This window comes from Muntiacus reevesi, chromosome 7 (assembly GCF_963930625.1).
Source record: "Muntiacus reevesi chromosome 7, mMunRee1.1, whole genome shotgun sequence".
NCBI classification, from domain to species: Eukaryota; Metazoa; Chordata; class Mammalia; order Artiodactyla; family Cervidae; genus Muntiacus; species Muntiacus reevesi.
In genome coordinates this window covers 2,683,338-2,827,516 of record NC_089255.1, presented here as the reverse complement: position 1 = coordinate 2,827,516, position 144,179 = coordinate 2,683,338, and the positions used below count along the sequence as shown (strand labels likewise).

The window sequence follows — 144,179 nt, the reverse complement described above, 5'->3', positions numbered from 1 at the left end:
TTGTTAGCTATCTGTATGTTTTCTTTGGAGAAATGTCTGTTTAGTTCTCTGACCCACTTTTTGATTGGGTCTTTTATTTTTCTGGAATTGAGCTGCAGAATTTGCTTGTATGTTTTTGAGATTAATTCTTTGTCCGTTGCTCCGTTTGCTGTCTTTTCACCTTGCTTATAGTTTCCCTTGTTGTGAAGAAGCTTTTAATTTTAATTAGGTCCCATTTGTTTAGTTTTGCTTTTATTTCCAATATTCTGAGAGGTGGGTCATAGAGGATCCTGCTGTACTATATGTCGGAGAGTGTTTTGCCTATGTTTTCCTCTAGGAGTTTTATAGTTTCTGGTCTTACATTTAGATCTTTAATCCATTTTGAGTTTATTTTTGAGTATGGCATTAGAAAGTGTTCTAGTTTCATTCTTTTACAAGTGGTTGACCAGTTTTCCCAGCACCATTTGTTAAAGAGATTTTCTTTTCTCCACTGTATATTCTTGCCTCTTTTGTCAAAAGTAATGTGTCCATAGGTGTGTGGATTTATCTATGGGCTTTCTATTCTGTTCCATTGATCTATATTTCTGTCTTTGTACCAGTACCATACTGTCTTGATGACTGGCTTTGCAGTAGAGCCTGAAGTCAGGCAGGTTGATTCCCCCAGTTCCATTCTTCTTTCTCAAGATTGCTTTGGCTATTCGAGGTTTTCTGTATTTCCATACAAATTGTGAAATTATTTGTTCTAGTTCTCTGAAAAAGACCGTGGTAGCTTGATGGGGATTGCTTTGAATCTATAGATTGCTTTGGGATGTATACTCATTTTCACTGTATTGATTCTTCTGATCCATGAACATGGTATATTTCGCCATCTATTTGTGTCCTCTTTGATTTCTTTCATCAGTGTTTTCTAGTTTTCTATATATAGGTCTTTTGTTTATTCAGGTAGATATATTCCTAAGTATTTTATTTTTTTCATTACAATGGTGAATGGAATTGTTTTCTTAATTTCTCTTTCTGCTGTCTCATTGTTAGTATATAAGAATGCAAAGGATTTCTGTGTGTTAATTTTATATGCTGCAACTTAACTGTATTCATTGATTAGCTCTAGTAATTTTCTGGTAGAGTCTTTAGGGTTTTCTATGTAGAGGATCATGTCATCTGCAAACAGTGAGAGTTTCATTTCTTCTTTTCCTATCTGGATTCCTTTTATTTCTTTTTCTGCTTTGATTGCTGTGGCCAAAACTTCCAAAACTATGTTGAATAGTAGTGGTGAGAGTGGACACCCTTGTCTTGTTCCTGATTTTAGGGGAAATGCTTTCAAATTTTCACCATTGAGGATAATGTTTGCTGAGGGTTTGTCATATATAGCTTTTATTATGTTGAGGTGTGTTCCTTCTATTCTTGCTTTCTGGAGGGTTTTTATCATAAATGGATGTTGAATTCTGTCAAAGGCTTTTTCTGCATCTATTGAGGTAATCATATGGTTTTTATTTTTTGATTTGTTAATGTGGTGTATTACATTGATTGATTTGCAGATATTGAAGAATCCCTGCATCCCTGGGATAAAGCCCACTTGGTCATGATGTATGATCTTTCTAATATGTTGTTGGATGCTGTTTGCTAGAATTTTGTTAAGGATTTTTGCATCTATGTTCATCAGTGATATTGGCTTGTAGTTTTCTTTTTTTGTAGCATCTATGTCAGGTTTTGGTATTAGGGTGATAGTGGCCTCATAGAATGAGTTTGGAAGTTTACCTTCCTCTGCAATTTTCTGAAAGAGTTTGAGTAGGATAGGTGTTAGTTCTTCTCTAAATTTTTGGTAGAATTCAGCTGTGAGGCCGTCTGGCCCTGGGCTTTTGTTTGTTGGAAGATTTCTGATTACAGTTTCAATTTCCATGCTTGTGATGGGCCTGTTAAGATCTTCTATTTCTTCCTGGTTCAATTTTGGAAAGTTGTACTTTTCTAGGAATTTGTCCATTTCTTCCAAGTTGTCCATTTTATTTGCATATAGTTGCTGATAAGAGTCTCTTGATCCTTTGTATTTCTGTGTTGCCTGTTGTGATCTCTCCATTTTCAATTCTAATTTTGTTGATTTGATATTTCTCCCTCTGTTTCTTGATGAGTCTGGCTAATGGTTTGTCAATTATATTTATCTTCTCAAAGAACCAGCTTTTGGTTTTGTTGATTTTTTCTGTGGTCTCTTTTGTTTATTTTGCATTTATTTCTGCCCTAATCTTTAAGATTTCTTTCCTTCTATTAACCCTGGGGTTCATAATTTCTTCCTTTTCAAGTTGCTTTAGGTGAAGAATGAGGTTATTTATTTGACTTTTTTCTTGTTTCTTGAGGTAAGCCTGTATTGCTATGAACTTTCCCCTTAGCATTGCTTTTACAGTGTCCCATAGGTTTGGGGTTGTTGTGTTTTCATTTTCATTCATTTCTATGTATATTTTTATTTCTTTTTTGATTTCTTCTGTGATTTGTCAGTTATTCAGCAGCGTGTGGTTCAGTCTCTATGTGTTGGCGTTTTTAATAGTTTTTCTCCTGTGATTGACATCTAATCTTACTGCATTGTGGTCAGAAAAGATACTTGGAATGATTTCAATTTTTTTGAATTTACCAAGGCTCGATTTATGGCCCAGGACGTGATCTATCCTGGAGAAGTTTCTGTGTGTGCTTGAGAAAAAAGGTGAAATTGATTGTTTGGGGGTGAAATGTCCTATAGATATCAATTAGGTCTATCTGGTCTATTGTATCATTTAAAGTTTGTGTTTCCTTGTTAATTATCTGTTTAGTTGATCTATCCATAGGCCTGAGTGGGGTATTAAAGTTTCCCACTAATGTTTCGAGAGAACAGCATCGAACCATGTATATTATCTAGGGTGAAACAGATCACCAGCTCAGGCCTGGTGCACTGGGAAGACCCAGAGGGATTGGGTGGAGAGGGAGGTGGGTTGGGGGGATCAGGATGAGGAATACATGTAAATCCATGGCTGATTCATGTCAATGTATGACAAAAACCACTACAATATTGTAAAGTAATTAACCCCCAACTAATAAAAATAAATAGAAAATAAATAAATAAAATGCAGAGAAAAAAAAGATCTCCCACTATTATTGTGTTATTGTTAATTTCCCCTTTCATATTTGTTAGCATTTGTCTTACATATTGAGGTGCTCCTATGTTGGGTGCATATATATTTATGATTGTTATATCTTCTTCTTGGATTGATTCTTTGATCATTATGTAGCGTCCATCTTTGACTCTTTTCACAACCTTTGTTTTAAAGTCTATTTTATCCAATATGAGTATTGCTACTCCTGCTTTCTTTTGGTCTCTATTCACATGGAATATCTTTTTCCAGCCCTTCACTTTCAGTCTGTATGTGTCCCTTGTTTCGAGGTGGGTCTCTTGTAGACAACATGTATAGGAGTCTTGTTTTTGTATCCATTCAGCCAGTCTTTGTCTTTTGGTTGGGGCATTCAACCCATTTACATTTAAGGTAATTATTGATAAGTATCATCCCGTTGCCATTTACTTTGTTGTTTTGTGTTCGAATTTATACACCCTTTCTGGGTTTCCTGCCTAGACAAGATCCTTTAGCATTTGTTGGAGAGCTGGTTTGGTGGTGCTGAATTCTCTCAGCTTTTGCTTGTCTGTAAAGCTTTTGACTTCTCCTTCATATTTGAATGCGATCCTTGCTAGGTGCAGTAATCTGGGATGTAGGTTATTTTCTTTCATCACTTAAGAATGTCCTGCCATTCCCTTCTTGTCTGAAGAGTTTCTATTGAAAGATCAGCTGTTATCCTTATGGGAATCCCCTTGTGTGTTATTTGTTGTTTTTCCCTTACTGCTTTTAATATTTGTCCTTTGTGTTTGATCTTTGTTAATTTGATTAATACGTGTATTGGGATGTTTCACCTTGGGTTTATCCTGTTTGGGGCTGTGGGTTTCTTGGACTTGGGTGATTATTTCCTTCCCCACATTAGGGAAGTTTTCAACTATTATCTCCTCAAGTATTTTCTCATGGTCTTTCTTTTTGCCTTCTTCTTCTGGGACTCCTATGATTTGAATTTGGGGGCATTTAACATTGTCTCAGAGGTCTCTGAGTTTGTCCTCATTTCTTTTAATTCTTTTTTCTTTTTTCCTCTCTGTTTCATTTATGTCTACCATTCTATTTTCTACCTCACTTATCCTATCTTCTGCCTCTGTTATTCTACTGTTGGTTCCCTCCAGAGTGTTTTTTATCTCATTTATTGCATTATTCATTATATATTGACTCTTTTTTTATTTCTTCTAGGTCCTTGTTAAACCTTTCTTGCATCTTCTTGATCCTTGTCTCCAGGCTATTTATCTGTAACTCCAGTTTGTTTTCAGGATTTTGGATCATTTTCACTATCATTATTTGGAATTCTTTATCAGGTAGATTCCCTATCTCCTCCTCTTTTGCTTGGTTTGGTGGGCATTTATCAGGTTCCTTTACCTGCTGGGCATTTCTCTGCCTTTTCATCTTGTTTATATCACTCTGTTTGGGGTGGCCTTTCCGTATTCTGGCAGTTTGTGGTTCCTCTTTATTGTGGAGGTTCCTCACTGTGGGTGGGGTTGGACAGGTGGCTTGTCAAGGTTTCCTGGTTAGGGAAGCTTGTGTCGGTGTTCTGGTGGGTGGAGCTGGATTTCTTCTCTCTGGAGTGCAATGAAGTGTCCCATAGTGAGTTTTGAGATGTCAGTGGGTTTGGTGTGCCCTTGGGCAGCCTGTATATTGAGGCTCAGGGCTACATTCCTGTGTTGCTGGAGAATTTGCATGGTATGTCTTGCTATGGAGCTTGTTGGCCCTTGGGTGGTGCTTGGTTTCAGTGTAGGTATGGAGGCATTTGATGAGCTCCTATCAATTAGTGTTCCCTGGATTCAGGAGTTCTCTGGTATTCTCAGGATTTGGCCTCCTGCCTCTGGCTTTCAGTCTTATTATTACAGTAGCCTCAAGACTTCTCCATCTATACAGCACCAATGATAAAACGTCTAGAATAATGATGAAAAGTTTCTCCACAGTGAGTGACACCCGGAGAGGTACACAGAGTTACATGGAGAAGAGAAGAGGGAGGAGGGAGATAGAGGTGACCAGGAGGAGAAGCGGGGGAATCAAAAGGGGAGAGAGCAAGCTAGCCAGTAATCACTTCCCTATGTGCTCTCCACAGTATGGATTCCTCAGAGGTGTTCACAGAGTTACACAGAGAAGAGAAGAGGGAGTAAGGAGACAGAGGTAGCCAGGAGGATAAAAGGGGGACTCAAAAGGAGAGAGACAGGTCCAGACAGTAATCAGTTCCCTAAGTGTTCTCTACAGCCCGGAACACACAAAGAGATTCACAGAGTTGGGTAGAGAAGAAAAGGGGGAGGGGGAGATAGAGGCAACCTGGTGGAGAAAAAGGAGAATCAAAAGGGGGAGAGAGCAATCAGGCCAGTGATCTTGCTCCCAAGTGAAAATGGATACTGAAGATTGGGTTCTTAAAGGTACAAAGTTGATAACAAATACCAAAAATCAAAGATTAAAAATCTGGAGTAGAGATTAGATTGTCGAAAATACAATATTTTTTTTAAAAGTCACAAAAATTATAAAATATATATATATGAAGTTTGCTTTAAAAGTAGGGTGTTTTTTTTTTTTTGCAAAGTAATAGTAGGTTATAAAAATGAAGATTAAAGGAGTAATGGGGACTTATAAAAGAGAAAAAAACAAAAGAAAAAAATTTTAATTTAATAAATGATAATAGTAAAAAATGTATCTAAGACTTTCTCTGGAGCTGTTGTGGACAGTGTGGGGTCAGTTCATTTTCAGATAGTTCCTTGGTCCGGCTTGTACTTTTCAAGGTCTATAGGCCCCTTCCTATGTAGTCGGTGCTAACTACAGGGTTTTAATCTATTGCACCTGTCACTTCCAAAGCAGTTCCCTCTATTTATTTTAGTTTCTTCTGTTTGCTGGTCTCTTCAGTGTCTAATTTCTGCCCTGACACAAGGGGTGCGGAGGTGGTCACTTTTTTTTAGGCTCGCTTGTTCAGTCGTGCTGTGGGGAGGGAGGAATACTACAAACAAATATCACTGGCGTGTGCTCACAGTGATTCAGCCACACTGGGTTTGCCCCCACTCACGGCGTGTGTGCTTTCCCAGTCTGCACTGCTCAGGCTCTAGGTTACTCTGCCAGGAACTGTCTGATGCCGGCCCTGGTTTGCATGCACTTCCCAGGTCTAAGACACTCAGGTTGAGGTTCTCGGGTACTCCACAAAGGCACAGACTTGGTTGGGCCTGCGTTTTGCTCCTGTCCCAGGTCCGAGCAGCTCAGGTGACTAGGTGCCTGGCACATGGAGTCGCCCCCAGTTGAAGGCTGCGGCTTATCCCCTCCCCCGTCCCAGCTGCTCGGTTTTCTGGGTGTACAGCGGGTACGCCTTCTCAGGTGTGCCCTGTGTTTCTTCTGGGGAGCTGATCTCTGGTTGCAACCCTCCTGGTGGATGTCGCCTGTCCAGGATCCTAGGAAGTCTTGGTTAGCAAAGAAGTCTGCTTGCAGTTTGGTAGATGATGCCTCTCTGGGGCTGCAATTGCCCCCTTCCAGCTCTGGCTGCCCTCACCTGCCTGTCTCCAGCTGTGGATGGGCCAGTCCGCAGCCAGCAAGCTCTGCTCAGTCCTTTGTTCTGTGAGCAGGCCTGGCAGTGTCTTCAGTTCAGTTCAGTTCAGTCGCTCAGTCGTGTCTGACTCTTTGCAACCCCATGAATCGCAGTAAGCCAGGCCTTCCTATCCATCACCAACTCCCAGAGTTTACTCAAACTCATGCCCATCGAGTCAGTGACGCCATCCAGCCATTTCATCCTCTGTCGTCCCCTTCCTCCTCCTGCCCCCATTCCATCCCAGCATCAGGGTCTTTTCCAATGAGTCAGCTCTTCGCATGAGGTGGCCAAAGTATTGGAGTTTCAGCTTCAGCATCAGTCCTTCCAATGAACACCCAGGACTGATCTCCTTTAGGATGGACTTGTTGGATCTCCTTGCAGTCCAAGGGACTCTCAAGTCTTCTCCAACACCACAGTTCAAAAACATCAATTCTTCGGCACTCAGTCACATCCATACATGACCACTGGAAAAACCATGGCCTTGACTAGATGAACCTTTGTTGGTAAAGTAATGTCTCTGCTTTTTAATATACTATCTAGGTTGGTCATAACTTTCCTTCCAAGGAGTAAGCGTCTTTTAATTTCATGGCTGCAGTCCCCATCTGCAGTGATTTTGGAGCCCCAAAAAATAAAGTCTGACACTGTTTCTACTGTCTCCCCATCTATTTCCCATGAGGTGATGGGACCAGATGCCATGATCTTAGTTTTCTGAATGTTAAGCTTTAAGCCAACTTTTTCACTCTCCTCTTTCACTTTCATCAAGAGACTTTTAAGTTTCTCTTCACTTTCTGCCATAGGGGTGGTATCATCTGCATATCTTGATATTTCTCCTGGCAAGCTTAGGGCTTTTCCCGGGATAGCTATCCTACAGTCTGGGTTGCTATCTCAAGCTAGTTCCCTCAGATTGCCCTCAGGGCATTCAGGCCCAGTCCTTACCCTAAGCAATGCAGCCGGCTTCTCCCTGCCCCTCCACTACTTGCTAGTGGGGGATGCGAGTGTCTGAGCTGATGCTCTGCTGGGAGTTGCTGTTAGGCATGTAATCTGTGGGTTTTAATTATTTATTTATTTTTCCTCCCAGTTATTTTGCCCTCTGAGGTTCCAAGGCTCACCACAGACCCGCCAGAGAGAGTGTTTCCTGGTGTTTGGAAACTTCTCTCTCTCTTTTTTTTAAGACTCCCTTCTCGGGACGGATCTCCATCCCTACCTCTTTTGTCTTTCTTTATCTTTTATATTTTGTCCTACCTCCTTTGAAAGACAATGGGCTGCCTTTCTGGGTGCCTGATGTCCTCTGCCAGCATTCAGAAGTTGTTCTGTGGAATTTGCTCAGTGTTCAAATGTTCTTTTGATTAATTTGTGAGGGAGAAAGTGGTCTCCCTGTCCTATTCCTCAGCCATCTTAGGACTACCCCCCCTTAAAATTCTTTCCTTTTCTAAAAGCCAAACAAAGACCAAAAAAAAAAAAAAAAAAACCCTCTCATATAGTAGTTACCGGTGATCTCTCTCATGTTGTTATTAGATCATGATTTATACTTTTATTTTTGGTCTAATATAGGAACAATGTAGATGTTGAATCAACAAGTGAATGAATGAATGACTTTTTTATCCACTATCCTCTCAGGAACGCTATCTTATTCTGCTATCTTTCTCTAAAAGGACACATTGCCATTCAACTGCACACATTGGGAAGATCTGCAAGGGTCATCATATTGCCTGGATTATGAGTATTATAGCCCAGACTTCGTGGCAACTGACTTCCAGCCTCCCCTTGATCTCAGTCCTTGTGCCAGGCTGTCTTGCCCAGTCTGACCTCCCTAGTAACACAGCTGATGATGTCTTTCCTCTCATTCCCCCTGTCTGCTTTCTATACCAGGGTCAGGGAAGCAGGGCATCTTGCAGGCAGCACTTACCCACCCTTTCCGGGTACATCCCCTGAAGGAGGAGGCAGGACTGGAGTAGGTTAAAAATCAATTCTAGAAGATCCAGGATTCAGATTACTGAGGTTAGGAGCAGGGTTACAGAAAAAATCAGACACTGACGTGGGAGGAATAATGTCAGGCAAGGTGTGCTTTGGACATTATGTGGAGGGGAAATCATGAGCGCCATCATGTCACCTGCTGTCTCTCACCTTCCATCTAGGTGCTGAGAAATCGATCATTTCCTGCTAGGTAGTTTTGCTACAAACTGGATAGTGGTCAATATGGGTGTTGGGGAGGCCAAGTAATTGAGTAGGTTTCTTCTAGGTAGGGGAGGAGTAATAATGAGAATACAAGGTCTATCCAATAACTTGCATTTCTATTAAAAACTAAGCTATTTAAAATAAGAGCATTCATATAAAACACTAAATAATAAATAAATAGCCAATAAATATGTTAGGCAGATTTAGTGCCCAATTTAGTGCCCCTAGATTACAGTTGGTATTGTTTCTGTTTGGACAACATATACTGTGTGCGCTCAGTTGTGTCCAACTCTTTGCAAACCCATGAACTGTAGCCCACCAGGCTCTTCTGTCCACGGAATTTTCCAGGCAAGAATACTGGAGTGGGTTGCCATTTCTTTCTCCAGGGGATCTTCCTGAACCAGGGATCAAACCTGTGTCTCCTGCATTGAAGGTGGATTCTTTACTGCTGTGCCATCAGGGAAGCATTAACTTACTTTAAATACTTCATCTGATGCCGAATTTCCTAAATATTTATTTTAAATGTTTATTAAGCATTTAACATTGGTAATACAAAGAACTACTCTTTTGCTAATTACTTTGTTAATTCTACTTCAATGTTTCTAAATGTAGACCCAAACATGCTCTGGTAAATAGGTAAATATGTATTTTAAATCTGCTATTTTAAAATGAATAGGCACATGAGGGTAAGATAAGGCCGCAAGATGGGAATATATTCCCTAAATCAATATTTTGGCCTGGTGATCTAAAAGAGGGACAAATTGGAAGAAAGAAGAGGAGGCACTTAAGTGACTATATCATGAAGCAGAGTAGCTGGAAATTTATCCACCAACCGGAAAATGCAACTTGGCTACAAAGACTTGAAGCAGGAAAGAAGTTGTGACTTGGGGGGAAGAGGCACTGCAAGCAGGAAAGGCCTGAGGACTGTGTATGATAACGACTAGGGCAGAATGTGGGCACAAGTAGTTAATGAAATTTTTAAAGAAGAAGAGAGTTAACATCTTGTGGCATGCCTGACTGATATGGAAACTAGAACTGTGTCAAACAAAGTCTCTGTGTATTTACAGCTTGCCTAACTGTGCTACCATGTACATAAAATATTTGCTTTTTACTGTGTTTAAGTATTTAATGTATTCAATTTCTTTTTCTGCTAAAAAAATAGTGTTTGCCCTCTAAATGGTCTGACCATGGTATATAAGAAACATGGAAGCCACAGAGAATGTGAAAGAAAAGAGAGATTATACACCAAAAAGAGTGCATGAATCATCTATATGCAGTTTAAAGAATAATTACAAAGTGCACAAGCACAGAGCCATCTCTCAAGTGAAGAATGTGAAATTTGCCAGGACCCAGAAATCCCCTCAATGTCCTCGCTTCTCATCAGACTCACTCCTGAGCTCAAGAAGGTATTATGTACATTTTTCTAAAAGCTTTATAATTTTGCCTTTTGCATTTAGGATTATAATCAATGCTGAACAGATTTTTGTGTATGAGATGAGGTACACAGCCAACCTTTTTTTTGTTGTTCTCATTTGGATCCTCAATTGCCCCACGTTCACAGTCTAATAAAAAGCCTCTCTCCAGTGTGCTACATAAATCAGTTATCTGTCCCTAGGTCCTGAATTTATTATATTTATCTGGCTTTAAATAGACACTTAACAAATTTGTTAACTGAATTCTCTAACTGTTCTAGCTCCCCATTCTTGAGACTTTCCTACGTCTGAGATTCTATTTAACAGCCAATTTTCCTTTAGTCCCCATAATAACCCTATGAGGGTGCTCTCATTGTTATGGAGGCAGTTCAGAGGTCAAGTAACTTGCTCAAGACCACCTAGCTGGTTTGTCACAAAGCCAACATTCCAAAGTCTACCCTGCATTCTCCTCTGGAGCCCAAACACCTTCCAGAGTGATGGCCAGCAATCCTGTCTCTGACCATTTTGGTCACAGGCTTAAAGATATCCACCTGAAACCTGCCCTGACGCACCCTGCTCCTGGACACACAGCTTGCTCTCTCTGTCTGTCTGGAGAGTGTCTGCTGATCAGATTTGAATTCTTTGTCTATTTAAAGGATCAAATATCAGTCAGCCTTCAGGCAGCCCCAACCTCAGGCTCTCTGCCCTGTGCTCTTGCCAAGGGATGTTGTTCACGTCTGGGATTTTCCCAAAAGGGCTTGATACTTGATATTCATTCATCAGCCTAATGTTCAACCTCTGATGCTTTCCTGAGCCAATACAGGTAGTCGATTGTGCAGCTTTTCCTTTGTGTGCAAGAACTGTTTCATCATCGGCCCAGGTTTACTCATCTCAAAGGTATCAGTGAGACATGGCAGCCTGTGGGAACAGGAGAGCTGATTGGAGGGTTGGAAATGGACCCTTGCATTGACGTGAGCTGCTTGGGTTGCCAAGCAGGGCTGCGTTTTCAAAAGGGATAATTATCCAAGGTCTGCTTCAGAGTTGAAATCTGGTTTATAAAAAAGAAAGGACTAAGGGTAATGCCACTCAGTGAATCTGCCAAATCCTTGATCATGAAATATTCTCAGAATGTTGGCAATCACTTCTGGGTAACCCCACTTACACAATAGTTTCCAAAGCTGCCAGACACACTGGTATGAAATGCTTAAGTAAGGTCAATAAACAATGTAGGGGTTCATTGCCTTTCTCTGAAATGTCTTACTGACTCTGAATATGAAAGATTTGGATAATCTTTCCTGCTACGGAGACACAGGTCAGAGCATGGATGTTGATTCCTTGTCCCATCCCTGGGACACTGGCACAGCTTGACACAGGTTGGATACAACGTAAGTCTTTGTTGTTTAAATGGTTTACACTTCTTTTTCTTAAGGGTCCTCACATGAGATACGGTGGCTAAGTAGCACTTTGGAAAGAATAGTTTTGGTTTCACTGGAGTCTATTCCATGCCTGGTGGGCCTTCACCACACAAACTTAGGTTTCCTGGCAACCCATCAACAATAAGATGACTTCAGCTCTTAGCGCAGGTGGTACCTTCTGTTAAGAAATGAGGTAGACAGTTTGAAGTCACTGCTTGGGGGTGCAGTGACTTTTCCTTTTTCTTTTTCTAAGACTCAGAAAGATCCTTGTCTTCTTGAGGCATGGAATGTGCCTTTACTTACTGACTTTTTGTACAACCATATTCTATACTACTAGCCTCTAACATGAGGATACTTTTGATACATCTCTCACCTTTTCATCCCCACTTTTTAAAAAAACTTGTTTCATTGGCTGTTGTCACTACCATCTGTATGGGCTCCAGGAATGATTTCAGATGATTGTGTAAGTATTGATTTACTTGTAAGAAGGAATGATATAGACTTTCTCATGGCAAAACCCTGAATTGTGATGTTGCCTCTTCAAAATCAGCTTCAAGCTAAATATTTATGTCAGAATCTGCTGGCACTGGAGAAAGCTGGAGAATGAGAAAAAATTACTCAGTCAGTTTAACAGGTCCTTAACTTACATACAACTAGTTCCATGCAAAGATATTTCTCAAAGTCTGAATTTTTGCTGAGTACCCAAAACTGCTGACACAAATTGGTTCTACTATAAATTGGGCTGAAGAAAATAAGTGAAAACCTGTAATATTGTATTTTGGAAGTATTCCTTCAATATATAGTGCCTAAATGTATACAGACTATGTTGGCAGCAAGAAAGCTGGCATTGATTACAAAATCTAGGGGAATGCATGTTATAGACAGATAGCTACTAAGTTTTTCTCTCATTTGCTGTTTTGGGGTGTAGGAGATGAGAGTCCTGCTTTTATGCTCACACTTCCAAATAAAAATCTTTCAGGGACCATCAGGAATGGAGAGAAAGACTCTCTGAGGTATTCTAAGATAAACCAAAAGGCAATGTCTGGGAAACAGATTGAGGTGGTTAGGACGGCTGCTGCTGCTGCTTCCCTCCACCCCCGAGTCTGTGCTAGCTGAAACATGCAGCAAGGTGGAATCCAAAGAACAGTGCACGAAGCCAAGGCTAGGCTGGTTGAGATGCAAAGCCAGATGGCAGCTCCGTCACCACCTCAGCCCATCCCACCCCATTCTCATTTGCAAGCACTTTGAGAAGTCTCTCAGCCTTTTCAGAGTAGATGTGGGGTTGGTACCCTCTGTATACATTCTCTCCTTTGTTTCTGCATCTTCATTCTTCTGGTCAAACATGTGCTGGGGCTCTAATGTGTATTGTGAGAGCTTCAGTCAAGTCTGTCATGAAACCTGAGGTTTTAATCAATAACCCTGAAGAGGCAAGGAAATTCTGGGAGGTGGAATTTATACAGAACAATAATGGCAAGCTGGTTTCCGGGTGACAAATGGTTTCCATACCTGAGATGGCAATGACACGTCTGTTTAGTTACAATTGGTTATGCCCAACCTAGCCACATCTTGACACTGAATATGTGCCAATAGTTGTTTAATGATGAACAATGAAATCTACGATTTCACTTGACATCATAATCATCCATTGAAGTAGCTAGGGCTGTTGTCATTCATTCTCATTCAAAGATGAGGAAACTGAGTCTCAATAAAAATTGTTTTCCCTAAAACTCAGGCTGCTAGATCACTGCATTGGAATGATATGATTTCAAACCCAGTGTTCCTCCTAAAATGCCAAAGAAAGAGAAATGGCGAAGAAGGAAGTTAAAGTTAATTTGAGCCAGATTTGCAGGGAAATGGATGAAATTCTAATTTGCTATTATTGCATAGGTTGGGGTTTCATTCACAGCAAGAATCCAGTAAGGGTCTAGAGAGGTCAGTTGGAGAATGTCAGAGGCTACAAGGAGAGGACCTTCTTTCTTTCTACAAATAACCAGTGACTGGTTTGGAAGTGATGATGCTAAGAAATAGACTAGCTGTAAAAACTGAAAGCAAACTTGGGAAGAAAAGACTCACAAGGTGAGGGATGGAGGTAGGGCCTAGGGATTAATAATATGCAAGGAGTATGGGCCCAGGGACTGGGGGAGTTCTAAGAGTTAGAAGCTTGGATGCTTTGAGAGGAGCTATAGCTGAGCTAGAACAAAACTACAAACCAAAAAATAGAACACAATGGGGACTTGCAGAGAAAAGGTAGCATCTTTAATCAATGTGTCTAAGCAGCAGAGCCATGATGCACAATAACCTGTTCTGTATTCCCACACATCCTACATTCTCCTGGGAATTCTAGAAGACATAAAGTAGTAGAGCCTACAGCTGCTCTTGAGAGTAGGATAGTAAACACTTGTTTTAGCTCCTGAAAATTGAGCTTGAGATTCCTGAACCAGAGCACATGACACTTTCCTAGTCTTCATCTCACCCTGAACACCCCTTGAGGATTTCAGAAGAGGCCTTTTCTAAAACCTAAACTAACCTGAGAGACAAGAAAATGACAAATCACTGGAAGAAAGCTAAGAGACAGAGTCTGAATCCTAGCTTTGCCAATAACTGTGTCAGTCAGTCAGTTCAGTCACTCAGTTGTGTCCGACCCTTGAGACCCCATGAAGGCACACCAGGCCTTCCTGTCCATCACCAACTCCCAGAGTTTACTCAGACTCATGTCCATCGAGTCGGTGATGCCATCCAACCATCTCATCCTCTGTCGTTCCCTTCTCCTCCTGCCCCCAATCCCTCCCAGCATCAGGGTCTTTTCCAATGAGTCAGCTCTTCGCATGAGGTGGCCAAAGTATTGGAGTTTCAGCTTCAGCATCAGTCCTTCCAATGAACGCCCAGGACTGATCTCCTTTAGGATGGACTGGTTGGATCTCCTTGAAATCCAAGGGACTCTCGAGAGTCTTCTCCACAGTTCAAAAGCATCAATTCTTCAGCGCTCAGCTTTCTTTATAGTCCAACTCTCACATCCATACATGACCACTGAAAAAACCATAGCCTTGACTAGATGGACCTTTGTTGGCAAAGTAATGTCTCTGCTTTTTAAATAACTGTGTAGCCTTAGACAAATCACTTACTTACTGGTTTTCATTATCCTCATTTGGAAAAGTAAAGGTTAATATAGATTCTATGTCGTAGAAGACCTCTGAGTGTTACAATCTATGAAACAAAGGATAGACACAGATGCAGTGTTTATAAAGCATTTTGCTTCTTCATAGGTAGGGTTTCCAGAGGCTGTATTTAATGCATGTCACTTAAGTCAGGCTGGTTTCCAGGACCAGATTCTTTATACTGGTGATTTACTAAGCTTACCTAATTACTATTTTTAAATAAAACCAAATGAACCATTTTTTGTTAATTTAGCCCTTCTAGAAAAAAGTTTGGATTTTAATAATTTATAAAGTATCACACAAACTGGTTCCAAATAGGAAAAGGAGTACATCAAGGCTGTATGTTGTCACCCTGCTTATTTAACCTACATGCAGAGTACATCATGAGAAATGCTGGGCTGGAAGAAGCACAAACTGGAATCAAGATTGCCAGGAGAAATATCAATGACCTCAGATATGCAGATGACACCACCCTTATGGCAGAAAGTAAAGAGGAACTAAAGAGCCTCTTAATGAAAGTGAAAGAGGAGAGTGAAAAAGTTGGCTTAAAGTTCAATATTCAGAAAACAAGGATCATGTCATCCAGTCCCATCACTTCATGGGAAATAGATGGAGAAACAGTAGAAACAGTGGCAAACTTTATTTTTGGGGGGGCTCCAAAATCACTGCAGATGGTGATTGCAGCCATGAAATTAAGATACACTTACTCCTTGGAAGGAAAGTTATGACCAACCTAGAGAGCATATTAAAAAGCAGAGACATTACTTTGCCAACAAAGGTCCATCTAGTTAAGGCCATGGTTTTTCCAATAGTCATGTATGGATGCGAGTGTTGGACTATAAAGAAAGCTGAGCAATGAAGAATTGATGCTTTTGAACTGTGGTGTTGGAGAAGACTCTTGAGAGTTGCTTGGACTGCAAGGAGATCTAACCAGTCCATCCTAAAGGAAATCAGTCCTGAATATTCATTGGAAGGACTGATTCTGAAATTGAAGCTCCAATACTTTGGCCACCTGATGCAAAGAGCTGACTCAATGGAAAAGACCCTGATGCTGGGAAAGATTGAAGGTGGGAGGAGAAGGGGATGACAGAGGATAGATGGTTGGATGGCATCACTGACACAATGGACATGAGTTTGAGTAAACTCTGGGAACTGGTGATGAACAAGGAGGCCTGGCGTGCTGCAGTCCATGGGGTTGCAAAGAGTTGGACATGACTGAGTGACTGAACTGAATTGACGGAAAGTATCACACTAAGAACAGGAGATTGAAAAAAGCAGAGTCAAAGATATTTTATTTTCCTTTGAGAAAAGCGATAGAATATTTCCTTGAGTTATTAGCATATAGTGTATAGGAAATTCATTTAAAGAGCAGAGAAATGCATTTGGCATGTTCATTCAGCAATACTTGAAAAGGATGGGAGAGTTTTCAGAGAATGATAAATACTAACGTTTCTTCAAAGGGCTGAACCTGGAGCAGAGGGGAGACTGGAGAGAAATGCTCATTTGAGGATGACATAATTCTCAATGCTTGACTCATACTTGCTTTCAGTAAGCAAAGTTCCTAAGTGGAATACATGGCCAAAGAGGTTTTCTAATATTCCCTTTAAGAATTATCACCTAAGAGCAACTGTTAATCAGATAGTAACACTTCTGAAACTTGAGACGTGATAGGCACCATGCAGGATGAGATCAGGTTTTATTAGAATGTTCTCCAACATGTTTTCCTTGTTTGCTTTACTAGAGAGAGTGTATGCAATGGTTAGGACCACAGGATCTGAAGTCATACGACTGGTGCTGTATCATTTAGTAGCTGAGTGGCCTTGAGCAAGTTATTTAATCTCTTGCCTCAGTGAAGGTATCTCTAGAGTAGAATCTCAGAGCATTATTGTAAAGAATAAATGAGTGAGTACAGTGTGTGCATGCTCAGTCGCTCAGTCATGTTTGACTGTTTGTGACCCCATGGACTATATAGCCCACCAGGCTCCACTGTCCATGGGATTTTCCAGGCAAGAATACTGGAGTGGGTTGCCATTTCCTTCTCCAGGGGATCTTCCTGACCCAGGGACTGTACCCACATCCCCTGCATCTCCTGCACTGGCAGACAGACTCTTTACCACTGAGCCACCTGGGAAGCTCCAAGTGAATACACTACATGGCTTTAAAGATGCCTGTTGAGTGCTACTGAACAGCCTACTATGTTACCTAGGATGATTGCTGCTGCTATATTATATTGCTTTGGAACAACTTGGACACCGAGGCTGAGGTGAGGAGTAGGTATCTGATCAGGGGTGATGACTGAGTACTGATTGAGTAATGATGACTGTTGACTTGCCTGGAATGAAAAGATCAAAGCTTAGATATAAAGGCTCTTCTTAACCAAGGTTAAGCCATCACACATAATCAATAGTTGACTATACCTTGGTTTCATTCTAATTGGAAAGTATCTTTATCCCCTTTCTCTCTGAATATAATAATGATCAATTAAGTGGCCTAAGACATAAAGGTTACAAGTGTTATGCCAATTCATTCAGAGATATCAGGAATTGGGCTAGAAGTGAATGATCATGAAACAAGCAGCTATTATAATTCAGATGCAGTTCACTCTAGAAAAAGGATATTCCAAGCTTTTTCCACACTTACTTAGTTCTTTATAGGTTTTTGACTCTAACAAAATAATCTTTGCCAATAATATGGCACCACCATATGCTTGCAATGAGAGAAACACTATTTGGGGACAAATGGACTCAAGAGAATTTACATATTTCAAGGCCTGTCAATATTACCAAGCGGGAGTCAGACATTCCTTATATAGTATCATCATCTTAGACTTTTTAGTTAAAATAGATCCACCGATCTACAGAATGCTTCTAATTTCAACTCTATGTCAATAGAAAAGGAGAATTGAGTTGGGCCTATTAAAGAAACAGAGTGTACTTAAATGAACATATATATGACTCCTTTATTCACCTTTCTGAAAAGGTGAAATAGCCTCTGTTCTCTGTCTTTTCCTTTCTGACATGCTGTTCAGTTCAGCCGCTCAGTCGTGTCTGATTCTTTGCAACCCCATGGACTGAGGCACACCAGGCTTCCCTGTCCATCATTAATCCCCGGAACTTGCTCAAACTCATGTCCATCGAGTCGGTGATGCCACCCAATTCTCTCGTCTTCTGTTGTCCCCTTCTCCTCCTGCCTTCAATCTTCCCAGCATCAGGGTCTTTTCCAATGAGTCAGTTCTTTGCATCAGGTGGCCAAAGTTTTGGAGTTTCAGCTTCAGCATCAGTCCTTCCAATGAATATTCAGGACTGACTTCCTTTAGGATGGACTGGTTGGATCTCCTTGCAGTCCAAGGGACTCTCAAGAGTCTTCTTCAACACCATAGTTCAAAAGCATCAGCTTTCTTTATGGTCCAAACCTCACATCCCTACATGACTACTGAAAAAACCATAGCTTTGACTAGATGGACCTTTGTTGGCAAAGTAATGTCCCTGCTTTTTAATACACTGTCTAGGTTGGTCATAGCTTTTCTTCCAAGGATCAAGTGTCTTTTAATTTCATGGCTGCAGTCACCATCTAAGTGATTTTGGAGCCCAAGAAAATAAAGTCTGCCACCATTTCCATTGTTTCCCCATCTATCTGCCATGAAGTGATGGGACCAGATGCCATGATCTTAGTTTTCTGAATGTTAACATGCTAGTGACTTTAATATTCACAATTCAAACAACCATAACTAAGAACAAAGTTTAAAATTTGTTTTATGTGGTTGAAGAACAAGGAAGGGCTCAGATGTCATTCTTATAAAAACTTTGAATCTGTTATAATAAACTTATGGCATTTTGTTTCATGGATTGATTTCTTATTTGAACAAATATTCTTTTCTAGAACCCATTAATTATGAACAAAATCATTAATTCATTTCCAAGCCCAGGAAACAAACTTAGCAAACATTCTCTAATCTTGACAGAGTAGCAAGCAATTTAATTTCACATGTGCTAAGAAGAGAAGTAGGATGGTGTAAGATGGAAGTGAGGGATATAAAGCTACAGAGCCTATGTAGCCATGGGCCTTTCTCTTGGGTTATGGCTTTAATAATCCTACACTTGATAGAAAGGGCAAGAAAGAAAATAAGGGTAATGGTCCTGAGGTCTACTTTTTCCTGACTGTTAGAAATTACTGTACAATTTACTCTTAAAATTGGAGTCATGACACTTTTGCCATTTTATCCTTAAAGTCATAGACTGAAAAGTATTATTATTATTATTATTAAAATTACTATTATACTTGGCCATGGATCCCTGAATCAATGGTATTAAGTGAATGGGAGATGTTTCTGAGTTAAGATTAGGACCAGCAGTGTATAACAGAAAATCTTAAAATGACAGTGACTTAAACAATATAGATGTGTCTTATTTCTCTCACACACAAAAGAAGTACAAAGGTCTAGGGCTGATGGGTTCACTCTACAGAGTCATCAGGAACCCACAATCTTTCCAGGCCTCTGTGCTGTAATCCCTATGATGTGATCCTTGTTCATAAAAACCCTTACACGTCTTCTAATTACATCTAACAGACAGCAAATAGAGGAAACTCTCTTAAGGGAATTCTATCCCCAAACTTGACTTAAGAATTACATTTATATCTCATTGGCTGAAACTTAATGACACAGCCAAAATCAGCTGCAGGAAAGGCTGAGAACTGTGCCTTTAGCTGTGCAGCAACATACCCAACTAAAAATGTGATTTCCTATGGTCAAGAAGCAGAACATACATAATGGGAAGTGGCTCACAGTTTCTGTGAAGAATATTGCAGTAACTTAATTCTAGAAGGAAATGTTAGGGAGCTGAAAAGATTCTGTGAAATAATCCCTAACCTTTGAGGAACCTATGCTTGTGTTCGCTAAGCTTTCTATTTCTATGGGTAAAGCATGTAATATACACAGGTTATATTATCAAATCCATGTTTTGATAATGCAGGGCTTGCAAAAACTTATCATAGAAAGGGAAGGACATATGAGAATTAAAACAAGATGTCAGACCTACTACTGTTGCACATACAACCACTTTCATATTCCACTACAAACAAAAGACAAGGATACATGCAAGGGGAAGGTAATTCCAGGTGCAGGGGAGACCCATTCATCTCACACAACCAAAAAGATGGCTCTAGACCTGCGGTTCAGTTCATGGAAAAACCTATTTCCTAGATAGCTTAAGAGAAAACTTATATTTAGAATAACACATCTGTTAAAAGCAACTTTGCCAAATACCATAATAAAAGTCAATGAATGCTAAAGAAACACTGGGCAAAATCATAAATGAAGGCAGAACTCAGGAGGAAAGGCCTGTGGATTGACAGTACTGACAGTGTGGTTGAGAGAAGTTTCCAGCCCAGATGACAAGTGGAGGATTCACACTGGCTGAGGGCTCTGCTAGTTCCTTCTCTTCTCACAAGGTTAGTTTTGAATCTGTCTCAAGGTTTAGCAGAAAAGACATGCAATCTATTCACCTGTTGCTCCAGAAAACGTTAAAGTAAGGATAAGATTCACATCTGTCCATTCATAAAGACCAAATGATGAAAATTTAAATAGAAACACAGGGAAGGATCACAGACACCCACTTGTCGATCTCAGAAAGGACGGCTCTTTCATGGTCTTTTGTTCTTTGCTCCAGCTGTAAGGGAATCCCAGGTCAGATTCACACCACATGTTGCTGACAGTAGTTCAGCGGCCCTGAATTCCCTGAGTCTTCCCAGGGATCGCTGTGAAAACTGCAACCTTTTTGACTTTACAGTTTTATTTAGTCTTACTCCAAGGAGTGGATCCCTCTTTCTCACTGACCTGAAACAACCCCTCTGCAGCTGTGGTCTTGAGAAAAATCCTCCATAAAGTTTCTGACAAAGACAGAAATGGAATCATGAAAGAATCTGACATGTTCCATTGCCTGAAATCCCAAAGTCCCCTCAGATGGTTGAGTGAGAGCCAAGTGTGGAGAATGATGGGTCAGTGTTTGTTCTCAGAGCTGAGCCACTCTGAAGCCCCACCCAATGGCTTTACTCCCAATGTACAAAGAGAAGAGTATGGAGATTCAAACCATGTATATCACTAACACTTTTGTAAGATGCTGACCCCTCCCCCAAATTTAGCTCTGTATCTCAAACCTTTCCAATATGATTTCTAGTTTCCTAGGCTTTGTCCTACTCTAAAACATATCTAGGCACAATTAAAGAGTAGCGAATAGCTCTTAAACCACCTGCCTGTGGCAGGCCAAAGACAATACTTACCCATCCTCTTACGGATTCCACCAAGTTGTACTTGGAATGCTCACAAGTAGCCACTTACAGCAAGCTGCAGCAGAGACTAGTGAGTGGAGTTGGGCTTGGCTGTGAGGGCAAACTAAGAAAAATCAAGCCGACCTTCTAGCTATGTGCAAAACTAAATTCTTATTTGAATGACTACAAAGCAAATATGCTCAGAAATATAAAAACTGATGTTTTCATCTGATTGAATACATCTATAATTTGGCCTTGACACTTGAACTCAGTTATCTCTAAAGTGTGCAGATATTTCAGCCTCCTGATTTATATGCACTCATAGCTTTCTAAGGAAGGCAACATATACATGCCAATTTTGAGTAGTGAAAGGAAAACATGTTTTCCTGAATCCAGAAATATACTTATTAGCCATTAATGGAAAAGTAAAGCATCCTCCTTTGCTATAAAATTGGATATCAAGCTTCACCTGTTGGAAGAGATGGAATCCATTTACAGCTATGGGCATAATGTAAAAAGAGAATGTACCCAGAGACAAAGGCTTTCAGCCAGTAATTTATTTAAAAGTTTCTCAATCTGTTCTTCATCAAAATGTAAGCAACTGAGGCTTAGAGTTTGCACCTTTTTTTCCAACTTCTATTTATACAGGATGTGTAGAAGGTAAGGTTATTTGGCTTACAATAACCTTACACTACAACGTTCTTGTATCGCATTATACAATACACTAATCTTCAAACACAGTCCTCCTGTTCCTCCTCCTGGTACATAAATTCCCAGCCACTGTGAAGTCAGTTCACCGGAAGTTTAGTGGAAGTACTACAGTCTATTTCTAGGTCTGATCCATAATACTTTCCAACAGGCTATCCTCTGTGCTCTTATCCTTCATCAGCTTGGTGAAAATAAGCACAGTGACTTTGAAAATTACATGGTAAAGATGGCAGAGCCATAAGACACAGAGGGTCAGGGCCTCTGCATCAGGGCTCTTAGGAAAGCAGTCAGTCAGCTATGCACAGGTCTGACGGGGTTCGCGCTTCATCCCTGACATGTGGAAATTTTCCTTTTCTGAGCTCTGCTGTGATATAAAAGTTTTGAACTCTACTTCATTCAACATTTCTGTATAACTGCATTAAGAGAACATTACACATTAGTTAGCTCAATCTACCATGTCCCTGGAACCAGAACTATATTAATACATGTGTATTATTAGTGCCCTGGTAAGTAGCAAGACTCTCACATCCATACATGACCACTGGAAAAACCATAGCCTTGACTAGACAGACCTTTGTTGGCAAAGTAATGTCTCTGCTTTTTAATATGCTATCTAGGTTGGTCATAACTTTCCTTCCAAGGAGTAAGCATCTTTTAATTTCATGTCTGCAGTCACCATCTGCAGTGATTTTGGAGCTCCAAAAAATAAAGTCTGATATTGTTTCCACTGTTTCCCCATCTATTTCCCATGAAGTGATGGGACCAGATGCCATGATCTTAGTTTTCTGAATGTTGAGCTTTAAGAGTTGGACTGTGAAGAAAGATGAGCGCCGAAAAATTGATGCTTTTGAACTGTGGTGTTGGAGAAGACTCTTGAGAGTCCCTTGGACTGCAAGGAGATCCAACCAGTCCATCCTAAAGGAAATCAGTCCTGGGTGTTCATTGGAAGGACTGATGCTGAGGCTGAAACTCCAATACTTTGGCCACCTCATGCGAAGAGTTGACTCATTGGAAAAGACCCTGATGCTGGAAGGAATTGGGGGCAGGAGGAGAAGGGGACGACAGAGGATGAGATGGCTGGATGGCATCACCGACTCGATGGACGTAAGTTTGAGTAAACTCCGGGAGTTGGTGTTGGACAGGGAGGCCTGGCGTGCTGCAATTTATGGAGTAGCAAAGAGTCAGACATGACTGAGTGACTGAACTGAACTGAACTGAAGTAACAAGACTAATAACTGAGGAGGTAGTTTGGGATCTTGCAGTGCCTCTTGTCATAATTATAACGTATCATATTTCACTGTATCTATTACAATTGAACTCTCTGCTTGATTGTTGGATGACTTGGGTTTCCTACCCTCACAAATATTTGTGGATTGGCCTGATCACAAGAAAGAGTTTACACTTTGTGTGCCCCTCTTAGGGGAAGGAGATATCTCTACTTGGAGCACGATATATTCTAGTGATCTGTCCAAACTCTCTGAGTGGGATGCAATATTTTAAAATTGCACTCTTACTTGTTAACCTGCAAGAGAGAGGGAAATTGCATAAGAAATAGCATAGGCACACAGAAGAAAGGACAGAACGCACAGTGGTAGAGCAAAAGAATTGTTCTTAGAGGCAGGTGTGATCATAGTATAACTGGAAGCTAGACATTGTAGATTCACCATCTACTAGCTGTGTAACCTTCAGAAAGTTACCAAACTTCTCTAAATATCAGTTTTCATATCAGTGAATACAGAGTGATAATATTAGGTACCTTGTGAATTGTTATTTGGGTGAGACAATACATGTAAATTCTTTTAAAAGGAGACTGGAAGAAAGCAAGCACTAAATATATGCTAAATATTATTATTTAAAATTATGCTAGAAGTGAAGGGGAGGCAAAATGGCAAAAGTGGTTGGTTGCTGGAAGCACCTAAAAAGGCATGTTTCCAGCCCTCTGTGGTATGCAAGCCTGTTATTACGTAAGTGAAAGTGAAGCCGCTCAGTCCTGTCCGACTCTTTGCGACCCAGTGGACTGTAGCCTACCAGGCTCCTCCGTACGTGGGATTCTCCAGGCAAGAATACTGGAGTGGGTTACCATTTCCTTCTCCAGGGGATCTTCCCAACCCAGGGATCAAACCCGGGTCTCCCGCATTGGAGGCAGACGCTTTAATCTCTGAGTCACCAGGGAAGCCCGTGTTATTTTGTAATCATTCACCAACTCTGACTTAGCTGACTCTGGACTCTCAAGTCCAGACCTTGCTGTGAAGCTGAGAGCCATGAAAACCCACAGGTCATGGGGCAGAACTGGGCCAACTCTCCCCTCTGAGATCCTCCATACCACAGTGGTCACCAGGGCTCACTATCAACCAGCCACCACTACCACTTTTTGATAGACTCAAAACCCTTATGATTCCATCTCCAGTGCCAGTGTCAAGGCTCACATACACACAAATAGGCTCCTGAGTTCCTTAGATAACTTACAGAATCCACTTGGGAAAGATCCAGCCATTGGCTTTGAAGACCATCTTTTTATCTTTTAACAGATACTGTTCTAATGAAACTTGGTCATTGGTACCTTTAAGTGCATAGTTGGTCCTCAATAAGTGAGAACTATTACTAGCACTAATTTCTTTAGTCACTATGCTATTTACTTAGAGTCTTTTATCTACATTTTCATACAATTTCAAACATCCTAACATTTTGTGTTTGGCGCAAACTCCATGAGGTTTTAAATTTTTAACACAAATGAGATCTATGAGTCACTTTCCGGCAGAATCTGCAGGCTTTAGCATCTCTAGTGTAAGAGAAATGACCCATAACAAGATATAAAATTGAAAAGGAACAAGCAATCAGTTTCAGAAGAAGCTGCAGAAATACAATAAATGAAGGGAAGAGAGTTTCTGGTATTACAAGAGATGGGGTATTTGGAGAAACGAGATCCTGGGAGTAGCATTACTTATGTCTCAGTAGACAGTCTCTGCAATATTATCCTGTGTCTTTGCCTGGCTTCTGTCCTTCCATTAGTCCACTGGGTGGTCTTGGTTTGACAGAGATCATGACCATCTCCCATACACATTTCTTTGTTCCCTTCTCTCTTGGGCAGACCCATTACATTAGAGAATGTAGAAATGCAGTTGGAAAGTGATCTCTGGACTAACAAGAGCAATCTGAACTGTCTCATCATTTTTTATTCCTATTAAATCAATCACAAGCACAAACATTTGCCCACATTCTTTGGAGCTCAAAGGCAGGGAACCAGACCAGAAGGAAATGAGGCCATGGTCATAGGAAGATATTTTTTCATCTTTTCTGAGTTTTCTTCTCTGGTCTTTGAGTTTTGAGTGTGAGCCATAAAGAGAGATGGACTCTATTTACTCCAAGGCCTGAAGGAAGGGCCGTGGGTAGGAAGGGGCCTTTGTCAACAAAGTAAACTGGACAAACTCTTATTCAGTGATCCATCCAAAACTCTGGGATTTGTGACCAGCCTTACCCCCATCTCCTTGACTTGATGGTAAGGCAGCTGAGCCCCAGTCAATGACTTGCCCAAATTGCCAATAACATGGAAGATTCAATTCTACTGCTTAGAAACTGACAGTACTGAGAAATTATCATCCTAAACATTTCACAGTGACCTCCTGGTATATCATGATTGACATCATGATATGTCTTGACATGACTTAATAGTATGGTATTATCCTTACATCCATATTGATACTTGTGATTCAGTTCTTATTATAAGGTCTTAAGGGATAAAGATATTCTCTTGATTAATAATGCTGGGCTAGGACTGACCTTTTCAAATCCACTTTTATTCTAGTCATTACTGCTGTGATACAGACAGAGGATACCTGGAATAAAACCCACTCTGGCTGAATGCAAAAAGGTCTTTGATCACATATTTAGTTCTAGTTCGGAAAAAGATATGAAGAAGAAAATAGCCCCCTCTTGTTTCCACCAGCAGTCCCCCACATCACTGCCTTCAACACTGTTTCAAACAAGCTCTCCAAGGGCCTTCCTTCCTTATTGTAAAGGCAGTTATGTAGAGCTTCACCAGAGAGGCCCATACTTTGATTCTGGAACTATTACTTGAGCTTCTTTCTGTAGCACCCATCCTTGGACAATGAATGAACTAAGATTAATTTCTAGCTTACATAATGTCCCTTGCACAAGAATATGTTTGCACTCCAGAATATTGACACTGGCAAATCAGGCCAGACTTTTGGCAGGTTTCTTGGATAAACACTGCCAAGCTGGCTAACTTCCTATACTAGTCTTTTTTGGAAAATACCTAGAACACTTTCCAAGAAATTAGTTTAGGTCAATCAGAGTTTATTCTGGATAATACTGTTGGTTATTGCATAAGAATCTAAGCCAGGATCGACTCCCTTTCAGACCCAAATCAGTTAACACTGACATATCACATAGGCTTTTTTGCTCAGAAGGTAATGCAAGTTATATTTCTGAGGGACTCGAATTGGCCATGGTCTCACTACTGACGCTGAGGCTTTGAGGGGACACTGATAAATAAGAGAAACAGTACTCTCCAAATAATCTGGAAAGCTAAGGCTTTCTCTGTGTCCATCCCTTTCCTGGATGGTGGAATCAAGTATCCTAGTGGGGAAGAGCACAAGAGGTCAGCGACTGAGTTTGAACCTGGTTCTCACAGTTACTAGCTGATTATAGGAGCTAGATCAGTGGGATACAGTGTTCTGTGGACCAATGTTCATGTCAAATTTCCACAAAGCTAAGGCTACTTGAAACTTCAGTTCATCATAAAATGGATGCTTCTAGTCCAACAACAACTTAATTATTTTGATAATTTTGATATCAAAGCTTTTAGTTGACAACGTTTTTTTAAATTGGACATTATGTTAGAGAATCAATAATTTCCCAATAATGTCAGTTACTAGATTGATCCTATGGTCATTATGCTGTAAACTTGCAATGGAAAGTAGTCAGTTTCCACTTAGGTTAATTGAGGAACAATATTTACAGTTCTGCTAGACTCAGAGACTGCTAATAGTGATGTTGCCATTGAGGATTTAATTTTATTTTTTCTATTTAGCAGTAATTTACTAAGGTAAAAACTTATCATATACCAGAAGATATAATTTTGATGAAACAATGCCACAAACTGAGACTTTGTGCACTGCTTTAAGAAAGTGCTTTCTATTTTTAAAAAACAAAACTATTCTACATAAAATTAACAATTTTCATAGTCATAATGAGCTATTGCAGAATTTAATAGACTGCTCTAATTTCAACATGTAAACACATAAGTATATTTTCTCTTTGTGTCTGGGATGCTTTCCTATATTTTGAAAGTGAATATTCAGTTGCTGATAGTAAACTCAACTAGTGTGTCCTGTTTATTTAACTGTCATTACACAGGCTAGATATTAACACAGATTAGATATTATTATACCTTGATGGTTCATATTATTGTTTATCAGAAATATTTTCAGAAATGTTAAAAACCTTGAAGGTCTTTCAAAGGCTAAGGTTGAAGACCAACTCAAAGAGAAAATTTTAGTCAAATCTTTAGGTTGAAATTAAGTTGTGTAAGACTGGGCAGTATTTTTTATCTTTTGAAGCTTTCTCTTCTTCATTTGAGAAAGTGGGACATCACTTCTTCTCTCCTCCTCTTCTTGACTGTTGTAAAGATAAGTAAGTAAGTAAGTAAGTGTTAGTCACTCAGTTGTGTCCAACTCTTTGTGACTCCATGGACTGTAGCCCACCAGGCTCCTCTGTCAATGGAATTCTCCAGGCAAGAATACTGGAGTGGGTTGCCATTTCCTTCTCCAGGGGATCTTCCCAACCCAGGAATGGAACCCTGATCACCTGCATTGCAGGCAGATTCTTTACCGTCTCAGCCACCAGGGAAGCCCTGGTGCTAGACAGTAAATGTGTAAGCTTTTATAAATTAAAGGTAAGTGCTAGACAATAAATGTATACGTCCTTAAGTAAATGTTTATGTATACAAAATGTGCTGTTCTTACTTATTTCAGAAACGCCAGCCCATCTTCTGTTACACAAGCATAAGAACGAGGGCTGTGTGTTGGTGTAATTGATGCTTGTAGATGCTTTTATCCTCAAAATCTCCTGCCAGGAACCCATCATTAAGCCACTTTTTGTAGTGCCGAGTGTGTCACTTTCTTCCCCAGACACAACCCACTTCCGGCTCTCACTGCTTCATGCTGGGTCTCTATAATTAACCTCAGTAGCACTCCTTCTCTGGGCCACTCTTTACCGTTCTGTCCAGAACACCAGGGCCAGATTCATCTTCCAACAGATTTTTATCATATCACCTTAAGCTCAAATGCTGCTCCCCACTGCTTACCATTAATAGATAAAGTCTGAACTGTCTTCAAAGTCCTTCCTAATTTGGTTCCAGCCTACACATAGAATCTTACTACTTTCTTTCCTGGTCGGTATGAGCCAATCAGATATTTTGTTTCCCCTTCACGAGATTTATTGCTTTTCTGAGTCAACATCTCTCTTTATACTGTGTCTTTGACATAAAATGCCCTTTCTCCTTTCCTCTGAACAGAAATCTTGCTGGTCAATTCACCTCATTCACAGAGCTTTCACAGAGCTTGTATTTATATATAACCCATGTGTGTATTCATATGTGTGTAAGTACATATCTATAAATTTCACTTCATTCCAATTACATAAATAATATAGGCTCTTTTAAAAAGTTAATATATAAAGCTATGAGAAAGAAAATAAAAATTATTGGACTCAATCTTAAGACAACCACTATGAACATTCCAGTGACTTTCTTGTACTTCTATATGTACAAATATACATATATATTTGAAAAGATAGTGAAGTCGCTCAGTTGTGTCCGACTCTTCCCAACCCCATGGACTGTAGTCTGCCAGGCTCCTTTGTCCATTGGGATTCTCCAGGCAGGAATACTGGAGTTGGTTGCCATTTTCTTCTCCAGGGGATCTTCCCAACCCAGGGATCGAACCGGGGTCTCCCACATTACAGGCAGACTCTTTACTCTCTGAGCCACCAGGGAAGCCCAATATATATTTAGCTCAGTATATAATGAGATAAGATTATACCTGCTTATCATATTCACTTTTAGGTGTAAATAAAGATTTGTTTTTGTTTTATTGCACAGCTTCCTCCTTATCCTCTTCTTCCACCATTTCCTCTAATAAACTCAGCCCAGGTAACTGATGTTAAAAACTTGCTGTATATTTTCCCATATGTTATTAGGCTTATATCATCATATGTATACTATATGTTATCAGTCAATATTTAACGTAATCTCATATTTTAAATGTATAATGGAAATTCTTCCACTTAACACAGAACTTATGCATTAAAACTTATATCTATTTTCTTTGTTCACATAGCAACAAATAAATATAATGTTATATAAATGCATGCTATTCTCATAGTTACCCTTTTTCTACCATCTTTATTTGCTTTTTGTTCCTTTCTTTTTTTCTTTATCTTTCTTTTTTGAGGGGTGGGCGTTCATTCTTTTCCTCTAATTCATCCTTTTTGATGACTTCATAATATTACATATACACATATCTCTCTCTATTTTACTAGCTACCTGTCAAAGGTTATCCATTTTGTTTCCAGTTTTTTTGTACCAAGGTAATACAGTGAGCATGTATGTGTATGGTTTGTGTGTAGTGTGTGTGTGTGTGTGAATTCTTGATTTTAATTTGATGTATTAGATTTCCAAGTCAAAGGAAATATATATTTCTGACTTTAGTTGATACTAACAAGTTGCTTTCCAAAAGGCTGTAGAATTCATATTTTCATTAGCAATGCATATTTATACATTTATCTGAGTCTTATCTGAGAATTAATGTGAATCTTTCACTGCCATTTTAATTTGCATTTTCACAACTACTATAGACTTGAATTGCCTATTTCTATCATTTGTTCACATTTAAATTCTGTTGTCTTTTTCTAACTAGTATGTAAAAGCAATTTGTATATTACTGTAGAAGGCAGCCTTTCAGAAAGGATCCCAATGACTTTGCAGGCTAGTATTCATGCTCTTATGTAATCCCCTCCTCTGAGAGTGGGCTGTATCTAGTGATTTACTTCTAAAGATTAGTATATAACAAAAGTGACAGGATACCACTTCTGTGATTATGTCACAGAGACCATGACTTCCATTTTGCTCATACTCTTTCTGTGGCTCTTCTCATGTGCTTTCTCTGATAGAGAGGGTCACCTGGCATGGAACTAAGGTGGCCTCCAGCCAAAGACCCGTGAGAAGCTGAGGCCCTTATTCCAATATTCCTCAAGGAAATAAATGCTGCAAACATTAATATAAGCTTGGCAGCAGATTCTTCCCCATTCAAGCCTTCAAATGAGACTGCAGTCTGGCTAACATCTTGACTGCAATCTTGTGAGGGACCCTAAAGCCAAGGACACAGTTCATTTGTACCTGGATTCCTGACCCACGGGCTTCCCTGATAGCTCAGCTGGCAAAGAATCTACCTGCAATGCAGGAGACCATGGCTTGATTCCTGGGTCAGGAAGATCCACTGGAGAAGGGATAGGCTACACATTCCAGTATTCTTGGGCTTCCCTTGTAGCTCAGCTGGTAAAGAATCCCCTTGCAATGCAGGAGACCTGGGTTCAATCCCTGGGTTGGAAAGATCCCCTGGAGAAGGGGACAGCTACCCACTCCAGTATTCTTGCCTGGAGAATTCCAAGGACTTATATAGTCTATGGGGTTGCAAAGAGTCAGACATGACAGAGTGACTTTCGCTTTCACTTCCTGATCCATGGAAACTGTGAATAACAAATATGTATTGTTTTAAGCTGCTAAGCTTGGGGGTTATTTATTTTGCAGAATTAGATAACTAATACAACTACATATGCTAAATTTGGGGGCTATATTGCAAATATGTTTCCTGATCTTTCATTTATTGATTTTGTTTATGACATCTTTTTCTTAAACATCTATTTTTTTCTTGTGACATCTATTAAGTTAATATAAGATTAAACTTTTTACATAATTTATTATGTCTATTCTTTTCTTGGCTTTTAGACTTGATAGAGTATTAGGGTTGGGATAGGATTAGATTTAGGGTTATTAGGTCACTCCAACTCTCTAAGGATGGAAATAAATATGTTAGCTACAGATTTTCTTTAAAATATGTTTTAGAGTTCTTTCTTCTGGATTTTATGTTGACAAAAAGTTTCCCAGTTATTATCTAGTTCTTGCTTTCTACTGTAATTTTGAAAAAAGGTAACATCTTTAGGTTCAACTATTAGATAATAAATCACTCTCTCTTGGAAAACAATATTACTTTCTGTGCTGTAGGCAATCACAGCAAATATTGGGGGTTAAGTTGTAAAATCAAAGAGGAAAGTGATAATCATGTTTTTTCAAAGTAATTCTAGAGAATTTCTTAAATTGAACATAGAATAGAATATACGTGGTTTGGCATAAAAGTTCCTCTAAGGTAAAACACACAATAATGTAGGGGATATAACACAGTGTAAACATGCAAAATATAATCCTACAGGGTATTAAATTATGGGATACCAAGGTAAGAAGAAGGATTTTCTCCTGCATTTAACAAAGCAGGAGAGACAATGATGCTGAATACTCACCATGCATCCTGGGTATTCTTGCCCGGCTCTGATAGTAATAACGTTGATCACCATGATGACTGATGCTGACACAAAGATGAGTTCACTGTCTGTGAGATGAGATATGAGATGATAAAGATGGGTGTAGTACACACTCCAGGGATTCATTTTTTTCCTCCTGGACAATACTGTTGTAGGTCATGTGGGCAGTGAAGAGACTGGCAGGCAGAATTGCTCATAATATTTAAATTGTTATTTTCTCAGCTCTCAATTTTCTTCTTGTTCTCTCTTTAGTAGCTCATTTATCATTAATTTCATGGAAGCCAAATAAACATTTATGCTTTTCCCCTGTATGTGGTATAAGCAGTTCAGCTGACTCCAAATGACAGTCAGTTGACAGATTTCAGTGTTGGTGGCAACATCCTGCAAAATGGAAGATCACAAGAAAAAGTTAATCTGTGGTGCTCACACTTGGAGGAGAATTTGCTTGTTTTATTTTGTTTGGTTTCAATTTCTATTCAGTAGGAAGAAAACCAACTTATACTTTATGATTATAATACATGGAAACCTGGATTAACTGATATGGTATTTCTACAGCAACTTACTCCAGGGATGTTTTTCCACTTCTTACAAATTGACATGCTAGGTTGCTGCTCGGGTGAACTGAGGTTGGGGAAATAATCACTGTAAGTTCTCTGAGATGCTAAGACATGGTGTGAAAGATAAAACCTATGGAACATCTGACCATTCATAGGAGGAGGGTCTCCTTTTCAAATGCAAGGTGCAAAGCAGGAAAGAGATGGGAATAAGATCATCTGTACCATTTTTCTAGACCACATAAAATGTGTTAATATACAACATTTGTTTTTCTCTTTCTGACCTACTTCACTCTATGATGCTGTCTAAGTCCATCCACATCTCTACAAATGATGCAGTTTCATTCTATTTTATGACTGAGTAATATTCCATGTGTATATGTCTCACAACTTCTTTATCCATTCTTCTGTTGATGGACATTTAAGTTGCTTCCATGTCCTGGCTATTGTAAACAGTGCTGCAGTGAAAGAGAAAACCGATGTATGAACACCAAGGGGCAGGGTGTGACGAACTGGGACATACTGGGATTGACGTATGTACACTATTGATACTATGTATAAAGTGGATAACTAATGAGAACCTGCTGTCTAGCTCAGGGAACTCTACTCAATGCTCTGTGGAGAACTAAATGGGAAGAAAATCCCCAAAATGGGAAGAAAATCCCCAAAATGGGAAGAAAATCCAAAAAAGAGGCGATATATATATATATATGTATAGCTGATTCACTTTGCCATTTAGCAGAAACACTGTAAAGCAACTACATTCCAATAAAAAAATAATTTTTTAAAAAAGGAAAGGGATGTGAGAGCAAGTCAGTGTAGAAATTTGGCAAGTTCCAATATGATGAGATAGGTAAGGGAGTCAGAAGTTTAGGGGAGTTTTGAGGGGGAAATCGGAACATGAGTTGACTAGGGAAACAGAGCAGATTGACAGGCTGTTCCACTCCAAGCTCCCAGCTGAAGATGAGGACCATATTTCTCTGGAGACTATCATCTGCCCAGTTGGGGGTACTTTCTCTAGTAGTTAGAAGCCTGGATTTAGGACTGGGAAGGCCTTCATTTCAAGAGAAGTATTTAGGAAGGACAATATCAGAAACCTGAAGAGAGAACAAACTTACACATACTAAGGTATTAATACACAAAGGTAAGATTGACTAAAAATTGAGAAGTATATGTCCCTAAGGCCTGGACCAGGCCCTTGTGTTGAGGCCCTGGGGATCCTGACTATGTGGAGCCCCAGTGCTCATGACGCTGCAAGTATTAGTGTCATCCATGAAAGCTTAATTTAATGTGGACTCAGTCATTCTTACAGTCTGTTGCCAACATTCTGTTGGAAATGTTAGTTATGAATTTTTATGACCCCACATGGTCGTTCCTGTTCTACTCTTTGTACACAGGGAAGGCTAAGCCACAAGTTGACTTGATGAGAAAGAGTCCTACTCTTTGCGACTCCACAGACTGTAGCCCTCCAGGCTCCTCTGTCCATGGAATTTTCCAGGCAAGAATATTGGAGTGGGTTGCCATACCCTTCTCCAGGGGACCATCCCAACCCAAGGATCGAACCCAGGTCTCCTGCATGGCAGGCAGATTCTTTTACCGTCTGAGCCACCAGGATGCCTGCCTCATGGGAATAGAAGGGGCTCTAATAGGTAGTACACTTCCACTTTCTGCAGATTTTAAGCAGGTTAAGTCAAACTTCAAGCAAATTCTCAGGGAACAGGGCCATAGTTGTGTGACTCACCCAAGAAAAAACTGGTGCCAGACATGCTAGAGCAGATGTCTCACCCCAGCCAATGGGCAGTATATTTTCAGTCAAGATTTAGAAAAGACATGTGAAGAAGACCTCTTCTTCCCTGGGTCACAGAACACAAAGGTCAATAAACATCTTTACTTTTAATAGACGCCATGGGAGAACAGGAAACCAGGCACTAGCTTTAGTTTTGACATTTACTTTCTATGGGATTTCCAGGAAATTTCTTCACTTGGAGGCTGAATGTTGCAACGACTTTCTTCTTAGACTCTAAAGTCTTTCTCCCAGAAATAATAGCACTGGTTGTAGACAATGAGATAGTCTCTCCTAAGACACAGTGCTTGGCACATAATAGCATTCAATAAAAGCTGACTCTTGCATGGGCCTGTTTATCTTCTGTAAAGTGCAATTTTTAGGCTCATACCTTTTCCACCTCTGAATTTCAAAGATTCTGCAATGGAAAGAATTTTTGGTTATTGTACCATAGCTAGGATGAACAATCATTTTCTGGAAAAATATAGGTAGTAATAGTTTAGGCTTTGCATGTCAGACAGTCTTCATCATGAATACCCAGCTCCGGCACTCCAACATGAAAGTAGCCATAGACAGTACTTAAAAGAACAGGCATGGCTGTCTTCCAGCAAAACATTATTTACAAAACTAGAGCCATGGCCTAAATTTGGCCCACAGGAAATAATGTGTTGACCTCTGTTTTATAGAATAAAAAATGTGGACTGGAGAAGTGAAAAGCAATTTTTGATAGGAAAAAGTACACAGGAAATCATGTACTACAAAATTGTATAAGCTTATGGTACATTTAACTCAAAAACTTTTTTTTGTAAAGAGCATATGAAAGAAAGCAGATGTTCTACAACAAAGGTAGATAAAAGAAATACAATAAACAGAGTCAGACACGACTTAGCAAACAAAACCACCAAACAGCTTTCACAAACTTAAACATTTATAAATATTTTACTGGCATAAATATGGAAAATAAGAGAAATGGAAAACAATGGCCCAGAAATTCCCTTTTGCTACAAGTTGAAAGAAGGCAAGAAGATAGCGATCATGGAAACAGCATGAGAAGCCCAGATTGTAGCTAAAAGCTAATGTTGCATTTGACTCCATAATTAAGGAGACAGTTATGCATTAAACTGGCTCAAACACTTGCAGGGTGATTGCTCAACCTTCTAATCACATGCAATCTGATCTGGTCATCTGAATATTCCAATGACTGGATTCTGGGCTGTTTTCCTTATGAAGTTAGCTCAGTGACTAGCAACCAGTCCTTCATGGTATCTGGAAACCTTAACGAGGAATATCAAACTGTATGGTAAGGCCAACCTGAAGTCATGTCAAGGAAAGAAAAAGAAGAAAAACGCAATGAATAAAGAAAAAGAGACAAGCGAGGTACAAAGGAAGAAATACTAGTGGAGCAGCAGAGAAGAGTCGAGTCCAGATGCCTCATAGAGACATTCAGCGCAGGGGTGTTGTGAGAAATTGCTGCCTGTAGCAACTCCCATGCCTTTCCCTGGCCCGGCTACAGATGTCTGGGTGTCACAACTGCCTTCTCCTCCCTGCCAGGTCTCCCCTAGGTGGTTCTCTTAACTAGAGTTTATTCATCTAAAAAAGAGCAAACAGGATAATATTTGAGCAAATAATTGACTCACAGTATTTTTCCATCTTCTCATTTCAAGCCTTCTAACACTTTGCTTGCATCAGGGATTTTGCACACCAGAAAACTTGACATCAAAGGCCTTTTCGGCTTTTTGTGAATGCTCAACCCCTCTGAAGAAATTGTGCCAGAGAGGAAAGAGAGTCAAGACAGTGACTTTTCAAGGGAAAGAGAGATTTCCCAAAATGGTGAAGGATGAGGGTCAGCACCTCTGTAATGTGGGGTTCACATACTGCTCCTCAACAGAAGCCTGGGGAGAGAATAGACCCAAGGATGATAGTGGACAGCATCTGGGAAAAAGATGGCCCTCGGCCAAAGGGCCTCCTTCCCTCGTTCCAGGGTGAACCTGAGGACGGCTTCGGGGGCCGATGGCCCCAGCTGGACTGAAACAATACGCATCACAGCAGCAGCCAGCAAGGAAACCATGGTCCATGACCAGAGGGACGAACCTGTGTCCTTGAGCAATATGTTAAGTTCCTTTGCCCAGATCCTGAAAGTAGGGAGTCCCAATAATGATTGAAATTGTATTTCCCTCCAGCCCTGATGGAGGAGGGCTCAGGGCAGATTTAAGCTGATTTTAAGATATGAAGAAACATCTTGATTCCTGCAAAATATCATCTGTGGGCTGATATTCATATACCAACAAATGTTTGGGAATGGGGGTAGGTGGGAAAGAAGAGGGGCTTATGTTCCACTTGGCACCATCTCTGATGCAGAACTAGCAAGCTCCCTGAGGTCCTTATTAGGTGTGTGGAGGCAGTGTGACCGTAGCGGCTGGGAAAGAGCAGAGGGCTGCTTTATAAATCCTTCAGTGGGTAAACGAATGCCCAGAAAAACAGAGAGTGGGTGGAGTAACATAATTGAAAACAGCTGAACTGCGAAGGGGGCCTAATTCTTTTCTGAACTAAGAATGAGTAAAAAGTCTTTTCAAGAACTGGATATAAAAATGGAACCAGGAGATAAAGAAAACCCACTATATTTGGTTGTTCACACACACGCACAGTTAATATAGTAGCCAGGCGATGCATTAAGAAAATCTCCTGTACTTGTCATAGCTTGCCTAGTTGTGTGACGATCCAGCCCTTGGAGACGGGGGAACAAAAGGCCTCCTGGCCCAGGGATGGACCCTAAGAGCCTGTGGACCCCTCTGATGGGGAAGCATAACCCCTCAGGGGGCTCAGCAAGGGCTTCTGGCTGCAAAGGCTGTGGCTTTTGGAGAAAAGCACATGAAGTGGAAGGGGAGAGGGGGCCACTGCCCCAGCAGCCAGGTTGGCTGGGGCAGCCCTGGGCTAGGCTTGTGCCTGGGCTGGTCTCACACCTACTTTCTCATCCACCTCTTCTTTCAGGGAGATCAAGGGATCCAGGTAGTGAGTCACCCGGTCAATCCACAATTGGTGTTATCTTCAACATCGTTATAAAATACTCCACTCATATTCTGAGTAAGAAGTAATTCCCGCCAAGCAAGTGGTAGAGCAGTCATTCAAATCCTGGATCCAGAACTCAGCGACTGCTGGGACATGGTACCAGCTGTGTGCCCCCGTCTCTGGCGCTGAGCCGTGGTGATCTGTTAGTGACCGTGCAGGGGCAGTGATAATCCATTTTTAAATGTCACATACAGGAAGCAGGGAATCACGTAAAGGAGAAAAATAGTTCCTCTAGAAACAACAATTAAGAAGGTCTGATACTTAGCACCCTAGAAATACAATTTTACTTGTTATGTTAATATACCCATTCTTAAGGCCCAGTTTGGGGACGGGGAGTCCAGTAAGTTGGGCAGGCTTTGAGAAGAGGGATCCAGACAAAGCTACTGATTCACTTTTATAAAATTACATGAATTAAATAATAATAGGAGAAAACAATCATAAAGATGAGAAAACAACAAAATACTTTTTTTTCTATTTGAAAAATTATGCATTCTTAGTACACAAGAATTAGCCACTATCTGCAAATACTGTTATTACATTTTCTCTTTCCTTATGCACACATTCTAATTTTTTTCCCTACAAAAATTGATTGCCATGGATGTGGTCTTGAAATCACTGTTGTTTCTGAAAACCTGTTCAAAAGAAGCAATACATTTTCCTATTTGTGCAGTCTGAGCCAAGCAAAAACAGAGGAACTAAGTCAAATTATTCCATTTCCTTCTTTATAAAATATACTGGAAAATTAGCAAAATGCCATAGATATGGTCTACCCTTTGTTCACTGGTTTAATCACTCAGTCAATGAGCATTTAATGAGCATCTAATACATCTTAGGCACTGGGAAAGTAGAAGTCAATCAAACATTGGTCCCTGCCCACATGGAGTTGAATTTAGTAGAGTTGGTGGACAGATCAACAAAGCATTGGAATAATATTTTGAAATACTATGAGAAGTCTTTTTCTTTCTCAGAAAATCTTTTCTTTTTTTACCTTGTGACTCTTTCACCATTTATCCAGACCAAGAGATGAAGGTTGACTGCCCCTAAAGAAAAGACACAAAAGGATCCAGTCAGGACAGAGCCCAATTTCTGGCTGAGAATATAAAAAGCAAGCCTTGAAAGCTTTCAGTTCTAAGAGCCTGGCACTTAGGGGAGGAGAGAAGCTGGGGGGGTAGCTTTTGTTGTATTTATTTATTTATTTTTGAATGCTAAAACCTTGGTTCTGACTCAATAGAGTAAAGCCTGAAAGACTAGCCAATTTTTACCAAAAGCCAGAGAGTGGGACAAAATGCATGATGACGCAAGAACAGCTTTCCAGTCTCAGAGGAGACAAGGCCTTTTCTAAGAAGGAGCTTTGAAAGGATGGAAAAAAGAGAACTACCCTGTTGAGATGCAAATGCGGGGTTTGCTAAAACCACTGCATGGGGCTGTGAGATGGAACTTCTAGGAGCCCTTAGGGGGCTGCCCCACTTTTTTCCTGCTGGCCTTCTCTTTGATCATTGCTCATGCTCAACTACTTAAGTCTTTTTAATATTGCCCTTACACTGAAGAATTTGGGTGGTTTTATTCAGGGGTGTTAGAGAATATGACCCACAGTTTTGAAAGAACTCCAGTGAGGATGAAGAGGAAGGACAGGAGGAGAAAAGACCAGAGACTTGCAGAGATGCTTAGAGGCCGCTGTCAGGGCACCAGGAGGGAGCAGTGGTCCAGAAGGCCAGCAGCACCTTCCTGCTTTCTACCAGTTCTCTTCTGAAGGAGGTGAAGGAGGGGGAGGATCGGGGACTGTGCCCAGGGTTCCAGCACATGGCTGGGTGGTGCCATCAACAAGTAGACTATGAAGGAATAGGAGTAGGTCAAGGAATTCAGTTTTCATCCAAGCAAGTCATGAAACCTCAAGACATCCTTGAGAACTCAGAGAAATGTGAACTGGTTGATAGTGTGGTAAGTGAGGAAGACCTGAAGCTAGTGGAACAAATGGACCCACTGTGCTTATTAATGAATTGTGATGCCCCTCGGGGAGGTGTCTCTGGGGTTCCACTGGAGGCTCTGCCCTTGGCCTATATTTTTCAAGAACTTGGATGTAGACACCGAAGACATACTCATCCAGGGAGTGTAGGATGCAAATTCTGAAGAAATAGCTATTATGATAAATGATAGAATGAAAAATTCAGAAGGCTGAAGCAAGTGTCTGAAAATAACAGGATGACACTGAACAGAATAAATAGAGAGTCCTGCGTTTAGGTTTAAAGTAGAGTGCAGAGCCCACTTAGAACATGTGAAGCCCGGCTTGGCAGCATTTCCTCTGAACAATGATATGAGGGTTGTAGTTGTCCTCAAGATTTTGTGAAGAGAGAGCACGCTGCCACTTAAAGGCAGCTCTGTCTCTATGTGGGATGAGCTACAGTTGAGAAGACCTACTTCCTAGCAAGATGCCTCAGTTGTCCCAAACTAACATCCTTTTTGAGAAGCTTAGAAATGTTTCAAATTAAAAACTGAGGTTTTTGGCCTCCCGTTCCAAAAATGAGAGGCAGGGAACAGCTCTTCACTTGGTAATTTTATGTCCCTGGGTTGAGTCATCCAGAGACAGCTAGTGGCGGTGGCTTAGTCCCTAAGTCACATCCATCTCTTTTGACACCCCATGGTCTGTAGCTAGTCAGGCTCTTCTGTCCGTGGGATATTCCACACAAGGATGCTGGAGTGGGTTGCCATTTCCATCTCCAGGGGATCTTCCCGACCCTGGGATTGAACCCCCGTTTCCTGCATTGGTAGGTGGATTTTTTACCCCTGAGTGACCGGAGAAGCCAGAGACAGCTAGTGCTTACTGACCATCCATGTGCTCTCTCACACGTTCCAGGGGACTTCCACGTGAGCTGGAGACTTGTCACTGAGTTCTGGTAGTTAAGAATGAGAGCAGAAGGGATGTGGTACTTCTGACCTAGAGTCTAAGCAGTCAGTGTGCGTTCTCCATCCATCTCCTCCCATGAAGGATGCCCTTGGAGGCACAGAGTGAGATGTTTGCAGCACGAGATGGAGAGAGCCTGGACTCTTGAGTCACTGGGTGATAGACAGCCGTGCTGACCCACATACTTCACGTGACCAAAACGCAAACCTTTGTGTTTGTCAAACTCCTGAGATTTAGGAGTGTGTCCATTGCTGCCACTAGCACAACCTAATCCTAATAGTGTTTACCCTTGAGCATCCCTGGTCTCTGCTGAAGTGTGTCAGGGGTACAGAACCATTATGCTCCTCTTCAGGGAACTTTCGGGAACCTCACCCTGGAGTCCAGCTCAGAGTCCTTTGATAGATAAATGCTGTGGTCACATACAAAAGGAACAGGTAACATGGCTGGAGGAAACCATTTTTTAATCTATATAATTTATATTTCAAGGAAAGTTTCAGTTTATTCTAAGACATAAAGACTTTCGTTCATATCTCTTGACTTTTCCCATCTAATATTCTTAAATAGGGTAAGGGTTTTGACTAGATGTCAGCCTGGGTTCCTTTCAGTTCTATCAAGTAAAGCTGAAATAATGTAAGAACTAGAGGAAATCTAGGAATCTATCTAATTGTACTAATGCAAGATTTTATAGATGAGGAAATTGAGCCCAAGGAAGGTTAAGATATTTGTTCCAGACCCTTAGATCTCTGGATTTCATTTTCAGTGCTCTTTCTAGTCCATTGTCTTAAAAGTACGGTACTTTAAAATGAACAAACCAACAATAACAAAAAGCTCTCCTGATCCTTTTCACCTTAAAGGTGAACTAATTCCTTTACCTGGGATCCCTTTAATCTATATGACTCCATGAATGAGGGTAGGAAATGTCTCCTTAGGAGCAAAGAGAAGGAATAGAAACTGGCAGATAGAAGAAGGGAACTGTGAGCATAATGCCCTTATTTCAGGAACTACACACAACTTTCTTGGCCTCAAACTCCTGATCATTTTTTCCCTACAAGCCTTCCTCCTACTACAAGTAAACACATACTGCAAAATCAGCATAGAGCCTCGAGTCCTTACCTTTTTCTCCTTCCACTTTAAATTTATCTAGTGCAGTGATTTTTTTTAGTCCAATTCAATTATAAAAATTACACTTTTCATTTCAACCTCAAATATTCTTATTTCAAGTTTCTTTCCATATTCTCCACCACCTAGCTTTAACCTTCTGGTGAGAAGCTGAAAACAAAGGGAATCTGTCAACTTACTAGAATAATTACTCCTAGCATGAGAGCATCCAGGAGCTGGTATTGACAATTGCCAAATTCTACATCTCTCAGGGTCTCTGATCAGCTCTATCATGGACGGTCGGGGCCCAGCCTGTCCTCACTATGTTGGGGATTTCATTTCTCAGTGCCATTTTCTTCCTCTCACCTTTTAAATACTTGTCACTTCAATTGGAAATCCCATGGAATGACCAGTGAGTCGCTGTGTTCCTTTCTTCTGCAGTTGGCCCAGGTTTAGGAAGGCTAAAGATCTCATGATTCACCTTGGCTTGATTTCATGAGAAATCAGAGTGGTCTTGCCTTTTTGCCATTACCTTCCCTTCTCTGATTCTCCCTAAGATCCCTTCCCCACTCCAGTAACACTGCCTGTAACCATCTAGGAGGAAGGAAATTCTAGGCTCCCCTTTAGGTCACTTGCCCACATTTCACCAGAAAAGACAGAGAAGACTTGAGTTCAATTCAGTCAGTCGCTCAGTTGTGTCTGACTCTTTGCAACCCCATGGACTACAGCACGCCAGGCCTCCTTGTCCATCACCACCTCCCAGAGTTTACTCAAACTCATGTCCATTGAGTCGGTGGTGCCATCCAACCATCTCATCCTCTGTCATCCCCTTCTTCTCCCTCCTTTAATCTTTCCCAGCATCAGGGTCTTTTCAAATAAGTCAGTTCTTCATATCAGGTGGTCAAAGTATTGGAGTTTCAGCTTCAGCCTCAATCCTTCCAATGAATATTCAGGACTGATTTCCTTTAGGATTGACTGGTTGGATCTCCTTGCAGTCCAAGGAACTCTCAAGAGTCTTCTCTAACACCACAGTTCAAAAGCATCAATTCTTCAGTACTCAGCTTTCTTTACAGTCCAACTCTCACATCCATACATGACTGCTGAAAAAACCATAGCCTTGACTAGACAGAACTTTGTTGGCAAAATAATGTCTCTACTTTTTAATATGCTATCTAGATAGTCATAACTTTTCTTCCAAGGAGTAAGCATCTTTTTTTTTCATAATACAGTTGGCAAAACAGTAGTCTTTTTTTTAATATATATATATTTCATATATGTATTTTTTCCATTTATTTTTATTAGTTGGAGGCTAATTACTTTACAATATTGTAGTGGTTTTTGTCATACATTGACATGAATCAGCCATGGATTTACATGTGCTCCCCATCTTGATCCCCCCTCCCACCTCCCTCTCCACCCAATCCCTCTGGGTCTTCCCAGTGCACCAGCCCTGAGCACTTGTCTCATGCATCCAACCTGGGCTGGTGATCTGTTTCACCCTAGATAATATACATGTTTTGATGCTGTTCTCTCGAAACATCTCACCCTCGCCTTCTCCCACAGAGTCCAAAAGTCTGTTCTGTACATCTGTGTCTCTTTTTCTGTTTTGCATATAGGGTTATCATTACCATCTTTCTAAATTCCATATATATGTGTTAGTATGCTGTATTGGTCTTTATCTTTCTGGCTTACTTCACTCTGTATAATAGGCTCCAATTTCATCCATCTCATTAGAACTGATTCAAATGAATTCTTTTTAACGGCTGAGTAATATTCCATGGTGTATATGTACCACAGCTTCCTTATCCATTCGTCTGCTGATGGGCATCTAGGTTGCTTCCATGTCCTGGCTATTATAAACAGTGCTGCATTGAACATTGGGGTACACGTGTCTCCTTCAGATCTGGTTTCCTCAGTGTGTATGCCCAGAAGTGGGATTGGCTGCAGTCACCATCTGCAGTGATTTTGGAGCCCCCCAAAATAAACTCTGCCACTGTTTCCCCATCTATTTACCATGAAGTGATGGGACCAGATGCCATGATCTTAGTTTTCTGAATGTTGAGCTCTAAGCCAACTTTTTCTTTCTTTCTTTTTTTTTTTAAGTCAACTTTTTCACTCTCCTCTTTCACTTTCATCAAGCTCTTTTTCTTTCATCAAGAAAGTTCTTCACTTTCTGGCCTAAGGGTGGTATCATCTGCATATCTGAGGTTATTGATATTTCTCCCAGCAATCTTGATTCCAGCTTGCGCTTCATCTAGCCCAGTGTTTCTCATGATGTGCTCTGCATATAAGTTAAATAAGCAGGGTGACAATATACAGCCTTATTTGGAACCAGTCCATTGTTTCATGTTCAGTTCTAACTATTGCTTCCTGACCTGCATACAGATGTCTCAAGAGGCAGGTCAGGTGGTCTGGTATTCCCATCTCTTTAAGAATTTTCCATAGTGTGTGGTAATCCACACAGTCAAAGGCTTTTGCATAGTCAGTAAAGCAGGAATAGAAGACTTCAGCCTTTGGGAAAGCAGACAGGAGCTGAAATCCCCCTCTTTTCACACTAGGATTCTGATCACTTCAGTAATAAAATCTACTATCACCTACTGTTTGCCAACCGCTTTTCAAATACTCTACATAGTTGACCTCACAAGGACTCTAATGAGGCAGGAATTCTAAAGAATTCTTGCTGTTTTGTAGATTCTGAGATGAAGTGTGGGGAACGTTGCTTGAGGTCCTGCTGAAGTGTGTCATCTTACCATCAGGCGTGGGGGTGGGGGAGACAGCGTCCAGTTTCTTTTGTTCTCAGTTGAGAACTGTCTCCACAATTACTGCCAGTCAGCAATCTTGAAAAAACAGCAAAGGGTTTTGTTCTATATACCATGTTCTTATGCATGATGCTTACCATAGGAGAGTAATAGGAATGCACCTGTGTCTGCATGTGAATGCATGTGTTTACATCACTTCATTGTGCTTTTTAACTGAGAGAGTAACAGAGACTATAGCAACAAATTCAAGCAACACAGAAATATAACAATTTTCTTTTAGTTAATTGCCTCATCACCTGATATCTAATCATTTTTATTAGTTTGGGATGTGTATGTCTCCTATGTATACACTTTTTTCTTTATACTGTGTATACAAACACAGATAAAATGTTTGCTTTGATTTTCATAAAATAGGATTATACTATATATGTAATATATAATATGTATTTTATATATATAATAAATATGTAGTATATTTGAGTCCTTTTTTCAGTTTAACATACTATATGTCTATATATTCAAATCCAACTCATCTTTTTGGTGGCCCTGGAATATTCTTTGGTATGAATATTCTCTGATTTATTTGTCCACTTCTCTATTTCTAGCATTTAGTTTATCTCCAGTTTTTGGCTGTTACAGTGTACACACACACACACACACACACACACACACACACACACACACACACCTCTTTCCCTCTTAGGCAGAGCTTTTCTGAAACAGAATCTTGTATGTGGGACTGCTTGGTTAGAAAATGTGTGTTTTTTTTTTTTTTAAAGTGTTTATTTTAAAGTTTATAAATTCTACCAAATTCTCTTTCGAAATGGTCACACCTATTAATGAAATGTGAAGGGCTTTATCTTCTTATTCTATATATCATCAAAAACTTACTCAATTTTTGCCAACTTAACCAGAAAAAAAAAGAACTATTGTTTTCATTTCAATTACTATAGCTATTAGTGAGTTTGGGCATTTTTCAAAAGTTATTGTCTCTTTGTAATTTCTTCTCTAAAATGCCTCTTATCATTTGTCCATTTTTTCTGCTTTCATCTTTCTATATACTGTTTCGGAGGAGTTTTTTAGCTCTGATGGATGTTAACTCTTTGTCTTTTCTACGTGTTGCAAATATTTTCCCACAGTCTTCATTTGACTTTTAAATTTGTTCATGTGAGCTGATTTTGCCAAGTAGAAGTTTTGACTTCTTAATTATTCCAATCTGTCAACCTTTTCCTTTATGGTTTCCGGGCCTCCTGTGGGCCTCAGAAAGCTCTCCCCACTCCCCATTAGTGAAAATACAGAGAATGTGCTTACTTAGAGCACGAGATGGTCCAACTCAGAGGCAACAGCAACAGAATTGATAGGATGCCAAGGAAAATCACCCTGAACCCTGTGAGGAATCTGCCGAGCCCACATTTCCCCTCCACTGTACTTTTCCAGCCTGTGGTTATTTGTTCTGCCTCTAGGCAGCCCTGACTTTCCACCAAGTTCACCCCCTTCCCCCCTCATTCCTATGCAGAGAGCTGTTTGGTTTTCTGTCTTTGCTCTTGTTTTCCAGACTGTTCTCTAAAGTAAGTGGGGCACCATTTACCTGTAGGTCTCCCCACTCGGGATTGGATGCAACATTACCAGCAATATTTGCATCTTTCTACACCTCCTTCTTGCTTACCCCTGCCCCCTTCCTTGAGTGAGCGAAGAAAAGCAGCCAAAAGCAGATGCTTGACACATCTGCCCTGGGTTGGCTCAGTTCCAGTGGGAAAGTTTGATGCTACAAGCTTTTAATAGCCACTCCATTTCCCTGACTTACAATCACACAGGCTTCCTTGACTTCCTTCTAATTCATTAAGGACAAAGAAAGCAAGCTGAGTTTGCGCTGCTTGGGTCTTGGGGGAACCAGCCCCAGGCAGGCAGATGATATAAGAGCCTTTGTCTTGGGCCCCTTTCTCTGCCCCAACTGCCTCTTCCTGCCTCCCAGCTACCTTTCCTCTCTTGGCTCACTGGACACAAGTGCTATTAAGTTTCTCTCCCTTGTGGGGTCAACCACCAGCCAACATCAAGGGTTATCATAGAAGAATTTTTGCCCCATCGCAGTCTCTGTCAGCATCCAACATCAGTTATATCCATTTCTTAAATATTCTCTGAGTAAATGCAGTATGCCTGTGTGCAAATGCAGCTTCTAAGGCAAGCTTCCCAGCTGCCCATCACAAATACATCTTAGCCTCCTATACCTGAACTCCTCCTGTGCAGATATCTGGCACCCTGACCCTCTCCTTAACTTTTCCAGGCGGGGGGAGGGAGGGCGAGGATGAGTGCAGGAATGGAGGCTTCAGTTCCAGGGCTAGGATTCCAAGTTTCAGTCCTCAAATCCTGGGAGGCATACAGCCCACGGGGACCTCTGACCCACTGCATGGGAGGGTACCTGCTCCTGGCCTCTGCCCTGGAGGAGCACTGCTTCCCTGGGGACACTGCTGGTGAACAACGCAGAGCAAGAGATGGAGGGTGCTTTCAACTCTTCCTTTTGTCTTGATTATTCATATTTTCTGACTTTTTTCTCCCAAAATTCTAAGCATTGTTTCTAATAAAATACAGTTTTATCCTAAATTAAAAAATATGTTATCCTCAGAGAAGCTCTCAAAACTTCCAGGAAGACTTTAAAGGAAGCTATACAAACATTTAAATGAGTTAGCAAGTCCTCCAACATTTAGGAAGCTCTGGCTAAATGTCAACTGTTATCATTATCAGTATTATTATTACTACTATTATCCTGGAAAAGCAATACTTTTAGGGTAAGAGTAGGGTTAGCATTGACTGAGAAGCACAGAGCTGATTCTAGGGTTATGGGTGCTTCTCAGGGACCATGAAATCTGTTCAAGTTTGCACATTTACGTGTGGGAGCCATATGAGTTTTTCACCTAGTAAGTTTTCCAGCAGCATGGATTCTGATAGCTTGATGTTTTCCCCTGTGGCCTGGGTTATAGACAAATAATTCAGGGAGAGAAAAAAGAATCTTTCTAAATACAAAACACTGGAGAGAGACTAGAAAAATCAGGAGAGAATGGGAAGAGATCAGAAGACTGACTTCCCAGCTGATACTGAAGCAAAAAAAAAAAAAAAAAAAAATCATTGATCTTTTGACTCCTGAGAGGCCTGCTTACCATCCATAATTCTGATTTTAGATATTCTGTCCCTTTACTTCAACAAATACAGTCAAATGTTCTGATATTTACATTAGAAAACCTGACCCTCGCACATCTCCTTGAACACCAGGAAACTTCCAAAGGACGCATGGTTTCCTCTGTTCAACAATGCATTGTAAATCTCATACACCCAAGCCTTTTGAAGTTTCCTTTCACCAAAAGGAGGAAAGAAGCAGCATCCAGTGGCACACAAGTTGTTGAAAATGCATTTCAACCAGAGGATGCCATTGCCGCTGTGGCTTCATGCCTCAAGCTCACACACAGGGCTTCTGCTGTTTGGGGTGCCAGAAACCCTGCTAGGGATCCAAGTTTTCAAGGCTAATGAAGGTGATTTAGATGTGATGTCTGAAAAGACCATGTGGCATAAAGCCTTTCCTGTATGAAATCCTGGCACAGCTGCTCAGTAAAATGTGAGTGGGTGGGGAAGAGGGGGTGTGAGAAGGCACGATGCCATCAGGCAGAGCTGGCCATAAAGAAGGAGTTTGAGAGTCCAACTCCCTTTTTTGTCTTAACTTTATCAATCTCATCTTTTTTTTAAAGCTCTATTTTAAAAACTTGGCGAGCATTACCATACAATAAAGCAAGCCTCTATACTGAAGTAGTAATATTTACTTTTTAAAAGGTGGAATTTAAGATAACAGTATTAACAAGAGAGAACATAATTAATGGAACAAATGGTTGTTGATCACCTAGTTAATCAAATAAACTTGAACCTTGGGAGAAAAATTGTAGACTGTGATCCAATCATTCCTTCTCTTCATGAAGTACCAGGAAAACCTGAATAATTCCTAAGGGAACATTTGAGAGCATATATATTCATTGGTCATGAGTTTAATGTAAATATTTATCAGCCATGAGAAACCTAGAATCTACCAAAAGAAAAAGATGTACAGCCTTTTACCTTATAATCTTAGCTTTTAAACCTAACCTTTCAAACCCTCTCGAGATAGGCAAGCCCACTACAATCTCCAGTGCCTCACTAAGCCTAGTGGTCTGAGGGCCTGACCTCACGGGTGAGCTCCTGATGCTTAATGATTTCTTTTGGCTTCTTTTTGCAGAGGGAGCACGCCAAGGCTCTGAGGTAACAAGAAGCATGACTGTATCCCCATCAGCTTAATTTCTAAGGTTAAGGCAGCAATTGTAAAACATGCTGTATTTTCCTGATGGTGATATTAATGCTCTTTTCAAAGTTAAAACAGTGATATGGACTGATATAAACCTTTGGAAGCTTGCTGCATTTGCAGGAAAGCCTGTAAGGACATGTTCAGAGTAGGAAGAGGGTTGCCACCTTTAGTATTCACTAAGAGGACCGGTAGTGAGAGCCCCATGTCTTAGCCTATCCTGTCAATAGCAAGGGCTGAGCACTTGACGGCACAGGAGAAAAACATGCCCTATTCTAAGGAAACTTCAGACACAGGAAGAGTTTATACTTGGAACTGTTGTTGTTGTTCAGTTGCCCAGTCATTTCCAACTCTTTGCAACCCCATGCACTGCAGCACGCCAGGCCTGCCTACCCCTCATCATCTCCTGAAGTTTGCCCAAGTTCACACCCATTGCATTGGTAATGCTGTCTAGCCATCTCATCTTCTGACTCCCTCTTCTTCTGCCCTCAATCTTTCCCAGCATCAGGGACTTTTCCAATGAGTTGGCTGTTTGCATCAGAAGACCAAAATCCTGGTGCTTCAGCATCAGTCCTTCCAAAGAGTATTCAGGTTTGATTTCCCTTGAGGTTGACTGGTTTGATCTTCTTGCTGTCCAAGAGACTTTCAGAAGTCTTCTCCAGCACCACAGTGCAAAAGTTCAAAGATATCAATTCTTTGGCATTCTGCCTTCTTTATGGTCCAGCTCTCACAACCGTACATAACCACTGGGAATATCATCGCCTTGACCATATGGACCTTTGTCTGTATACTTGGAGTTAGGACCATAATTTCCCTGCAAATTACAACATATTAGTGATTTTCTATAAAGGGTCACTTTCTAGATTTTTTTTTTAACCTAAGTGTTTTTATACGAAGTGTTTTATTATGCATGAAGCATTACATATGTATTTTATTTTTTCCTCCTCATAAAACTCCTATTGGTCAGTTTTACTATTGTCTTTATTTTATAGGAGACTTCCCTGGTGGTTCAGACGGTAGAGCGGTAAAGCCTACAATGTGGGAGCCACGGGTTTAATCCCTGGGTTGGGAAGATCTCCTGGAGAAGGGAATGGCAATCCATTCCAGTATTCTTGCCTGGAAAATCCCAAGGAGGAAGAGCCTGGTAGGCTACAGTCCATGGGGTCGCAAAGAGTCGGACATGACTGAGCGACTTTTCACCATTATATTGTAGATGAGAAAATGAGGCATAAAGAGGTTAAGTAGATTTTCCAAAGTCACACAGCAATAAATGGCAACAGTGAGAATCAAAGATAGCGATGTTCATGCTCCTCTGAGACTCTTTTTCAGGGCCTAATTACAAAGAACTTTCTCACATGTAATCCCAGGTAAACATGGAATTAGTTCTGTACATTAAATATTCTTGTCCTCATTTTGAAACTAGTAAGGTTATAACATATTTAGGTCCATTAGCTTTTTAAGTAAATCATTTTTAAATACCAAACAGTTGTATGACCATTAAAAACTCTTAAATATAGTATTTTTCATATAGTATATTTAAAATATTCATCACCTAAGAAAATGTTAATGTTCAATTTTAACATGAAATTTTGCCAACTGCCTTCCTGAATAAGTTGCCAGATTTAACAAATAAAAATACAGAATGCCTAGTTAAATTTGAATTTTGGATAAACAGCAAATGATTTGCATGGGGCATACTTGTACTAAAAAAGCATTCATTATTTATTTGAAATTCAAATTTAATTGGGCATTCTGAATTTTATCTGGCAATCCTTTTTCTGTGAAGACATATTTAGTGTGCCATAAATAAGGAAATTTTAAGCCAATTGAAAAGGATTAAAAAACTATTCTTTTGTCATCAGCAACATTTGTATTAAGGATATTACCTGTATTAAGGATATTACCGGCCTACCTACTATACAACTGTGTGGTCTGGTTTCTGTCCTCCAGAAGTTTACACTCCAAATATTCATTACAATGTAAAAATAGTAGTGTCATGGCTCATACGAATTTAGTTCTAGCTACTAAAAATAATAGGAATGCCATTTGTATAGTTTTTGATGATTAGTACTAATTTAAGATTCACAAAATCTTATGAGAACTGTGGGTATTCCCATGTCACAGATAGATAGAAAGAGACTAAAAAGTTATTTGTCTAAGGAAACAAAGGTAATAAGGAGCAGAACTGGGGTTTAAGTCTCTTGATTCCAGACTTGCTCTTCTTTCCTCTACATTCTACAGGACCACGCTTTTCATAGCAGTGGGCCAGCCATGGAGGGGAGCAAGGGAGGTGATGCCAGATAACCATGAATGCCCAGTCTTTCTGGGTACTTTGATGATAATGCCAGATCCTGGTGCCCCGGATATCAGTAGAGGGAGAAGATTCTCCAAGAAGAGTCTTCAGGTTGGCCTCAAGCCCTGCAGATTCTGTTAATGGAGGCAGCAGGGCCAGTTATGGTGAACAGCCTGGAAAGCAAATTTGTTGGGGGCAAAAAGTAATTCAGGAAAAGCTCAGGTCCTTTAGAGGTGGTCTGACCTCCATCTAGGTCACAATTTTCCAAGTGAATATGATGGTTACCTTCATGTGTCAGCTTGAGTGGGTCATAAGTTTCATAGATGCTTGGTCAAACATTATTCTGAGTGTTTCTGTGACAGTGATTTTGGATGTTTAATATTTAAATCAATAAACTTAGTGAAGCAAATTGCCCTTCCTAGTGTGTGGACCTCAAATCACATGAAGGCCTGAGTAGAAGGAAAGACTGATACTCTCCAAATAGGAAAGAACTCCTCCTTCCTGACTGGCTTCAAGCTGGAAAATCCTTTTTTTTTTTCCCCTGCCTTTGCACCTCAAGTGAAACAGTGACTTTCTTGGATCTCAAGCCTGTTGGTCTTTGCATTGGAACCATACCAGCAGCTCTCCTGGAGCTCCAGTTTTCTAACTGCAGATCTGGGGACTTGAGCCTCCGTAATCACATGAGCCAACTCCTTACAACAAATACATATATATGTATATATATAAAACAAAAGTGAAAGTCACTCAGTTGTGTTCAACTCTTTGCGACCTCATGGAATGTAGCCCATCAGGCTCCTCTGTCCATGGAATTCTCCAGGCAAGAATACTAGAGTGCATAGCCATTCCCTTCTCAACCCCAGGGATCATCTCAACCCCGGGATTAAACCCAAATCTCTGGCATTACAGGCAGATTCTTTACCATCTGGGCCACCAGGGAAGCCCATATATTTGTATGTGTGTGCATGTATGTGTATATGTATGTATATATATGTATGTGTGTGTGTGTGTGTATATATATATATAAATTCTATTTCTCTGGAGAACCATAACACAGTGGATGGATGTCCACATAATCTTCCTATGTGAATGTCCACCTTACCATCTCTACATCTGACAAGGGAAGCAAATGGGTCTTCCCTTTCTCAAAAATGCAGGATGGCTTTACTCCATAGGAGTTCCCCCTATCCTGTCCAAACTGCAGTTAAAAAAACTGTCATTTCAGGATCATTCAAGGAGCCAGGTCAGAGATTTTTAAACATTAAATTGATGTCAAATCTATTTTTAAGCTTATAAAGAATCTTGGTATAAAAGTGGATAAAAAGGGGATCAACTGGAATGAGGCTGGCAGCCCAGGGGCAGAGTGGGGTTGCCTGGAGTTCCCCTCCAGTACTGGTAGCTCATTGCTCAGAGCCTCTGTAGGTTTTATTTCCATCATATGGAGCAGAACTTTATTCTACTTACTTTCCAATGTAAATTTTCTTCTTGAAAAAGAAACTTACTGTACAAGTTATACATGCTTACTGTAGAAGATACAAATGTGCCTTTATAAAAGGAAAAATTACCCATTATCTAAAATTCTACCAACAAGAGAAAACTAATATTTTCCTGTTTCTGAATTGTTTGCACATATACACATATGTATATTCACACTATATTTGCATAATACACATAGACCAAAGCCCTCTTGAAATAATTCATTTCAGAACAACTATAGAATTATAATGCATCCTTTCATCAAGAAATGGTAGAGTACAATTTATCTTGACAAAAAAACAATTTCATCTATTTCAGCTGACTTTTGATCACACAAACCAGAGCCTTTACATACAGATGAATTCTATCCTCTTGCTAGCAGTTACCTAGCAAGACTATAAATTCTGTAATGCTGAAAATATTTTTTTCAGATTTTCTAGAGTCCTTAGTTCATTTCTCTGAGTACTTCTAATTTCAGTAAACCTTTATTCTTTAGGAGTGAATAAAATGTCTGAAAATAGATATCCAGAGAATAAAAAGAAGAAAACAAGTTAGAGAATGCAGATGGATGGCCCATTTGGGGTTGCAAATCCTAAATGAAGAAGGGTGAATCTGGGTTTGTTTTTTTTTTTTAACTTTCTTTGAGGTCAATCATACAGAGAAGGATAAAAAAATTTTCACCTGGCAGCATTTTTATACATATCACCTTTGAGGTACATTTTGGAAGAAGATTGAGGGCCTTCAATTTTCTTCAATTTTCTTCCTGGGCTACCTCTCCAATCTTTCTTCTCACGTCTTTTCAATCATGATTCCCTAACAGCTTATCTGAATTTCATGAGTCCATGCTCTTGACATCCACTCATCTTCATCTGTAGAAAACATACTCCTATTTTGAGTCAGGGTTTCTCAAACATCAGTGTGCATCAGAAGCACCTGGTAAGTTTGTTATAGCACAGTCAGTGGGGTCCAACTCCCCACATTTTTGACTCAGTGGGTCAGGAATAGGAAAGAAAATTTGCATTTTCAACACATTCCTAGTGATACTGATCTATGGGCCACACTCGGAGGACAACTGTTTTGCAGTGTTTCTTGGACTTTGCTGCATCTACTATCACCTGAGCATCTTGCTAAAAGGAGAGCCTGATCCAGTAATTCTGGGGTGGATGGATCCCAAGGTTATATTTTTCTAACAAGCTCCCACTTTGAGCAGTGTGATTTTTGTGGGGCTCAACTCAGAATATTGTTATTTTTTTTTAGAGGAAGAGGGCCACCCCTCTCCTCCATATCAGTGGTTGCCAGACTTGTCTGCACGTTGGAATCATAGTGATCTTCAAAATATACTGGTGCCTACATCTCATGTCAGACATTATGGCTGGTCTGAGGTACAGCCTGGCCTTGGGAGTTTTAAAAGATCCTCGGGTGATTTTCAGGGGATCCTCAGGTGATACGTATGGAATCACTGACTCGATGGACATGAGTTTGTGCAAGCTCCGGGAGCTGGTGATGGACAGGGAAGACTGGAGTGCTGCATGCAGTCCATGGGGTCACAAAGTCAGACACTATGGAACGACTGACCTGAGCAGGTGATTGTGATAATGCAAACAAGTTTAGGAGCCACTGTTTTAAATCCTCAAACTACTTGCCATCCTCCATTTATTTTCCTTACAGCTATTGGCAGCTTTTGTCTTCACTTTCATCTCATCTGCCCTACTGCACTGAAACTGCAAGCCCATGTGCCCAAGGCACAGGGAGGCCAAACAATACCAAAACATTAGTGTTTGAAACAGAGAAAGGTTTATTGAGCGCCATGCAAGGAGACGGGTGGTTCATGCCTTTAAAAGCCCCAAATCCCCCAAAGCTCTTAGCAAAACCCTTTTCTAGCAAAGCTTTGGGAGAGACCTGGTTAGTTGTTGCAAACTTCTTGGTGTCAGAGGTCAGGTCATGTTCGGGTAACGATGTTCCTGTAAATCTCCAGCTAATGAATGTTATCCTCTGTCCTGACAAGAAAGGGGATGGTCCTGAGGCACAACTTGCCCTTCCGAGGTCCTGGTCCCGGCTAAGAGGAGGCAGGTCTCAGCTGGTAGCTCCCTCAGGACCAGTCCCCAGACCCTGCCCAGCTGTCATCGCTGAGGGAGCCAGGCGCCCATGACCCAACTGGCCCGCAGGCTCCTGAGGCCGCCCATATGGTGGAGACCAGGTCCCACAGGATGCATCCCATGCGGACGGTGCTGCCATTAGGTCGCAGAGACAGGAATGGTGGGGGAAGGTTCACTGTTGCCTCAAGGACTGGACCCCACCAGTGGGCGACTGTGGTGAGAGCTCTGGAGCCCTTCAGGACACAGCCCCCAGCCTGTTCTCTGGGCCCCCCGCTCACAGGCTGGTCCGAGGCAAGGTGAACTGGAGAGTCCTGAGGAGAAGGCTAGTATCTGCCTCTTACCTCACTCTCCGCCTGATGACCACCACCTTTGGCTGAATGGAGCCACTAACGGTCACTAGCTCATTGACCGTTGTTTGTGGGAGGGGCCCAGTGTCAACCAATGGCTGAACAGAACCACTAACGGTCACTCAATGGCAGTTAACCCCTTGGGGGAGGGGCCCACTAGCACTGACCAATGGCTGAACAGGACTGCTAATTTCCCAGTGACTGGAGGAGGTGGGGAGAAATGCTGCGCAGCCATAGGCAGGGCTGTGTTCTGTTACACTACCAGCTCATTCACTCTCCTGAACGCAGGAATGTAGTCTGTCTCTTTCAGTGTTTGACTCGCACTTGTTGTTCAGTCACTACGTCATGGCCGACTCTGCAACCCCGTGAACTGCAGCATGGCAGTCTTCCCTGTCCTTCACTATCTCCTGGAGTTTGCTCAAACTCATGTGCATTGATTTGGTGATGCTATCCAACCATCTCATTCTCTGTCACACTCCCTCTTCTCCTGCCTTAAGTCTTTCCCATCACCAGGGTCTTTTCCAATGAGTCAGGTCTTTGCATCAGGTGGTCAAAGTATTGGAGCTTCAGCATCAGTCACACACTAGCAGTGAATAAATGTTTGTTGAATAAAAAAAGTGACAAAAATATTATAAATAAAAATGAATTTGTAAAAAAATACTACCCTAGTCGCCAGCCCCCGGTAGGGTAGGGTTTTCCCAAAAGTATTTTATCTAAAGATAAGTTGTCTGACTTTCTCATAATAGACTCACAGGGACTACTGCTCTTCACATCTTCAACTTCTAACTCATTTACCCTATGAATTCCAGCAAGAAACTTTTCTCATACAGCTTTTATTTCACACAGTTGTTTTTCACTTGCTACTACAGACTTGCTAAGGCACCCAGCTCAACCCCAGAATCCAGGAACACATTACTGCCTGCTCCTGGGATTATGAAAGACCAGGAACGGAGCCCACCTCAAGTTTGTCCACTGACCTTCTTCCGCAGAGATCTCTGTCCTTCTGTATAGGCCCTGGAGCTTTTTACCCCAGCGCCAAGGGGTTCTTACTGGCAGGCAAATGTCACTGAAAAAATGGAGTTCATTCTCTTTCCCATCATACTCTTCCCCTTAAGATCCCTCAGTAACTGCAGGTGTATCAGCTGAGTGTAGGCAGCTGAAGCCTGGATCTCAAGGTCCTGTGTGTCATGATTAATTGAAGGCTTCTGTGGGTTTGTTAAGTAAGTATGGTTTCTTAGGGTCCATCAGCTTTATAATCACACCTGGAAAGGGCAACACTTCTTCATTCTGTATTTTTTCTCAGAGAACTAGTAAGTCTTGTAGTCACTCTCTGTGCCAGTAGATATTACACATGTTTCCAGGTCCTCAGGCCGCTTCCTGATTTTGGAACAGATTTATGTAAAGTCCTGACATTGCACTTAATGCTGAGAATGGTGCTGAGGCCCTGCAGCATCATGAGTTAGAAGACAGCTGCTCATATCAAAAAGCCAAATCCCTGCCACTTTAAACAAGTAGGATTTATCTTCCTGCCTTTATCTAACCAAACATATGTCTAACGCTGCAACTCAAAGTGCCCTTAGAAGTGAGACTTCTTCTATTTTCTGCTCTACTCTCCTTAATAAGGGAACATTATCATCTCCTTGCTATGAGATAGCTGCTGTATCTGTGAGTTTCACGTCCTTAATTCTAGGCAGAAAGAATAAGGAAGAGGGAAGCATCACCCCTTCCAGAATTTCCAAGAAACTCTGAGCTGATGTCACAAGGCTATATTCAGCTGCAAGAGAGTCAAGCAAAGAGTATTTTCAGTTGGGCACAGGGCCGACCTATCCATTTAGGACAGTGCCTAGAGCTCGTCATATTAATACTTTTAGGATCCTCCAAAAATGTCATTTTACTTTCTTTTAAAATCAGAAGGGAAAGAGACTATACTGAATATGAATATACAACAATGAATCTAGTCTGAATCGTGTTTGTCTTTATACCAATGAAGTTGTGAAATTCAATTTTAACTTTTAAATAGAGAAGGGGTCCACAAAGGCCAAAGCAACTAAGGATGATTCTTAGGATTATCTAAGGATGATCATTACATCTAAGGATGAACATTACAAAATTAATACACATAAATAATAACATCATTCTCACCAGAGACATATTGCCCACTACAAGAATTGACTAATGATTATTAGTTTTTTTGAATGGTATATAAGTATTTTTTCTTTCAAAAATAAGATGCTATTGTGCAATGCTACATTTCTTGACCTCATTTTCCAAACCAAGAAATTTTAATAGCTTCACCCTTTGGCTGCCCATGGTTTATCATTGCCCAATCACTAATTCCTTTCCTTGGTGTTTTGCCAATAAGTTGGGGATTACTTAGACTAGTGACTGCCATGGAGTATGTGCTTTTAGTTACCTGATTACCTGCACAGCCTGTCACCTTGGCCCTTGTGCAAAAGACCATTTAAGGAGGAGCTGTTTTTAGCAATTACTGTATTTTCATTTTTGGTTAGAAAAGAGTGGGTTTTTCTCTTCTCCACAAACATTTGACCACCAATTGCCAAGAGTATCACTTGTGAGTTATTTGGAAGAGCTGTTGGCCCTTAATTGTTTCCAGATGACATTTGAAATGGATGATGTGGTGGAATTCATTTCCTATTCTCAGAGCACCAAGAATAAGCTTAGCACTTCAAAGTATCCTACTTGAAACCTTTAACAGAGAGCATGTGCCCCATACAGCCCATGTACAGGAAATTTGTTCCTAAAGAGGTGGCTTCTGTTGACAGTACTAATGCATAATCCTTGAAGCAGAGACAGTCTCTTGTTCAACTTGGTCCTGTCATGGCGGTGCAGTGGCCATAGTGGCCTCTTTAGCCTCTTACTGAATCTTAATCCAAATTAATTAAATTGCCCACCGTAAAACCATTTATGTTTCCAAAATCAATTCAGGATAATAGGTTTTTCCTGGGAAAAAAACAAACTATCATTATGTATGATCCTGGCTAAGAAGAATGCCAGTATCCATATAAGAAAGATATGGTCAGCATCACATTCTCTAAGACAAAAGGAGAGCCCTGGAATCAGCTTAGAAAGGAAAAAGTAAAGAGAGTAAAGGTTAAAAAAGAAAACAGTTCTTTCTGAGAGGTGAGGTTAATGGATAAATTGTTTCACTTTCTAAACACAGTATCTTCGCCTAAAAAATGAAGGTAACATTGCCTGTGTGTGTGCTCGGTTGCTCAGTTGTGTCCGACCCTTTGCGACCCCATGGACTGTAGCCCGCCAAGGCTCCTCTGTCCATGGGGATTCTCCAGGCAAGAACACTGGAGTAGGTTGCCAAGCATTGAAGGTGGATTCTTTACAGTCTTAGCCACTAGGGAAATCTATTTCAGAATAAGTTGTGATGAAGACCAATCAAGATAATTTTTGTAAAGCAATAGGGCAATGCCCCTCACATTTTAAGACCCCAATAGATGGTGTTTATATCTTTATTGGGGTTCCCTGATAGCTCATTTGGTAAAGAATTCACCTGCAATACAGGAGATCCTGGTTCAGTTCCTGGGTCGGGAAAATCTGGTGGAGAAGGGATAGACTACCCACTCCAGTATGCTTGGGCTTCCGTTGTGGCTCAGCTGGTAAACTGCCTGCAATGCAGGAGACCTGGATTCAATCCCTGGGTTGGGAAGATACCCTGGAGAAGGGAATGGCTACCCACTTCAGTATTCTTGCCTGGAGAATTCCATGGACAGAGGAGCCTGGTGGGTTACAGTCTGCAGGGTCATAAAGAGTCAGACATGACTGAGCAAATTTCACTTCACAAGTTATGAGATAGCAAAAAATGAATGATTAGTAAACAAGGAATATCAGTCAGAGCAAAAAAGCTGAAGGCTGTGGGGCAGACCAAATCATCTAATGGAACAGAAAATCATTTCTAAGCAAATTCTCAAAATTCACTAGGGTGGTAAGGGTAGAGAATATGAGAACACCAGGTCTCCACAAAGCACAGGATGGGATTTCACACTATCATTATATATATACGGCTTCAAAATCACTGCAGACGGTGACTGCAACCATGAAATTAAAAGACACTTACTCCTTGGAAGGAAAGTTATGACCAACCTCTATAGCACATTAAAAAGCAGAGACATTACTTTGTCAACAAAGGTCCATCTAGTCAAGGCTATGGTTTTTCCAGTGGTCATGTATGGATGTGAGAGTTGGACTGTGAAGAAAGCTGAGCACCGAAAAATTGATGCTTTTGAACTGTGGTGTTGGAGAAGACTCTTGAGAGTCCCTTGGACTGCAAGGAGACCCAACCAGTCCATCCTAAAGGAGATCTGTCCTGGGTGTTCATTGGAAGGACTGATGCTGAAACTGAAATTCCAATACTTTGGCCACCTCATGCAAAGAGTTGAGTCATTGGAAAAGACCCTAATGCTGGCAGGGATTGGGGGCAGGAGGAGAAGGGGGCGACAGAGGATGAAGATAGCTGGATGGCATCACCAACTCCATGGCCATGAGTTTGAGTAAATTCCGGGAGTTGGTGATGGACAGGGAGGCCTGGAGTGCTGCGATTCATGGGGTCGCAAAGAATCGGACACGACTGAGTGACTGAACTGAACTGAACTGATATATATGCATACATATATATATTTTTTGGAGGGGGGTGGGGCTTGTTTGTTTTACTGTCGCTGTTTGAATTAAAAGGAAAAATTATCCAAAAAGCTAGAGTTTGCCAACACTGGAGCTGTCTTCATTTGCTAGAACCACCATAAAATAATACTACAGACTGCATGACTTAAGCAAAAATTCATTTTTCTCCCAGTCTGGAGGCTAGAAGTCTGAAGTCAAGGTGTCAGCAGGACTGGTTTCTTCCGAGGACTCTTTCCTTTGCTTGCAGATGGCCACCTTCCCGCTGCGGGCCTTCTCACATGGCTCTCTGCTCACACATCCCTGGTGCCTCTCCAGCCTCTTGTAAGGACACCAGTCCTGTAAGCCATACGAGGAGACCCTAATAACCTCACAGTCACCTCTTTAAAGTTATCTCCAAATACAGTTGTATTCTGAGGTCCTGGAGCCTAGTTCTTCAACTTAGGAATTTGGGAGGGACACAGTTCAGGGGTTAATATAGATGTCAAAATGCAATTAACATCTAGGCCCCAACGTCTCAAAAAATAAAAGAGGGAGATACAGGTGGCATCACTATCAAGGTACCAGCCTTTCTCCTCTTTATTCTGATCCTCTCTATTCCTCTGCAAACACCACATTGGTTTTCACTGACTGTCCTTCTGAAAATCCTAGGTTGCCTCCTTGATGCTAACTTCCTTGAAGATTTCCATAGAGAGACTTCAATTAGGGTTCAGTGGAATGGTGTGGTGGGAAGGACTGCAGGTTCAAAATCAGAAAATGAAGGAAGCCTCTGGTAGGCCCAGCAGGAAGAACATGGCTGAGAGATGACTGCTTTGCTGCACAGAAATCTGCTTTCTGCACTCGACTTCCCAACTGCCTCTGGTACATCCACCACTTCATTCAAACACACTCAAGGCAAAGCATTCCAACATGACTGATCATTTCTCTGGCAGCTTTCCAGTGCTTCATTCTTTGTGTTAATAGTGGTCGAGAAAATTACGCAAAGTATCCAGGATGTTGACATCAGTTCAATTCAGTTCAGTCGCTCAGTCATCTCCAACTCTTTGTGACCCCATGAACTGCAGCATGCCAGACCTCCCTGTCCATCACAAACTCCCAGAGTCCACCCAAACCCATGTCCATTGAGTCAGTGATGCCATCCAACCATCTCATCCCCTGCTGTCACCTTCTCCTCCTGCCCTCAATCTTTCCCAGCATGAGGGTCTTTTCAAATGAGTCAGCTCTTCACATCAGGTGGCCAAAGTATTGGAGTTTCAGCTTCAGCATCAGTCCTTTTCAATGAATATTCAGGACTGATTTCCTTTAGGATGGACTGGTTAGATCTCCTTGCAGTCCAAGGGACTCTCAAGAGTCTTCTCTAACACCACAGTTCAAAAGCATCAATTCTTTGGCGCTCAGCTTTCTTTATAGTCCAACTCTCACACCATACATGACTACTGGAAAAACCATAGCCTTGACTAGACAGACCTTTGTTGACAAAGTAATGTCTCTGCTTGTTAATATTTTGTCTAGGTTGGTCATAACTTTCCTTCCAAGAAGTAAGTGTCCTTTAATTTCGTGGCTGCAATCACCATCTGCAGTGATTTTGGAGCCCCCCAAAATAAAGTCTGCCACTGTTTCCACTGTTTCCTCATCTATTTCCCATAAAGTGATGGGACCAGATGGCATGATCTTAGTTTTCTGAATGTTGAGCTTTAAGCCAACTTTTTCACTCTCCTCTTTCACTTTCATCAAGAGGCTCTTTAGTTCTTTGCTTTCTGCCATAAGATTGGTGTCATCTGCATATCTGAGGTTATTGATATTTCTCCCAGCAATCTTGATTCCAGCTTGTGCTTCATCCAAACCAGCGTTTCTCACAATGTACTCTGCATGTAAGTTAAATAATCAGGGTGACAATATACAGCCTTGACATACTCTTTTTCTTATTTGGAAGCAGTCTGTTATTCCATGTCCAGTTCTAACTGTTGCTTCCTGACCTGCATACAGATTTCTCAAGAGGCACGTCAGGTGGTCTGGTATTCCCATGTCTTTCAGAATTTTCCATGTCAGAATGTTGACATACTATTTTCTCTACTGTCTTCTTCAAAATTCCTCAGAGTTCTCTGAATTTTACTTTCTAGAACAAATATTCTTGGCATAAGCATAAAGGATGCCCAATGCAGTTATGTTTAACGGCAGCAGAAAGCAAATTCTGGATGTTCAGGTCAGAAGCAAGCTGTCTGTTAGCAGTGAACAATTAATGGCTACGTAGTAATAAGTTTGGTTGGCACAGACTTATTTCTTCAATTCACTGATACATAACAACAACCACAATGTATTAAAAAATGATCTTGTTTCTATTAAGTGATCTCCCTTTGCTCTTGTTCTTATGTTACAACTTACCTGGCATTGCCCCAGGTTCACCTTCAGTTTCACTGATTGAAGATGACATCTAAGGAGACCAATTTGATTCACCAAAGTATAAAGCTAGATGGGACCAAAAGAAATGGTTCAGTTAAATCTGCCAGGAAAATTCCAGTGCAACAAAACCATCAACATTTTCCAGGGCAGAAAGGCAGTGTTTCTGGTATATTTCACTGTCCAAAAGACTTTCCTGTGTTAAGTCACTCCCCTGTTGTAGTGTCTGAATTTGAATGAACTCTATATTACTGAATCCTCTGCCCCATATCTAGTCTAAGGAAGAGGCCTGATATTCCAACAATTTGCAAGCAAATACACAGACTGAATTCTGAATGGTGACTCTAGATTCCCCTTGAAATTTTGATTTCCAGTGTTAGTCACAGCTACAGCTGGAAGACTACTTAGTCTACGGCTGATTCAGGAATTCTTGCCTGATGGATGATGACTCATATGGTGAATCCCTTGAAATCTGAAAATTAATGCTGGTCAAAATGCAAATTTCCAGGGGGAACCCTTTGCAACTGTTTGAAGCCCAGTTATTTTTCTCATGATATGCTAGAATTTGGCTGGTTGCTTATTTTAGGCTATTTGCACATTGCTATACTTTTGCATGGACAAGCAAAGCATAGAGTGTCCTCATCCTTCTGTGGTCTCCCATTCTGCTTTCTTTCCCTCAGTCTTCAGCAAGGATCCATGTCTTTGAGAAGACCCTTCACCCAACAGTGCCCTCTGCCTCTCATCAGCAACATAGCAGCATGACTCAGGTTCCCTGATTTCTAGCTCAGGGTTCTTGATACTATACCAAGTGGCTCACAAGTGTTACTCCAAAGTCCCACTCATCCCACAGGGCCACTCAAGCCTCCAGACTACACAAGTCAGCTGTCTGCATGCCACACCAAATAAGGTCTGAGGATGTGAGCTTTGCAGCCAAAAAACCTGAAGCTACTCTTCTTTCCCTGCCTCAAAAATTGTCCATTCCCCTCACCAGCCAGCCCCTGGAGCAGCTAAAGGACATGACGTGGCTTTGCACACTCATTCTATAGGGAACAAAGGAATACAAATTACAGCTCCTATTACTAGTCTCCTCAAACTCCTTCAGTGCTTCCCTGCAGAAGGTCACAATCCTTGACTTGTTATTAGAGGTATCCTTTAGCCTGCCCTGAACCTCCCTGCTTCCTCTCTACCCAGCAACTCCTTACCCTGCCCCTTCTTGTCAGTGATGGATTCTTGCTCTTTGCTATCCCATTCCCCTTGGTAGAGTGTCCCTCCCACACCCTTCACTTAACTCTAGCTGAGCCACCAGACACATATTACTTTTCCTAGGCCTTGCCACGGAGGGATCCCCTCCACCTCCTCTCTCAGGTCATTTAAGCACTCCCTGCTCACAGGGCATGTAAGGTCAGGCATTGTTTTCTGTGTCTCCCAGGCTCTCCTTCCTTAGTGGCTCCCATGCTTTTTAATATCTACCAGACACACCTGATACTGTCTCGCCTCTGTGCCTTTTGCCCATGCTGCTCTCTTGCTGAGAGCTCTATTTCTCATTGCTATCAGAATCCTAGCTATACATCAAAGTCAGTTGAAATACTATCTTCCATTTAACTGACTCTAATCCTCTGCATTCTAGTGCCGTGGTGACAAATTACCCCAAACTGAAACAACACCAATTTATACCTTTATAATCCCGGAAGGCAGAAGTCTGAAATGGCTTTCACTGGGCTACCATTAAACGATTGGCAGGTCTGTGTTCCTTCTGCAGGTTGTAGAGGCGGTTTCCTTGGCTTTCCCAGCTTCTGGAAGCCACCCACACTCTTCCCATCTTCAAAGGCAGCAGGCGTGTATCTTAAAATCTCTCTCCACTTCTGCCATCACACTGCTCCTCGCTGTCCCTCTGGTCTGTGATTACTCTGGGTTCATATGAATATTCCCAGAAACCTCATCTCAAGATCTTTAATCATATCTGCAAAGTCCTTTTTACCATGTAAAGTAATATATTCATAGGTTCTGGAGATTTCTCTAAAAGAGAATCTATCTTTTTCATTTCTATATCCTTATAACATTGTGCTTGAGCATCTCTAATTCAGGGTTCCTCTAAGACTGTATGCTTAGGGCAGGGTAATAACTTTTATTTAAAATTCAGGTAAAACTTTATTTTTGGATACTGGTATTTGAATTTCATATTATTTTCATATGTCACAAAAGATTATTTTTTTCTTTTTCTTTTTGTATTGAAGTACTGTCAATATAAGATATTACATTAGCCCCAGGCATACAATATAGTGATCCAACATTTATATACATTATAATCTGATCACCATGATAAGCTTAGTAAACAAGTCCCCAAATCCATACAAAGTTATTCCATCTTTACTGACTATAGTCCGTGTGCTGTACATTACCACCTCCATGACATTGCTGGAAGTTTTGTATGTCTTAATCCCCTTTACCTGTTATACACAATCCACAACCCCCTCCTGTCTGGCAATCACTAGCTTGTTCTCTGTCTGTCTGTTTCTATTTTAATATGTTTGTTGGTTTATATTCCACATATGAGTGAAATCATACAGCATTTATCTTTCTCTGTCTGACTTATTTCACTTAGCATAATTCCTTCTAGACCCATCCATGTTGTCACAAAAGGCAAGATTTCCTTCTTTTGTATGCCTGAGTAATATTCCATTATATGTATTTCTCCTGACAATTTCATTTCTTGAAACAGTCTAACCTCTATTCTTCATTGCAATGTCCACATACAGGCACAGAGGTAATTTACATAAGTATGATTATTATGGAAATATCTATAGTAATGAATAATTGGAAACAACTTAAAAGTCTATCAGTATGGTAGTTAAATTATGATATAGTAAAAAAAAGACAGAATATTAAGCAGACATTCAAAACAAGAGGGAGATGCATAAACAGGCATGGAAAATATTCACAAAGTGTTAAGTTCTAAAAAAAAGCAAGTTTAATGCAGTACATTTAAAACAATTTGGCTTTTGAAAACAAATTATATGTGTGTAATAGGTTATATATGCAAACAGAAGGATCTGGGAGATAGGTTATCACTTGCCTATGTGGTTTTGGAACATTTTCACCCTCTCTGAACATTTGAACTCGATTTTAGTTATGTTTTGCTTTCATGATTGGAAGAAAGGAGAGAAATCTGTTCTGAAAATACAGCAACAGATATTATGTGACTCCTGGAAACAAGGGAGGTCAATAATGGGAATTTGGTAAGAGACCAAAACATAAGACATTCTTCTTTCAGAGGAAACTGAAAGCTAAGGAAATCCTACTCCATAATTACTGCTTTTGAAACTAACTGCTTTACATTTACTTTCTTTTCCATGAAATGAGAGCAGTCACATAAAAACGTTTCTCAGTGATATTAAGATGTCACGACTCCACAGTTGTCTACATCTGACTCTTTCCTGTGCTTCTGCGATGTGACAATAAGCTGCAGGAAATCTCCCAGAATTCCCAGGTTGGGGAGTGAGGAAAAAACCCACCTTTTTGTTATTGAATTGGATACAGGCTATTAACAAAGGCATATTTTTAAGTAGATTTAATTAGACCATTCATGGTGTAAATTTCTTTTCATATAGTCCATTTGTTTTCTTACATCTCTGTGTCTCTCTGTGTATTTCTTTTCTTCTATACTCCAGAATCTAATCAATTTAGAATTCTTTACACGTGATAGTTCTTTGAATCGAGTTTGGCCACCAAAACAGCAGGATGCTATCAAACTTATTTTTGTATGTATGATTCCATATGTTTAAAAGTCAACATGCAAATATATGCAAAAATTCTAAAATTAAGACCAAAAAAACTCCCTGAACTTAATACCAGTCCTTATGGGTGGTTCCAGGTGTCCTGAAATTGGGTGGCTTGTGAGTGTGGGTGGGTGGTAGATGGTAACTACCAACCTCATTCTCTTCCTTAAAGTTGCTAAAAATGAGATCTTACAGGAGACCAAGGAAATACACTCAATAATGCTCAACAAAGATTTTCTAATTGACAGTTTTTTGTAGATGCTTTTTAAATGAACATAATTCCATTTACTTTCATCAACAATACTGCTGCTGTTAACCCTGGAATGAGAACCACAAGATGACACTTTTATACTCTGTCTAGTACCATGATTCCTCTCTTACAGAATAATAAATCCAATTATCTGTTTATTCAAAATTTCCATTAAACTCCATAGTATTAAAAAACAGTGCTATTATATTTTCTGAGTCTCATTTCCATTATTGGCAATCTTCTCTGCATATGATGTCTTCTGCTATGATGAGGCTAAAATTTACCTTGTAAAATTCTTTGCTTAGTGTCATAATAAGAGTTATGAATTTGCAAAACTTGGTGCTATTTATTTCTACTTAGAATCACCTGGTTCTCTCTGGAATCATAGAACTCTTATAAGCAGTCAATGTACCAAGGAAAATCAGTGTGCTTGCTTGCAAACACAAGGGAAAGAAAGAAGGAAGGAAGGAATTCAAGTGGTGGGTTTTATGATATAATGGACAAGAGAATTCTAAGAGGTTTGGCGTGCTGCAGGTATCTTCCCAGCTCTAGGAAGGCTCAAGCTGGCAGAGTACCACCGGTACTCCTACTTTCTAATCCTCAGCCTCCCACTTCCTGCCCACATCCTCTCCTTCCCCTGACCCAGCACCTCCCCGCCATGCTCACTCACCTTACCACCTATCTGCATACTCACCTATAAAGGCGAGCTGACATAAAATTCAGGATGTGAATAAACATGTTGTGGGGATAAAATCTCACTCATTTTTAATTTCTCAGCACATTCTAAGACGTAAAGTAACCTTTCCCAGGATGGAACACAAATGTGCCCTGTTCATCCCAGGCAGTGGATCAAGTAATTGTGTTTCTGAGGATGAAAACTGCCTTACTGGGAAAGTAAAGATAGGTTTTTTTGTATTTGAAGATTTGGGCTCATGTTTAATCGGTAAGAGGCAAGCCTCTTACTGATTGGGCCATTAAAGCCTTTTGTGAGGGGAAAATAAAGAAGTTTGAGCTTTTGGATAAAGCAGAAAATGGAGTGAAGTGAGGGAGGTTGAGAAGAAAGGGGATGTAGGGAGAATGGAGCCCTGAGCCAGGAGGATGTTCTACCATGGCCAGGGTGGACCAGGAAAGGGACCCAGAAAAAGCCCTCCATGAAGAGGTTATCATGGACATGTTAGCAAATATTTTTCCCAGTTGGAAGTAGAGATTTTCAAGATAGGTGGTTGGCCAGGGAGATTTAGAGTCACCCATCTCAGACTGGTAGTCTCAGATGCCCATACGAACTGGGGATTTGGAAAGTATATTCATACAGGAGATCATGTTCTGTGACAGTGTTTTCCATAAGATAAAATGCATTTCTATTATGAGAGTTATTCTAAACTAGAAAGAATGGATAGTGAGTGTCGACAGTGGCAGGGCAGTGCTTGGGTGTGGAGAGGGGTAGGTAGCAGCTGGGAGAAAGGGTCAGGCTTTGGGGAATACCAGAAAATAAGAACACAAAGAGAACGGTAGCAGCAACAAAGTTATTAGCAACCTTAAATACAGAAAGATCATTTTGCCAAAGTACAATTCAGATAAAAACTGGACAAGTTATTTTTAAGTATTCAAGACAACTAGAGTCATTGATCCAGAGCCTGTTTTTCACATCCTTATGCTGGAATTCATTTTGGTATGGTTTTATTTTTTTAAATATATACCTATTTTGTTTATGCTTGTTTTTTCAGACCTGCAAATTTTATATTCGTGGATAAAAGAAAGCTGATGATAGGGTCAGTGATTCATTACAGATAATCATTGAGAAACTAACCACGGAGACCAAGGACAGAGCTGGAGGATTCAGTGGGGGAGGGGCGATACAGAGGGAGGGAAGGATCTAAGTGTTTATTTTTTTTTTCTCTTTATATTTTTTCCATTTATTTTTATTAGTTGAAGGCTAATTACTTTACAATATTGTGGTGGTTTTTGCCATACATTGACATGAATCAGCCATGGATTTACATGTGTCCCCCATCCTGAACTCCCCTCCCGCCTCCCTCTCCATCCCATCCCTCTGGGTCTTCCCAGTGCACCAGCCCTGAGCACTTATCTCATGCATCCAACCTGGGCTGGTGATCTGTTTCACCCTTGATAGTGTACTTGTTTCAATGCTAGTCTCTCAAAACATCCCACCCTCACCTTCTCCCACAGAGTCTAAAAGTCTGTTCTGTACATCTGTGTCTCTTTTTCTGTTTTGCATATAGGGTTATCATTACCATCTTTCTAAATTCCATATATATGCGTTAGTATACTGTATTGGTCTTTATCTTTCTGGCTTACTTCACTCTGTATAATGGGCTCCAGTTTCATCCATCTCATTAGAACTGATTCAAATGAATTCTTTTTAATGGCTGAATAACATTCCATTGTGTATATGTACCATAACTTTCTTATCCATTTGTCTGCTGATGGGCATCTAGGTTGCTTCCATGTCCTGGCTATTATAAACAGTGCTGCGATGAACATTGGGGTGCACGTGTCTCTTTCAGTTCTGGTTTCCTCAGTGTGTATGCCCAGAAGTGGTATTGCTGGGTCATATGCCAGTTCTAATTCCAGTTTTTTAAGAAATCTCCACACTGTTCTCCATAGCAGCTGTACTAGTGTGCATTCCCACCAACAGTGTAAGAGGGTTCCCTTTTCGCCACACCCTCTCCAGCATTTATTGCTTGTAGACTTTTGGATAGCAGCCATCCTGACTGGTGTGTAATGGTATCTCATTGAGGTTTTGATTTGCATTTCTCTGATAATGAGTGATGTTGAGCATCTTTTCATGTGTTTGTTAGCCATCTATATGTCTTCTTTGGAGAAATGTCTGTTTAGATCTTTGGCCCATTTTTTGATTGGGTCATTTATTTTTCTGGAATTGAGCTGCAGCAGTTGCTTGTATATTTTTGAGATTAATCCTTTGTCTGTTTCTTCATTTGCTATTATTTTCTCCCATTCTGAAAGCTGTCTTTTCAACTTTGCTTATAGTTCCCTTTGTTGTGCAAAAGCTTTTAAGTTTAGTTAGGTCCCATTTGTTTATTTTTGCTTTTATTTCCAATATTCTGAAAAATATGGAACGCTTCACGAATTTGCGTGTCATTCTTGCGCAGGGGCCATGCTAATCTTCTCTGTATCATTCCAATTTTAGTATATGTGCTGCCGAAGCAAGCACAGGACCTAAGTGTTTAAAAGGGAGACTATGGTAAATGCTGAAGGCTAGTCCATTTAACATCTTTCTCAGGGGATTTTTCCTGAGCATGAGGTGAGGCAGGAGGCAAACGTTTGCAGCCAGTCTATGTCATAAGGAAAAGTCATGACAAGATATGGTTTCCTTTTATGGCTATGATTCCCCTACAGGTAGATGGGGGCGCTTTAGACCTAGTGAGGCTAGACTTAAGCAAGGCACTTGACAAAGTCTAAGTTCTGTCCTTGTAATCAAGTCAGGGAAAAAGCAGCAGCAGTGGCAAAAGCTAATCCTTAGACTAGTGCTGAAACAGTTGCTTAAGAGTAGCCTAGGAAGCTGTTAAATGTCCGAGATGTCTGTGCCACGGCCCTTTAGGCCCTGGAGTGAATTCCAGAAGTCAGGTTTTGGTAAACTCCCCAGATGATTCCCATGAGCAGACAGGCATGACATCTCTGAAGGAAGCTGACTGACAGACCAGAGAGAAGCTGAAGAGAGGTGTTCCAAGGTTCCATGCATGTTCCATTCCAGTCAACACTCTCATCAGTATCTCAGATAAGAATGAGAAGTTTATCACATTCAAGGATGACGTGAAACTGGACAAGATGGCAGAATTAGCATCCAAAATGATTTCAGCCTAAGTTTGACAAGATAAAAACCTAAGGTTAGGTTAAAATATGATTGTCAGTAAAATTTTCGTATCACCTTCAACTTCAAATCACAGGGGAGACCTCCAAAATTCATCTTATTATTTGTAATTTTAGAAAGTCAATGAAAAATAATGCAGGGATCTAGTCTGGTCAGAAGTCTTTCAGCCTGGGCAGGGAGATGATTGTATATAGTTAGATGTTGGGAGACAAAGAATCAATCATGCCGTCAATTCGGCACATGAATGGGGAGTTAATAGATTTCTATGAGGAGACTCAGGAAAAAAGACGTAATGTGTGTGACTTGAATCCAAAAATGTAGATACATGGCACATCAGTCTTAAGGTTATGGAATCAAGTATTAAAAAGGTGTATTGCATTTCATCAAGGTCCTGATTAAACACTCTAGTTATTAGTTAACTAGGATGCTACTTGTCCTCCTTAAAAGGTAAGCGTCTTTCAGTCTCAGAATTGAAAACTGAGTAGAGAAATATCTTAGAAAATTAAAACCCAATAATACTAATATTTTTGCATCATGAAAATTTAAAATTCAATATTTTACATACTTATGTTTGGGAATTGCATTTGAATGACAACTTTGTAATTTCAATGTAAATTGTCTAAGTAATTGATTCAGATGTCTGGTTTGCAGTGGAATTCTTACTAACTATATAATACAATATTTCAACACTTAACTCAGGGTTCATGATATTCATAAACTCAATTTATTAGACTTATATGAAATAATTAGTACTTGGAAAGTCTGCCAATCAGGCAATCAAATTAAATGGAAATAAAATATATTAAATTTATATATGCAATGTAAAATATGTGAAAGTATTTAATTAACTAGTTCTAAATGGATCAAATATTGTTCAAAGGCCTTTAGAGTAACTGCTAAAACTGCTAGGCACAACTTGAATAACAAGATTTATAAACTGAATTTAGAACCTGAGGAAGAATGAGGTTATTAAAAAGTAGTGACTTTAATAAAGTGAATATCAATCTTTGAAAACAAAATCAACACCTGAATAGTCTTTTATACATAGACAAGCTAGCCTTGAGTGAACCAAAATCTCACATCAGCTTGTCCAAAGTTGGAATGGCCCAGCAGCAAGTGTGAAAATGATGAAGGCTGGAGGCTGAGTCCTTGAAGCTCCACTGGTCTCAGGACGCTGAGTCTGCTGACAGCGGCTACAGTCTTGGGACTGAGCAGAGAGGTCCATGTTCAGAGAGGGAGCCTATCACTTCCCTCCACTGACCTCCACAGGTCAGGTCCCTTGGCGTATCCTCCTCACTCTCGGAAACCTATCTCTAGAACCAACTGTTGCTAGCTGTCCTGAGCCAGTTTGATCATTCACTGAGGTTCTTTTTAGTTTGGTTTTGTAGATAATACAGATATTTTAGCAGATAATAGAAACGGGTGAGATTAGTTGTCTCCCTACAAAGTCACTACTAAGTTATAACGAAAGCAGGTCTCCAAACAAATTCTTCCACATGTCTATCAGACATTTAATAAGCAAACATCTATCAGTGAATAAGCACAAAACAGTTCACACAATCTATCCTTTCATGTCATCTGACCGTACTTTTCAAGGAGAAGTTTCTAGAGGCAGATTCAACAATATTTTAGTGGCAGAAATCTGTACTTCTTATGGAGGAGCTGGCTTCCAAAACTGACAGGCCTCTTATGAAGGCATGGGCTCAAGCCCGTGAGGCAGCTTAGCAGGAACTAAAAACACCTTGGGCTCAAATATTGGCTGTCCCCATTCACCAACTTGGGAATTTTACATAATCTCTTCTGCCTTCCATTTCTTCATCTATAAGGCAGAGATAATTAAAAAAAAAAAAAAAACTACCTATTTTTAAGGTTGCTGTGGGAACTAAGGGCAATAATGCATATCATGTGCGTAGTGTCAAATAACCAGCAGTAATGAAATATAACCTATTATTGTCATTGTTCTGTGTAATTACAGAGGGAGAATTAGAGTTTATGGGTAAGAATGAGAAGTAAGAAAATAGTCAACTCACAAAAAGAATTTTCTGGCAATTATAGTATTATAAAAATAGATGAAGCTATCTTTTGCTGAAATAAATTCCTGCCAAGGTCAGTATTCAAGATGAAACTGTCTGTGGACTTATCAGAGGTTTATCTAAGCTTTCAGAGGAGATTCCTATTGAGGGTGGAAGATTAGATACAGAGAGGTCTCTGTCCTCTCCAGCACACAGATTCTGTAATATTGGCCCCTTTTCTTTTCTTGTAGGTGTAGTTTAGACATGATTATCCACAGGTGGTCACAGAAGGGTTCTCTAGCCTTGCAGTTTTACAGATTGAGAAGGTTGGTCTGGAGAAATCACTTTTTCTTAATTTCTAACTCTGTCCTTTTTAAGAAAAATGGTGAAATGCTTTTCTGCTGCACCTTTATTCCTGTTATAAGCAGTGTAATTTCCTGCTTTCATGTTTCTTTCAGGTGCACCAAACATCCACCAGTCTGACATTTCTCATTCTCCACTTTACAGCAGTAGTCACACACACCCTCAAACAACCCTCATTCTCTACTTGTTTTAAAAGATACAACAGGACCTTGTTTCTGGGATTAAAATTGTGCCCTGGGCTACTTCTCTAGCTTCCTGCCATTTGTATTTCTATGCCATTTGATTCTTGCATGATTTTTGTATATTTACCCACCCCTGCACCCCTTCTCTCCTCTGAGAAAGACTACAACTAGCTCTTTATTTAGGAAGTTCCTGCTCTAATGCCTCTACCTGTGCAGACATCACTTCCTGACTTCTCCCAGGCTTAAATCATGTATGGTCCCCATCTCTGACCTTGCCCAGTTATGTCTGCTCATTCTCCCCATTTCTTGGTTATCAGTTCAGCCTCTCAGTCATGTCCAACTCTTTGCAACCCCATGGAGTGCAGCACACCAGGCCTCCCTGTCCATCACTAGCTCCTAGAGCTTACATTTCACCTCAGAATTTCCCTAACACCCAAATCTGTCACCTTTACTCCACGTTTTAAAAAATTACAATCAATTTTTAACCAGCTCATGTTTCCTGTGCCCATTGCTTCACGCATGAAGAGTCAGAGGAATCCCTTGATTCTTGATGAATAGACTAATCATAAAATAATACAAATGATTTGTAAACATTTAAAAATGCTCATCCCCCCTAATACGAAAAAAAATATAAGCCAGTAGAGACAATAAAGTACTTTTTTACTCTTACAAAATGAGTTGATAGGAAACCAGGCAAATACTGCAAATCTGGTGAGTATACCCTAGGACAGGCACCTGTGCCTATTCTGTTGATAAGACTGTAACTTGATACCAGTTTTTGAGAAAGCAGTTTGGCAAAATATAATATGGAAATACGACCATATATACTTTTGGGGACAAAGAGGTTCATCACAACATTACTCAGAGTATGTAAAATAAGGTAATAGATAAGAAAGTTTGCCATAACTGAATATTTTGCAGTCACTCAATGCTTTTTTATTCCTCTATTTTTTTTAATTAAACTTTTTATTTTGAGATCATTGTACACTCACATGCAGTTGGAAGAACTAATGCAGAGGGATTTTATGTACTCTTTACCCAGTGTGCAAAACTGCAGCACAGTATCACAATCAGAATGCTGAGGTTGAGACAGTTAGGATGCAGAAGGTTTCCATCACTATAAGGATCCTTCATGTTTTACTTTTAATCACTTGATGATTCCCACTCCCTCTTTTAGCCCCTTATCTGTTATCTCTTTGTCCACTTTTTGCCATTTCAAACAAGTTATATAAATAGAATCATACGGTACATAAGTTTTTGGGATTGGCTTTTTTTCACTCAGCCTAATTCTCTGGAGATTCATCCATGTTGTTGCATTTATCAATAATTCATTTCTTTTTATTCTATGAGTAGTATTCCATGATATGGGTATACACAGTTTGTTTAGCCAGCCCTTTGAAAGGCATCTGGGTTGTTTTCACTTTGAGGGAATAATGAATCAAGCTGCCGTAAACATTCAGGCTTAGGTGTTTACATGAACAGAACTTTGCATTTCTCAAGAGATGTGCAATTGCTGGGTCATACGTTAGTTGCATGTTTAATTTTTTAGGAAACTGCCAAACTGTTTTCCACAGGGACTGAACCTTTTCACCCTCCAGCAATGTATGAGGGATGCGGTTTTTCCTCACCCCCATCAGCATTTGATGTTGGCACTATTTTTATTTTAGTTATTCTGATAGGTGTATAGTGGTATCCCATTGTGGTTTTCATTTGCATTTCTCTAGTGGCTAATGATGTTGAATAATCTTCAAATCTTATTTGCCATCTATATATTGTCTATGCTGAAATTCTTTTCATGCCTTTTGCCATTTTCTATTTGGATAGCTTGGTTTTTTACTATTGTATTTTTTAAAAACTGAGATATAGGTAATATATCATATGACTCATCCTTTTAAGATGTACAATTTAGTAATTTTAAGTACATTCAGAAGATTGTATAACCATGACACTTTATGTAATTCCAGAACATGGTAATCACTCATATTTATTAGCAATCACTTTCCATTCTCTCCTTCCTCACCCCTGGCAACTTCTAATCTACTTTCTATTTCTCTGCATTTGCCTTTCTGGGATATTTAATATAAATAAAATCATATAATATATAACTTTATGTGACTGATTGGGTATAAGGTGTTCAAGGTTTATCCATATTGTAGATGTATCAGTGTTTCATTGCTTTTTTTTTTATTGCCGTACGATATTAAATTGTATGGAAATATCACATTTTGCTTGGCTAGTCATCAACTTACGGGCATTTTTAGTGAATATGAATAATGCTGCCATGTACATTTGTTTGTGTACACATATTTTCAATTCTTTGGCTATACACCTAGGTGTAGGATTGATGAGTAACATGCAGGTTCTACATTTAACACTGTGTTACATTCCCAACAGCCACTTATGAGCATGTAGGAAGTATAAAGATTAAGGAAGAGGCTCTGCCATTTCAGACGAGCTATTTCACTGTGGGCAACTAATTATTCCTGAGCCGAGATAACGATTCTGACCTCACATCGCATCGTTGCAGAGGAGCCACATGTGAAATGATATAAGTGACAGTCACTCAAGTGTCCTACACAGACAATGAGCAAGCGGCTATTTCTCACACGCTTCCCAGGAGCTGCTACCACACTTTTTAAATGTCCCTTGGAGCCAGTCCTCCTCCACAAGAACGCACATCAAATGCTCTCTCATTATCACATCTGACAAAGCAGATCCTAGCTGTTAATGACAAATTAGAGCATACCAGTTACCCTTCTCTCTAAGAAAGCGGTGCGCCTCAGCTCTGCAGGGAACACTTGTTTTTCGGAAGCTAGCTTTGGGATTTGGAGGAGTGAGCTGGGGAGGTGGTTCCCGCAGAGGCCTGAGGAAGGACCCTTGCTTGCTCCCCTCTCCCAGATATCCAGAATCTTCGGCACAAACAGCCCGGGGAGAGGAGGGGACAGGAGGAGGCCTAGGGCCTCTGAGGAAGGCCGTGGTTGTCTCCCGTCTTCTCATGGCCCTCAGCAGCTCCTGGGTGAGTAACGGCCCGGGGCCTCGGCTCAGCCCCGTCACAGGCCCCCCTGACGGCCGCGCACCACGCGGTGTCCTGACGGGCCTCCGCCCTGGCGCCTTCCCAGACCGCGGCTGCCATGTTTCACAAGGCGCGGGGGCAGCCACAAACGAGCGTTCATGTAAGAGGGCAACAGGGGCGGTGAGAGCGCCGGAAAACAGATCCCAGGGAAACTGGCTAAAGGAACGGAGGCAGTTCTGCCCGGAAGAGCAAAAGGCAGAGGAGCGGGACACGAAAGCCCGCTGTGCGGAAGGAAGGAGCCCCCTTGGTCTCTGTGGCGCTGAGAACTCAGCCAGGACCAAAGCGTGGGCGGAAAGTCAGAGATGTGTTAGGCTCAAAAGGATTCCAACTAATAATTAAAGCTGCCCAACGTGAAGGAGTCACAAATTAATGCATTCTTAAAATGCTCTATTCCATGAGGCTTTCACATACCCACGTGTCTCTCAGTGAAATAGCTAAGCTGTTAATGGCACAGTGTACCGTGAGAAGGAATAGATTAACTGCGTATTGCCTCTACGTAGCTATGCTCAGAGGTTAGCCTAATGGACACACACGATAAAAGAAGAGATCCTACGCTTCTGTGGGCTTTTCTCCAGGGCTGCTGGGGTCCCAAGGACCCGAGGGGTGGAAGCCTGCCGTACAATCCCACTTCTCACCGACCAGGTCCCCTTCTCCTGTGACCACTGACGCAGCTGGACAGAGATATACCGAAGTGTTTAAAAGACTCTGAAAGAAAAGGAGTATCACTAGAGAGATTTGACCTTGAAAATCAAATGAATGAAGTATAGGCTCTAAGGATAATTACCGACCTAATGAACTTGCAGCCCAGGAAGACCGATCTCTGAGAACTTCCTCCTGTCTCCTTGTGCAGTCAGGGGCTCAGGGGACCAGGTAGTCTCCATCTTTCTTTCCTTTCCCCATCAAAATTCATTCCTGCTGTGTTCCCTGGGAGTCTTGTTTCCTGAAGCGCACCCAGTTCATGGCCAGCAAACTTCAAGGCTTCTCCGTGCAGAATAATGGGAGGATTCAGGCATTGTGGCTGGGTGAGAAGTATTTCTGGCCAAAAGTGAGTTCCTCAAAGCCCAGGATAGAGGTGGTTATCTAGTTCAGAGATGTTAAAATATTTTTGTTCTAAAAGAAGAGAGACTCTTGGGAGTTCTCTGGCGGCCTAGTTGTTAGGAACTGGGGCTTTCACTGGGGAGGCCTGAGTTCAATCCCCCGTCAGGGAACCATCCCACATGCTGTGCAGGGTGGCAAAAATGCAAAAAAATTAAAATTAAAAATTTGGAAAAGAGAATAGAGTATTTCCATCATGCAATTTCTAAGTTAACAGTAAAGCTTTTCATCCTAAGTTTAAATACTTTCAAAGGTTATAATTTGAAATATGTTGTAAATGTTTCTGTTCTAACATAAAAGTTGAATTTCTTTCATAAATGTATGCAATCAAATCTAAACACCGTGGCAACTGATAATCCATAACTTCATTTTTTAAAAACAAGTTTTTAACTTGCAGAAATTTGATTTTTTTTCATGAACTTAAATTTTTATTCCAGTTCCAAGAGTTGTAATTAATAAAATTTTTGTAAGACTTTATTGATCACCCAGCACATTTATCTGCAGTAAAAAAATGTATCTAAATTTAGAAACTTTTATGTTCTGTGATCATAAAACTGTAAGCATTAAAACAAGCTGGTTGTATAAATTAGCATCATTAGCAATTCACTACTAACTAAAACTACATATATTATATTTATTATTAAACACAAAAGTTGAAATTAGAATGAAAATATACCTTAAAAAGATGATGAATATTTTAAATTAGCTCAAGCATCTGTAGATGAATATTACTTAATCCTAAAATGAGACATTGGTTATCAATTCTATTTCTTTTGTATGTTTTTAAGCTGTAAACTGTAGGAGCTGAAAGTGTTTTATGATAGTAATGTAATTTAACTCTTTGAACTCCTTCCATGTTATATGCCAAAATTCATATGATTATCTACTATCAAAGCATATCTTTAATCTTCTTTCACCTGACAACTTGATTAGGTCCTTCTGCATTTTTTTTTTATAGGTGGTGAATTGGAAAGCACCCTGACTTGCAAAGGGATTTGTCCTCATCATTAAAATCTAATTCACTTGCTCAGTTTCTGGGAAGAAAGATCTTTGCAAAGATTTATCAAATAATTTCTAATTACCCTAAACCCACCTTTTAAAATCCCATGTCTTCAGAAATGAAAGGAATAATAGATAGATATTAATTTCATTACACTTTTGTCAAAACAATGCTTTTTTATCAAATATTTTTATGATATTTCTTGCCTTAACCATATTATCATTACCTTAGAGTTGCAGGTTTGGCCCATTAACAGAACTTGTCCATCACAAACATCTTTGGCAGAGTTAGTCTTCACTGTCAAACCTTATTAGTCAAATCAGATACACTCTCTGTAGAAAAAAACCTTGAATTCACTTTTCAATTCAGATAGTTATTTCGAGGATTATTATAAAAAATGAATGAGAATTAAGTCTATATTGTGAAACTGACCACTGAAACCAATCATAATTAAAATGATATGAACCTAATATAATTAATTATTCCATGTTTAAATAAGTTATAAAAATAAAATTATCCATACACTTTCTTCAATCAAGTAAGAAGAATGATGAAAGGCATGACATGTCTCTAGTAAAACTGAATGAGGCTATTGAATGCTGCTGATTGACTTTGGAGGATAAATAAGAACTGGTGAAAAAATGAGAAGCACCACAAATAATAGAAGGGTTTTAGGCTTCTAATAAGTCTAGCAGCACACTAATATTTTTAATGATGTTATGAAAAACATATTAAACATTTTATAAGATAGGATATGATGAGAATTGACTATAATTGAAACAAATTATATATATATATTTTTATATATATATATAATTGAAAATAGTATTTTATGCTATGGTTTGATACCACAGGTTTTGACAGTTTTATTAACTAATGCACATCAAGTCTGAAAGAGACCATATGAAAATTTTTTAATCCTTGAATTTTACCCATTTTATCTTGTAAAAATTGAGTATTTTCAAAAGGCATCCTGATTACATTTAAAATAATCAGCAATGCAAGCTTATACTGCTGTAGCTGTTCTAGGCTACTTTCTTCCCAGGTTAAGAAATATCCTAGGGATGAGTATGGAGATCAGTGGGGGAAAAAATGCTTAAAATCACATGAACAAGCCATTTTGGGTATTCAGTGTTTTCTACTGATTTTCTCTTTGCTTCCCCCTCTTAGGACTCTCTCTTAACAGCAAGGCATTTTTTGACAAGAGTCAAGAGGAGAAAGCATTAAATAAAAATTGTTATTATTTCCCTCACTGCATTTTACCAATATTATCTGAATTCTGAAATCCCATGAATCCAAACACCTCATTTCTATGTTTTCTAATCTATCACTTTGAATGTGTATATAAGAAGGGAAAGCCCAAAGCATAATGAATTTATGATTAATCATTAAAGCAACCTTCCTCTTTGCCACATCTGCAGTTTTTGTGTCATATTAAGGACAACGCATTATATTAAGAATTGGGATGTGTGAGACCTATATCTTTTTTAAAATAATGTGGAGAGGACTATTATAAACATAGGCTCATTCTCAGCAGAACAATCTTAGGAAAGAGTCCAGTATGCATAGAGGATCTAGAAAAGAGTTTCCTTAAAACTACCTATGAGCGTAGACTCCTGGGAAAGACTTCACATGCCCTGAGGTACATGTACCTTGGTTTGAAGACCATGCATTTTTCAGACCTATAGTAGTCTAACCTGACCCAGTCCAAGGTGTTTTAGCCTGGGACTCTCAGTCACTGGGGGAGGGTAATTCAAAAGTTGAGAAGAGGGCCTGGAGCTGCAAAGGGAACTGCATCAGCCCTGTTTGTTTCCAGTCTGGCCTTCACAACTATCAAAGATCTTAGAGGGTCCTCTGACCATTTATGGGTGCGTCTCTGAAATTAGAAGATTCCTGTTGCAAACTCAAGTGCCAACAGAGTGAGGCAGGGGAGGTAAATGAACAAAGCAGACGGTACGAGATGAGCAGGGTGAGGACTGGATGTGTGAGGGACCATGCCTCATCAGAGATGGAGGCTGCTACTCAGCTCTCATTTTTCAAGGGAAGCCCCAAACCTGCATTTTCATGTGAAATCTTCCAACTTGTAAATGGTGGAAATTAAATCAACATTTTTATAAAACACATTTTGCAGGCAAAACAAGTCTGCAGGTCCTATCTAGTCCATGGTTTTTGGTTAGCAATCTCTGTGCAAAGTCCACAGGGTAATATTTTTACCTCTAGAGAGAGAACAAAGCACAGTCTTTAATCAGAGTTTGGGTCTCCTGCTCTGACTCTGGCTAGTGCTCCAGTTTCTTAGCTCCACATCAGCAGCTTATTCAGTTCAGTCCAGTCACTCAGTAACATCCGACTCTTTGGGACCCCATGGACTGCAGCCAGCCAGACTTCCCTGTCCATCACCAACTCTTGGAGCTTACTGAAACTCATGTGCATCAGGTTGGTGATACCATCCAACCATCTCATCCTCTGTTGTCCCCTACTTCTCCTGCCTTCAATCTTTCCCAGCATCAGGATCTTTTTCAATGAGTCAGTTCTTCACATCAGGTGGCCAAAAGTATTGGAGTTTCAGCTTCAGCATCAATCTTTCCAATGAATATTCAGGACTGATTTCCTTTAGGATGGACTGGTTGGATCTCCTTGCAGTCCAAGGGACTCTCAAGTGTCTTCTCCAACACCACAGTTCAAAAGCGTCAATTCTTTGGCATTCAGCTTTCTTTATAGTCCAACTCTCACATCCATACATGACTACTGGAAAAACCATAGCTTGAATAACCCTGAACAAGTTGTAGCTGATCTTCACAACATGGATCCTGCAAATTTACGTTGAAATGCATAGTTAATTATCGTGTTTCAAGCTTCATAGGGAACAAGGGGGTAGTCATCATCAAACCCAAGCCATTGAGTTGGATGGAACTTTAAACATCATTTATTCTAGCGTCCCTGTTTTGATAGTTTCTGATAACATTTTCTAAATATTCCTTTCTGAGTCAATAGCACTTGGGTTAAGAAACAGTATTATAGCTCCTGGATGCGCTCCTCTTCTGCCTTCAGTCTCTGGAGCTCCAAGGATTGTAAAACATCAATCAAAGAAACAACTATGAGTCTACTATCAGCCATTCTCACTTTCAGCCCCCGGCCTACAATTACCCTGAGGCTTTAACTTCAGATGGTGTGCTGGTTTTCAAATCTATCCACAAATATTTTGATACTCCTCCCTTCAGGAGGTAGAGCTTAATTCCCTCTCCGTGACTGTGAGCTATACTTAGAGACTTCTAATGAACAGAGTATGATGGATGATGGTGACTTCTGAGAAGAGTTCACAGGCATTATGGCTTGCTCCCAGCTCTCTCTTAAATTACTCACTGTGGGGGAAGCCAGAGGTCATGAGTACACGTGAGTGGCCCTGTGGAGAAGCCCATGTGTGGGAGAACTGAATTCTCCTGCCAACAACCATGTGAGCAAGCCACACTGGGAGCTGATTCTCCAGCCCTGGTTAAGCCTTCAGATAATTGCAGCCTGCTGACCTCTTGACTGTAAACCCAGAAGAAATGCTGTGCCATAACCACTAGCTCAGCTGCTCCTGACCCCTAACCAACAGAATCCAGGAGACAATAAACTTATGTTGTTCCAAGGTGTCAAGTGTGGTTGTTATGTGGCAAAAGATTAATATAGAGGGGCATAAAGCAACCCAGACTACCATCTCTCTGGCCTGGTCTCATCACGTTTTCTGTTCTGAGTTTAACAAGAGCAAGAAGGCAACATGTAACCCCTCACAGCTGTGATAACACATATAAGTGATGGGAGCCTCCTGAGTGAGGAAAATAGTAACAATATAAGATGAAAGGTAATTGTATTTGAAGAGCACTTCTCTTACATTTAGAAGTACTTACCTTAGGTGGGATTACCAAAACAGTGTAGCCCCATTTAACAATTTTCTTCCAAGTTGAGAAGATTCCGATGATCTGGTAGGCAATTCTGCCCTAAAGCTCCTTTCTCTTAATAAGATTAAACGTTAAGATAAAATAAGAATCTTGACCAAAATCTGAGATATGCATTAATTTCAAAAGCAATTCCCCAATTTAAAAGTCCCTCCTGACACAAACAGAGGTGTCAAGAACCAAGATTCCCCAGACAGCATCTGATCCCCTTTCTCCAAAGCCTGAACTCCCAGCTTGGGGCAATGCTATCTTCGGCTCCTCTCCGGTCTCTCTCTGGCTCTTAGACATCTGCTTCTTAGCCCGTTCTGGTGAAACCCAAATAGCTAAGTAGTAGGGTTTACTACCAGTCAACTTAACAACTTGTATTAATATGTACACCCAACTGAAGTTTCACTGATAATAGATGAGGATGGACCAGCTAGCATTTCTCATACACAGGGAGAGAATAAATTCCCTGAATTGTTGGGTTTCAGCATCCCAGGACACCTCCAGAAGGTTCTGGTGATGCTTATCTTATCATTTGCTAGATTACAGGTAGCTGGGTACATGTGAATTCAAGACTTAAAATTCTATCTCAAAATTCTAGCCACTTACAAGACTTTTCTTATATGTTTATACACTTTTGTGAGTATATACAAATATTCCAGGAAGAAGCAAGGTTAGGTATCTTTTGGTATGGGTTAAAAACCCCACAGAGTAAGTCTTTATGGCAAGGGCAAAAAAGAATGTTTTGAGGTGTGAGGGAGTGCACTGAAAGAGCAAAACAAAAGTGCAGAAATAAAAGGGTCTTGGTTTAATTCTCCATTGTATCCATAGGCAGCTCTACAAGTACCATCCTAATGAGCCGTTGCCTAGGCCCTCATCTCATAAAACCCTCAGAAGGCAAAATGCATGAAAGGCAGAGCTGATTCTATCTCTTTTGATATTTGCCCTTGGATCTACTTTTGGGTCTCTGAGAGCACATGAATTAACATGAGACAGTGAAAGTATTCAAAAGTAGGCCTTCCCAATGATGAGCCAAGCCAGTTACCATACAGCTTGCATATTTATTGAACAAATACTACTAAAATAGCTAAAATACATTGGGTACTTGTCGTGAGTGCATCAGTAAAGATCACATTGTTACAAAAGCCTGCATATTCAGCAGTACACAACTGCAACTCTACGTAAATGCCACAGATGCAGAATACTGTTTTCTTGCTCTATTTACACAGCGGATATACCTACTCTAACAAAGGAGGTAGGGGGGAAATGCACAGGAAACTCAGGCCAATGGGGAGCGAGAAGAGAAGGAAGAAGTGCAGCGCATGCGTCAGTCGGTGTGTAACAGTCAGAAGCGGGACAGTTCAGAACGAAGCCTGCCCTGTCAAAGGAAGAGCTAAAAGACAGTTATATAAAAATCAAGGTGGGCTTTCAGACTGGCTAACACAACAACATTCCGTGAGTAGATGGTATTGTCTGATTGTAGTTTTGTTTATCCATTTCATTGGGAGCAAGGACAAAAATGTAAAATCTACACCTTGCTTATCAGGACTGTTGAAAAAGAGTGCTCTGCCTTTTAAAGAAAGAATTTTTGTTTTTGGTAAAGACATTTTCTTCAACCTAATTTTTGGGAAAGGTGTAACTTTCATGTTCCTACTGGGATGCTAATTTGGGGGATTTCTTCCCCCACCTCCCCCCCCCCCACCCAGAGGGCATTTATAAAAAGGGGAAAAAAAAGAGTTTGCCCCTTTCCCCCTGAATATTCTTTCAAATGAAAGAACCAAAAGAGACACCTAAAAACGCCTGTCAAATTATTGCTTTTCGTTCACTAAGTTAGGCAGGCGAGGCTACCGAAAGGAAGAGATTTGGTAAGGAAATTACAGTTTTGTGATTGCTCCCGCTACAGTGACTGCGTGTCCGGGAGTGCCAGCCGGTGAGCCGGGGTCTCCTGCCCCGCGGTGGCACCCGCTCAACCCCCAACGCTGACGAAGAAAGCCACACTGAAGACACGAGGAGAACAGGTCAATCCAGTCTAGAGAACGACATTCAGGGAAACAGAGTACCAACACCTTCTTAGAACATGAAAATAAAAAATAACTCCATCAGAGCTACCTCGCCAAGGAGCATGTTGAAAGTCCAAAATAGCACCATTCATCAGTGTCTCAGGTCCTGTGGCAGCTTCTCGGTCACTTACCACAAGGAAACGATGAGTTTCAAACTACTTCTATACATCAAAAGAGTACATGGGTAAAATATAGAGATATACAGACAATTGATGAACATAAACTACTAGGCTTGTTACATCTAAATGAAAAAAAAAAAAAAAAAAAAGGGGACTCTCAGCCTCTGCAAGAAGCAGTCAGGAGCTGTGTGAGTGAAAAGGCAGAAGTGGACCGGTTGTGTGAGAGCAGAGGGGGTTTGAGTTGTGGAAGACTGTCGTAGCAAACCAGGCCTGAAGGCCCACCTGTAAGGGTTGTAAACGTGGATTCACAGTGTGAAATTCTGAGCGTTTTCACTTGAGTCAGAATGATTAAAAACTGGTTTGATGATACCTATTTGTCCACTGTAAAATCTCTAAAGCAAGGCTCAGAGTCCCATAGTTTCTTCTTATACTTGATGATTTACACAGAAAAAAATCCCATATATGATACCATGACCTCATCAATACCCATACACCATATGTAATACAAATGGAGGTGATTAAAAAGAGTGGAGGTAACTGGTTCCTGGGGAGTGGAGTTCATTGCTGCCAAGTGGAGTCAGGGAGGCAGCCCCGATCTCGCCATCCTTCTTGCGGTTCACTTCCTTGGGGACAGGAAGTCTTCCCTGAAGAGCACACAGACAGACACACACAAAAAGAAATACACTGAGTCATGCTTTTAAAACCACTTGAACATTTTTGCTTCTTCCTCCCAACTTTATCCCTGACTCCCAACATTTTGCAGAGTTTACATATTAAACACAGTTCACCTGAATGTAAATATTAGGCCTGTGAGGGCATGAAGTCATTAAACACTAGCTGCCTTGGCTGCAGTAGAATCAAGTGCTTCTCTAAGGGCTGAGCCCAGCCATGTGGGAGGCAGCATTCCCCAAAGTCAGGGTTCTAAAAACACTTTCTGGGATCAAATATGGCCTGACAGAAGACTGGGTGAGAGGTTCCTAGGAGTGTTAATGCTTTTTTTTTTTTTTTAAGAGTTGAATGACTGTGGTGGAAAGGGATAATTGTTTTATAATAGTTAAAATATTTAAAGCATATCACAACTGCAACAAATATAATTTATGAACATTTTATTCTAGAAGCAAGTGGCCCAGGCCCTATAGGCCTTACAGTGAGAACCAAAAGTGGGTACTAAAGACATGGGAGTGTTTGGGAGGGAAATCATGTGGGCTGGGGGTGGGCAGGCAGCAGCTGCAGAAGAGAGGAGACAAGAGGGAAACCAGGGCCAGAAGAGCGGGAGACTCAGCTAGTTGGGACTGACTGGGGCTCTTCTAGTCTATCTTCACAATTCTGATGAGTGAGGTTTTGTGTATCCGACTAGGAGAATCCAAATACACTGTGACCGAGGACCCATTGAGCACCCACGGGGAGGAGATCCCCACCACAATCAAACAGCAGGAGGACAGGACAATGAGGCCCACCTGCCCAAGCAATGATACAAAATAAAGGTCTTATCACAACTAGATGTCATGCCCCACTCAGGAATGAAAACAGTGAACATATGACAAGAGTCTCTTTTAGCCTAACCATTAAGTATAGGAATTTTCTTGGGGGAAAAAAAAAAAAATCCATTATGGTTTTAAAAGATCTGTTGGGATTTTTTTTTTTCTTTTTGTTAAGGCCACGTGTTCTAAAAGGATAGTTATAATAAGCTAATTTGACTGGATATAGGTACTTGGGTTAAAGTGATAATCATGCTTTGTAGTCTACAAATTACCATATTTGAATCTTTTTAAGAAACTCAACATTCAAAAAACTAAGACTATGGCATTCAGTCCCATCACTTCATGGCAAATAGATGGGGAAACAATGGAAATAGTGACAGACTTTATTTTCTTGGCCTCCAAATCACTGCAGATGGTGACTGCAGTCATGAAATTAAAAGACACTTGTTCTTTGGAAGAAAAGCTATGACCAATCTAGACAGCATATTAAAAAGCAGAGACATTACTTTGCTGACAAAGGTCCATCTAATTAAAGTTATGGTTTTTCCAATAGTCATCTATGGATGTGAGAGTTGGACCATAAAGAAAGCTGAGCACCAAAGAATTGATGCTTTTGAACTGTGGTATTGGAGAAGACTCTTGAGAGTCCCTTGAACTGCAAGGAGATCCAACCAGTCCATCCTAAAGGAGATCAGTGCTGAATATTCACTGGAAGGACTTATTCTGAAGCTGAAGCTCCCATACTCTGGCCACCTGATGTGAAGAACTGACTCACTGGAAAAGACCCTGATGCTGGGAAAGATTGAAGGCAGGAGAAGAAGGTGACAAAAGAGGATGAGATGGCTGGATGGCTTCACCAACTCAATGAGTTTGAGAAAGCTCCAGGAGTTGGTGATGGACAGGGAAGCCTGGCAAGGTGCAGTCCATGGGGTTGCAAAGAGTCGGACATGACTGAGCAACTGAACTTGAACTGAAGAATTCAGAAATCAGAGACGTCCAAACAACTTGAAACCAAATTGTTCGGTTCACTCAGCAACCCCAGAGTGAACTAAATATAACAGATAATTCAGTTTTAAGAAGTTTTACTTACCGTACAGTGTTCTCATATTACACATCTGTTTTATCTAATTTTTTTTCAAAAATCTCAGACTTTTAGAGCATGTAACATTTTCAGAATGTATATAAAATCTACTCAGTATGTACTGTAATGTTCCAGTCTTAGTCTGTGATTTAGAGGTTGTTTTGGTATCATTAAATGCCAAAAGGGCCAAACCAGAAAGTTAAATTAAAATTTTATTCATCATTTACATGCCCTAAAGGATCCAGAAAAATATCCAAAAGCATTATATCGAGCAATTCCTTTCTTTTGTGAAAATAATTTCAATTTTGAAATTTTGGCATGCAATCCCACTATTTAAAAAAGAAATCCTTTGAAACCTGATGTCTTTAAAATAATGTTTGTTTCTCCTCCCATATCAACCAGTGAGCATCACGGTTCAGGATATGACAAACAAGTTTTAGACAAATGAAGAATTCAATGCTAACTATCATAGGCCTAGAAAAGGAAATCAAAAGTTTGCAACACACTTCTCTTAACATCATGGCTGGCCTTAAAACTGCCTACTTAAGACTTATTCTTAAGTGAGTATACAGAACATCAGTTAGTCTTTATATATCTCAGTCTTACTACTCTCATATTTCCATGAAAAAAAAAATACAGGAAAATGGATGGGAGATGGGTGGGAGCTGGGTGGGATATGGTTAATTTGGAAAGAAGTTCTTCCAGGAAAACAAAATTCTAAGATTATTTCAGATTTGAATTTACCATTTTTAGTATTTTTTTTCTCTCTTTCGAGACCCCCAAATATTCAGATGTGTCCTTCCTTCATTATTCACGTTCTGCATGGCTCCTATGGACTGAACAGTCTATTAGATTTTAAGGCAAGAGGGACAAAAGCAGTCCCTCCAGCCTGCCCTAAAATTAACAAGCTATATGGGAGCCACCCAAGTAACTGGAGGACAGCAACGCAGTGGTGACAAACCTTGCAGGGAGTTCTGATATGAGACACCCTGGGGAGCTAAAGTTCTGTGCATCCTTCCTTTGGAGACTGGAATTCACTAGACTTCAGTCCCTACCTCCTATTCATTAAAAAAAAAGAGAGAGAGAAAGAAAGGAAAAAAGATATCTCTGCCCCCGTTGAAGGAACTTCAAGCTTCTGCAACAAGGAGGTATTTCAAAGAGGAGACAGGAAGATGTCTTATTTCCACAAGTTAGACCTTGGAAGAATTTTATGCAAAAATTGTGCTATTTCCCTCCATCATCCCCATATAATGGTCCCTATAGGACTGAGGAACTTGAATAAACCAAAAGGCTGGAGGAGGAGATACAGATACGTGTCTAGGGGTCCCCAGAGACTGTGCTTCTGGGTGGTTCTCCCTGCCAATAATTGTTAGTACATGAGTCCCCCAGTTACTCAATAATGTGTTTTGGGCCAAGTAAGCCAGGATTGTTTTTCTTATGATTATGCAAAGATGTACTTTTCCAGAAGGCAACAGCTAGAAAAAGGACAAATATATTATGCTTAAAATACTATTCATATATTTAGAGAGGAAAGAGCTCAAAATAACAGAAGACCTGAATTCCAGGATCCACCAGCCCCCTGGAACATATCTCAATGCCAACAAGGCCTAGACTCAGATGGCCTTTCAAGAGGAAACAGAGGCACTGTTGACCTCACGGAGGAATTTGGCCAGTCTTGCTTGTCTGGTTGATGCTACCAGTATCAAAGACATGAACTCTGGGCTCCTGAATGGGGCAGGCACTCATAAAAAGGCTATACTTCCCCTCATCCCTTCCATGATCACATTTTACCCTCAGCTACTCAGAGAAATTATGCCCTGAGATGGTCCAGCAAAGAATGTCTAGACTACAGCAACCCTGGTGGTACAGTGGTGGGGTGTGAGTGTGTTTTAAATAAAGCACCTGTATTTTAGCTCACTTCCACTCCAACTCTACAAGATCAGAAAAAGTCTAGCCCAGGCAGGGACCAAATCATTTAGTTCACGTACTTTCTTGCCAGTGATTTCGACCTTGACCTTCAGAAATTCTCTGAAAGATTCAAAGTGATTTAGGACTGTTTTCTCTCAGTGCAAACTGCCAGTCGACATAATCTCTTTAACTAATGTCTGCCTGTCAGTAAAAGGTAGGAAATTGCTGAAACCATTAAAGGCAAGTAAGATAGTTTACCAAAGTTGAAATGACAGTGATAGCTGGGGAGTCCTCTCCATTGGTCAAGAAATTTTTAAATGGAAATTGTATTTTCAATGGTCTCTATTTTTTTAAATTACAGAATCAACAGGTCAGTGGTAAAAAATACAATCATCCTTGTTTAAGGTCAAATTGAAATTTACCCTAACAAGCAAAGTTCAAAGGTATCTACAGTAAAAAATTGGTAAATGTTTCTGTTGCTGTTTTGAAATACTGCTGAAAAAATAAAATGTAAATTTTACAAATTTTCTTACGGCAGAAAACTGTCACACTGAAAATGTCCGAGCAATAAAAGCATGTTAATAGAAAATACTTTTGGGCCTAAAACTTAGAAGAAAAAATATAGCAGCTTTTTAATATTCTTTCTGTTTTGTTTCATGGGTAATTTTATCAGATAGTCAGGTATTGTTACCAGAAAATATTATCATCATCTATACTTTTAGGAGATATTTTAGTTAGATATATTCATATTTGGATTTATCTATATCAGAATGGAACAAACAAATTAAAAAATCTGTAAAATGTATAGCTGACAAATTGGTTCCATGATTCTTAAATGAAAATTTGCTTTGGACTTCGGGCATCAAGAAAGAAAGATAATATGAACTGTAAGAGTCACAGGATATCAGGATATTCTTTTTCTTTTTTTTGTACTACATGTTATTTCCAAGATGATAATAGGTTATGGATTATGGTATCAGGTTAATGGATTATTATCAGTTCAGTCGCTCAGTCGTGTCCAACTCTTTGCGACCCCGTGAATCGCAGCACGCCAGGCCTCCCTGTCCATCACCAACTCCTGGAGTTTACCCAAACTCATGTCCATTGAGTCGGTGATGCCATCCAACCATCTCATCCTCTGTCATCCCCTTCTCCTCCTGCCCCCAATTCCTCCCAGCATCAGGGTCTTTACCAATGAGTCAACTCTGCATGAGGTGGCCAAAGTACTGGAGTTTCAGTTTCAGCATCAGTCCTTCCAATGAACACCCAGGACTGATCTCCTTTAGGATGGACTGGCTGGGTCTCCTTGCAGTCCAAGGGACTCTCAAGAGTCTTCTCCAACACCACAGTTCAAAAGCATCAATTCTTCGGCACTCAGCTTTCTTCATAGCCCAACTCTCACATCCATACATGACCACTGGAAAAACCATAGCCATGACTAGACGGACCTTTGTTGGCAAAGTAATGTCTCTGCTTTTTAATATGCTATCTAGGTTGGTCATCACTTTCCTTCCAAGGAGCAAGCATCATTTAATTTCATGGCTGCAGTCACCATCTGCAGTGATTTTGGAGCCCCAAAAAATAAAGTCTGACACTGCTTCCACTGTTTCCCCATCTATTTCCCATGAGGTGATGGAACCAGATGCCATGATCTTAGTTTTCTGAATGTTGAGCTTTAAGCCAACTTTTTCACTCTCCTCTTTCACTTTCATCAAGAGGTTTTTTAGTTCCTTTTCACTTTCTGCCATAAGGGGATTATTATAGTAGACAGTAATGAGTATTAAAATGAGGAATAGCTGTTTCTGTTTCTATATTAAAAAAAAAACAAAACACCTTAACAAAATGTCAGCAGGAGATCTTACCTTAGGAAGCCTTCCCTCCATTTCCTTGTCTGGAAATGGTTCTTGACAGACCCAGACAGAAAGCTCTGGGTAATAAACCTAGAGAGACAAAGAAGCATACACATTCAGATTAAAAACAGGAGCCACTCTGAAACCTCTTGGGATCAGCTTAATGAGCTCAATTGTCCTCAATGGTCACTTATTTCCCAACTGCAACTTAGAAAGCTGGGGAAGCCCATTCTCTCATTCAGTCAGTGTGCATACTCTACACTCAGGAGAGTTTTAGCTCAGTGTCTTCTAAGACTAAGTTCAAGAGAGCAGAGATATCAATCAGTGTTATCTTTAGCATGCAAAGTGGTAGCGTCATGGCCTGACTGCCTAAGCAAACTAAGGCACTGGGGAGGCCCAATTTTCAAAGCAACCTGTGATTAGTATCCTTGCAGAACTCAATGTTTATGAGATAAATGTGCCATGTACTCACCCAACACTGTTAAGGGTTATCCTGATTCATTTATTAGAAGGTTCAATGATGCATAAAGCATAGCAAGGAGAGGAAGCAGCAGCCTGCCTCCTCCCCAGAGCCACATGTCTGCCCAGCTGCTTGGAAGTATCAAGGGTCTGAGACAGGGACAGGGCAAGGGATGGCGGCATCGTCATGAGTGATTCAGAGAAGACAAGACTAGCTAATGAACAGGGGGTGGAGGCTGGAGCAGGGGTGGACAAGATGGAGCGATTGAGTCCAACTGAGTAACTCTTTTTTCAATACTGAAAAGGGTTATTATCATAAGAAGGTTGCTGGCCAGCTGTTCTCTATCTCTGGTAAAGACTGGAGGAGGGGGATAAGGAAGGACTTACAAGTACAGATTTAGGTCAGCTGTAAGGAAAAACTTGGCATAAGAATTGTTAAATTACTGAAAGAATTTAGAGAGGAAAACTGAAATTTTCCTTAAGAAATTTAGAAACTGAATCCAATCACCATCTGTCAGGGCTAATTTACATTTGATACAGCCCTTCTTGAAGGGAGGGGAGAAAATTAGATGAGATCCCCTGCAGATCTGATTCTATAAATGCTGTAAATAAGCTTTACATTTAATAAATGACATTAAGAATCTCACTTCATTAATCAGTTATCAAAGAGACTTATGTGTCTTTTCTTGGTTTGTTTTTGAAAGCACTAGATGTGGTAGCCTAATCATTGGGCTCACCACAACGATATCAATGTCCCAATCAATCCATTTGGTCTGAGGCATGAAATGTGGATGGCTGTGCAGGTTCTGTGGGACAGTCTAACAGAAACTATCTTTGCTCAACTCCAGTAGCATTTATGGCACATGCCACTGAACAAAGCAATTTTGTGTACATTACCTAATTTATCCTGATTATAAATTTTGACTAGGTCTTATCATTACAGAGAAAAGGAAACTGCAACTCAAAAAGGTCACATAGTGTACAGGATAGGGCTCAAACTCAAGCCAGATTCCCAGTTCTAAAGCAGGATTTCAGTTATTGGCACCTTAAAGATGCCCTCAAATTATTCCAGAATGCAAACTGCCTACTACATCTCTTTCACAATTACACCAGCCCACAGCCACCATACACATTTAGGTCTTAAATACTGGAAAGCTCATCCTGCAAAAACTGGGCTTGTTTTCTGACTTTGGACTGGGCCTGCTTTCTGGGCCATGTGGTTCCCCCAATCTCAAACTCCTTCCTCTTGCTCAGCTTTCCCCTCCTCTGTTCATCTCCTTCTAGTAAAATTCCACCATCTGCCTCATTTGGGACAAACAGCCACCACAACATTCTCTTTAACCAGGAATGGGTGAAGAAAACAAAACTGCAATCTTAGATACACATGCTTTGCTTTGAGGCTTAAAAGAAAGTCACAGCACACAAAATCCCACTCTGGAAAATTTTAGATCTCAGATTGGGATCCACTGTAAGGTTACTTAATATAAACAGATAAAAGCTGATGACATCTCTGTATTACTGATTATAAAGGCATGCTTTAAGTATAATTAAAAACATGAGAGGTATTAGCAAGAAAAAATATTTCACTGTAAACCAAAAATATTGATAGAAATACATATATAAGCTTAGTAGGCACATGGATGCAATGAAAAGCAAAATCAACTAAATGTTATATATGTATTCTTCTGCTTTTCTGTGATATACTATTTTAACAAAATGACACAACATTAGCATTTAACTTCTAGGTTCAAAGCATCAATACCAAAGCAACCCAGGCTGGATCTGTAGGGGAAAATAGCTTGCCTCTCAGAAATTGTTATACTTAGTCACAATACTTATTATAATTTTTTTCAAGAACTTTCCTTTTTTAAAGAAAAACAGCCAATGATATTTGCCAATGAACTCAGGAACATGAGTATCTGTTAGCAACTCACGACTAAGTAAACTTCCTTCCATACCTCAGATTTGCTTTTGTGCAACATGTCAGTTTAGCTATAAAGTGACCAAAGGCATTTCTAATTAGGCATTTTTTTTAGTGTGTGAATCATAATCATCATAGGTGTTATGAAAGATAAATGTAATTTTGGCTTTGTGATAAATTCATATAGTCTTCTTCAGAGTCAGAATTTTAACCCCAAAATGGAAGAGACAGAAGAATCTCATTTACATTCTTAACACCTCCCTGACTGGTCTCTTAAGAACTCAGCACATCCCTGGACACAGAAATCTAAAGGGGAATAAACTTTTATTTTTTGGTTTTGGGAAAGGGTGGTAGATTATTGGAAATGCTACCTACATAACAGCTTCATTCTTTCTTATACCTGTGGTGTTTTGAAGACTCTAATATGAATGACTTTTTTGAGCATTCTTTGGCATTTCCTTTCTTTGGGATCGCAATGAAACCTGACCTTTTCCAGTCTTGTGGCCACTGCTGAGTTTTCCAAATTTGCTGGCATACTGAGTGCAACACTTTCACAGCATCATCTTTTAGGCTTTGAAATAACTCAATTGGAATTCCATCACCTCCACTAGCTTTGTTCATAGTGATGCTTCCTAAGGCCCACCTGACTTCACATTCCAGGATGCCTGGCTCTAGGTGAGTGATCACACCATCGTGATTATCTGAGTCATGAAGATCTTTTGTGTACAGTTCTTCTGTGTATTCTTGCCACCTCTTCTTAATATCTTCTGCTTCAGTCAGCTCCATACCTTTTCTGTTCATTATTGAACCCATCTTTGCATGAAATGTTCCCTTGGTATCTCTAATTATCTTGAAGAGAACTCTAGTCTTTCCCTTTCTTTTGTTTCCCTCTACTTCTTTGCGTTGATCCCTGAGGAAGACTTTCTTATCTCTTCTTGCTATTCTCTGGAACTCTGCATTCAAATGGGTATATCTTTCCTTTTCTCCTTTGCTCTTCACTTTGCTTCTTTTCACAGCTATTTATAAGGGCTCCTCAGACAGCCATTTTGCTTTTTTGCATTTCTTTTTCTTGGGGATGGTCTTGATCCCTGCCTCCTGTACAATGTCACAAACCTCCACACATAGTTCATCAGGCACTCTGTCTATTAGATCTAGTCCCTTAAATCTATTTCCCACTTCCACTGTATAATCATAAGGGATTTGACTTAGGTCATACCTGAACCTGAATGGTCTAGTGATTTTCCCCACTTTCTTCAATTTAAGTCTGAATTTGGCAATAAGGAGTTCATGATCTGAGCCACAGTCCGCTCTCGGTCTTGTTTTTGCTGACTGTATAGAGCTTCTCCATCTCTGGCTGCAAGAAATATAATCAATCTGATTTCAGTGTCGACTATCTGGTGATGTCCATGTGTAGAGTCTTCTCTTGTGTTGTTGGAAGAGGGTGTTTGCTATGACCAGTGTGTTCTCTTGACAAAACTCTATTAGCCTTTGCCCTGCTTCATTCTGTACTCCAAGGTCAAATTTGCCTGTTACTCCAGGTGTCTCTTGACTTCCTACTTTTGCATTCCACTCCCCGATAATGAAAAAGACATCTTTTTGGGTGTTAGTTATAAAAGGTCCTGAAGGTGTTCATATAACTGTTCAACTTCAGCTTGTTCAGCATTACTGCTCGGGGCATAGACTTGGGATTACTGTGATACTGAATGCTTTGCCTTGGAAACTAACACAGATCATTCTTTCATTTTTGAGATTGCATCCAAGTACTGCATTTAGGACTCTCTTGTTGACAGTGATGACTACTCCATTTCTTCTAAGGGATTCCTGCCCACAGTAGTAGATATAATGGATATCTGAGTTAAATTCACCCATTCCAGTCCATTTTAGTTTGCTGATTCCTAGAATATCTACATTCACTCTTGCCATCTCCTGTTTGAGCACTTCCAATTTGCCTTGATTCATGGACCATTGCTCTTTACAGCACTGGACCTTGCTTCTATCATCAATAATTCCAATTATTCTAATAACTCCAATATTCTATCACCAGTATCATTTCAATCCCAAAGAAAGAAAATGCCAAAGAATGTTCAAACTACTGCACAATTGCATTCATCTCACACACCAGTAAAGTAATGCTCAAAATTCTCCAAGCCAGGCTTCAGCAATACGTGAACCGTGAACTTCCACATGTCCAAGCTGGTTTTAGAAAAGGCAGAGGAACCAGAGATCAAATTGCCAACATGCACTGGATCATCGAAAAAGCAAGTGCGTTCCAGGAAAACATTTATTTCTGCTTTATTAACTATGCCAAAGCCTTTGACTGTGTGGATCACAATAAACTGTGGTAAATTCTTCAAGAGATGGTAATACCAGACCACCTGACCTGACTCCTGAGAAATCTGTATGCAGGTCAGGAAGCAACAGTTAAAACTGGATATGGAACAACAGACTGGTTCCAAATAGGAAAAGGAGTCCATCAAGGCTGTATATTGTCACCCTGCTTATTTAACTTCTATGCAGAGTACATCATGAGAAACGATGGGTTGGAAGAAGCACAAGCTGGAATCAAGATTGCCGAGAGAAATATCAATAACCTCAGATATGCAGATGACACCACCCTTATGGCAGAAAGTGAAGAACTAAAATGCTTCTTGATGAAAGTGAAAAAGGAGAGTGAAAAAGTTGGCTTAAAGCTCAACATTCAGAAAACTAAGATCATGCCATCTGATCCCATCACTTCATGGGAAATAGACAAGGAAAGAGTGGAAACAGTGGCTGACTTTATTTTATTTGGGCTCCAAAATCACTGCAAATGGTGACTGCAGCTATGAAATTAAAAGACGCTTACTCCTTGGAAGAAAAGTTATGACCAACCTAGACAGCATATTAAAAAGCAGAGACATTACTTCGTCAGCAAAGGTCCGTCTAGTCAAGGCTATGGTTTTTCCAGTGGTCATGTATGGATGTGAGAGTTGGACTGTGAAGAAAGCTGAGTGCCGAAAAATTGATGCTTTTGAACTGTGGTGTTGGAGAAGACTCTTGAGAGTCCTTTGGACTGCAAGGAGATTCAACCAGTCCATCCTAAAGGAGATCTGTCCTGGGTGTTCATTGGAAGAACTGAAGTTGAAGATGAAACTCCAGTACTTTGCCCATCTGATGTGAAGAGCTGACTCATTGGAAAAGACCCTGATGCTGGGAAAGATTGAGGGCATGAGGAGCAGGGGACGACAGAGGATGAGATGGCTGGATGGCATCACCGACTTGATGGACATGAGTTTGGGTAAACTCCAGGAGTTGGTGATGGACAGGGAGGCCTGGCGTGCTGAGGTTCATGGGGTCGCAGAGTCGGACACGACTGAGCGACCGAACTGAACTGAATATGAATGACTTAAGAGAAAAAATATCAATGACAATCCTTATCTTTACTCTCTAACTCAGAATACTTCTGTGCTTGCCGGCATTCACCAGAAGTTTGTAAAATACTTGCAGTGTGCTGGACAGTTAGACTCTGGATACCACCAGAAGAGAAATAGAGTTCCTGTCTCCTAGGGGCTCAAATCAATGAGCAGGTGAGAGGGACAGTAGGGGTGACAGATCCTCTAAAACATCACTTAATGATCTAAAAGATCGTTTAAATGTGGTATGGGCTGAACTGTGTTCCCCCTGATGCCCATATGTGAAGTCCTGACCGGTAATACTTCAAATTATATGTGGAGATAGGCTATATAAAGAGGTAATTAAGTTAAACCGAGGTCATCTGGGTGGACCCTAATCCATATGACCAGTGTGTTTACAAGAGGAGGAAATTAGGACACACATACACACAAGGATACCATGTGACGACACTGGGAGAAGATGGTCATCTACAAGCCAAGGGGAGATGCCTCGGAAGAAACCAACCCTGACCACAGACTCCAAGACTCCAGAACTGTGAAAAAGTACATTTCTGTTAAGTCATCTAGTCTGTGGTACTTTGTTTTGACAGCCCTAGGAAATGAATCAGTTCGCTTCAGTTGCTCAGTGGTGTCCGACTCTTTGTGACCCCATGGACTGCAACATGCCAAGCTTCCCTGTCCATCACCAACTCCTGGAGCTTGCTCAAACTCATGTCCATCAAGTCGGTGATGCCATCCAACCATCTCATCCTCTGTCATCCCCTTCTCCTGCTGCCTTTGATCTTTCCCAGCAGAAAGATTGACTCTCTTACAGTGAGTCAGTTTTTTGCATTAGGTGGCCAAAGTATTGGAGTTTCAGCTTCAGCATCAGTCCTTTCAATGAATATTCTGGACTGACCTCCTTTAGGATTGACTGGTTTGATCTCCTTGTAGTGCAAGGGACTCTCAAGAGTCTTCTCCAATACCACAGTTCAAAAGCATCAATTCTTTGGCACTCAGCATTCTTTATAGTCCAACTCTCACATTCATACATGACTACTGGAAAAACCATAGCTTTGACTAGAAATGAATACAGTCTCCTTTAGGTGCAATTTTTTAAAAAGTATAGGTTATGTCAAATATAATAGTTGTCAGGATATCTATCTGACAATTAAATAGATTTAAAAAACAAACAAAACCAACATTTAGCAAGACACCCAGTAGCACTGTAAACAGAGGAAATGAGGGTGGCAGTGAGCAGATTTGCAAGGGTATGTAAAGGCTGCCAGATGCAAACCAAGGAAGATGGAAGGTTGAGAGGCTTTCAAGTGCTGATGACATGTAGGTCAGAGAAAAGGGTAAGTTGATCTATCTTTTTGTGGTTCACCTGTTATTGTTGGACCCCCAAGGCTGCTCATTCTTCTTGGTATATGTCAAATGATGCTCGGGAAGTGAACACATGGCTTAAATTGTTTCCCATATATTCAGTTTTCTGGATTCAAGTTTGTGTTCTTCATAAAGACCAATTATCATCTTCATCAAATTCTCTCTTAGAGGTGGTGGTGTGAGCATCTCAGAAATGCAAGCACATGGGAATATCTTGTAAGAAATAAACCAAAATTTAGGGCTTCCCTGTTGGCTCAGTGGTAAAGAATTCACCTGCCAACGCAGGAGATGTGGATTTAATCCCTGGGTCAAGAAGGTCCCCTGGAGAAAGAAATGGACACCCACTCCAGGATTCTTGCCTCAGAAATCCCATGGACAGAGGAACTTGATGGGCTACAGTCCATGGGGTACAAAAGAGTTAGACACGACTTAGCAACTAAAGAATAACAACATAGTCCATATACAGAATCAATCTAACTGACATGCTTCCTATCACTTCTACCATACTGCATGAAAATTTTGAATTATATCTATTTATTACCTGTTTCTAAATTCATATTTCCCTCTACTCACCGTCTTTATCAGTACTTCTTTGGGGAGACTGTTAGATGAGAACAATCTTCAAAGGCAGGATCATGGCTTTATTTGGAGTCTAAATGCACCACACATATATATGTTGCTTACTTTACCGGTTAACATACCTTCTGAGAAAACCGTGATGAAGATGCTGCATGGCTTGGTTGTTAACAACCATAATTATAATTATTTTCTACCCTTGGTGGAGTTCTATGTGCTTAAACAATGGCCCTTTTATGATTTATCAAAGATAGGTGCCCACCCCCTGCAATTAGAAGAGTGAACCAGAGCAGCAGATGTCCAATGTGCATAATTAATTCTTTGAGCAGCAAAGGAGTATATTTTATAATCTCTCTGCCAATTACTGTGTGTGTGTGTGTGTGTGTGTGTGTGTGCGTGCGTGCACACACGCGTGTGCATGTGTGTACATCTTCTATTCTGCCTAATTGGCTGGGAGGTTATGAAACCCAGTACTGTAATACAGGAGAATTCATGTGCACACACATGCACTTCATTTCTGCAAATACCCTTTGAAGTGGCCCTATTAAGAATCTCCCTCAAAAGCTGGTCTGCTCCCAGGTGTGACTAGCCATGTGAGAGGACAGAATGTAAACTGAAACCATAAATGAGTTACAAGGATCATTTTCTCTGAACAGTATTACATCAAAGATTAGATGGTGCCAAAAGATGATGTGCCGAGCTGTCTCTCTAGAGACCTGCCTAACCCTGTGAATGCTGCTTGGAGATGGAGTACACAGTGGGGAAAATGCACTGCAACTAGAAGACAAAAAGAAAAATATGCAGAACATTGGGTCATTCAGATACTGGATGTCATCTCTGCACATTCTAGAAAGTAAAATAAATGTGTTGGTCCCTAAGTTGGCAAATATTCTTCTGGTTCAAGAACTAAGTGAAACATGCAGGGATCTAATTTAAGTGCACACGTGTGCGCGTGCATGCACACATGCACACACACACACACACACACACACACACACAAGCTGGCTGTGGTAACCAATGGATAATTGCAGAGAAAGCATTACAAACACTTGACTATTGCACTCAACCACAAATGCCCTCCTACTGGAAAGGAAGGGATGGTCTTTTAAGACACTGCTGACACTCTTGGTTTCCTATGACCTGATAAGTTCTTAACCTGTAGAAATGGGGGTGGGGGAGACAATTGTGGTTCGCAGCACACAAGCCAATTAAGTCCATCGAATTAACTTTGCTTTGGGGGCAGATATGTTTACTATGGGCACAGAAAATGTCCACATTTTACTCTTATATTGCAGCAGATTATATTAATGCCCATGATGACATGTCAGGCAGGCAAAAGATTCATTTCTCTCCTTTGTGAGCTGGGGTGTTTGAAACAAGCTGTGTTCAGAGTTTTAACAGTGGAATACTCTAGATTCACTCTGTCTATTGTGAAGCCATCTTGAGAGGCTGCTGATGAATATGTGGGAGCCTGACAGCTGTGGAATCTCATTTCTAGATTTCAACTAGGCAGAGAAAGGAAAAGGAAGTCTCCTCACTGGCAACAAAATGAAAGTGTTTACAAGTGAAATTAATCATCAGCACAAAGAGCTTTCCCAGTCATTCTGTACCACAATATAATATTCTGCCCATTTGGCTGCTGAGTCTTTTTAAATCTGATTTCTAAGAATAAAAACAAAGACTTAAAGAGGAGCAAGGAATCAAGTCAGAAGCAAGCCACAAAAGGTTAACATTACCCAACTTTGTCACTGCTCTTTGAAACCGTTCACGGTGTGAGTTTGGGGGCTTTGGATGGGATGTGCTTCAAGGCAGGGTGGAGGAGCAGCTGGTGAACCCAGCACGCTGAACCGGAGGTCAGTTGCAAACATTTTGTGCTGTGCAAACTCCTTTTATCCCAGCCTCATTCCTTTCCAATAGGAACATGCTTAGCACAAAGCAATCCACGTAAAGGCTCCATAAATCCAAAAAAGGGAGTTACTGATCGAGGAATTCTCAGATTTCTGCCAAGGCACCCTCCCCTGTGCTGGAGGTCAGCCTGGTACGCTAAGCAGAGCCAAATTGTGGACTGGACTCAAGGAATTAAGTTCAACACTTCAAATCTAGACTTTTAATGGGCGATTTTTCTTTTCAGTGATGAAGACAAAACAAAATACAAACAGCTGATAACAGCCCAAAGTAAACCAGGAGAAAAAGCACAAGAAGAAAGCTTGGAAACAAATCTCATAAAGGATATCTAAGAAGAGATTTTCTGGACAAAGGGAAAAAATAGAGCAGCTTTTTAAAACTCTGGTTTGAGATTAAGCAGTTTGTGAGTGAACAATAAGAAAGTACAGGCCACAAAAATAAGACATTTGCTCTTTTCAGCAGGATAAAAAATACTGGCCTTTGTTAACTAGAAAGAAAAAAAAAAAGGCCCCGTAGGCACTGAAGCACAGCATAAGCTTTTCCTAGCCCCATGACCTCAACAAATATGTTAATAAAATCTTTTACCTCCCTGGAGTGGAACCAGAGTAAATATTTACTTAACACATCTGAGTTCTAAGTCTGGACCACCTTATTCCCTTATATAAATTGGTTTTCATTTGCAACCAAGAAATTAGAAACACCACATTTTGCAGTGTTTCTCCTACTTTTATGGTAGGAGAAGGAAGGATGAAAGGGAAGGAAGGGAGGGAAGAGAGGAAGAAAGAGAGAGAGCAAAAGACTGAAGGACAGAATGACCAAGGAACGCCGTAAGGAAGAAAAGAACACCATATTGGGCCCAAGTGCACCAAACTGCACTTGTGAATTTTTGAACTGTATTCTCTGCCACAAATGAGTCATGCTCTTGATACCCTTTCCAATACTAGACATCTGGAATTAGCAGGACCTTTTCCAAGCACATTCCAAGGTTAATAGGAAACATCTAGACTTGCTTTTATTAGCCAGTTTGAGTAATTTTAGGTATACTGCATTTCACCTTCATATAAGAAGTCTGATTTCTACTCACCAAGAATGCTAATTTTTCTTTCTTCTTGTTCTAAAGTTACTGTGCTATTCAATAAAATCTATGAAAGTTTTCACCAACAATGTGGAAGAAAAAGTCCTCGAAACTGGGGTTTTTTTCCTAAAGCCCTAAATTAAAAACTAATGAATAAATATTTATCTGGACATATGGATTTGGGGTTTTTCTTGATCTGGGTGAATAATGAGATAGCCAGTTGCTTTTGATGAGCTTATGAAAAATTTCAAAGCATTCCTATTGCTGACATATGCAAGACTGACTTTTCCAGAAAGTTTGCATTTTCTCCCAAAGTGCTCATTCCAAAAGAAGTTATTCACTCTTTCCATCAATGCACCCTCTTCTGCTGGCAGCTGCAAACTGCTCAGCATTTACCAAAAGTCATTTCACAGTTCAGTGCTTGTCGTGTACCGTCTTGGTCATTTAAAGACTAGATAACTCTTCAACAGCAAACAGCATCACAACAGATCACCAAATTTGGAGGGAAAGTGGTTTCTATCATGGAGAGGATGTAATTAAACTTTATTTAAATCAGATGCTAGTTGATTATCTTTTAAGAAATTTGGCTTTAAACAGGGGGAAAATATAGGCAGATCTGTATCTACACACCATAAGTGCTCAGGGCACTACGAGGCTTCTGGTCAAGTGTCCTTTATGAAAACTGACAAAAAGCTAAAAGCACAGAGGAACAGAAGAAGGTTAGGATGGATGTGCCCCTGTCCACCACCTGGGTTCTCAGCCCCACTGAGCGCGGCCTGACTCAGACGGTGGCTTCTCCCTGACAAAGGCCAGCCTGGCAGTGACATGGGAAGCAGAGACGGCCACAGGCGGTGGCCATCAACCCAAATGGATAGGCCTTTTGGGACCGGGAGTCACCAATAAATACCTGCAGAATCATGAAGATGACTGCAAAAGGAATGCCACATTAGGAGGCCAAATTCCCTGGGAAAGGGATCACTCGCATTCTAATTAGCATGAAAAAGACAGCATTGGAAACTCAGAACTTCATTCTAAATCCTGACTGCATTCTGAGACAAGAGAAGACAAAAGAAGACTGATATTGACATCTTTGGGGCCTTTTCCTTCAGTTCTTCCATGGTAAACCAATCAGCAAAACTACACTTCTCCAAAGGAAGAGAACTGTGAGCAAGACATGAGCGTTGTTGGAACCCACAATGGCAGAATATTTAAACTTGGAGAGCCACAGTTTTCTGTGGAAATGCACACTGAAGTTCATTATAATTTTTTTTTTTTTAATTTTAGGCACGTTTTCTAGGCACACCCCTTTAAGCCTCAGGGTGCCGCTGAAAGGGTGAAATGCATCAGTCCATGTAAGGCCACGGCAACAGGGCGGGGACAGGTGGACCAAGCAGGCCTGGGTCAGCCTCACCGTCTGATGGAGGAGGACGCTCTGCAGTCAGGAAGCTTGCCCACGGTCAAATATCCAAGAAATGGAGAAGACAGGATGCACACGCAGCCTCTCTTCTCAAAGAACACGGTTGGTCCATACCAGTCTTCTCCGCTATTTCCCCGGAGCCACCTGCAGTGGCGCCACGAGGCCCCCGAGAGCGGGACCTGCTTTCAGCCCCTGAGTAGGTGCTGGGCATCTCTCCTTAGTGTCCTTCTGATGAAAGTTAGTTGGATTGCTGACACCTCCTATCAAGAGTAGTTTTCTCAAAAGTATTTGTTTCTCTGCTAGCTGTGTTTTCGTTTGTGTGTGTGTTTTCTGATAAACAGCTGCCCTTCAAAAATAACAGAGTGAAGTAAGCCAGAAAGAAAAACACCAATACAGTATACTAACGCATATATATGGAATTTAGAAAGATGGTAGCGATGACCCTACATGCGAGATAGCAGAAGAGACAGAGATGTACAGACCAGTCTTTTGGACTCTGGGAGAAGGAGAGGGTGGGATGATTTTAGAGAAAAGCATTGAAACATGTATATTATCAGATGTGAAATGGATCACCAGTCCAGGCTCGATGCATGAGGCAGGGCGCTCAGAGCCGGTGCACTGGGACGACCCTGAGGGATGGGATGGGGAGGGAGGAGGGAGGGAGGTTCAGGATGGGGACACATGTACACCCATGGCTGATTCATGTGAATATGTGGCAAAAACCACCACAGTGTAAAGTAATTAGTCTCCAATTTAAATAAATTAATTAAAAAAAATAACTTGCCTAACAAACCCAGCACTGTTGCAGGGCACAGAGGGCGTGCTCGCCAGCATCCATGTGTTGCCACAGTCACTGGGGAAAGACAACTCTTAGAGCAGCAACTCTCACTTGGCTACCTTACGACTGTGGGTCTAATTAAACCCAAGCAGCACTGATCACCAGTTTTGTCTTTTTTCAATTTTCCCTGGAAGGAAATGTTCAGCACAATACAAATATCTAGCAAACACTGCAGGTAATTACAAAGGGTATTTGCTGAGAAGCCAAATTGTTTTAATATGACCTCTAAATAAACTCTCAAACAACTTCTCTGATGACCTGGCAATGGACAACCTAATTCAGAATATCTTTCTTTCAACAAATGCCATTGGAAACCATGTTTACGGCAACTTTGCTTTTCAAAATTTCAAGACAAACTGTTTAGTCAAAGGAGAATTAAATTCTTGATCAATAATATGCAGCTATGCAAACCATACACTACATATAAGTATAAAGTGATCCTAGTTGAAGAGGAAGAAAATAAATACTTATTAGAATAGAGAGGCATGTATAAACTATTAAGAATGGTAATTCAGAAAGAAAAACAAATCTAACCTGATTCCAGTTGGGAACTTTTAATTAACATAGTCTAAGAAATGCAGTCAGTTCTAAGGACAAATGGAAACACAGGTAATAACCTGGAAACACAGTAATAACCATTAGTTATTACTATCATGAAGGTAACAAATAGCATGCAACAAGAAAAGTGGTTTGTGATCTCCAAACCACATATAGAGTACTGTATTCATTCATTCAAAGACATGATGAACCTCTGGTTTTGTCTAAAGAACATAAGAACACTGATCAATCGGGTAAAAATTCACATTAATTATCAGATTAATTGTTTCTATGACGCCAAAAACCAAATTTAATTGAATTTCTGATTGAATTGATTGTGACAGTGTAGACAGTTAAGCCTGTATAATAAAATTAAAGTTTAAAAAGCAGTCCTCATGAAGAAAAAAAAAAAAGGAATAGGTTTAATGAAGATGAAATGAAAAGATGTAGAGACTTGACTCCCAGACCTTGATAACAAGATCAGAATAATTTAAGATTCTATTATCAAGAAACGAGCAAAACATACAAGGGCCAGAGGCATTCCATGATGTATAATTAGACCCAAGTCTCCACAGGGCACTGTGAAATGGAGCTTCAGTTATACAGCTTTTTTATAGGGTCCAGAGCATTCAGGCTTTGGAAACAATCAAATCCAGGTAATAAAGGATCAAAATTACAAACATGAGAAGGGCTCCAAGATGTGGGCAGAATTTTTGATGCTGTATTAACTAAATCGGTTGAGTATATATATTAATTATCCAATAAAAAAATCAAGAAATATTTACTAAGTACTTATTTTCTATGAAGTATTGAATATTTGGTAGGTAGCTTTCAACTCCAGAGAATGAACACCTTAGGAAAGACAATTCCCCATTAGTTTGGGCTGCAAGTGTTAAAACAGCAAAGAAAACACATTTTTTTTTTTAAAAAAAGGTTTTTTTAGAGCTAAGCCACCAAATCTTGGGGTATCTATTCAGGAAAAGTGAAAATGAAAGTTAAGTCACTGAGTCGTGTCCGACTCTTTGTGACCCCATGGACTGGTGGGCTACAGCCCACCAGGCTCCTCTGTCCATGGGATTCTCCAGGCAAGAATACTGGAGTGGGTTGCCATTTCCTTCTCCAGGGGATCTTCCCAACCCAGGGACTGAACCCAGGTCTCCCACATTGCAGGCAGACGCTTTAACCTCTGAGCCACCAGGGAAGCGGGTTAATTAACGACTTCATCTTTTCAAATTTTAATTCTCATAACGATGCTACCTCAGAAAGTCCATGAGATTGCATGTCTCAAATAGTAGGTCCATTCTCTGCCCAGTACTCCTTTTCAGCCAGTGTTAACTGTCCCCACAAGGCAGCAGGCACTAGGCTAAATGCTCAAACATGTGCTGCCAAACCCACAGGGCACCACGGCACACGGAGGCTCAGCAGCTGCCTGGCAAATGTGCACGCGCAGACTTTCCCAGCGTGGTCCCAATAAGCTTTTAGGTAACTTTCACTATGATGACTTCACAAAGGGCAAGAAGTAGCCCTTCTTGAAAAAGTACTTAATAACAATCCCTTACTTGGGTCACGTTTTTAAGTATCTTAGTGTTGTTCATCTAACCACAGAATCCAGTTTTTCCTTGACAGTTTTGAATGTTGGCTGCCAAACACAGTATCTTCTCCTAATTTCTACTATATCTGACATTGACTTTTTTCAACAAGAGACCACAAAATGCCTGGATCCATTTTAAACACAACAACTTTTGTAAATTCCCCCTGTTGGGTCAGTGGACTGCAGTACTTTTCCCTGCTGGAATTGTATCAAACACAATTCAGACAGGAAGGCTGCTACCTGCCCTAGTAATCAAAGGACAGCGGTGTGTGATGGTGATCTGAGTAAGGGCTGGAGTGGGGAAGGGACAAGAGCTAGAACTGGGCAACCACACCAAAACTTCGTGCACGTTATGAATCTCCCTCTTGTTTTAATTACTTATTGGTACAGGTCTCCGGCTCATATTTTCACTGGCAACAACTATTCAGCTATTCCTCCTTTCTTTCCAATCAATGGCTCTGGTTCCCAATTTCAGCATAAAAGGGGCAAACAGACCTTACTTTCGTTGACCACATTCTGTTAAATATCCTTCCCTTCTCTTCAAACAGGCACAGTGCTTGTATTTTAGTCTATGGGAGTTGGGATGAATATTGAACAAGCATAGTTAAAATCAAGGGTTTAAAAATACCTCCAGCTAGATAAATCTAGGGCTTCCCTGGTGGATCAGACAGTGTAAAGCATCTGCCTGCAATGCAGGAGACCTGGGTTTGATCCCTGGGTTGGCAAGATCTCCCAGAGAAGGGAATGGCAACCCACTCCACTATTCTTGCCTGGAGAATCCCATGGACAGGGAAGCCCGGCAGGCTATATAGTCCATGGCATGGCAAAGAGTTGGACACAACTGAGCAATTTCTCAGGCACAAGGCTGAAATCGGAAACCATTCTGAGGTAATAACAGGCGATTATTTTATTTGTAAAGAATTCATCACCTTGTGAAACCAGAGCAGATGATGCTCTGCTGTCATGACTGACAGATTGCTGAGAGGCAAACTGTGGACCGCTGGCAATACATCACTGATCACCTGAAGCAGAGCAACATCCCGCAGCAGGACTCCGGATGGACGTGTGACTCCACCCTAAAGGTGAGAGTCCTCTTCCAGCAGACTACACCAAACTAAATTTCTGGACACTCTGAGGGCCTCTTCCGTCTAAAGAGTGGAGAAGGCAGCGCAGAACTGAGGAGCTGGTTTTGTATCGTGTTGACATTTCAGTTAACTCTCCCCTCTTACCTCTCTAACACTAAGCCTTCTTTATTCAGTGAGAGATGGTTTTCAGCAACAAATTCATCCCCTGTGTGTAGTGACTTAAGTTCCTGGGTCCTACGTTTTACAATTAGAACTGTCACACCCCTGCAAAGTGTTGGGCTACTACGAGTTGTAAATCTTAAGATGAGCCACCTGCTTCTGCCCAGAAATAATAGATCTCCACGTATTCCTGAGCTCTCATTCATTCATTTATTCCACAGACATTTGTTGGTTACTAAGGATGTGCCAGTTGCCACACAGGTATTGGAGCAGTGGTTAGACTGGCTCATGGAGGTGTAACCTATTCCAAGGTCCATGAAGGTTAGGGGTTCCTTTCACTTTGTAGGAAAAGAATGCCAGCCAATTTCACTAGCTGTTCTAGAGTTCCCTCTCAACTGTTCCATAACTGAACTCATCATCCTGATACAGGAAAAGGGGAAATAGAGGCATCACAGCTTCAACTGCACCATAAAAAGAGGTCCGATGTTCACCGACTAGTGGTCAGTGTTTGTGTCAAGTTTCCAGCCTTGGAGGGTAGAAATGCATTCAGAGAAGCCGGCCGTAAGCAGGACATTGTGTGTGTTCAGTGTACAAGGCAGCACGAGACTATTCCTGCTAGATGACCTGGGGAGAGTTCCTTGGAGGTGTTGTCATTTAAATTCAGCCTGGAAGAAGAGCTTTATTTTGTCAGAAGGAGCATTCTTTCCAGGACTGAGTAAGCAAAGGCACAGAGAGGAGGGCCTCCTGGGGCACGTTCAGAACAACAAGTGGCCTGGTCCTTCTAAGAAAATAAATGCTAGAGTAGCTAGAAATAAAACACGAGTTCACACAGCTACTGGAATGGCTGCTCAGCCACAGAGATTCAGTTTATGAAGGTTTAAAACACAAGTTGAAAAAAATATTTACAAGTATGATGTGGGAGTAGGCATTAAGGAATTTAAGGGAACAGCGCTTGTGTGTGTCCCTTACTGCCTAGGGGCTGAGTCCAACCGCACCTGAAGGGTCCAGAACTGGTAAAATCATTTCATATTGAAAACCTTGCAGCTGATGCCTTCTGAGTCTGTCCTGTTTCCAGAAGAGATTCCAGAAAAATCCTTCTTGGTCTTGGCTTTCCCCAACTTTTGGGTATCATGTGATGAGATTCCCTTATGATGGTCACTAGACTATTGTCTAAATTAGTAACAGCCCGTAGGCCTCAAATTGTAAACAATTTTATTATGATGATGTAAGCGCTGGCTTGAATTCTGAATACGTACATCTGGCTAATCAGGAAGTAGTAGAGAGAACCAGCTGGTTTTGTGTGGTTGCGACTGATTAGCACACGGCTAGCCGCAAAGGGAAGCAGGGGGCCTGCTTTCCCAGCTGGCGCAGCAGCATCACCGTCTCTGGCCAAGTGGACACTAAGGAACCCTCTGGCATTTACCAGGGGAAGTGCAGCCACTTTCTCCCAAGAAAGGGGTGAAGCGTGCTCCCTTCCCTATTCCTTCCAACTAGGGACCTTCCCTCTTCTTACCACTCCACCACTGCCCAAGGAGAGTGAGAGGCAGCAATAAATAAGGTGTATGTGAATGAACATGCATACTTTTTTCTGTTGGACACAATCAAAATGCAAAGAATCTGAGACAGGCTGGAACCTGAGTGAGAGCCTGGGGCCATCTCCAAGATGCCTGCGCTGTGGCTGCCTCTGGCTCAGCACATGGAGTCCTTGACTTCTAGGTCTAGTGTGTGAGATCTGTCTTTGAGAGCACAGAGGCCTGAAATAGGGAGGAGGACATTCACTAATGCAGTAAACATCTATTATGCTCACTCCTGTAAGCATACCTTTCTAATAAACGTATTTCTTTCACCAGAAATATGCTTTTCTCTCATCTAAATATACCCATTCTTCGGTCACTCAGTATTTATTAAGGATGATGCTAAGCCCTGAAAACATCAAGAAGGCACAGTACCTGCTCTCAAGGACCTTCTAGGTTTCAAATTTTGTGCTGACTCCAACCAGTTGTTAATGTAACAAGACAGTGAAGATTTGGAAGTCTCATTCAGGATGAATAATAATAATAATGTGTGTTAAGACACTGATTAGCAATGTCTGCCACAAGTGGAGGAGGAGGCAGAAACGGCACACAAACCATGTATCTGTCATCTCTGGGTATAGCTTAATTTCTACCTCCTTAAAAAAAAGCATTCACCTCCAATTCCCAGTCTCCAATGATACCACTCCTCTGCATCTTACAATTTAGCACTAGACTATAACGCAAGATATTAAGGCCATCATGCATATCAGTCTTCCTGCCACAAATAAAATATAAATCTACATTCCATAATACAACAAACTTGGCACAAAGAAAATACTCAAAAAAAAAAAAAATGCTTGTTCAGTTGACACAGGAATAGATGCACAATCCTACCGCTAACTCTTCTCATTTTCTTCAGGGCTTCCATACATGGCAACTTTGTTTTCTTGGGATCATTTACATGATATCACAGAATGAGATCATACTGGAAATAAGTAAAGGCTTTAACGTTCCAGTACTGGGAGCAAAGGTTCTCCTGGATCCCAGATGGGATGCTGTGAGTTTTGAGTACCACAGCTGCATTAAACCTAGAAGGCTAGTATCACACCGGGTTGTTCAGAGGATGGCTCTAAATGCTAATAAAGGTGAGCAACCGCAAGACACTCTTTTTTGACAAGTGGCTTTATGGCTTAATCATAATTTTTTTCTTCTTCTAATAAATAATGGAAAATAATTTGCTGTGGAAGCTAACATTACATTCACTTCAACTTCCTAGCTCTTTAGAAGAATGGAAGGATAAAAATTACTTCTAGTCCATCAAAACTAAACAAGATTAAGTCATTAAGGATGAATTTTTTAAAAGTCCAACTTAACAGACATTAGCATGTATGGACCAAATATTTACTGAGCTTCTAACATATATTTAATATTTCATTAAACACTGCATATGAAGTTTTTAAACTTTCTGGGAGTCTATAATCTAGCTGGTCGGTGAAAGAAATGCATGTGATCCAACTAACAAATAATGCAGGACAGTATAATCTAGTATTACACCAGGTTAATACCATGTCATTGCTACTAATAACTGAATTGATATTTAGAATTTAGTTGAGTGCCATGCTAATGTTTAAATCCCAAACCATTAGAGCTGCTAATACTGTCATGCACTAACAGATCAATTTCAGGATCACTGCTGTTTTTTAACCCACTGAGATGAGAGATTCTTGAAGCTGTCCATAGGTACAAAACATGTCCAGAAATACTCATTTCAGATAGATTTAGATCCAAGAAATAGGATTTTTAGGAACTATAATTTCTACAGATGTGGACTGAGACTTATGGCTAATTTTCCAATATAAAGCAAAGGAGTGGTTTAAAGCCAGAATATTTAAAATATATCTTGATCAACTAAGATGATAACAGTCCAGCTACATCCATTACATTTTCCTTTGGTATATTCAAATTGGATTCACTAGTAAGATTCCCTTATTGCTAGTCTTTTTCCTGTATAACAAAGGAATTATTCAAATAATTCAGGCAAATCCCTTCCACTCCTGCCTCAGTCCAGCAACATTTTGAATAAACCAAGATGAATCAGACAAAATCAAGCTATTTTGTGTTAAGCATAACTATTCAGATAATTATCTTAACCCTCCATTTCACTTTGGTTGTGAGGATAAGGTCCTAAAAGACTTATCAAGCCAGAAACAGCACTTAAAAACATATGTGCAAGAGCAGGGAAGCTCCTAGTCAGTCTAGTGTAAGTGAATACAATGTATAAAACTCATCATCTGGAGGTTATTCATTTGGATTAGTAAAGTGTTCATATTTGAGAAGTGTATTTTCCTATTTTAAAGTATTCATCTTAGACTGTGTGCACGCTCAGTCACATCTGACTCTTTGCGACACCATGAACTCCAGACAGCCAGGTTCTTCTGTCCATGGAATTTTTCAGGCAAGAATACTGGAGTGGGTTGCCATTTCCTACTCCAGGGGATCTTCCTGACTCAAGGATTGAACCCGTGTCTCCTGCATCTCCTGCATTGGCAGGCAGATTCTTTACCACTGCACCACCTGGGAAAATCATTCATCTTAGGGTTTAAAATAAAGAGAATTCTTTCAGTGTATTTATGAAGATTTGATTTACACGCCAGTTTTTAAGAATTGCATCAGTTTAAAATAGAACAAACAAAAAAATAGAATGATATTTTAAACACCTGTTTATTCCAAGATTTCTGCTCAAATACCTTCCTCTGCCTGACTTATCTATTTAGCTCAAGAGGAAGAGGGACTGGGGCTAAACCCAGGTAGACCATCCCTACTGTCCTAATTCCCCAAACAATTCCCAATTCTCTCCTCACAATGCACTAGAAGCACTGGTAAAAGAGAAGACAGTACCATCTAAAATTACTTTCCTAGGTACTTTTCAGCATCCCCACAATCAAAAAATCTCTGAGTAACTTGTAAATTTACATTCCAAAACCCAACGGCACAGCTACCAACAGTACCTCATCCCTTTGCAATCTTCCTCTTTTTCTTTAAACAAGAAAACCTTATGTTACTGGAGAGATTATTGAAAGAGTCTCCTTGTAAGCTCATGAATGCCACTTCACAGACTGTACAGAAAGCAAAGCTCTATGAACGGTACAATGGAGTCAACTCATCATTTTGAAAAGCTCAGCATCAGACTTAGAGAGAATCTAAAATTGTTCCAATTCCTAGGTCTCTGTTAAAACATAATGAGCCCAAGCTTTTGCCACTGTGAATCCATGGCGCACATTCATACTAGGAGGCAAGTTTACAGCACAAAGGGTAGTCATGTTGAAAATCAGAACTAAACTTTGACACTGAATTAAGTAATTTATTTTTTCAAACTATTCAGTAAGACCATCTGCTTATTTTTGAAATATTTTCTTCTCAGTGATGTATCTGAAGCAAGTACCTTTAAAATAAAACAACTAAGTAGATCCCAAGGACCAATATTAAATATAATCTTAGAAATTAAACAAAAAGCCAAATATAAATTAAAGAAATGCTGAAGATTTCTGCAGACTCACAATATCTTGTTAATTGCAAAGACATGTGGGGGGGTTGGTGCTAGAAAAGTTATGCTTACTAGAAAACTGAAAAAGCTGGGGGATGTTATTAAAAAGAACACTCTAGAAAACTAAGATAAGGCAAACCACACTGAAAATTAACACTTATAACAGTACTCCTAAAATGCACAACCGCAGATGCACTGTCGCCTTTGTAAATGATGCCCCCTGGAGTTGTGCCCAGAGAGTCCCCTATACGGAATATAATGTGATTAGCGCCTCATAGATTAACAACGCAGTTGTATTTTTTGATAATGCAAAAAGTTATCATTGTGAAACATCATTTTAGGGTATGTCAAATGTCTAAATATTGAATCATTCTGTTTTGGATCCTGGAGTCTACTAGTTAATTTCTTACTCTGAAATGAGTTGATTATAAATTTGTATTTGGAATAAGCCCTTTACTAAACAGGTCAAAAACACTGAAACTAGACCCTTTTTAGTGTTTTAAAATATGGAAATCCATGTTTCTATACAAATGGAAAGATAAGTTTCACAGAAAAGATACAAAAGTTTATCTATTTTCTAGAGGTGACCAGGTGTAGAGTCTACTGCTTCCCTAGTGATAGGTCTTTAAGTAAGCCTGTTACACAGATCAGCAAAGTAATTCCTGTTTTAATCAAGGAAAGAAAATAACTTCATTTTTCCAAAAAGGAGAAAAGGAGGTATACGACACCTCTGATATCAGTTTTTAAAAAAAAGACAATCTAAATTTATTTTTTTTTTAACATTAGTATGTGAAAAGACTGAAGAGCTCAGACCTCCCGGAATAAGAAAATTGCTAGAAAGTTACTTGGAATCACCCACAGACAATAACTGTCAGTGGTTTCATTTCAGGCAATGGGCTTGTGCCAAAAGGGACTGAAATCTTGATGAAAGGATCACCAAAAAGTTGTGAGAATTTTTCCATGACTAAAAATCCTTCCAAGAGCAACAAACTGACTTCTCATTCTGCCACCATAAATAGACGACAACTGTAAGAAATTGACAACATGTAACAATAATTCGAATTTGCTCTTCTGCATTCGAATCGTTCCAACTTTCATTCTTGGCTTCGGCATACATGCTTACTCCGCTCACTACTATGGAAACATGATATTTATTCTTTGAGCTTGATCTATAGGACTAATTTTGGCAGAATCAGTGGTTAAACTGATGTTTAACCAAACTGGTCACCTGACATTACAACACACATGAATCTTCATACCCTCTTTATCCCAGGGTAAGGTTCTGGGATAAAGCGCCACAGGACAAGGTGACGTGGCCAATCACAGTAAAAGATAAAAAAATAAACAAAAATAATTTGCAGTGGGTTATTTTATTACCATCCTAGAACCCTGTGACAATAGATAGTTAGGAATTTAATATCTACTTAGGAACCATTTGCACAAAACCTACTGATTAATTTTCTGTTTATCCCTTTTGCCTTCTACCTTAAGTTCCTTAATTTGGTCATTATCAACCTATGCCCAAGCAAGATCTATTTTATTTGATGCTTTGACACCCACCTGTTGAAATGACAAGTGAGGCATACACAAAAAATAAAGAGCTTACTTATTAACAGAATTCAAACAGAATTCATTTAACTGCTTCTGACTCACTTTTCTCCTTGGAAGCTTATACTTGGATTGCTCTCAAAAAAAACATCAAGTATATCGGATTCAATTTTGATTCATTAAATTCCTCCCTCCTTTAAAAGAAAAAACGAAAACTAAATTTGGAAACCACACACTCAAAGTGGCAAAGAAGTGTTTTAAAGAGCATAAACATCTGCAGTAGGACATGCTGTACTTAACTAAGAAGTTTCATGACATTTCTGTTCTTTTTTTCAGTTCAACTTCATTTCCAGAGAGGAAATTTTTCAAAAAAGATTAATACATGTATTCAACTCTTTTTAATGTGTATTTCATCTATTTCTTTAATCCATCATCGAACACTAAGCTGCCTCCTCTGTGGATCATAATGCTTGTCAGAAATAGTTACACCTTCATTTAGAGGATAACACGCTTATCTTCTAAATCTGAGCAGATGTCTCTCATAAATGAAGTTATAAATCAACAACAATAAAACGGTAATTATATTTGGGAGACAATAGCGTGTATTAACATAAAAGTCCATGTTCTACATATACACCGCTTTAGCATACACTATAGCTGTTGGATTAGCTGGACACAGACTCCTACTCTTGGGATAAGTTCTGGCTCTCTCTACTAGAAGACCCATTGCTTTGTTTGAGCCCCATCGCTGCCACCTCTTCCACGCATGTCACAATTTATCACCCTTCTTAAAGAACAGGACAGTTTCTGTTGTTGAAGTTAAAAATTTTTCACTTCTGAAAGGAATTTCAGTTTTCTATTCAAAATGATTGAAAATCAAGATCTTATTCCTAATTCATCACATCCAATTAATATAAATTGCTCTACTGCAGAAGCTCGCCAGGCTGGATAGGAACCTCTGAAAGGTCATATCGGGTAGAAACAATGAAGGGTTCAGGGGAGATGAAGGTGGGTGGTTGATATTTAAAAGGAATAAAGACTAGTAAGAAGCAACTGAGAATCTCCTCTGATGACCAATTCTTACCATTTTGAGAATCCTTAACAGTCTTGGCCTTGCACCCTCCCTCTCTTCAGTCCAAGGAGACCAACCAACCTGCAAAATATGTTTAAATACAGTAGACAAATTGCCTTACCATAGGTCAGCAAATGAGAAACGGTTGTTTAGAGGTTACAGACAAATAATCATTTTCTGTGGTTAAGCTCAGTTACATGCAAATTACTGTAACCACTGGGGCTTCTGAAAGAGCTTTTCAATCGGTCTGCAGGCTTAAATAGGGGACAAAGGAATCCCTGGTACCTGGCTTTGCAGAGTCCTGGGCTATTCTTAGTGTTGGGTTCATCTTTAAATTGCAGGAGTTCAAAAGGTTTAATAACTTAAAAGTAGAACCAAGTGATAAAAATAGATTGTTTTCTGGCCGCTCTTTGTTCCCAGACATACTACTGGCAGTATATTTGCAATCAAGACAGCAGAATACGAATCAGCCTTCCACCGTGTAGTGTAATGCCTCAGAGTGGATATTTTTGGAAATGGCACTGCATTACATAACCTTCCGTGTTTAAAAAAAAAAAAAAAACTACACTAAGGGGGGAAAGTCAGGAATATACACCATTATGCCCTTCTCCCTAAGCCAAATAAACATTAATATACGTGCTGCGGTGATTTTCCTCTCAACCCTCGTGTCAGAATACAGTTCTTTTGTTAATATAAGTTATGACAAAAATTAAGATGAATGGAGAAACAAACTTCTCTAACAGGGTATTATAAGCTCTTCGAGTTTTCCTATAATGGTATTACAGACACACAGAAATGCAAATCAGATTATTATCATCATCAAGCAAAAAGCAGCCACTTATTTTTAAGCCATCCCTCCCCCAAAGTTCAGCTGCTTTATAAGAAAATGCAGGGAAAAAGTGTTGCAAGATCGAATGCCTGAAAAGACCCTTGGAGGCGCAGCAGCTTTGAAAGAGTAATAAAGACTAAGGATGAACACAAATCCACTTTATAAAAGGGGAGGGGGGTGTGCATGCACCAAAGTGCATTTAATGCAAAGAAGCAAAACAGCTCCTAACAATGCTTTATTAGCAAGAAGAACAAAAATTAATCACACCGACCAGCGAAAAACCCCACCCCTTCCCAACAGATTTCTCCCTCTTAACTTGTGCATTAGGAAAAAAAAAAAAAAACACCCAAGTCAAATTCCAGCCTTAATGCAGCGGGACCAAAATGCCAGAATTTTTCTAAGTACAGGCTTCCGTTCTTTAAAATTTAGAGGGAAGAAGCATGAACTCTGCAGGGTTGGAGTACAGCAAAGAGCAACGGCAAGAAATCGACACAAAAGAGAAAGCAGCGCTCCCGGCCGGGGATGGGAATGGCATATACTTACAGACAAAAGCCCCGTTCCCTGTTCACTCTCTCCTCTCTACACCTGAAACACAAATGTGGATGAAAAAGGGTATCATGCTAGAAAGACAACTGGGGAGGGGGTGGGGGAGGGGGCGGGGGGAGGGAAAGGGGTGGAGGAAAAGGAGGGAGGAGGGGGAAGGGAAACAAAACCCAAACCGGCTTCACTTCCAAGAAGTGCAGCCTTGGAAGGAGGAGGAGGGGGAAGGTCTCCCTGCCTCGCGCTCTCTCTCCAAGAGTGTGTGTGTCTCTCTCTCTAAGAGTCAGTTTCTCTCTCTCTCCCTCTGCTGCTAGTGTGCTAGTGAACAATGAGCTAATTCTGATGGGCTGGCGCCGCGCCAGCACCCCAGCCTCGCTGCCACTGTGCGGCCGCGGCGGAGCCAGACTGCTTACTCGGCAGGAATCGGCGACTCGGGGCCCGGTCGGCAAGCGGCCAACGCGCGCGCGCCCCGGCCCCCCGCACCCCGGGAACCCCGAGCGCCGCGCCGCCCCCCGCGCCTGCCGGGCCCGGGGACAAAGGGGCCCGCGGCTCCGCGCGCCGCCCCGGCCCCGCCCCCGGAGCGCGGCGCGCACACACCCGGCCCGGCCTCTCCCGCCCCTGGCGGGCTTCTCCGCCTCGACGTGCGGTTGCTTTTCAGACAAATAAGGAGGCGGAGGAGGCGGTTTGGGGGCGCGCCAGGCGTGAAGGCGGCCAGGGCGCTGCACAGCCCGGCGGCTGGCCAGGGCCCCGGGGAGAGGCGGCGCAGCCCGTACTGTAATAATAAACCTGCGGCAGAGGGCATCTGAGGGAAAGAGGACGGCGACCGGCGGCAGCCGCCTTCCCTTTTATGTGCCTGTCCGGAGCGGAGCAGAAAATGGGGCCCGCGGCGGCGCGGAGCCGCACACACAAAGAGCCGCCTTGCCCGCGTTTGCGCACGGCCCGGGCCGGCCCCGCCGGGTACGCGCGCCCCGCTCCCGGCAGCGAGGGAGCCCGCCGCCCGAGCACCCCCGTGGCCCTGTGGCTGCGCGCGCGCACACACACACACGCGTGCGTGCACGGTGACACGCGTGCACAGACAGCTAGAGGCTGAGATCTGGTGTGATCAGCACAAGACACCCTCCCCGAGTGCTGCCTTCTCCCAGAAGGATTTAGTAGGATTCTCAGCCCCACTGAAATCGTACTCTTGAAAACTGGAGACTGCATTTTAAAAGAGGTTCTTTGCATTTCTGATTTTTTAAAAAACCTTATGTTTCTTACTTAAAATATGACTGTCTTTTTTACAGTAATTTAAAAGCTCAGATTTTTGCTACAAATTCGAACAAACTGATTTTGTTGCCAACCAAACAGGATATAATTTTATGGTAATTGTCACATGTTAGAGGGCAGTACTATTTCCTAATTCAATTGCTTTGCCAAGAAAAAAGATATGAAGGATCATAATGTCTTCTAAATTTGCCATCAACATTTTACTTCTGATCACTGAAAGCAATGTTTTCCATTATAGCAGTCAAAAGAAAGGGTGGATGGACTTACAAAAACTAAGTTCTTAAACATTTCACTACAAAAGTAGCAGCAAATACTGATTAGACTGCTAGTGGGTGTAATGTTTAAGGGGCCCACTTGGAGCTTCCCTGAATCAATCTAAAACATCACAGATATTTTCCTAAGGACCACAAGAAAACTTACCTTGGAACCATAACTAGGAACAAAAGGAAAAAACAAGTCTCAGTGAATTTTCCTAATGCCTTCAGGACCAGAGTTCACCTGCCCAGAAAATGATGGAAGGCAGGTCTGGGGAGTAAATGGGACAGTGGGATAGGGCAGAAGCCTGGGGGCTGCCTCTGTAGGTCTGAAGCCCCAGGAAGCTGGTAAAGGGCACCCCAACACTGAGATCTTAGGCATTAACCTCAGAGTCAGATTTGAAACCCGAGAGAGTACTGCCACATGGACCGAAAATCTATCCCAGGAAAATATGTTCAAGTTATTTCTACAAGAAAGCATTTCTCCAAACACACCCACACACACATTGAGTTTATTTTTTTCATTTATTTTAATTGGAGGCTAATTACTTTACACTATTATAGTGGTTTTTGCCATACATTCACATGAATCAGCCATGGGTGTACATGTGTCCCCATCCAGAACCCCCCCTCCCACCACCCTCCCCATCCCATCCCTCAGGGTCATCCCAGTGCGCCAACCCTGAGCACCCTGCCTCATGCATCAAACCTGGGCTGATGATCTGTTTCACATATGATGATATACATGTTTCAATGCTGTTCTCTCAAATCATCCCACCCTCACCTTCTCACACAGGGTCCAAAAGTCTGTTCTTCACATATGTATCTCTTGCTGTCTTGCATATAGGATCATCGTTATCATCTTTCTAAATTCCATATATATGCATTAATATACTGTATTGGTGTTTTTCTTTCTGACTTACTTCAGTCTGTATAATAGGCTCCAGTTTCATCCACCTCATTAGAACTGATTCAAACGCATTCTTTTTAATAGCTGAATAATATTCCATGGTGTATATGTACCACAGATTTTTTATCCATTTGTCTGCTGATGGGCATCTAGGTTGCTTCCATGTCCTGGCTATTGTAAACAGTGCTTCAGTGAGCTTTGGGGTGCACGTGTCTTTTTCAATTCTGGTTTCCTCGAACACACATTGACTTTAGTGTTTACGCAAAACTTACCTAAGATGATGTCCTTTCAAAACACAGGGAAATTTGGAAATTATAATATGCTAATTTTTCTTCATGTGTAATCACAGACATCTAGGTGACATGGATTTTTCAAGAAATAAGAAGAATGGGTCAGAATCATAATCTACTTACTGTGTTCCACAAAAGCATTGCAAACCAACTATAGGAAACCTTCTTGAGTCTTCTGAGTGTAGGAGCCTACACTAACCACTAGGCACATGCATGGGGCACCCACCATGTCACTTCACCCAAGAAATGTAGCAACAGCTGTCTCACTTGCTCCTGGGTGTCATGCTCTGTACCACTCCCATCTATCCTGTGGGTGACATGGTAGAGCCACTGTCCTGAAATGCTTTTTAATCCCTGCTCCATTATAGTACAAAGACCATACATCCTTACTCTTCTACTTAAAATTCGCCACAATGTGACCACAATCTAACTTTCTAGTTTTATCATCCCATTTCTTTCCCAGTCATGGTTTATCAGTCCTTTGTTTCTGTATGATTCATTACTTAGGGCCTATATTCATCCCGCCACCATTAATACTTAGGAAACAAACTCATACAAACACTGACAAACCAAAATGCCTCAACTTCAGGGATGTTTTGACATCTGGGGTCAGATGACTCTTCGATGAAGACAAGGGAACCAATGAGGAGGATAGAGGGGACCATCCAGTTCACTGCAGGATGTTTAGCAACACCTCTGGCCTCTATTAAATTGGATGCCCATTGCAAACCCTAGTTAGGACAACCAAATATGTGTCCACACATGGTCAAATATTCTTCTGAGGGTCAAGCTCACCTCTGGGTGATAATTGCTGGTTAAACAATCAGATCCATTTCTGAAGGAGCTGGCTTCTCTTTAGCTATGTGGACTGCATGCACGAGGTACAGAGACCTGAAAAAAACTGAGGCTTTCTTAGGAAAGAGGAAAAATAAGAAGGCGATGTCCTTATTTTGGAATTTATCAACTGTGTTAAGATGATAGGGAAACAATCAAAGCCAAAGTTATGGCGCATTGTGATAAGGACAGTTCTAGAGTTCTACAGAGGGTACACAGTGAACACAAAGGCTTATTTATAAAGATTCAATGCTTCCTAAAGGAAGTGATGCTTAAAACTGAATTGGTAAAGAATGACCAAAAGGCAGTAAATTAAAGAAGGAGGAAGACACATTCCAGCAGAGGCAGGGAGGAAGAGACCATGAACTAAGACATTTGATCTATCAATTCAGTTCAGTTTAGCCGCTCAGTCGTGTCAGACTCTGCAACCCCAAGGACTGCAGCACGCCAGGCTTCCCTGGCCATCACCAACTCCCGGAGCTTACTGAAACTCATGTCCATTGAGTCGGTGATGCCATCCAACCATCTCATCCTCTGTCATCCCCTTCTCCTCCCACCTTCAATCTTTCCCACCATCAGGGTCTTTACCAATGAGTCAGTTCTTCCTATTAAGTGCCCAAGTATTGGAGTTTCAGCTCCAGCATCAGTCCTGCCAATGAATATTCAGGACTGATTTCCTTTAGGATGGACTGGTTTGATCTCCTTGAAGTCCAAGGGGCTGTCAAGAGTCTTCTCCAACACCACAGTTCAAAAGAATCAATTCTTTGGTGCTCAACTTTCTTTATAGTTCAACTCTCACATCCATACATGACTACTGGAAAAATCATAGCTTAGAGTAGATGGACCTTTGTTGGAAAAGTAATGTCTCTGTTTTTTAACATGATGTCTAGGTTGGTCATAGCTTTTCCTCCAAGGGGCAAGCATCTTTTAATTTCATGCCTGCAGTCACCATCTGCAGTGATTTTGGAGCCCAAAAAACTAAAGTCTGTCACTGTTTCCATTATTTCCCCATCTATTTGCCATGAAGTGATGGGACCAGATGCCATGATCTTAGTTTTCTGAATGCTGAGTTTTAAGCCAACTTTTTCACTCTCCTCTTTCACTTCATTCAAGAGGCTCTTTAGTTCTTCTTCGCTTTCTGCCTTAAGGATGATGTCATCTGCATATCTGAGGTTATTAATATTTCTCCCAGCAATCTTGATTCCAGCTTGTGCTTCATCCAGCCCAGCATTTCTCATGATGTACTCTGCATATAAGTTAAATAAGCAGGGTGACTATATACAGCCTACCAGTCTGTTGTTCCATGTCCGGATCTAACTGTTGCTTCTTGGCCTGCACACAGATTTCTCAGGAGGCAGGTCAGGTGGTCTGGTATTCCCATCTCTTGAAGAATTTTCCACAGTTTGTTGTGATCCACACAGTCAAAGACTTTGGCATAGTCAATAAAGCAGAAGTAGATGCTTTTCTGGAACTCTCTTGCTTTTTTGACAATCCAACAGATGTTGGCATTTTGACCTCTGGTTCCTCTGCCTTTTCTAAATCCAGCTTGAACATCTGGAAGTTCATGGTTCACATACTGTTGAAGCCTGGCTTGGAGAATTTTGAGCATTACTATGCTAGCATGTGAGATTAGTACAACTGTACAGTAGTTTGAGCATTCTATGGCATTGCCTTTCTTTGGGATTGAAATTAAAACTGATCTTTTCCAGTCTTGTGGCCACTGCTGAGTTTTCCAAATTTGCTGGCATATTGAGGGCAGCACTTTCACAGCATCATCTTTGAGGATTTGAAATAGCTCACCTGGAATTCCATCACCTCCACTAGCTTTGTTCCTAGTGATGCTTCCTAAGGCCCACTTGACTTCTCATTCCGGGATGTCTGGCTCTAGGTGAGTGATCACACCATCATGGTTATCTGGGTCATGAAGATCTTTTTTGTATAGATCTTCTGTATATTCTTGCCACCTCTTCTTAATATCTTCTGCTTCTGTTAGGTCTGTACCATTTCTGTCCTTTATTGTGCCCATCTTTGCATGAAATGTTCCCTTGGTATCTCTAATTTTCTTGAAGAGATATCTAGTCTTTCCCATTCTATTGTTTTCCTCTGTTTCTTTGTGTTGATCACTGACGAAGTCTTTCTTATCTCTCCTTGCTATTCTTTGGCACTCTGCATTCAGATGGGTATATCTTTCATTTTCTCCTTTGCCTTTAGTTTCTCTTCTTTTCTCAGTTATTTGTAAGGCCTCCTCAGACAACCGTTTTGCCTTTTTGCATTTCTTTTTCTTGGGGATGGTCTTGATCACTGCTTCTTGTACAATGTCATGAACCTCCAACCAGTTCTTCAGGCAGTCTGTCTATTAGATCTAATCCTTAGAATCTATCTGTCACTTCCACTGTATAATCATAAAGAATTTGATTTAGGTCATACCTGGATGGCCTAGTGGTTTTCCCTACTTTCTTCAATTTAAGTCTGAATTTGACAATAAGGAGTTCATAATCTGAGCCACAGTCAGCTCCCAGTCTTGTTTTTGTTGCCTGTATAGAGCTTCTCTATCTTTGGCTGAAAAGTATATAATCAATCTGATTTCAGTATTGACCATCTGGTGATGTCCATGTGTAGCGTCTTTTCTTGTGTTCTTGGAAGAGGATGTTTGCTATGACCAGAGCACTCTCTTGGCAAAATTCTGTTAGCCTTTGACCTCCTTCATTTTGTTCTCCAAGCCCAAATTTGCTTGTTACTCTAGGTATCTCTTGACTTCCTACTTTTGCATTCCAGACCCCTATAATGTAAAGGACATCTTTTTTGGATGCTAGTTCTAGAAGTTCTTGTAGGTCTTCATAGAACTGTTCAACTTCAGCTTCTTCTGCATTACTGGTTGGTACATAGACTTTGATTACTGTGATATTGAATGGTTTGCCTTGGAAATGAACAAAGATCATTCTGTCATTTTGAGATTGCTTCACTGCATTTCAGATTCTTTTGTTAACTATGATGGCTACTCCATTTCTTCTAAGGAATTCTTGCCCACAGTAGTAGATATAATGGTCATTGGAGTTAAATTCACTCACTCCAGTCCATTTTAGTTTGCTGATTCCTAAAATGTTGATGTCCACTCTTGCCATCTCCTATTTGACCAGTTCCAATTTGCCTTGATTTATGGACCTAACATACCAGATTCCTGTTCAGTATTGCTCTGTACAATATTTGATCGATGACTGTTGACAATCACCGAGAGAAGAAATCGAGCATCAGAACCTGACTGCTGTAGTCTATTTCTAACAGGCATGCCAAAGAAGAGCCCATCAGAGGACGTGGTCAAAGGAGAAGATGTGCTTTAGATACAGGTCTTCCTTCAATCTCTCTTAGATATATGGTTCTTCAATGTATCTTCATATATTCAAATGTATCTCAAATGTATATTCCTGCAAGAAAACTATTTTTAAGCCTGTCATTGCTTTATGTAATAAGTTAGGTGAGTTTGAATTCTAAGTGAAAAGTTGTGTATAAAGGGGGTTACAGCCAAGCATATATGACCCTGGATAAATGTTTAAGCCTTTAGTCTGAGTTTCTTCATCTTTAAGTTGGGCTTTACATTCTAAACCCAGAGTGCTGTATTAAGTAGAACTGCATCCCATGTTTATCACATAGTTAGCATTACATACACAGTAGCTTCATAGAATATAATAGAAGTATTATTGGTAACTTTATAGAATAAAACTTACATGACATGTGGTGATTTGCCCCACCTCTCCTTCTGGCCTCATCTCTAGTTCCTCTCTGGTCAACCCAAACGATGCTCCCCAGTGAGAACTGCATGACTCTTCAGTCTTTTCACTTGTGGTTCCTGCTGCCACAGTGCCTCTTCCCTCTTCGTTAGTGTGTTCACTCTTGCTCATTTTTCACAAATTTGGGTTGTGTATCTCCTTCTCATGCTCAATGTGCACCCTGTGCAAAACTCTGCAATCATTCTTATCATACTGCCCTGTGACTTTGACTTTATTTTTCTGTCTTCACCACTAGGCTACAAATTCCATGAAGAGACAGACTAAAGACACTGTTGATTACCTGCCTGATACCAGTTGTCTCTTTCCTCTTCCACATTCTTAACGAAACCTGATTTTGTCCTGGTCCCCATTCTTCTCCCATACAGCCCATGATTCCAGGGAGTTCAGTCGCTCAGATTCCAGGGGAGGTGACCCTAAGGAGTAGATACTAATTATTTTAGCCAATCGGTGTATTGAATTGCCTGGATATAATAAGGGCTCACTCATGTGAGTGTGTGACCATCAGACTGAAGGGAAAGAATTATACTGCATGTTAGAACTAAGATATTTGAATTCCATGCTTAAAGCTCTATAGAACCATTGAAGAAATTTAATCTGAAATTGACATGACCAGGTTTTTTCCCCCTAGTTCAATTCAGTTCAGAAGTGTCCAACTCTTTGCCACCCCATGGACTGCAGCACACCAGGCTTCCCTGTCCATCACCAACTCCCGGAGTTTGCTCATACTCACATCCATCGAGTTGGTGAAGCCATCCAACCATCTCATCCTGTTGTTCCCCTTTCCTTCTGTCTTCAAACTTTTCTAACACCAGTGTCTTTTGGCCACTATATGCACTATATGGCCACTATATAGTGGCCAAATTATTGGAGCTTCAGCTTCAGCATCAGTCCTTTCAATGAATATTCAGGACTGATTTCCTTTAGGATTGGATCTCCTTGCTGTCCAAGGGACTCTCAAGAGTCTTTTCCAACACCACAGTTCAAAAGAATCAAGTCTTCAGTGCTCAGCTTTCTTTATGGGCCAACTCTCACATCCATATATGACTACTGGAAAAAAATATAGCTTTGACTATATGGACCTTTGTTGGTTTAAAGTATTAGAGCAGTTTGGAGGATAAATTTTAGTAGGGAGAAAGGGCATAATTGGGGAAATAGGATAAATTAGGGGATTTAGTATTCCAGGTGACTAATTATAAATATCCACAATTAAGGTAGAGACCATGGGAAAGGAGATGAGGATGGAAGTCAAATTACATTCCAAAGTAGAATTGCACAACTCATGAAGGATTTAACAGAGTAGTGGGGATTAACTGGAGAAAAGAATCCAACATGATTCCAGGTTTCTGGCTTTATGACTGCTAAGATGACGATGGTTCCTCCTGAAATAGGAAATACAAGAAGAGTGGATCTGGGAGGAGAAGGAAGCGAAATGAACTCATCTCTGTACCTGTTGAGCATAGAACTCACACATTTAATATCTCAACAGCAAGCTTTGAATAATTTTCTTATCACAACCTCCCTTTTCCTTCCTTTGATGGGCTGAATTGTGCCCCCTCCAAAATTCATATATTGAAGTCCTGACCCCTGGTATCTCATAATGTGACTATATTTGGTGATAGGGTCTTTAAAGAGATGATTAAGGTGAAATGGGGCTTCCCTGGTGGCTCAGTGATACAGAATCTGCCTGCCAATGTACAAGATGCAGGAGATATGGCTTCAAACCCTAGGTCAGGAAGATCCACTGAGAAGGAAATGGCAACACACTCCAGTATTCTTGCCTGGGAAATCCCATGAACAGAGGAGCCTGGTGGACTACAGTCCATGGGGTCGCAAAAAGTCAGTCATGACTTAATGCCTGAGCATGTGTAGTAAAATGCCTCATGAGAGTAGGCCCTAATCCAGTGTGACTTGCATCCTTATAAGAAGGAAATTAAGACTCTGTGAACCAGTGAACCAGTGAACTTGCTCAGTCGTGTCCGACTCTTTGCAATCCCATGGACTGTGGCCTACCAGGCTCCTCCATCCATGGAATTTTCCAGACAAGAGTACTAGAGTGAGATGCCATTTCCTTCTCCAGGGGATCTTCCCAACCCAGAGATCGAACCCAGGTCTCCAGCGTTGCAGGCAGATGCTTTACCGTCTGAGCCACCAGGGAAGCCCTAAGACCCAGGGGCACACCCAAAGTGAAGACCATGTACAGACACTGGGAGAAGATGCTCCACCTACGAGTCAAGGAGATCATCTTGAAAGAAACCAACTCTGCTGACACCTGGATCACCAGATTTGTGAGGAAATAAACTGCTGTTGTTTAAGTCACCCAGTCTGTGGTATTTTGTTATTGCAGCCCTAGCAGACTAATACACCCACATGATACCAAGCACCCACAAGAGTAAAGGATTTGTAAGGTTTCTCTTTGTTATCAGTTTCAGGACATTGTAAACTGAATAGAAAATCCAAGAAGAAGCCTAGGCCTAATGAAGAACATGTCTACTAAGGCAAGGCTTTGTCCAAACCCAGAATACATAAAATATGCATATGAAGGCTGCAGCCATGAAGGCTCATCTGAAATCGAGGGTTCATGGTTCTCAGAACAGCATTCCAAAACACATAAGGAAGCCAACTTACAATCAACACTGTCCACTTGCAAGTTTCCAGCTGTATTTACACAGCTGCTGAAGGCAGCACAGATGAGGATCCTTCACTTCACCACTGACAAACCCGTACTGAAAGTAAGCTCAGAAAAGTGACTTCATGTTTGAGAATACAGTAGATCTCAGGAAGGATCACAAGATAAGAACTGAGCCATCAATGTTGGGGACATTGGCAATGAAAGGAAGAAAAACAGATTTACATTTAGGGAAATGTGAAATATGAATGTCAAAGTGGATATAGGATAACTTCTAATTTACATCACTCTACCAAACATAATGATGGACATAGCATTTGAGAGATAAAAGACAAATGTAAGAGATGAATAACTTTTGAAAATCATGGTTCTCTCAATCTTGTATTTTGTCCAACATCTGGAAATAATTGAAAATCCCTGGAAAAGTTGTTATTCCTCCTGTAGGTAAAGAACAAGCTGGCTGTTGTAGAAACAAGAGAGATAAATGGAAGGAATGTCTCAAAGGAAGATTTATTCAGATTATCCTGCTATGCAAAACATTTTATGTTTAAAATATAAAACATATTTTAAAATTAGCCTTCTGCTTGCCTTAAAACTTATCTGAATGGTGCTGTAAAACCTTAAAAATAATATGAGTGGTAAATGCAGTTCCCAAAACAAGTATAGGGAATTTATTTTAAAGATCCCAGTGTGTGTGTGTGTACATGTGTACATGTGTGCGCATGCGTGTGTGTGTGTGTTAGCTAATTAACCTTAACAAAGAAGAATTTTTTCCCCCCATGGGAAATTGTGAATTTTAAAATTGATTAGAGTAATCATTGGGTACTCTCTCTAACACTGGGAAAATGCAGAAATGTGCTCTAAAAAGCTGACAGAACATATACTATCATATGAAGATAGCGCTCATCTTATTTAAGACATGGAGTAACAAGAAAAGGTCTCCAGGCTTAAATATCCCTTGCTATTGTGCCATGGTTAAAACAAAATTCTATACATACTAAATCTATTTTTGAAATTAAGTGCCTTGATAGCTAAACCAAGTTCTGTCATTTCATGGTGGGATGGTCACCCTCAGACTTCAGGACTCAGCAGCACCTGAGGTACCCAGGGTTGTAGTTTGGGGCACCTTCCTCGCCTCATCACCCTTCTCACCTGACCACTCAAGGAGAGTGGAGAGGGAAGGACGAGGCTGACCAAAGAGAGAAACAGCTGACTGGAAGCCCGAAGACTTTTTGTCTTTAGTATGAGGCTCTTCTTTAAGGTAAACTCTTGCCACAATTTTCAGACATTAGATGTTGCGGTGCCCTGGAATACATGGGAATACACATGCAAAGTACGATGAAAGTGTTTGAATTTAAGAATAACACTTTCACATATTTTGTTGTTCTGTATTATCTTGTGAAAATCTTCCAAAATGTATCTTATAAGGTTCAAGAAACAGATTTTATTATTCCTATTTAACATGAGAAACAAGGCAAAAATATTGAAAGAAGTCACTTAGTAACACTGGACTATCTAAATCATGACTAGACTGCATTACTTTTCACCAAAATCCCTCCGTTACTCAGAGACAAGCACTGGGAAGCAAGCATTCCCCACGGGCAGGGAGTTCGCTTACAGAGACCTTGTATCAATGTTTTATCATCAGAATCCTCATTTCACAGATGAAACACTGAGGTGAAGAGGAAGTCAGCCAACTACTTAACGTACTGTAAAGAGTAGAGCTGGGATTTGAACTCAAGAAGTCCGACTCTAGAGTTCTGTCTCTTAATCATCACACTCTTGTACTTCCTCTGCTGGGCGCAGAGGCCTAGAAATTTCCAGACTCAACGGACACTGGTTAGTCCTTCACTTCTTGACTCCCCTTAATTTCTTAGCCCTACTTTCTGGCTTCTTTTGACCTTTACATCAACTCATCTTCCTTCTTCTACCCTGTAAATTCTGGCAATTTACAGAAATGAGATGGTTCTACAGGCAGGACAGCTTGTAAAATAGACACGTAAACTGGCCCTAAAACAGTCTGAGATTCTCTGAAATGATTAACTTATTTTGCAAATGGTTTTGAATGACACCATGTGCCAGTTACTCCACCAAAAACTGGTAATAACATATTGTCAGAAAACAGAACTGAAAAACTAAGGTTCTCTTCCCCAGCTCTCCACCCATACCACACACATATATTCATTTACATACCTTTTGTTGTAAAAGTACACAGATTTCATAGCCTCAAGTTCATCTTGGTTTTGGCACTGTGTATTTTTGTTCTTTCATTCTAAATTAAACACCTTGTTAGAGTTTTTAATCATTTTTTAAAAGTGTAAAGTTCTATTTTTGTTGATTCTGGAAAGCATCATAATAAACAGTGAGAATTTGACTATGCGATTGGGAAGTCCCGTGAGACTTTCCTGAGACTTCTGAGAATGTGCATATTAGGAAGCTGAAATATGAAGAGTCCAAGAAAAACTGCCAGGTCTTCATTTGCATCCTTGCTTCATTTTGCACCAAAAGATCAGAGCCTTAAAGCCTCCAGTTGTAATCCCTTAACTATGCCCTGAAGGGGTGAAAGGGTTAAAAACTCAGTACAGAGAGAATTCTTAGGTTTAGACAATCAAGATCACCAGTGCGGAGGGTTGTGCAAGCTGGTTCTCCATCGTGTATCTTCAGTTGCCCCTACACAGAGTCCAGCTGGACGGACATCTGAAAGCCGCTCTGCTTGGGCCTCCCCCCTTCCCTCGTCTAGGAGGCACTCTCAGCTCTTGGCCTCTCCTGCTCCTCCTCCTCTCGTCCCCCTTGGAGTTCTGGTGCTCCCTCCTCACAGCCTCAAGTTCAGATTAGCAGTCTACTGACTTCTCAGAGAGTCAGGGTCCTTCCTGGTGGGAGAGAGGAGCTGAAGGCCCAGGAAAGGGGTGGGGAAGGGCTTTTTCCCTCCAAGAGCTGGACAAGGGAAGAAAATTTCTTTCTGTCACAAATCATACAAATGGTAATTCTTCTTTGGTTGCTAAGTTCAGAAACTTCTTTGTTCCCTCTGTCAACAAATTTACTTTTTATAGTTTCATAGTTTAAAATGTCCTGAATTCTTTTTGTCAAATTTTCATAAGCTTCAATATACTTTAAACTTCTCCCCTACCCCAGGGGTTCAAGGACACACATGATGATATATAAATGGAATCCATGCAGTCAGGAATTTTGATGTTTCAACTTGAGTTAGGCTTAAAATATGTGAATATTAAAAAAAATGAAAATATATGAATAAACTTTAGGCTAAAAATATATGAATATATTTTTATAAGACAAGTTAATGAGATAAACAAAAGTTAAGCTTTTAAAACTCTAGCTTTATATGTCAAAGTTTGGTTTCAGCCTATTTTCAGTAATTTTCACAAAATGTGCTGCTAATTATAGAAAAATTATTAAAGCAGTCCCTGAAAGATTTATGCCTATGCAGGCAACTGTCCTGAGTAGCTTTACAAGGCAAAAAAGTAGCAGAAACCTCTGTCTCCAAGACAGATCTTTTCTCCTTTGTCTAAGAGTTCATGGCACATCCCTACCTGAATGACTCATAGGCATAATAAACTCACCTTATCCGAAACCGAAGTTATTATCTTGGAAGTACAGGACCATCTTCTGTTCTGTTTATGCAAATGGTCACACTTCCAGAAATCCCTCTTCTAAACAGTCCCCAGTTTGGGTGTTAATCCCACATTTTAAATATGGTCTTTCAAGCCTCAAGCATTACCCTCTGTGTGAAGTTTGCCTGATGGCCCCAGTTATTCCTCAAGGCACCCTTCATTCGATTCAATAAATATTTATTGAGTATTGCTTACTATGAACAAGGCAAAGGGCTAAGCACTGGAGATAGAGCCATGAACATGATAGACCAGGAACTGTCTTAATGAAATTTAATTCTACAATTACAATTACATATTCAAGATATAAATAAAAAATTAGTAAGCAAGGCATTTTTAGATAAAGAATTAAAAAATGATGTGGCAAAGATTGCCTGGGGACAAAGGTGACACTTGAGCTAAGACCTGAATAATGAAATAGAGCCAGCCACTGCAGGATTTGGAGGAGACTTATTCCTGTGGGGTGGGGGGGAGGCAACTGCAAAGGTACCGAGGTATAGATCAGTGGGTGTGTTCAAGGAGAGGAAGAGTGTGGTTGAGGTCACACCAGCTAGAGGCTAGTGGCAGAAGGAAGAGGGATAAAGACGAGACCAGAAAGGCAGGATTGCCCTAATGTGGTGCGTGCCGTGTTGTATTGTAAGGCTTCACCATGTCTGCCTGTCTCATCACCAGACTGGAGATTACTACTTTTGATTTTTGGGTCCCTGATGTCTCACATAAAACCATAAAAAGTAGGTAAAATATCTGCTTAATGTATAGATACAAAAGAGCGCATGTTTTCTTCAAAACTAGAGTTTTAAGTGGTCAACTGGTTCAAGAAAATGAAGTTTTACTAAATGTTTAATAAATTATCAATATTCAACTTTAAATATGCACAGAACCTGTGGAGAGTTATAAAAGCAAGCTAGTTTCTTTCTTTAGGCTCTAAAGGCAGCTCTTACCTTTATAATTCATTTGAGGTGTTAAAATTATTTTTCTCTCTCCTTAACCATATCAAGTTCAAATTTGATTGAGTGCCAAAGTTGAAATGAAGTTGATGTTAATTTGACTAGACTTCAGGAAGGAAAAATAATGAATTATTCCCAATTATCCCCTCTCCCTGGGCAAGCAACAGAAAAAAGTCTTATAGTGTAACTTGAATGGGTACTTTCAAAGTATTCTCCAAAACTCATGCATGGAAACTTTTTCTTCTTCCAGGAAAGAAATATTTAATATAGAAAAATCTGTTTCCACCTAAAGAACAAAAGTATTTAAATTTATTTTTCTTATCCATGTTGATGTTAAAAAATTTGTTTTCTATAGCTATTACGGAGCTTCCCATGCGGCTCAGATGGTAAAGAATCCACCTGTAATGCGGAAGACCTGGGTTTGATCCCCAGGTTGGGAAGATCTCCTGAAGAAGGGAACAGCTCCCCACTCCAGTATTCTGCCCTGGAGAATTCCATGGAGAGAGGAGCCTGGCAGGCTACAGTCCATGGGGTCGCAAAGAGTCAGACATGACTGAGCCTTAGAAGGCATAGCTATTAGGAGAATAGGACTAACTCATTTAGAAATCACGAAATGATACAGAATGTGCTTAAATAGTAGGTGAAGATAGATAAATGATGGTGGAGGGAAGGAATGAAAGAAGAAGCTATTAAGCTATATGTTTTGAGAGGTACTGTGTTAGGTACATTCTCCTGCATAATTCCTCTTAAACTTCACAAAATTCTTTAAGTCAGGCATTTTTAACTCATTTTAACAGATCTGGGATTACTAAGTAAATAATTTGCCGGGCTCACACACAGTTACTACATGACAGAGACAGCATTTGAAAGCAGGACTCTCCGACTAGAGGCTTCACACTCTTTTATGTGTACATGTAATGTATACATATTTAAAGCAGTTGGACATGTTAGAGGCAGGATTTTACTGTGCCATCAATATTTAGTATTTCCCTATCCTTCTTATATGAATCAAAATTATGTCAAAATATCTAAAGCATTCTTCATGACCAGTTTTAGCTAAAAAAGCAAAAGAATCATGATTACAAAATGATTTAAAAATAAATTATCAGCTGTTAAAATAGTTTAATTTATAGGTTGTTAAAAATGCCACTATAAAATACTGTAATTAGAAAAAGTTTTAGAGGCCTGACAGCTCAGTTGGTAAATGCAGTGCATTTACCTGCAATGCAGGAGACCCTGGTTTGATTCCTGGGTTGGGAAGATCCCCTGGAAGGGATAGGCTACCCACTCCTGTGTTCTGGCCTGGAGAATTCCATGGAATACAGTCCACGGGGTCACAAAGAGTCAGACAAGACTGAGTGACTTTCACTTCACTTCACTTCAGGAATTCCATGACCTATAACACAAGGGATTTGGGCTGGAAAGTACTCCAAATCCCTCTAGTTCCAGCACTCTAAAGCCCTTGGGTTTTAAAGCTTAGAATGTAATTATTATATAAAAATCAATAAGTGGAGTCTTCTGTTTAAATGAAATACTTTTTTTGCCTTCTAACTGTGATGACTTGTAAAATTATTATCTCAATCACACTATTTGGTCATTTCCTCACTTCTGCATTCCTGATAAGCAATCAGAGGTGACAGGATGGAGGGTTTTTTATTTTTGAATTTTCAGTAGCTTGAAATACTATTCTTTTGTCATTTTTGTCAGGGCTTGTTTCACTGAATTTGAGAAATGATTCTGAGATGCCCATCATTAATATGCAAAGCTTTATTTTAAAGGGCAATCTCTACCTAAGAAATATTCTTATTTCTGAAAGTCTGGAAGTTCAGCTGCCATAAGCAAATCATCATTCGGTTTGGGAGAACTTCTTTATGTACCTGGTGAGCATACTTAGTCTGGTCCCACACAGAGGAACAGATCCCACACAGACAGCTGCAAAACCAAGTTACCTCATCCAGTTTCTCACTAAACACTGACATGGATGCCCCTAGTTCTTAATGGAAATTATAATCAAACCCTCTGAGCAGGGGGTTGCTATGATTCCCAAGAAGAACCTAACTGGAATAACTTTTGACTCAGAACTTGAAAGATGTTACGTTCCTAAAATGTCCCTTTTCATGAATCTTTCTTGTTACATGTTATTCATCACTGAAGTTGGACACAAACGATGTTGAGTTTCATTACATGGCAGTTTTGGATTAGGTGATGTCACCTTGTTACTAATGGTTACTGTTGCTTATTTTCTCTTCAGTAGCAGAGTAATGACATTGAGATGATCTATTTTAGGTTCCGTTTTATCTGTATTCAACTAAAGTCAACATAGTATTGATAATTCCAGAATTTTGCCACACTGAAGCACATCTTCTTTCAACTATCATTTATGTTTATACATCATCCATATGTCTCTGGTTATGGGCCCCAGCATTCAGTAGTGTGTGCAAGTTAAGAGTGCAAGTAACTTTCATTTGATTCTCTGAGCCTTTATTAAAAAAAAAAAAAAAAATTAAAAAAAAAAAAAAAAGAAACTGTTATATGCCCAACACTGTACTATGTTCTTGGGTTAAAGGTGAATCCTTTGCTCAAGGAAGGTGCAGCCTAGGGGAAGACTGTGTTCTAAACATACATAAAAACTCTAGTAAATATCTAATTCTCTAAAATAAACATAAATAGTATTTTAAGGTAACTAAAGGACTGCAAGGAGATCAAACCAGTCAATCGTAAAGGAAACCAGTCCTGAATATTCATTGGAAGGACTGATGCTGAAGCTGAAGCTCCAATACCTTGGCCACCTGATGTGAAGAGCTGACTCATTTGAAAAGACCCTGATGCTGGGAAAGATTGAAGGCAGGAGGAGAAGGGGACGACAGAGGATGAGATGGTTGGATGGCATCACCAACTCAATGGACATGAGTTTGAGTAAGCTCCGGGAGTTGGTGATGAACAGGGAAGCCTGGCATGCTGCAGTCCACGAGTTTGCAAAGAGTCAGACACGACTGAGCAACTGAACTGAACTGAACTGAACTGAAATCAGTCTTTGACCACTGCAAGAAAAAAAAAAAAAGCAATAATGATATAGTGCTTTTGCTTTATACCAACCAAGAAGTGGCAGCTAAAGTATTAGTCAAAATCACTTTGCTCAAGAAATTTGGAGATGTTTATTTATTCCACTGAGAATATTTAATCATAAGGATTTATCTATAGTGAAATTTGCTGGGGAACGGTGAGAATTTGTCTTTCCCAGTTGCCTCTGTGTAGACTGTGATCAAATTCTCATGCAAAGATATTTCTGCTCTCTGCCAAGAAGACCCCATAACCAAAGACAAGGTAACAGTGATCTAAAGTTTTTCCTCTACCACAGTATTTCTTTGTTCCAAAACACAGTGCTTTCTATTGAGTGTCTAATATTCTTCTCTGTTTTTCTAAAAACCCTGATGAGTCCAAATTTGGCTTGTGTCATCGCAGAGTTGTATCTGTTCTGTCCCCAGAGCTCTGCATAGCACAAACAGCCCTAAGTGTTTGCTTAGATCAAGAAACACAAAGCCACCCTCCTGGAACAGGCAGGCCCTCCATCCCTGGTTGCAGGAGAAAGATAATGAGAAGCCCCTTGTGTTTTTTCTACTCTGATATTCTGGCAGTTTATAAACCAGCTGACAAATTCTGGATTCAATATATATTCTGAGAATTTAGACTAACGCCTCAAGATGAAGAATTCTAAAAAGATCATTCAACTAGTCAATATTCATTCTCCTTACATTATGAACCCAGCATTGTGCTAGATGTTGTGAATAAAAAATAAAGAGAAGGAAAGAGAGGAATAAAGAAGGAAAGAGGGAGAGAGGAAGAAAAAGCACAATATGTAAGGTAAGCATATTAATGGTCCCTCAAAGATGTCTATGTCCTCTCCCCACAACCTCTGAATATGTAACCTTACATGGCAAAAGGGATTTTGCAGGCATAATTAAAGCTACAGACCTTAAAAGGGAAGATGATTTGATATTATCCAGTCGTGCCCACCTAATCACATCGGCCTTTAAAAGCAGAGAACCTCTTTTAGCTGCAACAAGGTATCACAGAAGGGGAAATTCAGAGAGATTCAAAATATGAGAAGGAGTCAGTCCCTGCTTGGGTTTGGAGATGGGGGCTGGCAATAAAGCAGGAAAGCAGGTGGCCTGAAGGAGCTGAGAGGAGCTCCTCACTGAGCCAGAGAGGAAACAGCAACCTCTGCAATCTCAAGGAACTGAATTCTGCCAGCCACCTGAATGAGCTTGGAAACTCATTCACCTCCAAAGGCTCCAGAGAAATCATAGCCCTGCTGGCACCCTGATATCTGTCTTATAATACTTAAAGCAGAGGAATCAGCCAAGCTATGCTGACCTGGACTTTTAGCCTGCAGAACTACAAGATTTTTAAAAAATGGGTATTGTTTTAACCGCTAAATAAATGTGTGGCAATTCGTTATGGCAGCAACAGGAAACTGATACAAATAATAAACGGTACCTGGCCACAAAGAATCTGATGGAGAAGAAAGTGAGTGCCCTGTAAGGTCATGATGCTTTGATTTTAATGGACGAGGTCAGGGGGGATGAGAAATCATCTTAAGGAATGAGACTGATCATTCTGAAGCATCTCACTGATACAATTATTTAGAATAATGCCTCATTTTGAGGGCATTTTATGACATAGTCTAAATTGACCAAGGATTTGGAGCAGTGTGCTGTGATTATCAATCTCTCTCTTACTTTGGACTGCTCTAAAGGAAGCATAAGGCATCTGGTTACCATATATAAACAGTTTTCAAAGCTGAACAAGTAACCCTTACACAGAATCTTTCTAGACTGCAACTTGTCTTAAAATTGTTAAGATAGCAGCCATGCTCAGGTTCTGTGTGTCTGTTAATTGCTTTTTTGTATACAGACTTCCTTTCAGTTCTCTGGAGTGTGCATTAGGGAATGATTGTTCTTAATAATCCATAGAATTCATTTAGAGCATAAATGAGAATAAACTTTTTATTCACTAATAATATCAAGACCCATCTTGTGGGAGGTGAAAGAAAGGGTAGGCTAAGGCTTTGTAATATGCTTTAGAAACTGATATAAAGGATATTTCAAAATGCTCTTTCAGTTATTATCAGTGATGGCAGACAAGCAACAATCCGAGGGAAAATATTTGTAACGTATATCACAGAGAAAAGACTAATTTCTTTAATGTGTAAAGAGTTCCCATAAATCAATAAAAGACCGGCAACTCAAAAGAATAATTAGTATATTTTAAAATAAGTCACAGAAAAGGAAATACTAATGCTTTTTAAACTTACAAAAGTGCACTCAATATCACTTATCATAAGGAACACTAAAATGAAAGCCACAAATAATTTATAATTTATACCCATTGGACAGAGAAGTTCAAAACAGTTTATGATATACTGTATCTGTATGTATGAGGTGAGACAATGTGCAATTTTGCCAGCTGACTAGTTGAAACACTTTGGAGACAATTAGTTCATATTTACTAAAATGAAAAATGCATATATCCTTGGATCCAGCAAATATTCTTCTTACAAATTTTCTTATAGATAAACTTGTATGTGTGAAAATGATTTATGTAAAAGGATGATATCTGAAACATGCTGTAATAGCAAATGTTTGGAAACAACTTGTATTTCTACTAAGAGTGGGGTAGTTTAAAGAAATCGTGGAAAAATCATACAACACTATTCATCTGTTAAAAAGAATGAACAAAGTTGGAACGACCATTTAGGAAAACTGTTGGGTAATATTTAATAAAGCTATACACAGGCTACCTTACGACCCAGTCTGCTCCCTGGCGTTTCCCCCGTAACCATCAAAAGACACGTGTGAATCTGTTCCTAGCAGCTTTATTCAAAATAGCAGCAAACTGGAAACAATCCATCGACAGGTGAATCCATTAACATAATGAGATAATACTCAGCAATAAAAACAATAACTGACATACACAGCAACATGGAAAATCTCCGTGATATGTTGAGGGAAAGAAGGAAAATATAAATATGGTTTTGTTTATATAAAGTTTCAAAACAGGCAGGATGAATTGTAGTGACAGTACTAGAGGTTGACTCTGAGGGTATGAAAACGATAAAAATGTTCTGTATCATCATCTGAATGGTGATTACATGGGTATACACAAATACAAGACTCTTCATGCTGTATACTTAAGATAGGTGCACTTTATGCAGTTTCTAACTTATGTTATAACTCAGTAAAAAAAAAAAAGAAAGAAAGAAAAGAGCACAAGAGGAACAGCGAGGAAATGGATGAGAATGGGCAGGAGGAAGACAGCAGCTCCATGTGTATCCATGTATATAATCTGCAAACTAGATTGTTAAATAAAAGCATTCTCAGCTAGAGTTCCTTATCTGAAATACAGCACACAGAAAATTATTTGTAATTATTTCAATTCTCCCAAGGATGGCACATAATAACCTTCCTGATGCCTAAGAGAAAAGTTAATTTATTACACACAACTGATGCCTTAGAGAGGTTAATTCTCTCCAGGAAATTTGGCTGAGAATATTTATGTATGCTATATTGTGTGTTTAAGTGTATATTTTACACAAGAAACTAACAGTGATTATCTCTGAGAGGGAGGTGGGTAGCCCACTGTTAATTTTATGACCTGTTGTACAATTTGAATTGCACATCATGTAAACACACACATTCCTCTTTAAAGGGGCAGTGGAAATGTAAGGGAGGTGGGGACACTCAGGAGTAAATGCAACGATCCTTCACTATTGTTGCATGTTAACCAAGATATGTATGCTAGTGGTATTTAGCAACAAAAAATGTTTTGGGCTCAGTTTTTAAGTTCAAATGCTGATTGTATTGCTCTGAGTAATCTAAAAAAGAAAAAGTAAACATACTGAGGGCAAGGTGTGTGATTTTAAGACTGTCAAAGTTCCAGAACTGTCAGGGGCATAGGTAAAGTATGGGAAGACTTCAAAAATATTCTGCCAGGTGACTGGGTCACATTATTCCATCTAGTCCAACTGATGCCTGATTCCCTGTGTAAGGTCTGACATGAAGTAGTTTAATGACTGAGACAATTTAAGGGAGGTCCAGAAATATGATTGTTTTGCAGGGAATTTTTTTTTTTTTTTTTTGGATGTACTTTACTTTATTTTTTTTTAATTTTTTTTCCTATTTTTTTTCCATTTATTTTTATTAGTTGGAGGCTAATTACTTTACAATATTGTAGTAGTTTTTGCCATACATTGACATGAATCAGCCATGGATTTACATGTGTTCCCCATCTCGATCCCCCCTCCCACCTCCCTCTCCACCCAATCCCTCTGGGTCTTCCCAGTGCACCAGGCCCGAGCACTTGTCTCATTCATCCAACCTGGACTGGTGATCTGTTTCACCCTTGATAGTATACATGTTTCGATGTTGTTCTCTTGAAACATCCCATCCTCGCCATCTCTCACAGAGTCCAAAAGTCTTTCTGTTGCTGGGAATTTTAAAGGGTCAGTTCAGTTCAGTTCAGTTCAGTCTCTCATTCGTGTCCAACTCTTTGCAAACCCATGGACTGCAGCATGCCAGGCCTCCCTGTCCATCACCAACTCCTGGACCTTACTCAAACTCATGTCCATAGAGTTGGTGATGCCATCCAACCATCTCATTCCTTCTCCTCCCACCTTCAATCTTTCCCAGCATCAGGGTCTTTTCCAATGAGTTAGTTTTTCACATCAGGTGGCCAAAGTATTGGAGTTTCAGCTTCAACATCAGTCCTCCCAATGAATATTCAGGACTTATTTCCTTTAGGATGGGCTGGTTGGATCACCTTGCAGTCCAAGGGACTCTCAGGAGTCTTCTCCAACACCACAGTTCAAAAGTATCAGTTCTTTGGTGCTCAGGTTTCTTTATAGTCCAACTCTCACATCCATACATGACTACTGGAAAAGCCATAGTTTTGACTAGACGGACCTTTGTTGGCAAAGTAATGTCTCTGCTTTTTAATGTACTGTCTAGGTTGGTCATGGTTTTTCTTTCAAGGAGCAAGCATCTTTTAATTTCATGCCTGCAGTCACCATCTGCAGTGATTTTGGAGCTCCCAAAAATAAAGTCTGTCACTATTTCCATTATTTCCCCATCTATTTGCCATGAAGTGATGGGACCAGATGCCATGATCTTAATTTTCTGAATGTTGAGTTTTAAGCCTACTTTTTCACTCTCCTCTTTAGTTCTTCTTCGCTTTCTTCCATAAGGGTGGTGTCATCTGCATATCTGAGGTTATTGATATTTCTCCCGGCAATCTTGATTCCAGCTTGTGCTTCATCCAGCCAGGCATTTCACATGATGTACTCTGCATATAAGTTATATAAGCAGGGAGACAACATACAAGCTTGACGCACTCCTTTCCCGATTTGGAACCAGTCTGTTGTTCCATGTCCGGATCTAACTGTTGCTTCTTGGCCTGCATACAGATTTCTCAGGAGGCAGGTCAGGTGGTCTGGTATTCCCATCTCTTGAAGAATTTTCCACAGTTTGTTGTGATCCACACAGTCAAAGGCTTTGGCATAGTCAATAAAGCAGAAGTAGATATTTTTCTGGAACTCTCTTGCTCTTTTGATGATCTAATGGATGTTGGCATTTTGATCCCTGGCTCCTCTGCCTTTTCTAAATTCAGCTTGAACATCTGGAAGTTCACAGTTCACATACTGTTGAAGCCTGGCTTGGAGAATTTTGAGCATTACTATGCTAGCATGTGAGATTAGTACAATTGTGCAGTAGTTTGAACATTCTTTGGCATTGCCTTTCTTTGGGATTGGAATGAAAACTGATCTTTTCCAGTCCTGTGGCCACAGCTGAGTTTTACAAACTTGCTGGCATATTGAGGGCAGCACTTTCACAGCATCATCTTTTAGGATTTGAAATAGCTCAGCAGGAATTCCATCACCTCCACTAGCTTTGTTCCTAGTGATGCTTCCTAAGGCCCACTTGACTTCACATTCTAAGATGTCTGGCTCTAGGTGAGTGATCACACCATCGTGGTTATCTGGGTCATGAAGATCTTTTTTGCATAGTTTTTCTGTGTATTCTTGCCACCTCTTCTTAATATCTTCTGCTTCTGTTAGGTCTGTACCATTTCTGTCCTTTATTGTGCCCATCTTTGCATGAAATGTTTCCTTAGTAACTCTAATTTTCTTGAAGGGTTATCTAGTCTTTCCCATTCTATTGTTTTCCTCTATTTCTTTGCATTGATCTCTGAGGAAGGCTATCTTATCTCTCCTTGCTATCCTCTGGAACTCTGCATGAAGATGGGTGTATCTTTCCTTTTCTCCTTTGCCTTTAGTTTCTCTTCTTTTCTCAGCTATTTTTTTTTTTTTTAATATTATTTTATTAGTTGGAGGCCAATCACTTTACAACATTTCAGTGGGTTTTGTCATACATTGACATGAATCAGCCATAAGGCCTCCTCAGACAACCATTTTGCCTTTTTGCATTTCTTTTTCTTGGGGACGGTCTTGATCACTGACTCCTGTACAATGTCATGAACCTCTGTCCATAGTTCTTCAGACACTCTATCAGATCTTATCCCTTGAATCTATTTGTCACTTCCACCATATAATCATAAGGAGTTTGATTTAGGTCATACCTGAATGGTCTAGTGGTTTTCCCTACTTTCTTCAATTTAAGTCTGAATTTGGCAATAAGGAGTTCATGATCTGAGTCACAGTCCACTCCCAGTCTTGATTTTGCTGGCTTCTCCATCTGTGGCTGCAAAGAATATAATCAATCTGATTTCAGTGTTGACCATCTGGTGATGTCCATGTGTAGCGTCTTTTCTTGTGTTCTTGGAAGAGGGTGTTTGCTATGACCAGTGCACTCTCTTGGCAAAACTCTGTTAGCCTTTGACCTCCTTCATTTTGTACTCCAAGGCCAAATTTGCCTGTTACACCAGGTATCTCTTGACTCCTACTTTTGCATTCCAGACCCCTATAATGAAAAGGACATTTTTTGGATGTTAGTTCTAGAAGGTTTTATACGTCTTCCTAGCACCATTCAACTTCAGCTTCTTCAGCATTACTGGTTGGGGCACAGACTTGATTACTGTGATATCCAGTGGTTTGCCTTGGAAACAGAGATCATTCTGTCGAGAGATTGCATCCAAGTACTGCATTTTGACTCTTGTTGACTATGATGGCTACTCCATTTCTTCTAAAGGATTCTTGCCCACAGTAGTAGATAATGGTCATCTGAATTAAATTCACCCATTCCAGTCCATTTTAGTTCACTGATTCCTAAAATGTTGACGTTCACTTTTGCCATCTCCTGTTTGACTACTTCCAATTTGACTTAATTCATGGACCTAACATTCCAGGTTCCTATGCAATATTGCTCTTTACACATTGGACTTTACTTCCATCACCAGTCACACCCACAACTGGGTGTTGTTTTTGCTTTAACTCCATCTCTTCATTCTTTCTGGAGTTATTTCCCCACTGATGCCCAGTAGAATATTGGGCACCTACCATCTGGGGGAGTTTATCTTTCAGTATCCTATCTTTTTACCTTTTCATACTGTTCATGGGGTTCGCAAGGCAAGAATACTGAAGTGGTTTGCCATCTCCTTTTCCAGTGGACCACATTCTATCAGAACCCTCCACCATAATTTTAAAGGTTAGACAGCAAAATATTAAAACAGCTTCTTGTTTTGCTCATGAATAAAGCAAGGCAAAGAAAGCCAAAGAACTGAAGCCTGATGGCAGAAACTATTGGATTAAGCAAAGACCAATTTAGCTTGTGTGCAAACACAGACACATACAAGCACCAGAAACCGGAGTGGTATGGGTGATCAGAGGCAAGTGGCTTGCTAGTCTCTAGCCAGCACATCAGGCTGTCTGTATGCCAAGAAAATGGCACCAGAATTTCCAGATAGAGTTGTAATAAGGAAGATAACAACTACTATACAAGTATTATGAGATTTACTGATCACATCAGTGCATGTGCCAAGTGATTTACGTGCACTATATTGTTAAACCCTGAAGTATCCCATTGAAGTAAATAATACTGTTATCCTCAGGTTACAAATGAGGAAACAGGCTCAATGAGCTAAGTAGCTTGCTTAGCAGTTGGTGAGTGTACCGCCCACTTCCTTTCCTCTGAACCATGTCCTGTTTGTACATTACATGGTCCATTGTCAGTCAGTGGGAAAAATTCCTCACATAAAGAATTACACATGCAGCTTCATACAGAGTCCAAATCCTTATTTAATTGTGACTTAGCTTTCCCTCAAATTCATTACATTTCTTAATTAATTTACTAATTTAATTTACTTAATTTAATTAATTTACCAATGCCTTTGACCTCATTTCTTGAAATGGACACACATTTCTCAGAAATGCTTTACAAGTTTGTTTTTGTTTGCTTGCTTGTTTTTGCTGTGACACTCACCCTAAGGAACTGATAGAGATTTCTTGAGAAAATTGTCGAGTAGCATATTCTTTAGCATCTTGCAAAGCCCTGCTATGGGGTTCCTTCAAATAAAGTTCAGTATCTAAGGGTTAATTCATGCAAAATATCTTCAGAGCTACTTTAGATACCAGTTTTTGAGAAATTTCTTTGATTACCTGGGATAAATTCACAAGGACATTTCATTCAGTATTAAAGTATGTCTTATCCTTTTAAATATCCTAGAATGCCAAACAGGAACATCAATCATACTTTCTTGAAACTCCTTGATTTATAATTCTTCACTACTGATGACATATATGTGCCCAGAAGACAGTAAGTAAATTAATGAAAATAAAAATATCTTTCTATTTTCTTTCTCATATTTTATGTAGAATAATCTGTTCACTTGATTATAAAGTGGTTGAAGCAGTCAGGCAAGCTTATGGTTTTATTGTGGCAACATCTCAGCCAAACCATGGGTAAGAACAAGAGTCAGACCTACCCAAGGCCTGGAAGCAGGAACTAGATGGTTCTGGGGAACCAGATTTCTTTTAGTTCTGGAAGCCAAATGGTTTGCATCCATATGATATCTCTCAGCATCTACTTTGTGCTCTGCTACTGTTGAGAGGTTTGTTCTGCCTGGCTCAGGCTATTTTAGCTACTATCTTTTAGTCCTATCCTGTTGTCCTGGGAAAGCCATCTGGTTAGATGAGTTTGAGTCACTTACCCACTGTAATCCCTTATAGGGATCTTGTAGGCAAGAGTGTGGGATCACATGGTACACTCCCTCTCAGCAGGGCTGTGGAGATGGAAAGGAAGGGGTCTGGGCAGATTTGCTAAGAAGTGGGTTATGGAAGTGGTGAGGACATAACTGTGGAGAAAACAGTTGGAATTTGTATTATAGCTGCCATATGGGAAGCAATATTCTTCCAGAATCTGGCTAGTAAGAAATTATTCAGAGAGCATCTCAATCATATTTAGATATTGCCTTTCCTGAGTCAATCAATTTCTAAAAGCTCTTAAGATGAAAGGATAGACTTTGGAAAGGGAACCCAAAGAGACCTAGCATTGTGCTCTAGGAGAGAAGACAAAAGTGAATATACCAAGTTGGTTTTGTTATAAACAGGGACTGGAGACTCTCTCTTGACTGAATGGTGATTTTTGCCTCAGAAGCTCTGTTCTGGGGTATATTCATAAAGTCTGAGGCTGAAGCTTTTCCTGAATGTTTTGGAAATTAGAGATGGAAAACTTAAGTGGATGGTGCTGGCTGCAATTCAATGCATGCTAGTGCAATACAGAGGGGGAAAATGTTATTTAAAACCACAAATGAATGTGGCAACTTCTGCCTTTCCATGGAGAAGCTAGGAGTGGAAGTAGGGAGTAACTCATATATACAAAGGACTAAATCTCTTTCACTTTTCCTTTTGCAGAAAGAAGTAGAGGAGGGAAGGGTGAGGCTTAGAATTAGATGCCCTGTGTGTTTTTAGCAGAATACATTAGTGGGTCTTTGTACACACACAGAGAGTCTATGTACTGAGTACAGAGTCTAGAGAGATTCAACAGAGCTAACATGAATTAATTTTTATAAGAAAATGGAAGACATTTAAAGTTTTCACTCCTGAGAGAGAAGGGGTAGATAAGAAAACAGAGGAAACCATGGAGGAGAGCCCTGGAACATAGGAAAGAATGCAGAGGGCTCTTCATATTCTAAGTTGTTTGGCTGCAATGTAAATTCTGTCCACTGTTGCAAGCTTCAGTCAAGTCAGCTACACGGAAAATATTTTAATGAGTGTTTTTGTTTGTGAATATTTATTTGATAGGATAGCTCCGATGGTAAAGAAACCGCCTACAATGCAGGAGATCCCAGTTTGATTCCTGGCTTGGGAAGATTCCCTGGAGAAGGGGTAGGCTACCCACTCCAGTATTCTTGGGCTTCCCTTGTGGCTCAGCTGGTAAAGAATCCGGTTGCAATGTAGGACACCTGGGTTCAATCCCAGGGTTGGGAAGATCCCCTGGAGAAGGGAAAGGCTACCCACTCCAGTGTTCTGGCCTGGAGAATTCCATGGACTGCATAGCCCATGGAGTTGGACATGAATAAGCGACTTTCACTTTACTTTGCAAAGAAGTCCCCACCAGTGTATACTTCATCCCTCACGCTCTTTTTACAATGTGACATTGACACATGTCCATCAAGAAGTGGAGTCTATGCTCCTCCTTGAGCCTGGTGGATGGCTTATAAGTGCCTCACCCAGTAGAACGTGACGGAAGGAATGCTACGTGAATTCTGACGCTAAGTCCAGAATGGCAATATGGCTTCCATCTGGCTCCTGCTTTCTCACAGGAGGCCTCCCATGGAAGCATACCATCATTTTGTGAGAAAGTTCATGCATCATGGGAAGGTCATGGGTGTGTGTATTCTGAGCAACAGCCTCAGCTAAGCAACAAACAAGCATCAACCCCTAAACATGTGGGCATGCAAGCCTGATGATTCCTGTTCTTAGTTTTCGCATTTTCCAGGGCAGAGTCCAGACACTGTGCCGCAGAGGCAAGCCATCGCCACCATGTCCTAACTGACTCAAAAACACTATGGGAAGTAGTCAATGATTATTATTAATTTAAGCCACTAATTTTGGAACAATTTGTTATGCTGCAATAGATAAATAAAACAGCCTCACTTTCAGGATCTCCAGAAAATAATTAAAGAACTTTGTAATGAAATCTGGATTCATTCTCTCTTAAGCTTAAAGAATTGGGTCATATCTGTTTTCACGGCACTTGTTAGAACTCAAGTACTATTCTTTGAACTTTAAGAGTTCTGTAGCCTAAAAGAGTAAGGCTGCCAGTGCAAGGAAGGATGAGAGGTGTTTTGGTCTGAATGTTTGAGTGCCCATAAAATCCATAAGTTGAAATCCTAGCCCTTCAAGATGATATTAGGAGCCGAGGCTTTGGGGAGGTGCTTAAATCATGAAGGTGCAGTCCTCCTGAATTGAATTCATGTCTTATAAACAAGGCTTCAGTGACCCCTGGCCCCTTCCACTATCTGACAGTGACAAGTCGGCTTTCCAGAAGAGGGTCTTCACACAATCATGCTGTCAGCCTGACCTCACATGTCCAGCTTCCAGAACTGTGAGGGATAAATTCCTGCTGTTTATAAGTCTATGGTATTTCGTTATAGCGGCCAGACAAGACCAAGACAGGAGAGGCGTTGCTTTATATTTTAGGCATAAAAAGGTAGATCTCAAGGACAGCCAAGGAGAAGACAAGTGACTTGATACACTAAGGAATTGATTCCATATTATTAAATTCTTCACTCCTATTTCCAGGGCTACATCCCTGGATTTCCATAAGGAGAGGACAGAAAATTCTACAGTATGTGGAACTGTCAGCTTATGAGTGTGACTAGTGAGTTTTAAAATTGAACTCATTCAAAATGTCCTAACCTGGGGAGAGAAGTGGGAGGGGGGTTCAGGATGGGGAACATATGTAAATCCATGGCTGATTCATGTCAGTGTATGGCAAAAACCACTACAATATTGTAAAGTAATTAGCCTCCAAATAATCAAAATAAATGAAAAAAAAAAAATGTCCTAACCTAAAGCAATTTATTAGCTACCAGGATTGAAGGGCATTAATTCACCTCTGCCTGTGCTGGAGAATGGCAATCCTTACAGATGTGATCATATTCTCTGCAAACCTTGGAACATATTCATAACTTGGAGAATGTGTG

The 144,179-nt window shown here is 40.4% G+C and overlaps 1 protein-coding gene and 1 non-coding gene across 3 annotated transcripts; both read right to left on the bottom strand.

Moving 5' to 3' along the window:
• Positions 1 to 68,207: 68,207 nt before the first annotated feature.
• LOC136172693 (U6 spliceosomal RNA) lies at positions 68,208 to 68,314 on the bottom strand. Its single transcript, XR_010664047.1, has one exon. It is a non-coding gene; the product is annotated as a U6 spliceosomal RNA (small nuclear RNA).
• Positions 68,315 to 81,657: 13,343 nt separating this feature from the next.
• Positions 81,658 to 115,001, bottom strand: NREP (neuronal regeneration related protein). Of its 2 annotated transcripts, none has more exons than XM_065940501.1 (5): positions 114,896 to 115,001; positions 114,486 to 114,527; positions 113,126 to 113,194; positions 89,128 to 89,205; positions 81,658 to 83,439 (listed from the first exon to the last, which is right to left on the bottom strand). In XM_065940501.1, the coding sequence occupies exons 3-5, from the start codon at positions 113,126 to 113,128 to the stop codon at positions 83,314 to 83,316; spliced, it is 207 nt and encodes a 68-aa protein (XP_065796573.1). In that variant the 5' UTR covers positions 113,129 to 113,194; positions 114,486 to 114,527; positions 114,896 to 115,001; the 3' UTR covers positions 81,658 to 83,313. The 2 variants fall into 2 exon arrangements, with proteins under 2 accessions (XP_065796573.1, XP_065796574.1); XM_065940502.1 differs by lacking the exon at positions 114,896 to 115,001 and adding an exon at positions 114,721 to 114,802.
• Positions 115,002 to 144,179: the final 29,178 nt, after the last annotated feature.

What these genes read in the sequence shown, in the direction of transcription:
- NREP (XM_065940501.1), bottom strand. An exon ending in TGGAGGGAAGGCTTCCTAAG is followed by an intron (nt 83,440 to 89,127) that starts GTAAGATCTCCT and finishes TGTGCTCTTCAG; the next exon opens with GGAAGACTTCCTGTCCCCAA.